The sequence below is a fragment of the Manduca sexta genome, chromosome 20 (assembly GCF_014839805.1).
Source record: "Manduca sexta isolate Smith_Timp_Sample1 chromosome 20, JHU_Msex_v1.0, whole genome shotgun sequence".
In the NCBI taxonomy this organism is placed as follows: Eukaryota; Metazoa; Arthropoda; class Insecta; order Lepidoptera; family Sphingidae; genus Manduca; species Manduca sexta.
The window spans coordinates 12,115,211-12,238,425 of NC_051134.1; the positions used below are offsets into that span (position 1 = coordinate 12,115,211).

Sequence of the window (123,215 nt, forward strand, 5' to 3'; positions counted from 1 at the left end):
GTCTTAGCATGCGCAAACCGAAGGACTTGAAACGGCTGTTCGGCGAAATCTGGGTCCAGACTAAGGCTTTGTGCAGACCGCCCTACCTCAAATACACCGTCCTAACTTGCCTCATCCAATTTGGATTGACAACCAGGTAAGACCATTAATTAAGGATAAATGGGTAACAAACATTATCGCCACAGTCACGTACACGTAGGCACAAATATAATATGTGTTCTGTAAAATAAACATTAGTATCTACTCAACAAAACCACTTCACATCGGACGAACCATTGGTTTACATATCATAATTACAAGATACATCGGTCCACACTTGCAACATTTATTAAATAATAATATATTTAGTTTCAATGTATATATATTACATACTAATTAATTTAGCATAATAATATACTTACTTCTGTACATACTGTCTGGCCAAACTTATCTAAATTCATGGAGATTCCGAATAACTATCCTCATTCAGTACATTTGGCAATATCTAATGTATTCGACATGTAGGCCAAATTCATATGTCCAACACAACCGATGGTCGAAAACAACGACACAATTACATTATTATATTTGAGTTGCATTATAATCACCAGGTTTATCATAAGTATTTATAATTATTTATCACGTGTGATTCCAGTTACTACACCCTCATGATCTGGTTCCCCGAGCTGTTCAACCGTTACGAAGAGTTCGAGCATAGATTCCCCAACACCTCTGCTTCTGTGTGCGACGTGTCCAGCATCGTTGTCGTCGACGAGGCCTCGACTGACCCCTTCGACTGCGAGAAGACCATCGACCAGAGCGTGTATATGCACACGCTTATCGTCGGTCTTGCTTGCATCCCTACCTCGCTGTGGTTGCCTCTCTGCGTCCACAAGCTCGGAGCCAAATTCTTCCTTAGTAAGTTATTTTTTGTACTTGATTTTATTACCTTGCTTTTATAACGAGTTATATTAAATAAGTGGCCAAAGTTTTACTTCCTTGAATTAAATGCATTAGTAATTGTTGCTTGTTGCAGTTACTTAAAGATAAACCACGAATTGATTTTTTTATCTAAGACGATACTTATTACTTGTTTACCCTCAGTTTTCAGTTTGGGCTTCGCCGGCGTGGTCACCGTAGGCCTGTACTACGTGCAGAACTCCATCCAGAACTTAGTCCTGTCGTGCATCTTTGAAGCTCTTACCTCGCTCGCCATCAGTCTTGTGTTCTGCGTGCTCGTCGACTTGTTCCCTACAAACCTTAGGTAATTTTACTGGACTATTTTTTTTATAAATAAAAATTTCCAATCGAACGGTATACGCATTGCTTTCAGGGACCAAGCCATAATTTGTATTTTTTTCAGTGACAGTTATTGTTACATTTACTTAAATTATGACGTGCGTGTCGTGGCACCAGTTGTGGATTTTATTACAGTTGTTATTTTTACTATTAAAGTAGATGAAAATACTAGCAATACTGCTCCATAAAGAAACTAAATTCACAACGACCATAATATTGTTAGTTCCTAAACAGTCTACAATATAATTCCTTGTCCAGGGTAATGGCTGCGGCACTCTCCCTGACGGCGGGTCGAGGCGGCGGTCTCATCGGTAACCTGTCCTTCGGTCAGCTCATCGACCTCGCGTGCGTCGTGCCCATCGTTGTGTTCTCAGCATTCCTTTTCAGTAAGTTTCTTTTTATATATCACTTTAAAACAATTGTCCTAAACAGAACGTAGGTGGGATTTTTTATTATAATTTTCTACCACCATACCTGGATAACAACGCATAATAGATTCTCTGTTAATATTTCTAGGTCATACAAATTTCTTATGAGCTGTTCATCTAGGCACTTGTAACTTGTATAAGGGGTCGTTCAAGTATTATATTTCTATACGCACAAAGTTATGTAACTCTGAAGTTAATTTTTTTCTAATATTCACAATTATTCTACGCAAAATACCGGAAAATCGCTAAAATACCTTTGTTATTGTTTTAAAATAAAAAAAAAACAATGTTACATAACGCGTTGTACAAGACCCCCTCCCCGCCAAACTGCGTGACGTCATACTTGGAACGGCCCCTAACAATGATTTTGCCAAAACCGTACTAACAATGCTTTTCTCATTCCAGTTGCTGCTATACTCTGCTTCTTCTTGCCAAAGACAGGACAAGAAGCCCTAGATTAAAATGGTTACTGATACCTAGTTAGTGCAATTAAATAATACGTGGTGCGTAGTAACGTTTGCAGTGGTTGTACATATCATTTAGGATGTAAATAAAGTGGACAAGTATTATATTATTTATTGTTAGGTGCCTCCATCACCCGTTACCGTATTACTGTGATTCAGTATTCACATGTCATTGTATGAGTAAATGAAAATACCAGTATTTTAGTGATGACTGTGTAATATAATGATGCTATTAAATTATTATTATTATTAAAGGTTGAATTTGCCTTCCAAATATTAAAAAATGTGTTTTATTTAACATGCTTAGTAACTTAAATAATATATCCTACTAATCATATTTTTATAAAATACTTTTCTTTATTTCCTATTCTACCCGCGAATGTCTAATTCTCATACAATAAAATTCTGCTGTACACGAGCATAAATGTAACTTTTAATATTCATCTAAGTATATCATGTGCATCCATCTCTGAAGAAACTATCCGCAAATTGTGTTTACATTTTTTTTTAAATAAGCAAGTAATCTTGGTGAGTATGGGTACATAATACATTTAACAAAAAGACATTGGATTCACTATTTTTTAAGTGCAAGTGTTTGATTCAGTATTGTCGTCAAATACAGCATGTTTAAGTAGTTGTGTAATTTAAAAACTAAAAGAATGAATACATTAAAACTTCTGTAATACAAACTGCAGTCGTTTAATGAGTCGTGACGTGTTTTTTACTACATTTTGTAACTACTTGACATAATAAGACTGCACATCTCATGTCCTAGAATGGCGAACGCAGTGGAATACCAAACAATAACTTGTGATACAATGTGTTGAATGGTTTTTCTACTGTTTATGGGTAGTCGTACAGCTTACTATCAGGCGAACTGCAAGCTAGTCTCGTCATTCAAATGAATAAAAAAAAAGAAAGCATTCGAAACACAGTCAAAATGTATGGGATTGTAATATCTTGTTCAGAATGTATGGAAAACAAAGATACAAAACAAAAATACTATACTCTGTTTCTTTCTTAAAACAGTTTATTTTTCAATACCGTCGTAATGTCGTAATATTGTGATGCAGGATTCAAACACTTTTACGTAGATAAAATATAATAAAAAATCATATGAGTACAAATTATATTTTATATTAATGCTTAACATATCAACTTAATTACTTTACATATATAAGTTTACAATAACGGCAACATACATATATTATTGAAGTTGTGTGTTGTGTTATTTGAAAATATAAGCAACTTTGTATGTGTATTAGGTTACTTTGTATGTATGTAATCTGCTTACACATTGATATTTTTCAAGACAATTAAGTATGGTAAGGTAAGTTAACATACCTATTACAACCAATTTCGAATTTATTAACACTTTATACAATGCGATTTTTATAAAATTTAACTATTTATGACTTAACATATCGAAATATTAATATATATAATTTTCAATGCAAATAAGTAATGATAGTGCCTTATGTTTTGCTTCATCATGATGGTTTCGCGAACATTTAAAAAGCCCGAATTTCAAAAGTACAACCTATTTGGAAAACAAAAACCAATATATTTACACATATAGACAACTAATAATAATCATGTGGTTAAAATATAGAAAAGGTGGACAACTTCATAACAATATTATAATAAAACTGAACTCCTTATTTTTATGAACGCAAAATATATTGTGATTTATTTTTTCAAATCAAATTTGATAAAATATATATTCAATAATATTTGACTCAATTTAGATTTTTTTCAAATATTCGCTTCATTTAACACAGAAAGATTTATTAAAATCCGGTATAAATCAACAAATTATAAGCCTTCACATTTCCGTAGAAGAGGAAGTATCAAAAAACGAGAACAAACGACATGGAATAATATATTCACACGAGCATTTACTTCCAGTATCTGAATATATGTATAAAAAAAATCACATTTATATAGCTTAAAGCCCTTAAATTAATTTGATCTTTCACATGCTTACAGGTAATGGTCACATTAAACTCAGAATCTACTTCACAGTAGGTCTAGTAATATATATCATGATTATTTCTGTGAATGGATGTAAATTTAAAGTTTACCAATTTAAAGTAGTAAGCCTTTTTTAATTACATCTACATTGAGAAGACTGCTGATTTTTTTATACAAGCATGGTTAAGTGACTCTATCTGATGGTATGCGCAATGGCATCCAAAGTATCAATATAACTATGATGGGCTGTTCCAGAGATATAATCTTTTTCAACATGATTACCACAAATAAACAACTCAATATGAACTCTAAAACCATTACCTGTATTCTTAAGTTCATTATCAACGCGAAGTCTGCGCTGCGTTAGGCACCTGCGGCAAGCCAAATTCATCGACAGGCACTCCGTCCTTGTTCCTCACGCTGTCTGCGCCCGGCTCCCTGTCAGGCGCGGCCGGTGCCTTGACCACGTCGTCCAGGTACGAAGCGTCGTCGTCTAGCGCTATTTCATCACCTGAAAATGATATATGGTAAATTAGGTTTTTTTTATTCTGATAGACAATGCTAGAACAAATCAGATTATTATTCTTGTTTTAATATAATGCCATATTCCACTGACAGACTCCATGAAGACTGAAACAATCTTTATCTTTTCAAACCTTGCTGATACTATGCTGCATATTTCTCAATATTTGCACCTTTAGAATTATAATGACACAAGTGCAAAACAACATTAAATTAAATTAATAATCCACAACATTTACAAAGTGACAAACTATTGAATGTAACAACTACTTTCGGTATTATTCTATTCTTAATGACAAGCAATATTAAAAGGAACTTATAGACACCCTACTATCTTTTAGTAATGAAATTTTTTTTCACAACAAAATAATGTTCAAACATACCCAGTGCATCAAGTTCTGCAGCCAGTTCATCATCATCAATCTCTGGCATGCCATACTGGCGGCCAAGAGCCTCCTGGACTTCATCAGCCTGCTCCATCATGTCTGCTAAGTCATCATTCACATCCTAAAATAATATTACAACATATAGTAATTAATCACAAGTCACAACAAACAGAATTATCATTTAGAATTCTTAGAATCTTATTTGTATATTTTTTATATAACATTATGTTGTTTATAATTTTTTGGTTACATCACAATTGATGAATTTTATTCAGTATTTTTTTAATATTAATTTGAATGTAAAAACCAAATACAATTATAAAAATTGTGTACTATTTATTTATTTTAAAAAGTATTGTTTTCCCTTTTTATCCCATTATCAGTCTATAATAAAAAGAGAAGGAAAAAATAGTACAATAACAAAGTTCGACTCTATTTCAAGTAATCCCTCTGTTAGGGGCAGCCTAACATAGCAGACTCAATAGAAATCCAACAGGCTGGCACAATTGTGTTGACTGCCGAGGGGTAATTATATATCATCAGTCAACATTTTATTAGACTCCACTTACCATCAGTTATATCTCATCAGTCAACATTTTATTAGACTCCACTTACCATCAGTTATATCTCATCAGTCAACATTTTATTAGACTCCACTTACCATCAGTTATATCTCATCAGTCAACATTTTATTAGACTCCACTTACCATCAGTTATATCTCATCAGTCAACATTTTATTAGACTCCACTTACCATCAGTTATATCTCATCAGTCAACATTCTATTAGACTCCACTTACCATCAGTTATATCTCATCAGTCAACATTTTATTAGACTCCACTTACCATCAGTTATATCTCATCAGTCAACATTCTATTAGACTCCACTTACCATCAGGTGCGGTGGGCTAACTTTGCCATGCCCATACAAAAAAATAATTAAATATATATGAAAATTATGTTTTTTTTTCCACATCATTCTCCTGAAATGTTGATTAAATTATGAATATCAAATTAAAAATGTAAAACATACTTCAATAGAATCAATGTTGATTTTCTTAAACTCTTTCTTCATTTGTGTGACTCCATCCTTCATGGCGGCGATGGTGGCGTGAGTGTCCTTTAACGTTTGAGTGGCGTAGTTGGCCTGCTCCATATTGAATGACTGCGCTCTGAGATTCTCAAGTTGCTGCTCATACCTGGATACCATAAAAAGGCCATATTTAACCACATATTGTGATCCTCAATAAATTTACATTAGTTGTGTGAGGCTTTACAAGTTATGACTATGCAGTTTTCACAAATTGATTTTTTAAATTAACAAGATATGAAAATCCTGTATTAGAGGACATAAAAATAGCATCTGATGATCATTGATTGATTTTTCATAATATCATCTTATATGTTTGTGGATAATCCTTTAGTTGTGAAGTAAGCCTAATCCTTACTGCAACTTGAATAAATATTGTGAAGACACCACACTAAAATTTAATAATGGTGAGTGGATTCTTCCAAACCACAACAGTTTTGGTATTTGAGCAAATATATTGGCATTTGGCAACTTTAAGTAGATTGTTATAAAAATATTAGTAACAAGACGCTCTTAAGGATTGTAACTATATATAAATAAACTTTATCTATTTGTGAAGGTCAAAGATGTATTTTTTAGGTGTCAATACAACATAACACCTACAACATATTATTAATTGATAAAATTAGAATAAAACCTACATTTTCTTCTGTTTTAAGACCCTCATAGCCTTCTGCTTTACGGAGTTTTTAGCAGGTCCTTCCCTCATTTTCGTCATTTGATCTTTATATTTCCTAAGCTCCGCTTCAAGTTTTTGCACTTTTTGGTCGATATTGTCCGCTCTAGTATCGACCTGAAAGAATTTGGTAAACGTTAACAATAGGCATCAAATGAATCATCATCTCAAATATTCAGTAAACAGGCAGTAAGAAAAAAAACGTTTATCGTTTACTTACATTGCTGATACAATCGGTGATGCTGGGACCCGGTTCTTTGGGTTTACCTCGACCGAAAATCCTGTTCATTGTTGATAAGGTAAAAAATAATAAAACAGTTTAATGCAAAATGCAATCAATGAGAATGAAATATCACAACAATTTTGATTGACAAATGACAATTGTCTTTATTTTTTTCAGTTCAGAGGACAGGCTATTAGGGTTATCAACTCCGAAAATTATTAAACAACATACTCTTCTAAAAAATTCTAGTTGATGATAATAATATAGTGTTTCGTCATTTTTCAAGAAATTATTAAGAAAATTCTTGAAAAATTACGAAAATTATTTCCAGTTTTTTAAGTTTAAGTATATGTCCAAAAGTAATACTTGCTTTATTTCATTAAAATAGTACAGTTTGGGAATGACAATAAAGGTACGATTGTGGTAAATAACAAAATATACACAATATTATTATTATATTCCAATAAGCACATTTTTTATGTATTTACAACTTGTAGACAATTGCTATCAACATTTTTTTAAATTATTCATAGCCATAACATGGATACATGTCCTTCAGGCGTTTAGCCATCAACAGAGACCAATAAACTAGGCCATCAATACATATATTATAATTCTCTTTGCCATCAATATAGCCCGGAGGGTTCCCAACTTAGAGATTTTCGCCAAGAATTTAGAGAAATTGGTTATTTTTATGGCTGTTTTATAATTTTATATTTTTTTGTTGGCCTAGAGATCAAGTGACATCTAATACTATTCATTGTTACAAAGAATGCGAAGTTTAAAATACTTACATTTATGGAGAATCTGAACATATAGAGAAAATGTAGAAAACTTAAGTATTTCATATAATTTTGGGAAATTTAGCATGCGTCTGAGATAACGCGATTTTGTATGGGATCCGGATCTACATAATATAAATTCTAAATAATTTAGAAACGGAAAAAACTATATGCAAATCCGGCCAAACAGGCCATATAGATAGAATAGTATATCTAAGAAACAGGCAGATTTCTGCGTTGCGGCTCACGTACATACTCCGGACCTCGCGTAGTGATGGTGATAAATTATAATCTAGGTGACGAGCATGTAATTATTGGGCATATACGTAAGAAAGATTTATACGTTTTGAAGGGAAACCAGAGTAAAATTATTGGGCATGATATTGACACTGTTTGACATTTGATAGTTTTGAGTTTTGACAGTACTTGACATTGGGGTAATTGACATTGACTTTAGTTTTGATTTGAAGTTGAGGTTATTGGTTGTATTTTGCATCGTTTAAAATACGATAGCCTTTTATAACTCTTATTTATTTATTAAACTTTAATAAATTCAGAAGATGACGACTAACGGAGTTATTAACAATGCGGTAAATATAAATTAACAATATTAAATACTTGTAATTATAGAATGAAACCATTTCCGTAAAATGATAATTTCCTGAATTGAAGCATAGCTCGAAGTTGATTAGAATTGATTAGCGAAAGTAGAATGACCATTAACATTTAACCATTATACTTATTATTTCACAGGTTTTAGGTATATTTAAAGTAATTTAGATCGTTTAATTGATCAATAATAATTCTAAAACTCATTTTTATTGCGCTTTGACCTCATTCTACTTATCATATATAATTTTTAGTATTTGCTCTCTTCGTAAACGTTGTCTTTTTAAGGTTCTATTGACACAATTACAACAAAATTGAGCACTACTGTCTTCTGGTTTAAATTATTAAATTAATATTACTCATTTTAATAATTTCTTGACTTTTTATGTAACATACAAAAATATATATTTTTTTAAATAACATTAAAAACAATACTATTAATACTAAATGAGACCTGTCTGTGGCATTATGTACTTATAAGCTATAATGGGTGTACAAACCAATAAGACCCTATACTTTAAAAAATTAATTCCCAAAAAAATAAATAACATCCTTTGAGATTAAAAAATATATTAGGCAAAATTAGGATGGCACACACATAATATCACCCATTATAGATCCATTTCATCACAACCTTGAAAATATGTTGGGGTAATTAATCTTCATGTAAGACTGATTTTTAATAAATTGTACATGATATCTTGACCAACTGCCTTGGTGGTGTAGTTTTACTGCATGCGCGGTACAACAGCGCTCTGAGGTCCTGGGTTCGTATCCCGGGTAAGGCAGTGATATTTGGGTTTCTCTGTTCAGTATCAGCCTGGAGTCAGAAATTTGTGCTTGATATGGCGATAGGCTCGCTCCCAATCACATTGTGGGACGGAATATACTCAGCGAAAAATGGGTGCCTTGGTTGCGCCTCTGCATATCCCTTCGGGATAAATGCCTGATGTGTGTGTGTGTGTGTGTGTACATGATATCAATATCAATCAATTGACATTTTCCACTAGCTGTCATAGATGCCATCTCATCTCATAATCAACATTGGTTCTAGGTAAAAACATTAAACAATATCTTCTGTATACAGCAGCATGGTTGTGGAACCTCATGTAAAATAGTTAAATGTTGGAAGTGGGATATAGCACAAATAACTTCACCGCAAACAAGAAGATATATAAAATATGCTGTACTTATATTAAACAGACCTATTCTGCAGAGTAATGAGTTTATAAAAGATTTTTGGAATAATGGTAAGATTGTAATAAACCTCTTTATTGTATTCATTATTAAAATGTTATGTTTAGAGTTTAAGCTTAGTCTAAGTTTAGATATCCAGCCTGGATATTTATGTCAAACATAACAATAGTCTTAGAAAAAAATTAAATATCATGCATGTTATTGTAAAAATGATTCCATTTGGAATTCTTTTGTTATTTCTTGTTTGTATATTAAATTGTAGCCACAGTTAGAATAACTATTGATGGTGGCACAAAACAGTGGGACAGATATCTGAGTAACATGCCTGAAGGGTCACAGAAAGCAATGAAGATACCAGATCTTGTAACTGGAGATTTTGATTCCATAACGGAAGATGTCATGCAGAAATACAAAAAGAAAGGTTGTAAGGTGAAACTTAAAACAAAATTTTTATTTGAAAGTAGTTTGACCGCACTAGTAATATTTATTTTGCTGGGTAATGCTTTTGGATCAACATTATATTTTGCTTTCCTTTTTTTAATATACAGGGTCATCTTGATTGCATTATTAAATGAAGTTACATACTTATCTTCTTGAAAATAATAATGAGTTACTTGAGCTGTAGATCTGTTAACCAAAAAAGTGTAAATATTGAACAAAATAAATATCAATTAATATTAATTTTAATTTAACAGTCATTCTACTACTACTCTAAGAGAAATCGTTGCAGCGTCAATATCACACTTTTACTCAGAAATACACTCACGCACGCGAAATACATTCACACACACGCCATATTCGCAATCAACTACAAAATGAACAGAAACATAAAACTGGGATGTAGGTGAAAATATTCCTTATTTATGAATGATTTTTGACATAATGTTAGCAGAGGTAGTAGTTTCATTTATTAGCGCAATGTCAAAATGACCCTGTATTTAATAAAATATTTTTGGTAACAAACATCATTTTGTTCACTTTTTCAAAAGTATTATATACTGGTATTTAATTTACTTCGTTTTTTTTGTAGATAGTACACACTCCAGATCAAAATCATACAGACTTTACAAAAGCTTTGATGGAATTACACAAATATTGTCAAGAAAATAAAATACAGGTATTCTTACATATTTTTTGTACATAACCATTACCTTGATCGCCTTATTTCCAATACTATAGTTACTTATGGCTTCATGGAGTAAAGGCGGTAGGTTTACACTTTCATTTTATCACCCACTACTATTGAATGCTCATCCCATCATGTAATAGGACTAACTTATTTAGTCTTATTGCTGTATCATGTATAAATTACAATAACAGATAATTCAAATATTGTACAAATGCAGTCATATAAAGTTTAATAGTGTAACTGGATAACAACCCAGAAATTGACATTCCACATCAAAGGTTTTTTCCTACAATGAAATAGTAATAGAGAATAGAGCTAATTAGTAGTAATTTTTATGTAGACTTAAATATTCTATCCCCTTCACCATTTTGTTTGACATTTTTTTAGTGGTAAGTAGGTGTTCATAGACAGCATTGATTCATTTTATAAAGTGTAGCATTTACTTTACACATGTACCTTATACAGTCACACTGTTTTAATAGAAAAATCATTGAAATTACAGATGGACAATGTTATAGCAATAGGACAAAGTTCAGGCCGACTCGATCAAATATTAGGAAATATTCAAACATTATTCTTAGCTAAAGAGAAGCAACTATTAAACCCAAACACTAAGTTGTTCCTAATGTCAGATGATGCTATATCATGGCTCCTGCAACCAGGTGACCATGTTGTTTCTATCCCTGATGACACAAGGAAGCACAAGAGAGCATGGTGTTCATTGGTTCCTATTGGGGAGACTTGTCAAAGTGTGACCTCTAGTGGACTTAAATGGAATTTAAGTAAGTAATGTTTATATGAAATGTATATAACTTTCGCATTTATCAATGTCAAATACAAATTTACTGCATATCTTCCAAATATATTCATGAAGATTTATATCTTTTTGTTTATGAATACCCAATTTACTTGCATCTCCCTGTGAGACTGAGAGTCCCTGTGATAGCATCTTTTCCTGGATAAAAATAGCCCGTGTTTAAATCTTAGAATTGGTCTATCTGTGTTCCTAATTTTGCCCAAATCTATTCAGAAACTTAAGCATTTATTTTTATAAAAAATCAAACAAAAATAACTTTAACATTTATGCTGCTATAGTAGGAAGTCGGATTGTAGTTTACATATAAGTGTCTTCAGGTCAACCCCCAATTACTTATTGCTGTGCACTTCGTCTTTTCCTTATATGTTAAATATTGTAAAAACCATTGGACGCATTCTGATCTTAATCATTATAGCAGGAATTCTTAGTAGAATACTACTTTTCTGCTTTTTCTTATAGAACATGTAAAAGTGCCATATCTGTACAATAATATTTAAAGAAATATGTTTTTTATTTTAAAATACTATGTCTAGGCTATATTTTATACATAACAAGGAGTGGCCTAGTGCTTACATCCGTAAGTACTCAAATCTTAAAAAATAAGACTGGTTATTCTTACTTATTTCCTGCAAAATTATAATGAGGTTGACTCTACGACGCATTTTATGATCACTGCAATTATTGTGACGCCACCGGTATTATAGCCACAGAGTTGTAAAAGAGGCAGAAAGGTGTCTCCTTTATTCACTTAGATGTTATTTAAATTTTCAAAGAATTTTAATGCTGCTTTTACATAATGTTTTTTTTTTTTCATTTTCTGTTTATTAATGAAAATTTATTCTTCATATTCAAGTATCGTGAGAAATTTTATAGTAGTCTACTTGACATGTAAATGTTTTGTTGTTATTTTCAGATGATCAACCTCTGAAATATGGTGAAATAGTAAGCACATCGAACACATTCGACGGATCGGAGAAGGTGATGATCAAATGCAGCAACACATTGCTCTGGTCAATGCGAGTTCCGTGCTTATTAGGTATATTATTCGTTTCAAATATTTTTTCCATAAACTAATTATTACTCTATCATATATTTTTTTTATGCGGAACGTTAAAATCTCCCCTCTCCTTGAGCCTGACACTTTAACACTGCACAAGACCGCAGTTCTGCTCTCCTGACTATTCTAATAGTTAGATTAGTGTTCAAAAATATCATTCCTTAGTCGCCGGTGTTTCCATTTTTTCCTAGTGACCATTCCGAGCCGAGGTTTGTAACCTGTTAGTGGGTTGACCTCGGAGTGGTTACTTAATTCAAAGGGTTGTGAGCGTCTATAATGCTCATCCGAAAGAACGGTGTGTTTGAATAAGCTTTTTCGAGTGAGGATATAAAGCGTTTAGGCATGTTATAAAAAATATAGAGGGAACAGTCTCTCACTGACGCGAATTGTCAAGAGCTTAGTGTTAAGCAAAAGTTGTTGGTGCAAAACGTCTATTTTGTTGACTCAATATATCCTAAAAGTTTCAAAGAATTTATATAAGACTTGACTTGGCATCGGCTCCGCCCCCGTTAAAAAGATTTTTCGGAATAAAAAATAGCTTGTATCACTCAGGAATAATGTAGCTTCCTATTAGTGAAAAAATAATAAACATCGGTTAAGTATTCTCTGAGACTGGCGTGTTCAAACAAACAAACTCTTCAGCTTTATATATTTAAGTCAAGATAAGATGTATAGTAATCAATTTAAAATTGTTCCAGGTCAATAAAAAAATCGGAAATATGCCGCACAGTGCAGCGAATTTAGAGATATGCATTCTACTAAGTAGAGTGTCACATGTAATACTGTACAACATTCGAAGTGGTTTTTTACTTCTTATTTGAATTGGTGGGTAAGCTATTGTGCCTACAAAAAAATATGTTTCCGTGTAGGTACTTAGTAAAATAGGAATTTTGTTTAGTTTCTCTTTATGTAGCGAACAATATGCAGGTGCTATGTGTTTTAGAGCTGATTTTTCAATTATCAGATTTTTTATTAGACGAAAGTATTTAATAATTTGACAGGTTCTCTGCGAAAATTGATTATAAAAATTGCACTGAATTGACTACTAGAATTTATCTGTTGTTTTAAAATGAGCTCTAAAATATTATAAAGAATGATACGTAAAACTGCCTTAAAGGCAAAATGTATTGGTGAATTGTAATATTTATATTTTTTTAAGACCCGAATAGTCACATTGGAAATTCGTTGATTAAAAGTAGAACAGATACACTCATGTTAATATTTTTTTAAAAATTAATTAATATTTTGGAAATTGATGTAAACTATTTTTAGTATCTACGTTGTAGGCAGATCACAATAGGGATCACAGATCATAATATTTGTCTATGATTGATTTTGTTCATTATGCTATTCGCATCAGCATAAAGCCCATTTGTGGACATAGCAAAGAAAATTGTCTAAGTAATAAGACAGCAATTCACAGTTAAAATATTGTGATGCGCAGGATTGGTCCTGTAGGGGGATGTCGCGGGACCCCTTACTTCTTACTTCTACTTTCTTACTTGCGGATCAAAATTCCCGATGACGTGACGTCACGTGAATAAATTGTGGTTCTGTTCTGTTTCTCGACACCCTTTCTTCTACATTTCAAACGCTGATTACTAGATTTTTTTTTACTGGATTTAATATTATTTTCCGTATTAAGATTTTTCATATCAATATTTAACGTAAATTTTAGATAATAGTGAAAATCAAAAACGATTCAAATACCTTGTTGACCTCAAAAACCCTATGTATGCAGTGTATAATATATCCACACGCAACTATAAACTATGAAATTTGTTCCTAACAACGGAAGTAGTTTGACACGATCTAATTAATTTTGAAAAATATAAGGAACTTGTTTTCATTCCAGATTCTTACAAATATATTACCTCTTCAAAACAAGTTCTTGATCACCGTTTTTTTAGTATAATCAAGATTATTCGATGTAATAAAAAATTACATTCAAGTTGTTACACGGTACTTTCTAAGTTATACAGGATGGTGTCAGAATGAAAAGGGAAAAAATATTAGTTTAGACTGTTTGTGGTGCTTATAATAAATTAAGAGTTGAGATTAAAAAATAGCAATACACATAGAATGTTTAGCAGCCTCATAATACATAATTTTCCCGGTACTATAGTAAATTTTAAGTGTTATAAAAGTAAATTAAAACTAGCTCAATCTACGACATACAATTTAATAATGTTTAAAAATCACTGAAATTAAAAAAATCACATTCAAATCTTTTTTTATACTTCTTATCTATGAGTGAAGTTTGAATACTTAGTCCAATATTTTTGTATCGTCATGTCGATAATTAATAAATTTCAATCAGTTATAATTAGCAATAACACCATCCCAAATGGGACTTAAATGGGAGAAACATTTATTGTGTATTCTAGTAATATATTGTGGTCTCAATATAATTCCTTGTTGATCCATATTAGACACTTGCAAATATCATTGGTTTATTTTTTTATTTTTGTTTAATTTTTGTAATATTTTTGAATGTTTAATTACGTTTTATTTTTGTAATACTAATGCAAATGTTACATTATTATTATCTAGTTAATTTTAATATCATTTATGTTTTTATTGTTTACATGGCATTGAATACTTATATTGACATCGGATTGTCACTTCGAGTAAACAATTTTTGATATGTTATGAAGTATGTTTGTAATTTTAGTTGAATTAAATTCTTGTTATAAATGTTATTGTAGACTGATAGATCGGGATATGCTATAGAATGTACTTATTAGATTATAGAAATGTATTTAGAATAAATAGATATGTTCCTGTTTTTTGTCCTTTAGATCGTAGTAGCACCAAGAAAATATAATAAATTAGTTATTAACACTATTGCTATTACATAGTCTGAGTTGTTCAATTCATTGACTTTTTAGCCGGAAGCTATTTGTAAGAACAAGCAAACTTTTTACTTGGTGCGGTTTCCTCCTTAGTAACAGAGCTGTCTAAGTTATTGTCTGTTAAATAAGGAAGGAACTATATGGCGCTTTAATTTTATATTTACAATCATTTTCAAAAACTTTGGTAAACTTCCAATTAAATAAATCCAGAGTTATGACTTTAATTGTAATTCTACCGCCTGGCAATTTAATCCAGTTGTTAGAGACAATGCATTGTAGCATCTCTGCTCTGGCAACATTTCTTTGCCCAGTCATTTTTAGTAGGTTTTTAAACCAAAAAGAACGTAATTCATTTCTTTCTGGTTTTTTCAAGCCCAATAATCATGGCCGAATTTTCCTGTCATATTTTGTGACCTTCGTAAATTTACGTAATAGCTTTTACAAAGTATCCTTTAGTTTCGTCCACCTCACGTGTTCCTTTTTTGTTTTTTTTTTATGCGTAGGTTAAGTTTATAAAAATGTATGCCTATAAATTTTATTTTGTTATATGGTGGTAATATATATAACATTTTTAATACATTTGGAGTTTATTATTTACATGTACACATTGATGCTATGATTTAAATTTTTCACCGTATTCTGTTATAAGTAGGCATATAAATTTACATTATTTACACAAAACGTATTGCACACATTCTCGCATTAATTAATTAAACGGTGTGTAGTGTGGAGTAATAAATTGGGAAAAATATCAAGTTGTTAAGCTACTATGTTATGTAGGTATACGTAAAACGTGTATGCAAGACCCAAGGGACAAAATAAATTACATTTATAAATTAACTAGCTTAGGTACATCACTCTATGCGTAACCGCAAATAATTTTTTTTTTTCACTTGCGTCGTAATTGTAGATGAAAAAAGGCAAAAGCGTGTATTGCGTTAATAGAGAATAACTCAAAACTTATATGTTGTTTATTTTTCACCTGATTTTAATCTTTCTATGTTGGAATTTACATGACTTGAAAATTGTATAAAAGTCAATAACAAAAATGTGTCAAATACCTTATTCCAAATGCATAATATTACAAATTAACAATAAATTTTACTTTCGTATAGAATATTATTGCATCTTTTTTTAACTTGACTACACGTTTGTTAGCCTGGCAAGGGCCGGCTTATATACACACTGGACTTTTGGGTGAGCGCTTTAGGCAATCGCAACCCTTGGAAATGAAGCAACCATGTTGAGGGTCTCATTGCAGCACTAAGTATTCTTATAGGAATCTAAGTAGAATTGTAAAGATTTAGCTTTCCTCATATTTTTTAATACGTTTATCAGTGCCGGAATTATATTTCTTATGAGTGTAGGCCACTTTATTTCCGCCGCCCCATGTAAGTAGATGTATGTATGATGTATGTATGTATGTAGGTTTCTAAATTACTTAATAATGTTCCATTTGTTTGTATTATGGAAGACACTAAAGTTAAATAAACTGACTGACTGACGTTTATACTTCCATAATTCAATAGGTATTTGATCACTCGCACAATTTTATAACGCGGGAATCCTGGTCAAGGTTATTACGTGAACACCTAGACAACGTTATACTAGCACAGTTTTAATATACGCAAACTCTGGATATTAAATATTATTAATTCGTGAACACCTGATCAGTTTTAGTAAGCGAACATCTTGGATAATTTTAATGGGCGAACACACTGTACAATTCTAATACGCGAACACCCTGAATAATTTTAATGCGTGAACACCTGGTTATTATTAATACGCGAACGCCTGGTCAATATTAACACCCTAACCAATTCTAATGCGCGAACACTAGGCAATTTTAAAACGCGAAAACTGGGTAATTTGAATGTGTGAACGCTCTAAATAATTCTAATACGCGAACACCTAATTTTGCTTAATTTTACTTAATTTTCATGTGCGAGCACCCTAGGCAATCTTAATGTGCAAATAATCTAAACAATTCTAATACGCAAACACCCTGAATAATTTTAATATGCGAACACCCTTTTTTTTCCCCTTCGGCGCATTAGGGACGGCTGCGGACCTTCCTCTGACGGAAGTGTCTAAGTCTTCGTCCGCAGCCGCCCCTGCGTGGTGCCGCCTTGCGGCCCGTCTCCTAATTGGCTCAGAAGCCCCCGCACACCGAAGGACGCCCTCGGCGTCTACGGCAGCATGAGGCCAACTACACACTGCTGTCCATCACGGGGGTCAACCGAAAAATGTGCAAAAATGCACAAAAATGCACTAGGGCGGACAGCTCCCTGCTGCCCGCCGACGACCACCTTCGTGGCCCCTATTAGTCGCCTCTTACGACAGGCCGGGGATACCGTGGTGGAATTCTCCAAACGCCACCATTCCACAGGGCGGAATACGCGAACACCCTAAACAATTCTAATGCGCGAATACCTGAGGCGATTTTTATTTTATTATACCGAGATAAGACTTCCAAGACTATGAATTACTTGTGCGCAATACACAATCACACCGCCTACTTACTGACTCCAGGTTGCGACTGAGTAATTTTTAAGATGGAAATACCCAGTCACATTGGTTATTTGCCCGGCCTGGGAATCGAACCCAGGACGTCAGCTTGGTAGTAGCACTCGTACAGTGTACAATTACAAATACGCCACAGAGGCAGTACCTACCTATTTTATGTGAGTTATGTATAACTCAGTAAACTGACATAATTACAAGATTAAGAAAATGCTGTTTTAATGTAATAATAATTATCAGTAACATTTAAATTTCACTAAATATAGCTAGCATGATTACACACAGAGTTAACCTAAAAATTGGAAAGTCAAAAATGTTTAAAACATTAACTACTTAATTATAAATTTATAATGTTTACTTCAACAATCGCTATTAATTTGTGTTTTACTATGACGTATGTTGTTTGTTTTTTTCTCATATTATAAAGCAAAACACTAATTAAGTTAATCACCCAATATTTTTCGTTAGCACTGATCTTATTTATTATGTTCATATAGATAAATTACCTCTTATATGAATAAATGTTTTAATCTTTAGGATGGTTTATTTTTTACTTAATGAGGCATTCTTTTTCGCCGACTTTTATTTATCTGTATACAATTTAAATTATTAAGAGTAAAAGGTAAGTAATAACACTAAATAAAGGTATTTTTTAAGTACAAAAATCGGTGAAAATATCTCCTTATGTTGAAAGCTTTTTAATAGTTCAATAATCTCCGTGGAACGATACCTAGCTTATTTGATACTATTTTACCAATATACTAGCCCATTGACAGAAAAACATTATCAAACAAAAATAGGTACGCATCAATATGTCAAGTTATAACTTATGTATCCGTAAATTTATCAAAAATACCGACATTGCGTACTACACACAACATACGCATTGATGAGCCGGCCGAGGTCACGGAGGCTGCAGGAGTCAGTGCTGCCAACCACACGGCGCGATCACGAGATACATCTCCCTTATCATCAGCTGATGCCAGGTGAAAATATCGAACGCACGACCGCGGCCAGTCGGAACATTTTATTTGGGGGACCTTGCGCACCTAATCTAATGTGAGTATTTTAAATACACATACTTATTAAAAATAGTATTTATCTTTTGACTTCAATATTCTTTCCGTTATCTATAGATACTTTTAAAAGATGTTCGCAATGCAACTTTTAGATGTTTGAACAAATGGCTTCGTGAAATTTAGGATATACCTATTCATTTGATTATAATTTATGCCAATACAAGGTATTGTGTAATTTTCTACGGATTAGTGCCAGAGTTGTCTTGGCAAACTGTAATGTCTAAGTTAAATTTAAAATTCAAGGCGTGTTGTGCTATTATCTAGAAAAAACAATAGCACCTTGTTTGCACTTCGAAACAAATACAGTTGATTAGTAGTGAATTTAATTATTAGGTATGCTCTTTTCTAATTAGGATGATTCTGCAGTTAAGTGGTGTAACTTAACTTAGGTCAATTTAAAATACTTAAGAAAAAAATGATTTTCTGATTAAATTATTTGAACGTATTTTATATTAGCAACTAATGTACCTAATTAACTTATGAAACAATTTAATGATCACATCACGAAGTTGGGCGCGATCACATGTTGGCTGCACCAACATAGCAAATCGAGCCAACGTCAGTCAATAGTTGCGCGTGCGCCGCGCCGGACGTGTTACGATCACTACTACAACTGGAACGCGATCATTGGTGCGTCCACAGCCTTTTTTTCAATCAAGCTTAATGAAACCTAATTGCTTTGTAAATAAGGTATATTTCCGCGACCGCAAACATCGATATTTTCAACGCCTAACACGACTAAAATGCCTTACGCGAGTTAAATACTTGATGAGTCGAATGGTACGCATGCTTAGTGCATTCTGTTATTTAATGTGAATTGAATTGTGTTCCTTTAATTTTGCCAACAAGAATTTGTTCATAAAAGTAGCCTATCATAAATCTTAGCATTCTGCCTCATTAGGCTGTCAGCGTTTACGCAGTTTCGATATTTAAATATAACTGCGAAAGAAGTGCTTAACTTAATAGTAAACTTGTTTTTCAAATTCTACGTTTGGTTATGTAAAACATTTATGGACAAAGTGTGAGAATTTTATAAAATATATTCTATCTAAAAGTTATTGTGTCCACTAGGTAGGTGCCTATTACATGGCAATACACATAGGTAGATTGAATATTTATTGCAAAATAACTTGGCATTAAGATACGGTAACCTTGAAATACTAAACCATTTCTTAATACATTAAACAGGTACCGTTTGCACTGTGCAAGGAAAGCTACCATTATATTTAATCATTGGAAATGGCAATGCATATCTGTGGTACCGGAAGGTCCCACCTTGAATATCCTAATTTATGATGTAATAGTTGTCATTGCACCGTTTTTGTGAAAATTCGATATACCTACCGAAGATTTTATTTATGAATTACGAACTAGAAAATCTGAAGCGTTAGCAGAGGTTACCAGTGCAAATATAAATCATCGAGAATCTTTCGACCCAAGGGTGTAACAGGAAGCAAACCATTCCCTATATTGAGAACAATTTCCACACAACATTTGTTTTTTTTTAATTTTGGTTCGCCTAGTTGCCCTGATGATAGTGTACTTAGCCTTTAGAGCCGACCTTCATTTTAGACTTCACATTGATTTATCTTTGACAATGTACTTCAATAAGATCACACTTTCAAAGATAATATTTCATATCTTATATTTCAGTATGTTAGAACAATCGCTCTTTGTTCATGTTCACAAGATTTTATTACCAGTTCGTCTTAGTCGATGGTTCATTATTTAATTTAGTTCGAAGAATTTTCTATCTACTTAACATCTTGGTCGAGAACAAATAAATTTAAAGCGCAAATATTTTAGTATCGGTGTTTAAAATTTTAGTACATGTAGGAAGCTTGACTCTGCTTTTAATTTATCAAGGACGTATCTCTCGTTCTCCTTTACCAATATTTGGTTAAGACGTTCTCTCATTAATATTCTAGAAATAATATTTGCGTTGTTACTGAACGAAGTATTAAAATTTTGAAATATCAATTGCCACCACAATCAATTATGACTGTGACAATTACCGATTTAATAAGGATAAAGTAAAGTAATTACCATCTACGACAGATTGAAATAGGTAATATATTACTGTCTAATGATGTCGGTTTCATACAGATATCTTAGTAAGTAATTAGCTTTAAAGCGTAGTAAAATTGCATTTCTTAACTCTCTTATGATTATGGCTTAATACTCTTTAATTTACTTTTGCCTTTTCATTTTAACTTTCAAGTTCTCTCGAAAAATTTATTTATCATTTATCTTGGGCATTCAAACTTCACATTAAAGGACATATGAATCATAATATGTATCTTATGCTTTATACAGCACAAGAGTCCCTCCGAGGGTCTATAAATATTTGAACTATCGTATATTAAAACTTGACAAGCGGGACTCTTATAGAAATCAATTTACATATTTTAATTTATAGATAAATAGCTAATTGTAAGTAGAAATCTTCGTGTTTTGATGAACTGAGGAGATGGTCGTCACGTGCTCTAGATAACGAATCTCTCGCAACACCAAGATAACGCTCAAGTTATTCAAAGATCTCGTTTACCTCTCCTATCTGTTAATAACTAGTGTTCATGTACGTAATGTGTACAAAGAGATATCTTAAATTGATCACCTAATGCTTGAATTCGCGGAAGAACTTATGCTGGGTACTAGGTATTTTAGCAACGTTAAAAATATTCCATAGATTATGTCAGCGTCATCTTCGCACATAACAATATAGGATTTAAACCAGCCCTCAATTGAACATCAATCAAATTTATGAATTAACGATTTGTCCCAGCTCTTCAACCTCTACAGAATTTCACTTTTAAAACATCATTCAGTGCTAGTTTTATCAATAACATGCTCCGTCCCTCGATGAATGGGAGTTTAACGACTAATGTTATTAAATTAAGTACACATTATTGTAACTATTGTAATCTTAAAATGACGTTCTTGAATGACTCATAAGTATACGCCCTGTTACTGTCATAAGGTCGATTGTAGCTGCCTTTCAGCTTCGGTAAGGCTGTTTTAATAAATAATGTTTCAAAATATATTTAATGATCAACATTTAGACAATTTTTTATGTTGTTTAATGTTAATTACACTTCAATTATATCGATATCCAAAATCTAACTATAGGAATAGGGGATAAACACCATAACGAATAAATCAAAGCGTTACGACGCTTCAAATCATTTGAATGTGTTTATAATTGAACATATTGATGTGGTTGTGGTTTCAATCTCAGCAAATAATATAAAACCTGATTTGTCATATCGCTTCCAAAAAAGTGACTAGGTATCTATATTCATGGCTTTGTGCGAACGTTGGAACTTGGGAGGATCGTGGATTAGATAGGTCCCTAATTTTTTGGGAATACAAGCATGTCGATTTGTTAGTTGTGAATCGTTATGGACTTCAAACGAAATATTTTGAGATTTATATTTATGCACTACACATGGGCAAAGTTAACTGTTATTTTTCATGGTTTATTTGCATCTTAACAAAGGTTACCTAGAGCTTCTTTAATAACGGTTACCAACATAGTGTATTAAAATATAATGTTGCCAATTTTAAACACTAATAAGTATAGCAATGGTTTTACGTTATGCGTCTCATGATTTATGGTTACATAATAAAATAAAATGAGAATATATTCCATCTTCTGACTACCAGATCTGTATATTATTAATAACGAAGTCATTGTAAACAATACATCGTGGAAATATTTGAATGAGTGATGTAAATTTTACCTTCTATGACTAACATTTCAAAACAGCAAATAAATATCTGTTTGCTTACTCTACCCATTTTTACTTAAATTTACTCATTGATTCCTTAATCAATAAGTAAATTTAACGTTACTATCTATGTATATACAATAATAATTGTACATATATATTTAGCGCATTTTTAACATAACAAAACACATCTGTCTACATTTCGTTTCTAAACGCTCAACATATTATTTAACAGTTTTTTCATGGCATTACTAATTATTTCGTTACCTTGGCCCTTTATAATATTATGGCTTCTCGGTAAATTATATTTAATACCTTTAAACTTATTTACGACATTTCAATACGCGCATCGTAGACGGATATCCTGCCAACGGTGGTCTGCTTCACTTTACACGTTAAATTTAGGTGGCTTATCTAATTTATTGCAATTTGTTTATGATGTTCTAGCTTTATACATCGTTTGTCTTAACTTTGATCTAGAAGCCGTGCACCTGCACGTTCAGCTAAATTACCTACGCCAATGTATCTTAAATATACTTATTGAGTTACGTTTACAATATTGCCTAATGACGAACCGGTAATATAAATTATGAAAAGAATTAAATGATTCAGAATTACGAACTCAGCAAGATTTAAAGCGTTGAAAAATCGATTACTATTGGTTTTACGGATACTTACATTAATAATTCTTGATATATTTGGTATGTTTATTTAACTGGTAAGTAGTAAATAAATCATATAATTTTTAATTGTAGATCTACATGTCATTGAAGTTGTTTTTGTCCTTATTGTATAGTAGTATTGTATGATTTGTTGCCGCGTGATCACATCTCGTCATTTACATTATTTTAATTGTTCCATTGCAGTTATTGTAGTACATTTTATATGAATATTATAGTTATAGGTGCTTCGATTTCTGTTAGCGACATTTCCGCAGAATGCTGGAGGTCAGGTAATCGGAAACCAGATCTGGTCCGGAAACTCATACGGCGGATAGTTGACCTCAGTGTGAACATGTACGGCCAACACCTACGGGTATGTTGACTAGCCTTCAGCGACACCTTTATCCTGTTGATGTCACACTTCGTGTTATACATGCTATTGTAAGCATGGGACATTCTGATGACTAAATCTTCCTAACCGTTTCCTCGTACCTGGTTGTTATTCAAAAGTTAAGCTTTACCCAACTCAAACTAAACAACGTACAAACATGATTTTGGGTGCGATAATCAATGTTAATATTTTTCTACGTTTGTATAATATTTTATACCGTGTATATATGTAGAGTAATATTTTTCCTCTTAAATAGTTTGCAGTCTGCTCACGATAAAGTCCTTGAGTAATTCTAATTCAATATGTAGGTAGGTACTTGCTCTCGCGCAGTGTATGTACATTGTACATTCTCAAATCGGGCAAACATTGTACCAGTCAGTTTCTATTGTAAACAATATTAGGCTAACGTAAAAACATGTCTTGAATATTTATGTGGGGAGTGCCTGAAATATCGTTTTTTGCGGTTACTATCTATAGCTATTATTCCCATTATTCAAATGAGACTTACGGCCTAAAATAGTAAGTAACAAGCATTGAAACATGCGGGCGTTTGAAAGAACTGAAACTGTGGTATTGTTTACGTGTGGCAAACGTTACTAATCGTTCTAACTGCCTTGTCGATTATTGTTATGATAAATACAAGTATGTAAGTCGCACTTGAGAACATTCCAGATTAGTCAAGATTGTCTCAGCATCGTTTATAAAATACTAAAGTTAACTGTATATCGTTATTACGCTCTTGTGTCTGAATGAGGAAATAAGCAATCCAGTTATTGAGGTGCCAATGATTGCAAGCAGAAGGGGACGTGCAAGGAATCACTCGAGAAGCGAAGTAAATTCGGCATTAGTAGTTAGGTACTTTTAAATTTTTTATGTTATTATTATGACACCGTCACCGCTAAGGTGTATACATATGCTACTACATATACTTCGCGAAAATTGCATTTAGATACAGATAAACAATTGGGCATCTATTTAAATTATTTCAATATCAAACGAGGTTAACCACAGGCTTAACTATATCCAATACTTGGAAGTATTAAAAGTAACTTCTATTTTAACTATTTCCTAATTTAACAGTGAGCATAAATCGCAGGTAAGATGTTTTGGTCGTGAGCTAAAGCAAAACAATACAAGCTTGGACTACTTCGGAAAATACATTGAACAGCTGTACCAAATAGCGATAGTCACTATAAAATTGATACAGGTAGAATGCGTTTTTATTGAGAGCAAGCAGATGTTTCAAAGACGTGGTTGCAGGTACCGATAAGAACAATACAGCTATAGATTTAGATATATGCCTTAAGCGCTTTTCGAGTGACCTCTATTTTGAAAGTGGCACTACTATGATATCTTAACTGCTAATTGCTGTTGAGTATCAAAAAATTAAGTGTGATATTTTTTGTTTTTGATGTAGAACAATGTTTAGTAGTGGAAACTTATAATAGCCTTTAGTTACCCACAATTGTGTTATGCACGTATTAACTGCTAATTTATTCGAAAATTGTAAAATAAAATAAAATTAATAACATAACTCAGAAAATTCAACAAGTTAATTTAATTATAATTCACTGATCACTAGTAACTTTCCTAATGAATGAAGGGCTGTGAAGTTATTTAGGAACTAATTATTTACAGACAATGGTATAAATAAAAGAAAAGACAAGTTGTAAAAACTTTGACGCCTGACTAACTTTTCTACGGAACAAAAAAGCATAAGAACTATTGGCCTTGGAAATGACCGCGAAATTTTAATTCCTGCTTCACTGAGTGGAAACGTAATTGAAGTGATGGCGTTTTTGCAATAGAAGCGGCTTTAGCTGTTTATAGATCTTTTTTATTCTTTATAGAGGTTTAGGACCATAAAGATGGGCACATTATTTATATTCATCCAAATAATTTTACCGGATGTAGAGCGTACGCGGTTTTGTATTGCGATACGATGTGGTTTGAACCTTTCGGTGGCTAGTGGGAGAATATAAGATCTAACGAGTAACGATAGCATTATGATTAATATTTTTTGACGTTAGTTAATATACAACAAAGCGGCGATAGCCTAGTTGGGAGTGGAACGGACTGCCGAGACGAAGGTCCGCAAGTTCAGAAAAGAAGGGTACGCGCATCAGACTGTTCCGAAGGTATATGTGTAGTCTGTGTGAATTATCGTTTGCTTAAATGGTGAAAAAAATTATGAGGATACCTGTACACCTGAGAAATTCTCGATAAAAATTTCGAAGCTATGTGAAATCTGCTAACACGCACTAGGCCAGCATACCGGACTAAGGCCTAAATCCTCTCAATAGTAGAGAAGGCTCGTGCCCATAGCATGTAATATAGGGGTGGTATTATACGGAAAATGGAATTTCTCCCTCTATTGTCTCTGATACGTTTTGTTTGGCCATCAAACTGCGCCTACATTTAAATTGCTGTTCCGACATGTCTCATTCCGCGGTCACTTACGTAATATGTGGTCTCTCAATATTTGCGTTACAAAAAGCGCTTTGCACGCATGAGTACGCGTGTCGAATATTTGATACGGTTAGCGCTCACAACCCGTTCAGGTATAAATTGGTTAAAAAGTAGTGCACTTGGTCGATATTATTAGATTATGACTCACCGTGCTACTGCATGTTTTACGAATTAAAAGAAAAAAATATGTATTTGTCTTTTCGCGAGGCGAGGCGATAACTTAAGTGCTACAAAATAACTATCTTATTAGGTAGTCATATTTCACAATGAAATGTGTTACCCCTCTTAATAAACCCATCAACTCATAAACACTTAAGTTTTGCAACAGTTAATCAGCGTCAACCTTGTTGGTGCAGTATTGATAAAAGTCTTGTCCCCATTTCAGTGAGATGTGGTCGCGAGCACATTTTATTACGTTATAGTTACATACGTATCGAAATGTTCACATCTGTCTATTTACTGTGAATTAAACATTGTGTTAACGAAATTATGGAAATTCATAATTCACTTCAACTGACTACCTTTGCACAAAGAGCGTTTTGTTAGACTAAGGGCTAAAGACGAATATATTATATAATATTTATTAATAATAATTAATTATTTATAAAATGTATTTCGGGAGGTGTAAAGGTTCCTATATCAGAAGAGGCTAAGGCTTTATAAAAAAAAATATTTTGATTTCATCAAAATTTAGTAGGCACGGGTAAAAGTGGACGTACGGAGAGACATAGTCGTGAAATAACGACCAAGCTCCTTAAATAAAGATAAAAAAGGCGTGAAATATTGGCAACAAAAAATGGCTCAGGTTTTATATAATAATAATAATAATAATAATAATCCCGTTGTCTCAATCAATAGCCCAGCAACCAGTCCAGCTAGATCCCATCCATAGACCCAATATAATTCCCATCTTTTCTGCAATAGTCCCTGCACCTTGCAAGCGCTGTCTTTGGCTGTATTTCCTCCATAAGTACAGACAGAGAGAGTACTCGCAAGGTGTATAAAGCCCAACTAGAGTAATGTATCTTAAAGGGGCCTCTACGTGTTGGATCCGTGTCCCCACGCAAGCCTTCCAAAAGGACCGGCCTTTATGCCGTGATTTCCCGCAGGAAAGATACAACATAATAATAATAATAAAGCCCTTTATTCAGATCAACTTAACCTAAAACAATATGCTTATACAATACAAACTTACTTAATCTAATATTTCTAATCTAATATTTGCTTCTTGTTTATCTTCTGTAGATCTGTTTGCCAATCGGCAAAGGCCTCCTCCAACCTTTTCCACTCAACTCTTTCCTGTGCCACTCTGTTCCACGTCACTCCTGCCACTTCCCTGATGTCATCATCCCATCTTTTCTGTGGTCTGCCTCTCTTCCTCTTACCTTCTCTAGTTCTCTCTCTCTTTAATTATATAATGTATATAAAACCCTCCAGGTTTTATATACATTATATAATTAAAGTTAACTTACACGATATCCATAGGCTATGCGTCATATGACCACCAAGAGAGCAAACGTGAAGGCATTTCATTTCATGTTTAATAAATCATAAACTATAACAATAATGTATTATAAACAAGTATAACAATGGCATATTTGATTTAATAGGACGCAATAAGTAGGCATATGAATCGAGTTTATAAGGTCGGGACCGAATTTGGGATATCGGGAACACATACATAAAATATTACTCCTTTTTGCTTATGTTAAGTTATATATATTCTCAAAGTTTTCCAAAAGAAACGCCATCATTTGCAATATTTTCTCGTGTACGAAATATAGTACACGAGAAAATATTACAAATAATGGCGTTGTTCCTCACTCATTTAAATTTAGACGTTAAAACAATGTAAAGTATGATATAAATAAGCGCGATAAGCGGTTATATTTCAATGAGTGTGGCTCAGATATTTTCAGAAACATAATCATTGTTTACGTAGAAGATAATCATGGAACCGTTATAAGAATATTCCATTGTACCGTATGAGATCAACTACAAAAGATTTACTAAGATTTACATTAAAATGCAAACTTTAAACAAATAATTCTCGCAAGCAATACAGTCTAGACGCTGGCTTCTAGACCATCTAGCAAACTATAAACATTTTGTCATTTAAAAATAAGACGGAGCCTGTTCTAATATTTAATATTTTGTTTCAGAAAAGGGGGGACATAACCAAGCAACAAGATGGGGGCCATGTTCCGAAGCGAGGAGATGGCTTTGTGCCAGCTCTTCATTCAGCCTGAGGCGGCTTACACCTCCGTCTCAGAGCTTGGTGAAGCTGGTAGCGTCCAGTTCAGAGATGTGAGTATCTTACATTAACCATTTACAGCTGATGGAACTAACTACAACTCTAACCCCTATAACGCGTAACCAGTCAAAATAGATTACATATTCGTAAGCATGTTCAAGAAACATTAGTCTGATTGCCATTATTGCTGTGGATTTGAATGTGGCAGTTAGTATCATTTATTGAAATCGAATGCTATGAAACTGTAAAACCTGTCTAACATTAAACATTCAATGGCAAATGGATGAGTAAGATAAATAAATAAGTAGTTGGTACTCGGGTTTATAGAGGTTATCACAAGTGTAACACAAAATGTTTAAAACTGCCGACATACCGTAATAAGATTATGGAAAGTGACCTTCGCATTGTTTGTTCGAAAAATGCAATAATTTATCATCCAAAGTAGGCGAAAATGTTTATTCTGAAATGTGGATTGTACGACGTCGAAAACATTTTATTAAAATACAAATTAAAATTACAAATTAACTATGCCGTCGCTCTTTTTCTTATTAACCGTTTCCATATCCCTTGCAACATAGTTAAAATTGTTTTTACAATTATACCTCTAAAACAAAATCATTAATCAATCAATAACGTAAAGTAATATCAGGTTTTAAGTAAAAATACTTCATTAGCAACAAGAGCAATTTTGTGCATAAATAATTGGCACTTGAGCGTGCTGTCACGCGAAAAGGTTTTATCAAGGTAGCAATTCTGACTGTGCGAAGGTGGTTTACTCAGGTTGGTCTCTCATGCCCCGAGGCGAGCCAACTTAAGAAAACAAGACTCATATGTATAAATTGCCGTGTGTAGTTACTATACAATGAAAATTGACCTTTAATATAAGTATTATATGTCTATGTGTATTGTAAATATAATTCAGTTCCATATACTAAAGGGTGAGCCGAGGTGCAGGTGCTAGGACATTCACGATTTGTCGAGCTTACGTTTCTCAGTTGATGTATGCAAGCGTCATCGGAATATGACAAATTCCAGTTTCGTGCAATGGCTGAAATGTTTTTGACGAATCGAACTAGTCATTTGTGTTTTAATTCCCTTATAAGTTCAAATCGCAAAACTATTTTAACTTAAACCTTAATCATAAAGAACTCAAGTTTGTTTACATCTTATGCAAGTTTTATTGAAATAGGTAGGTATTATGTCTCCTACTCACAGTTGTTTGTATCCGCATCCAGACTGATTGACGTGTTTTTTGTTCGACTTTCCTAGTATCGTGATAAAAGCTTTTAATATTAATGCATTCAATTTTAATATTGGCATGATGTTTTATTTTTATGTGTCAAGACGTGATTTATTGTGGAATTAGATGATGTATTGAAATATTACTGATCCAATCCATTTCGTGGTTAAATTCTCTAAGCTAACAGTCTTATTAACATTCAAAACGAAAAGCATGACCTGGTAAGGAAATTTTAGTACAAAGATATTTTTCATTTTAATTTCCCATTATTGATAAAAAGAAACATACTTCAACAGATACTTAAAGACTAAGTAGGGCATCTCTACATTTTCACTTAGCAGTAACATTTCAATACTAAATTACAGGGTATTAAAGTTAATTTTCCTTCAATCGAAAGACGAGGAAAATGTTTTACAATAAATAAACTTTGTAAATGTAGTTTTACAAAATCAAGGTGTGTAATGTGTATCAATGAGTGTTACGTCAATGTTTACACCTCACGCTCTTACGATAAAAGAAAACCATGAGCCAATATGAGAAACGGAGTGTTTACAATTTCACTTTAACGATTAGTGATAAGTATTACAATCATAAGATTTCTACAATTACATCGGCTGAACTGCTCAAACAATATATTAACTGAGCAAGTAATGGGGTAATATAATATGCACTTAGTGCAAGGAAATCTGGATTTCACAAGGCTTAGGATCGTTGATATGTTTTCGAAAAGATAAATTAGCAGTAACCAATGTCTATACAGCTAATGTCAAAAGCAAAGTAATGCATCATACTTAGTCTGCAAACATGTAACGACGATAATAAGAAATATAATGTAGTCTCATAGAATATATAATCTTCTAACACATCATCCACCAGCTTATTAGAGCCATAAAATAGCAGTCTGAAATGTGTTTTTTATACTTATTTAATGTGTCGCAACTCGTAAGCCCCGAGAGATGGCATTGGTTCGTTACTTAGAAAAACTGAAGTAAGTAGAAAACCAATTAAAATTGTGCTACTTGTTTAGATGAAAATTGTTTCTTAATAAGAAAAATCTGCGTCCCATGCACACAGGAAAGTCACTTCATGCTGCACTAGTTTTACTCCGACAAATAAGTGACTAAGAAATTATGGATACAGTGAGAAAAGTAGAACATTAAATAATAAGTACTTTCACTTTCAAAGACACTTGATACTTTTATTACTTGTTTATTTCAATAAAATATTTCCTGCCTCCCTACAACTTAAATAATCCATATTATACTGGAATTATATGTTTGAGTATTGATATAGCTAAAGACTGCACAAGCTAGCGAAGTGGGGAATGTAATTTACGAAACTCAGCACAGAAATAATGCGTTAAAACAATATCTATACGTAGATATTTGTTTCAAAAGGTAAGTCCAAGAAGATTATTTGCTTTTTCTCGCTATACGGGGCCAGATGGCACTATACAAAGATGGTACAAGGCAGGCTTTTCATACCGGTTTGTTCTCAACTGGCCGAATGATTTATATCCCGCAAGGCGACAAAATTCTATCTTCCAAGTACCGACTCGGTAAATCGAGCTGACAGGATTAGCATAAGTAATAAATTACGACGAATAAGTTGGAAAACAACCTATGTGTTAAAATAACTTTTACACTGGCTACATATTGTGTTCGCCTCAGAATGTTTATTTATTATTGTTAGTTATTGTAATAGATGATATATTTTTAAGAGAATATATTTTTATTAAAAAAATCTTATATTTATCCAATATTGATAGGTTTTATATTTTTTAGGAAATAGCTATGAATAATGTACTGTTATTTCACAATGCGTTTATTTATAAACATTGCAGCAATTACGAGGCTAAGTGTTTCAAAGTTAATTTTGTAATGTTTACCTACTGTGAGCGTAATCTCAATGTTGAAACAATGTTTTAACATAACTACTTGGATTTTAGTTCTGCGAATGTCTAGCGGGAAGCAAAATAATTTTATACAGTGAAGTTCGTAAGTTGAGATATCTTTTTGGTCATTAGAAATAAACACAGAAGCCGTTCAACGGTTTTAGATGAAAAGGGAATGTTTTTTTTTAAACGCAAACGGAGACGCCAGCAACACCTAGCGACTTGATAATAATAGAAAACTAGACCATCTTGTTCACCTCGCTCAAAATAAAAAAAGGAAACTACAAGACGACGACCTTTATTGAGTTATTAAACGATCAACTTACTATGTAATGTGTTTGCAAGCCAATATAGTACAAAAATAATTCTCACTATACGTGTGCCAATATAAAACGGGTGTAACTATATGTAATGGCCGACCGTGGCCTCGGCGGGAACATTGCACCGGATATGGGCATAAAACATCGGCAAAGTGCAAGTTTGGATTCGTTGCCATGCGAAGGAAATATATTATAACCTTCGAATTTGATATTTGTATATTTTAAAATAATTATAAAAGATGACAATTGACAAAACACCTTTGCACAATATGGCGAAGTACAGATGTATAAAATAAATAATACGCACTCCGTTCCTCTGTATTAATTTCTTTTATCTCGTTTATTGTTGAGAGGTTTCTTATGAGGTATTATATTACGTAACTTCATAATATCATTACAAAATATACCATACACTCAGATTTCAAGTACGCATTCGTCTTGGTGCAGCGCGATTCGCTGCTACGCAATTACAATCCATAAATGTGATGTTATTAGCCATAAAATCCATAAATTCAGACGCATTAGTGCACTTTACGCGTTTAATTCCTATAGAATTGATATATAACGCTAATGAAGCTAAATACTGACTGGGAAGTGGGATCAAGGAAATAGAGTAGGAAGTCATTTTGCCCATTGCCATCAACCATAAGACTGTAGAAATACCAGTAATTGACATTATACCTAATTACTAAACTACATTATTTTGTTGACAGTTAAATCCTGACGTAAATGCGTTCCAAAGGAAATTCGTCAACGAGGTCCGTCGTTGCGATGAGATGGAACGCAAACTGCGCTACATCGAGGCCGAAGTGCACAAGGATGGAGTGCACGTGCCCGCCGTTAAGGAAGCCCCCAGAGCGCCCAACCCTAGGGAAATCATCGATCTTGAGGTAAATACGTGAGTTGAATGTAGAATGCTATAATACTAGGAATATAGCTTGATAGGTATGGTACTGACATAATGACAAATCACCGACATGATAAAATCGCTGTACATGGCGAAGAAATTAGATATGTCAGACGAGAAGGTACCTCTATCTGTGCTTACATGTTTCATTCAAGGCAGGACAACACTGCGAAATAGAACGAGGAATACGCAATGCCTTGCAAAGTTTTTGGTCCACTACAATTGCTTAAAGGAAATCTTGCAATGTACATAAAGCGGAAGCTCTTTGATACTTGTGATCCAACTGCCTATTTCCAGTCTTAGGTTTGCTAACGAGGAATTGAGCTCAACATTTTAGGTATACCTGACGAGTTTTGTACCAGGATTGCCACTTTGTGAACGGAAGAACGGAACCCTTGTCCGAAGGCGTCGAGGTAGATAAAAGAAGAAATGGCGGGACGTACTAGATTCATTTAAAAGTAATCGGTACACTTTAGCGTAGGATAGCAATTGATGGAAGGATCTTGTAGAGGTCTTTGCTCAATATTGGGACATTTTAGGTTAATAGAATATAGTACAGATAGTAAAGATCTTAGGAATGTTATAACAAGACAATAAGTATTTACAAAAATTCCTTAATTAAAATTTTCCCGCTCTCTATGTTTCGATATTTTTGTTTTAATAAAAGTAAATGTATAAATGTACCCATAAACTCCTTAAAATTGAAAGTAGGTAGATATAAACTGTAAGCGTCTAAATTATTTACATCTATCACATAACAATCTTCAGTAATAAAATAACTCATTACTAGTTATGATTGCAAGAAATACAAATTAATGTATATTTCAGGCTCACCTAGAGAAGACAGAAAACGAGATACTAGAGCTGTCTCACAACGCAGTGAACCTCAAGCAAAACTATTTAGAACTTACAGAGTTGCGACATGTTCTCGAAAAAACCGAAGCTTTCTTCACCGCCCAGGAAGAGATCGGCATGGATTCGCTGACCAAGTAATTATTATCCTTAATTACAGTCTTCGTTAAATATTGTGGAAGGAAACCACGTTTATTTTCCCTTCAGTTTCAGTCGATCAATTTCATATTTTTAGCAAGGCTTGAAATAAAAAATATTGAAAGTTCATAATTAATTGGGCAAATTTTGAAATTAGCAATATTCGCTTGTTTGCCCTCCTCCTCTACTACTACAGAAATAAATACTATTTCGAATACATGGAGGCGTCGATGACTTCTGTCGTAAAAGTGACTTGTCTGTTTAAACTGCTCTCAAGTAAATAAAACACACACACACACACCATCACGCATTTATCCCAGAGGTGCAACCAGGGCACCCACCTTTCGCCGAGTGTGTTCCGTCCCAGGATGTGATAGGGGGCGAGCCTATCGCCATATCGGCCACAAATTCCAGACTCCGGGCTGATATTGAGCAGAAAAACCCAAATATCACTTTGCCCGACCCGGGATGCCGAACCCAGGGCCTCAGAGCGCTGCCGATGATGCAATACAACTACGCCACCGAGGCAGTCAATAAAATAAACTTTTATTTCCAGATCTTTAATATCAGACGAGACAGGCCAGCAGGCGGCGGCGCGCGGGCGGCTCGGGTTCGTGGCGGGCGTGGTGCAGCGCGAGCGCGTGCCCGCGTTCGAGCGCATGCTGTGGCGCATCTCGCGCGGAAACGTCTTCCTGCGCCGCGCTGAGCTCGACAAACCGCTCGAGGATCCTGCCACGGTAATACTTGTTTAAGGTTATAGCTTAAGGTCCATTTTCATACATTTTGTTTCACCTTTAATCTGGGTAACTAAACAAGTATTGACAAGTAATGAATTTAAATTCTTTACTTGAAAATACTTGTTTAGTTACCCAGATTAAAGGTGAAACAAAATGTATGAAAAATGGACCTTAAGCTATAACCTTAACTATTACTTCTTTTATTATATTATGCCTCGTACCGTTCATGTGTAGGTGATTTCGCCAATGTCGAGTAATAGCTGATAAAACAATAAAAAAAATCCCAAGACTATGACTTGGTTTATATAGATATTAAGATAAGGTATCTTCTATGATTATATAACGAAACCTCAGCAGAAATAGTTTATCGTACAAAAATATCTACTAATATTTTTCTAAATTATATACTTACTTTACTAGTCAGTGAAATAGATTAATAGTAACACAACAGTATCACCCTTTCCTTTTAAAATATAATTTGAATTAATAAATATCAATATAAGTATGTATTTGTTTTCAGGGTAACGAAATCTACAAAACCGTGTTCGTGGCGTTCTTCCAAGGCGAGCAGTTAAAATCGCGCATAAAGAAGGTGTGCGCTGGATTCCACGCGTCGCTGTACCCGTGCCCACCCTCCAATGGCGAGAGACAAGACATGGTCAAAGGCGTCCGCACCAGGCTTGAAGATCTTAACATGGTACGTAATTTGTTATAGCCGAAATTTATGTATTATATTTTATAATTGTATGCTCTTTTAGTTATGCAAGTAAAAGGACAATTCGTAGGAATACATAGTTTAATGGTTAATAGATGATTAAACTTGGTTGACTCATTCGAGTAAGGAAAATAAACGATGTATATCCAACAACAACAATATAATTGGATTAAAAATTAAAAAAAAAGGATAATTGGACCTTATAAAATAAAAAAAGTAAACCAAAAATATCTCTATTATAGGTGTTGAACCAAACCCGCGACCATAGACAACGCGTGCTGATGAGCGTGGCCAAGGAGCTCGCCAGCTGGACCATCATGGTGCGCAAGATGAAGGCCATCTACCACACGCTGAACCTATTCAATATGGACGTCACTAAGAAGTGTCTAATTGGCGAGTGCTGGGTGCCAACTGCTGATTTGCCTAATGTGCAGAAGGCGCTGGCCGATGGATCGGTAATAGCAACCATTTCCGCTTTCATAAGGACATTTACTCTTTACCGATGTCTAAAATCTTTTAAGGATTAGGAACTTATACCTTAATACTCAGACGATGTGTTTCATTAGTTGATGACATAATGATCAGCCACATCACGTTTATTGCCTAGGCTTGCCCTATAAAATTCCAGACAGAACTGTTAAAAACGATCTGCATCCAAGTACTTGTTGCGAGCTTTATCAGATCGCTTGTCCGCATTACAAGTGGACGTGGAACGCTACACTTGGTAAATTTAATCACTGGTTTTTTATGGATTTTCACTTTTTTATTTCATTCATTTTTTTATGTTTTTTATGGATAGACCTATGTATCCTTTTGATTTCAGAACGCATGCGGCAGTTCAATCCCATCATTCCTGAACTGCATCGAGACCGAGGAGGAGCCGCCGACCTTTAACCGCACCAACCGTTTCACGCGTGGTTTCCAGAACCTTATTGATTCTTACGGTGTCGCCTCCTACCGCGAGTGCAACCCTGGTTAGTAAAATTTTAATTAAATAATTTATACTATGCCGTATATTTTCAAGGTAGTTCTCATCCAACAATTGTAGTTCTTTTGTTACACCGGTATTTATTTCTAACAAGTCTTTATTCATGGTAGAAGCTATTCTCATTCCAAAATAATATTTGTCTTTTTTTATAGCTCTATACACAATCATCACTTTCCCGTTCTTGTTTGCGGTGATGTTCGGTGACTTGGGCCACGGCTGCATCATGGCCCTCTTCGGCGCTTGGATGGTTATCAAAGAGACCTCCCTTGCCGCTAAGAAAACCAGCAACGAAATTTGGAACATCTTCTTCGCCGGTCGCTACATCATACTGCTCATGGGTTGCTTCTCTATGTATACTGGATTGGTTTACAATGACATCTTCTCCAAGTCCATGAATATTTTCGGATCTTCGTGGTCAATCCCCTATGACAACGAGACGATGGCAAACAATCTTGCTTTGACACTGGATCCCAAAGATTCTTACGGCGATTATCCGTATTTCATCGGTATTGATCCTATTTGGCAGGTAAGTTTTGCAGAATTGGAAACATTTAATAAGAACGTGATTCAAATGAATGTTTGTAAATGAATTAGTTTCGCACGTTTAATTATGAACTACTTTATTAGTATTGTATAAATGAGTAATGTTAAAATTATTAATCATTAGAATGATAGTTCAAATAATCAGACTTATTCTATAAGCTATATTACTAACATCTTACAGACTGCTGACAACAAGATCATCTTCTTGAACTCTTACAAAATGAAGCTGTCAATCATTTTCGGTGTCATCCACATGATCTTTGGTGTCTGCATGAGCGTGGTCAACTACAAGTAAGTGTACAATATTGAATAAAATTACCTGTACGTTTTGACAAAAAATGGTATTTTTGGGACAAAATGACTATTTAAAATCTCCAATCCACATGCATTACCAAATATAAGCCAAATTATATCTGCATAAACTCTGCTCTCTATTTTATGCGACAGATTCTATGCTAATGATAGTACAGGCATAATTATAACAGTTCATTCTTACGCTCTTGCGTAAGAATGACCTTAATATTCGTTTGTTTGCGTCACGTTAATATTCGTTTGTTTCACAGCTTCTTCAAGCGTCGTTACTCCATCGTCTTGGAATTCATCCCTCAAATCGTTTTCCTGTGTCTCCTTTTCTTGTACATGGTGTTCATGATGTTCTTCAAGTGGGTCGCTTACAGCACTAAGAGCGAAGGTAATATTATAATGCTTCTCTGGGTTATTTGAATTTAAATATTTAGTTCATACGGTCGACTTTATATTGAATGAATTGATATTTCAATTGCGATCCCATTATCATTATTTAAAAAAAATCATACACATAAACGGATGTCTTTCTATGACCTACTTTTTTATTTTTATTTAAAATGGTACGTAGTTGCATAGTTTGCCCCGCCGCCTATCGCTACAGGGTAATATAATATTGATTTTGTTGTTTCAGACCTAGCCTACTCCCAGGGTTGCGCGCCATCCGTACTGATTCTGTTCATCAACATGATGTTGTTCTCTAAAAACGAACCTGAGGCTGGCTGCAAAGAGTTCATGTTCGACAGCCAGGGTCAGATCCAACGCGTGTTCGTCCTGGTGGCTCTGTGCTGTATCCCGGTCATGTTGCTCGGCAAGCCACTGTACCTGCTCACTGTTAGCAAGAAGAAGGACCACGCAAAGGTATCACTACTATATGCTAGCGTAAAAAACTTACTAGATATAAATAGTCGTTTATTGTTGATTATAAAGGATTAAGGAACTGCATCTTCCGGCAATAGCAGCGTTTATGCTAACTTCGTATAATTAATGTATATAATGAGCTGAATTTGAAGCGCGAACATTCAGCATTTAATTTGTATATATTACAGCTTTTTAAGAAACTAGTAAATATAGCTTCGTATTCTCTGGAAATGCCCACTCATAATTAAAACTCCAAATAATATCTGATTAAAATTTCAGCCCGAACAATCTAACGGCAGCGTGAACCAAGGTATAGAGATGCAAGAGCAGACAGAGGTTGATGGGCAGCCCAAGCCTGAAGCCAAGGCAAGCCACGACCACGAAGATGAACCTTTCAGCGAGGTGATGATCCACCAAGCTATCCACACCATCGAATATGTGCTCAGTACCATCTCCCACACCGCCTCCTACCTCCGACTGTGGGCTTTGTCACTAGCTCACGCGGGTAAGTTTCGATTTGAATTTTTATTATACATGTCACAATAAAGTAATCCCACTGCACCAAGTGTAAGTAACCCTAGTGGAGTGGAATCTAGATAGAGTGTATACTATCGAGAGATGGTTATCCCTCGCTAGTAGACACTATCATACTGGTCACAGACACACACGCTGATCCCAGAACGCAACACATTTATGTGGATCGCTATAGAATGATTTGCGTATTGGTCAACCAGGTTAATAATAGCCTATCGATACTTGTAAAAGTACGAAAGGAATAAAGTCAAACCCAGTTTACTTTGTCTAAACAAGAAATAAATATTACCCTCCAATAAATACATAGCCCTGTTATTTGCATTGTGTAATAGTACAACACACACACACCATCACGCATTTTATCCCCAAAGGGGTATGCAGAGGTGCAACCAAGGCACCCACTTTTCGCCAAGTGTGTTCCGTCCCATGATGTGACAGGGGGCGAGCCTATCGCCATATCGGGCCCAAATCCAGACTCCGGGCTGATACTGAGCAGAAAAACTCAATTATCACTTTGCCCGACCCGGGATTCGAACCCAGGACCTCAGAGCGCTGCCGTACCGCGCATGCAGTACAACTACGCCACCGAGGCAGTCTATATATGTAATAGTACAGACTTCTTATTTTATATTTTTGCGTAATCAGCGTACTTTAGTAATGCCATCCTTGAGAGCCTTTCACAACTAACAACCAACTAACAACTTATTTGACTAAGTAGTCCCGACCCCTTTCAGACCAATGCCAAGAATATACCAATCAAAATAATTTACGGCAAGTTAAACACACTATTCCCATTGGTCAATTTTCTTATCGATCCGAAGTTAGCGATTGAGAACTCCTGAAATCGGCCGGTAGAGGGGGTAAATAGCGAATTATTCATTCATAATGTTTCTCTTGCAGAGTTGTCCGAGGTGTTGTGGAACATGGTGCTGACGTTCGGTTTGAAGGACCACGACTACATCGGCGCCATCAAGCTGTACGTGGCGTTCTGTTTCTGGGCGCTGTTCACGCTCGCCATCCTCGTTATGATGGAGGGTCTCTCCGCCTTCCTGCACACCCTGCGTCTGCACTGGTAAGTCTCAGTAACCTGTAAAGCCTAGATAGCCTAAAGAACTGATAGTCACCCCGAGTCTAGCAAATGCGGATTTCTACCATTGTTATAATGGCCCATCTTCAACGTAGTCTACATATCCAACCTGGATTCGGCCTTTCGATCCAAATGTAAATTCCCAAAGGCACGACATCTGATTCCCGTGCGTTACGTGTCTGGTGAGTCGCGTAAAACTGCTTGCACGGCACTTATTTTATTAACCACAAATCCTTGTCTTCAGGGTGGAGTTCATGAGCAAATTCTACGTGGGTCTGGGCTACATCTTCCAGCCGTTCTGTTTCAAGACGATCCTCGAACAAGAGGAGAACAAGGACGACTAAACGTCCGTCACTACGTAGTGTAGATGGAATAGTACCACTGTTCTACTTTTGAGTAGTTGTCGATGTCACAACAGATGCAAAAGAAATATATTTATGCATGTTTCAATTTGTTGTTTTATTTCGTTATTAACAAATAAAGTACTAAGAGTTTTTATAACATCCAGTGCACGAATAAGTCAAATAAATACAATGAGAAATATATATTTTAACTTAACGTTATAAGTTTACGAATGACCAATAACTGCATGCATTTATACAACGGTATAGCCAATCGAATATATTCCAAGAATTATTTTAATAAAGAATTACCATATACGAAATCTGTGACGAATCCGCCATATGCCTAGCGATTAAGCAATATGGTTAAATTTGACCACTATTTAGAAAAACATAAAACTAATGTGAGACCATACATCTTTTATGCATGTCTATAGTAACAACGGCGTATGTGTTTTGCATTAATTTTGTCGCCCGTCCAATCAGAATTCTAGACAACTACTGACCGCATAGTTGCTCTATCTCTCTCATTTCTTGCCGATAATTACTTCACAGCTATGGCACTCACAGTCTATCCTCCGTGTTTATGGTCAAACAAAAAGCTTAAAGGAACCTAAATTATTTTGTGCGTTAGAATATTTAAATGTGAACTTTGTTCTACGATTTACGTCCTCAAGTTAGTCTTAGCCTTCTCAAGTATCTCTTTCTTTAGCTTCGGGTAATCTGGATGGGCTTTTAGTATATGTCTGCAGACGACGATGCATTCTGGATATTTCTTCAGTTTAAGATAAGCGTGAGCTAGTTTATATCCCACAGCAAGATCACTCTTTCCGCCATGAGTCCATGCGTTATCGTAATTATGCGCGGCGCTTTTGTAGTTTTGCTCCTTTTCTGCTAGGGAACCTGTAAACATATGAATTTGTCTATGGAATAATATTCTGTTGTTTTCTGCAACATTTTTTTCATGTTCTTTTCTTACATTCACGTGATTTTAATTGACGTTATGTCTACAAAATATTGATTATTTTGGCAAACAATTTAATCCAAATAAAACATCAACAATTACCCAAGTATTGATACGCCATTGCGCAAGAGTTGTTATGGTTCAAAATCTTAGTTAACAATTCTTTTGCTGCATCTATTCTGCCCGAACTAATTTGATTATCAGCTACTTCCAACCAGCACCTTGAAAAAAAAGTAGTATGATTGATTATTGGCTGTTTTCCATATACAATCCAAATCTTGATCTTATCCCAAAAATAAACCAATTCATATAAGTCATTTGTAAGCATATAAAAAAAACTGCTCTGATTGGTCCGTTTTCGCGATGGATTAACAAGTGATTGAGATCTTTTATTAAAAATGGCAGTTCATGATTCCATAAATGTCAATATTATTCATGGTTGCGTTGGTGCACTTAGCGATTCCCCTTTGATAGTATATATTATTATTTAATATTAATGATTTACAGTAAATGTATTTACCTCTCCAACCCTTCTGCCTTTTCTGGAGTCCATGGTATACCGGATATTGTCCTCTTTAATATATTTTTAGCCCGTGTTGGTTGTTTGATAATATTATAGCTGAAATCAGGAGTCAATATATTACATTTTCACCTTATTAGCTGTGTGAGTAAAAAAATATGTAGATCGTTTATTATACATAATGATGTGAAATTTTGTAATGAATTCTCTAATCATTGGTATAAGCTACATATTGTTATTTGCATGTAAATACAAGCATTTAAGTAAAAAATTTAAAAACTCACGCCATAGCAATTGCTAGAATGATGTACGGGTCATCTTGATACCCATCCTCAGTAGCCAAGGGAAGTAGGTCTTGCAGTACTCGTTCTGCTTGCGGCTTCTGTTTGTTCGCTAGTAGCAAAAGTGCTTGAAGAGCTTTTTTGTCTGCCGGAGCCACTTCCACGAGGAGTTTCTCTGCTGTCCTCAGTGCTAGTTGTTTCGTGTCTCTGTTTATATTTTTACAAGTTAAAATAATAGGACAATGAACAAATTTCAAAATAACTATTATGTTCACATCCAAATTAATATTCGTATTGGTATCAATTAATTTTAATCATTGTTTTGATGATGCAAACTATTTCAAGACATTTTTTCAGATATTCAATATGGTCGTTGTGAGATGAAGCGCGTTTTCAGCATGTAGATAGCAGATTGTTTGTGATTATATTGATTTAAGTTTTAATATTCTTATAAAAAATCATGTTTATAGCGCGGTGCAGATTCGATTCAAATTGGCGCACATGTCGCACACGCTTGCACGCTTGTCGCTCGCGCATAATTGCTGCAACTGTTCGCGTGCACTTATATATAGTCTATTCCTTAAACATCTCGAGCTACGGCGACCCTTTCACGAAAGGTCGGTTCTGGTTGTTGCTATGAGTGATTGCGTTAGATATTGAATACTGACACGTCATCGGCGGCGGTGGCGGCGCTGGCGGCGGTGGCGGCGGTGGCGGCGGGCGTGTCCGCGGACGGCGGGTGCGCGAGGCACAGCAGCGCCATGCGGCGGGCGGCGAGCCGCGCCCACTGCGCACGCGCACGCGACAGGTTCAACTGCCGCAGTGCCGCGTTCCACGCGCCGCTGTACGTCGACCACACGCCCAGGCAGTACGAGTACCCTGACCACACACCGACCGTTATGTCCTTCAAATATATATATTTTTGTTTAAGTTATAACAAGGCGTTGCACACTGCTTTTATCGCATGAAATAATTTTCCAGTAAATAAATTTCCACTTTATAGTTTTGCGAGACATAAAAATAGTTTATGTTCTTTTTTTTGGCTGTCGCTAACTTCGTACCGAATTTCCACAAAATCGTAGTTTAAGCGTTAAAGTGTACCAAACAGATAAAGTTACACTCGCATCTATTATATTAATATAAAAGTATGAATTTATTGGGCAGGTTTTTTTTTTTTTTTTTTTATTTTTGGTTCACAATACTGGGTACAATATTAATTTTAAAACATATAAAGTAGTACATGCGATAATAGGGTACGTAGCAATAACATTGTGCCCTTCTAGATGTGAACACTACATGCGAAATGGGCTTGCGTTAACTTAAACAAGTCAGTCAAAATACTGATTAGATTTGTAATTAGTGATAGTATCACTGTATAGTATCAGTTTAAATACTACATAGAAAATGAACAACATTTAGAAAACAAATGCAACATACGGCCAAGAAACGATCCCAATCGTTAACTTCAAATCGATTGCGAAAATGGACCAATCAAAATAATTGAGATGCTAACAAACGACTTATTTTAAATGATTTGCTCTCGGAATCGATAGATTGTAATTAAAATTGTTTATTGTAATAAAATGGTAATTACTTTCGTGCATGGCATATAAAATATACAGTCAATTAGTTGCTATAATTGTAGAACATACCCGGATCATCCCGATCTCCTAAGCTCTGCTTGGCCGCGTCCAAGGCCTGCTCGGCGTCGGCGAGCTTGCCGCGGCGCCACTGCACCTCGATGAGCTGCGCGAGCGCCTCCCAGCTCGTCGGCTTCACGGAGAGGATTTGCGTCAAATGCCGCTGTGCAGTTTCTAAATCAACCTAAAAAACATTATAATATATGTTCAGCATAACACAATTCCCAATTCATTTTTTGTATATTGCATACGAACATACTTAATTCTCCTTTTTATTTAAGGACTTAAACTAATATCACCAAAACAGGAAATATACAACACGCTGTATACAAAAAAGAAAACATACCTTTCGAAAAGCGAGGTCAGCCATCATGACCGCCGCCGACTCGTTGTTTGGATCGGCATTCAATAAAATCGAACAAGTTTGCTCACATTTTTCAGGGTTGTTCATCTTCAAAGAGAAAAGAAATGTATACTGGTTAATGGATAGCTGATTTTTTTATAGATACAGATCCCGCAGTCAACACCGGAGGAAAAAAAGCGAATGGGATCCCCTAGATTCCCCCGGCTTAGGAACTGCCAGGGCCCTGGAAGAAAATTGGGAAGGAAGTCTGTGGAAAGGATAAGGAAACCTCTTAGGATGTGAGGAGGGTAGAAGCCTAGGAACAGTTCGCGAGCACTTATAGGCTCACAATTAAGTGTATACACACTTAATTGTGAGCCTAGGGCTGCGACAATCGTCCCCCCGTGCATGGGCGTGCATTCGATGTGGAGACCGAGCGCACAAGAATTGCCTTGTGGAGGTGGATAGCCGGGTTAGTGAACTATAAAAGAGAATCACTACATAGCAATAATATTATATTTATACAAGACATACCTGAGCATACAATTTAGCCAAAGCTAACAAGGTACTAGGCTCTCGCGGCGTGTGTATTAACGCTTCTGAGTACAGACTGACAGCCACCGCTGGCTCTCTCGTGGACTTGAACCTCGCAAGAGCACATAGAATGTTCGACAACTGCCGTTTCTCTTCTTGTACATCTCCTCTCGAATCAATCTCCACTCTCTTCACTATCGCATTCTGCAACTCTTTAGCTTCCGCTAATATGAGGTTCACATTTCCACCTGTTGGGTTCTTGAGTTCTCTGCTCTTCGTTTGTAATAGAAGGAGACGCACTCTTCTTTTTAACGTGGTTATGTCCTTCTCTTTGTTATACATCTGATTTAAGTCTGATGATATTGTCGAGTCTACTTTGTCGTAATATTTTAGCTGAAGAATAAAGGATAATGAATGTTTATTTAATTAACTGCATAGCTAACAAAAACCTATCGTGTTAGATACATTATATATTCTTGGGCAATTTTCAAGAATGACCAATAAACTATTAAAAATAGTTTAAACTATTCATGTATGAAAAATTGTGTCACACAGAACACTGTGATAATAACAATTATTAACTAAGAACAATTCATCATATAGACTAAACTCATACCTTAATAAGAAGCTCCAAATACTCAAACTTCAGTTCATCGTCATTTAGCGTTCTAATAGAGTTTTCATAATGTTGTATGGCTTTATCATATTCATGCATTTTAACTAGAGCCGTGCCAAGTTTCTTAATCAGTTGTATGTCATTGGGATTTCCTCTAAGAGCTGCTTCGTATGATTCAGCGGCTTGCACTGGTTCTAAAATATTATTCGATTATATCGATTATTAATACATGAACGACGTACTGCATAACAGGGTTATTTAAACATTACGTCACTGAATGAAACCACATACTCAACTTCTTGAAAATTACACTACAATTAGCTACTAAAAAAGAGTAAGTTTCAAACAAAATTAAAATCAATAAATATTCATTTCAATTTAACACACCCTCATGCTCAATTACTAACTATTACTACTCTAAGAGGATTATTTGCAGCGGCAACATACACATAATCAGAAATACACTCAACTAACTTACCGTGAATAGACAAATAAGCGTCACCCATCATAGTATGAGCATCAGCCATTGGATGGTTGCTCACTATATCTTTAAAACACGAAGTAAACATGGCACGATCTTTCTTCTCTTTTAAGTAGATGTGTGCCATCTTGCTATGGGCCTGGAAATAGTATGGCTGACCAGGTTTTATTTCGTTCAAAATGTCTATGGCATTGTCAATGTCGCCTTTCTTTAAAGCGAGATCTGCTCGCGCTATGAGGAGACGAGCCTCCTCAGTTGTGTAGGAAAATTCTTGAATGGCTTCCTAGAATGTAAAAAAATATGTATACAATGTGCACACTATAAATCCATATTAATACATTATGTTGATAATATTATTCAGTACTTCATTGTTTGCAGATTACAAATATTTGACAGCAAAGGTAATACATAAGAAAGCAATGTAGTATTCAGCCACTAAGATTATTCAATTCCAAATGTTACCTGCATAGTTTTCCCTGCTTCACCAAACTGTCCCAAATCTGTTTGTATTTCAATAATTTGCAAGTACAATGTAGCTTTGTCAATTATATTCAAATCGGATTCAAAAGCCCTATTTGTATTACCAAGATTACTCTTGCTGGTGGCTATTTGAAGACCAGTTAAAAAACTAGACAAGGCCTCTTCAGGTTGATTAGCACTTTTCAAAATAATACCATTTAGAAAATGGTACATAGCACTGTCTCTAACTTTGAAATTGTAGCTCAAACACATTTCTAAGCTTTGTGCAGCTTTTGTAAAAGATTCTTGCTGGATGAAAATTTGTGCTAACAAAACTTGACTCCCAGCATGTGTGCTATCAAGTTCATTGATTTTCTGGGCTATCTTCTGTGCTTCAATTGCATATCCAAATAGGAATTTCAACTTTGCCAGTTCATAAAGAGCTGGTATCAACCCTGGACATGCATTACATATTGCGTCCAAAATCTTGAAACAGTAAGATACATGAGTTGTGTTTCCTTCCTGAGAATATAAAAGGTAGCCGACAATGACAAATGGTTTTTTAGGTAAATGCTTTTTGTACTCTTTATAGACTTCTAGTAGAAAATCTGGATCAAGTTCCTTGATATAACTTAGGCTGAAAGGGTATTGTTTAGCATATGCTATTTTTGTTTCAAATGCTGTGTTCAAATATGATATTGCATTAGAGGAACTCTTCACATTCAATTGTGCTGATAAAAAATACAAAAGTGGTAATTTTTTAGAGCCTTGCATCTCAAATAATAATTCTACTTGCTGAGCTATTTGTTCTGTAGGCCCATTTTCAAGCATTTGGCATAAAGTTAGTCCACACAAAGCAGTTATTGAATTACTATCCAACTTACTACCAGCTTTGAAGAAACTCATGGCATCTTTATATTTCCCTTGCAGTATACATTGATACCCAACTTCACTCAAATAGTCAACATTATTAGGGTACATTTCTGAAGCATATTGTGCAAATCGATACACTTGTGAAAGTACTGCACTAGATCTCCCACATATTCTAGAAAACATCTGTGTAGTGTTGTGGAACTGGTAGCCATTATGCATTTCTTCATTTTCCAATACAGTGTAAAATCTATTAAGTTGATCAGCTGCTTCAATGTAGTCAGAACTCTTACAAAGATCAAGATATATTCTTATCTTTAAACCTGTAATATTATTAGGATCAATCGCAAATATTCTTTCAATTGTATCATAGACTGCATCCCATTTTTGCATTGCAAATTCGTTTTTCATTTTCTCCACTAATGGCACAACTTGTCCAGGGCTGCTTACAATCAGTCTATCTAATGTTAAATTGGAGGCATCATAATCTTTTGCAAAGTATTTAAACTTTGCAAAACCAAGTAATGCATCTATATTCTTGTCATTTTTCTTAAGAGCTACTTCCAAGCAATCCAAGATAGATATATGCATTTCTCCAATGTTCATATACATATCATTCCAACCTTTCAAAAATAATAGCATCTAAATAATTTGGGTCTTTGCGCAATGCTTTGTTTATGTACTCAGATGCTTTCTCAAACATGTCTGCTAGAGAAAGGAATAATCCTGCATAATAAAATGATATGGCACTGGCCTGTTTCTTTTCTTCTTTCAACTTTGATTCTAAATTATGTATCGCTTCTCTTTCAGCCAAATTAACATGTCTATGTGCATAAATAAGCGCTACTGTAACTGCTAGTTGCAAATCTTTTTCTGACTGCAGCGGCACCAATTCATTGATTCCTTTTTGAGCTTGGCCTTCCAATACACTTGCTATACCATTATAAAATGAGTACTCTGATGTATCATTAAGCTGTGATATGGCTTGTCGTATAACTTTTTTTGCATTTCCATAATACTTTTCCCATAAATAATAATGTATTTTACACCTAATCCATGTCATTTCCATTGTTGCATTAGTCTAATTCTAGTTTAACTTTTAGAGTTTTGTATTTATTTATATTATCATTATAATATTTTGCTAAAAAGTGACATTTGCAAGTCACATTCAATTTATTATCCAATGCATGATCAAATGCATGCTGAAAATTACAAAATATAATAAGAAAATAATAATTTAGATTGTATAACATAATTTTTTTTCATGTCCAATAAGGTAATAAATAATTAAGAAGAAACCCAAACCTTAGCTAGTATTTTCCCAACACCTTTCCCTTGAAATTCATTGGGCACCCTAGTGTGAAGAAGTGTTATATCCTTGCCTATATTTTTATACTCCACAACCGCTACTACTGTAAAATAAGTAATTAAACATAAAATGCACATTAAGGTGGTAGCTCAAGGTCCATTTTCATACATTTTGTTTCGGCTTTAATCTGGGTAACTAAACAAGTATTGGCAAGTAAAGAATTTAAATTCACGTCTAGTTAGTGATTAGTTCTCGCAGTTGAAAGAAAAATGTAAAAATAATTAAAAATCATGGATATTTCTGCCTTTAAAATTTCGTCATATTAAATTTTAAAGGCCGAAATATCCATGATTATTAATTATTTTTACGTTTTTCTTTCAACTGCGAGAACTAATCACTAACTAGACGTGAATTTAAATTCTTTACTTGTCAATACTTGTTTAGTTACCCAGATTAAAGCCAAAACAAAATGTATGAAAATGGACCTTGAGCTACCACCTTAAGGTGCATTCAGCTAGGTTTGAATGATTTTTGAATGAGTTAAAAAGATGCTTGAAAATATTTGAATTTTCTCGAAAAAAAGATTTTCATGATATCTATTTTATACATCAAAGTGCTTAATGTTATTACTACTTCAAATGATCTTATCATCTTTCCCTGTTTAACCAAAAAATAGATATCTTTATAAAAATAAAACCTTGGGAATATATCAGACACTTGTAGTATAAGTTCCTAACAACATTCTAAACATTATTTATTTTTTAAAGGTATTTTTTTTTGTTAGGGTTTATTTAAATTTTAATATTTCACAGCACATAACACATATGTTCTTGGCCTTGGCATCAGATGCGGTAAATAGGGCAAAGCAAAAACAAGCAGTGTCTATATCTATGTCACTAAAACTATAAAATAAAAATAGGTTGGCGATATTTTTGGTTACACTGTCTTACTCCTCATCCGAATGCACCTTACATATTTTAGCGCTATCTATTTATTAACATGCAGGTCATGCAGAATTATAGATACCTACATTACGGAAAATAAGTGTGTCTACTATAATGGTAATATTTATTTGCGATTCGATAAAGCCCGAGAAAATCACTTTACTTACGGTTTTTTATTGACACTTCAAACTGTTGCTTAGCAACATTATTGACAACCTTCAGCACTTCGGTTGAGAATGCTCTTGCTCTGGTTAACATTCCTGTTATTTAATTCAATGATATAACGTAAAATAGAAGCTCAAGCAACAAAAACAACTACAGTATAATCCGTTTATTATGACTCTGCCTATATTGACCAACCTCTTATTATGACGTAATTACACTACGAAGTTTGGTTTTCATATAAGATTCTTTATAAAAAAAGTCGTATATAATGACTTCCCTTACAGTGACATGTCGCTTATTGTGACCCCTTTTAATAAATTATGTCCGGTTATAATGACCGACATGATTCTTTACGCCTTCAGTAATGTTCCTTGATTCCCGACGACGTTCGGCACGTGGCTCGTTTTTGTTTTCAATCTCAGTGAGTAATTGACATAGCGATGTCTTCTATACACAATAGTATTAGAGACTGTTTTTACAATAAAAATAAAAAACAAAAAGCAGACAAAAATTACAGATTACTTACATTAAAAAATATAACTTTTATGTACATACATACATACATAGGTATGTACTTATTACGTGCAATTTTTATTTTATAAGTTACTATGTTTCTTTATTAAAATACTTAAATACATGCATACTATTTACATAAAAATGTATTTTTTTCACAAAACGCTTTGTATGACGTCCGCTTATTATGACGTGTTTGTCAATTCCTTTCGATGTCATTATAAACGGATTCGACTGTATAATAAAAAAATAAGTAAAATAAGGCAATTGCGCCGTTTTTGATATCGATGACATTGACATTTCACATCGAAACTGATTGACAATTATGACGCACTTCGTAAAATGGAACGGTAAATTAAAAGATTTAAATGTAATAAATTGAATTGAATTTATACAATTTACTTACATAATATGTATTGTATTAATTATATGTTAAGCATAATTGACTTATTTTACACATATTTATTTTAAGGTTAAAAACTGATTTTCGTTATATATAAAGTGTGATTAAGTTTCAGTTTGGTTAATAGGAATGTATTGATTGGCGCGAAAGTTAAAAACTTGAATTTTATTACCAATAACCGGCAACTGCCATTGTGTAAAAAATATTTAATTGATTTGGATGACTGAATGGTTGTCCTTGATCGTCAACGCCAGGTAATTTGTAACGATCTATAAAAAATATACTGATAGAAGTTTAGAGACTACCTATCTATGTAATTAAATTGTGCAGTTAATTAATTTCAGGGAAAACATACAGAGTCCAACTAAGGGATCGAACTATAATATTATCAAGAACCAAAAATTGTTAGTGTAAAGTGTGTAGTCTTTTTTTAATCACTTAGATTCTAACTTTTAACTCCTAAGCATAAGTAAGTCTCCTATCTCTGAAAATACGTTGACCAAGGTTTTTGGGAGAGGAGAAAGAACTACCTGCTGCGTGTTTGTCATTTGTAACTGAGTACCCAAAGAAATAGTTAGCAAAATATTTTGTGAATGTGACTTCTCAGCTCTGCATATTCGCCTTCAAAATGTAAAAGAAAAAATATGTGTTTTAAATAATACTAAACTATAAATGTGAATTCTGAGGTGTCGTAGTCAAAAACAAGTCTTCATAGATTAGACATCCCCATTTCAACAACTTCAACTTTTACAGCTGCAGACGGTACTTGTCAGGTCCATGTGAAGCAGCATGCGCTCGCGCCTCAAGATTCGCGGCAACGGACTCGGGTCCGCGGACCGCGGCGCAGTCGCATGTCTGGCGCAATGCGCGCAGCGCGCCTTCGTTTACACCGTTGCTTTATCACACCGGTAGAAGAACTAAATTCAAAGTGATCGTGTCAATGATATCATTTGTGACTAAACATTTTTAGTGATAAAAATAATAGATATTATAATTAGTGTGTGTTCAATTTATAGTAGGTATTCATACTACTAACAATAGTCTACATAAAATTGACTCATACCGATGATAAACAATCAAAAATTTAATACCACCTGTTATCTATAATTGTAGCAGATAATTTCATTCGCATTGAAAGAACCATAACATAGCTGATAGATAGATAGATATTACTTTTGAAAGGTATGAGGAAGTATTATGACTTATTCCAAATTTAAATCTAGACAGCCGGTGGTAGAATTAATTCAAATTAGAAAAATCGTTAACTAAGTTTATCTACCTATTCCATTTAAAACGACGAAGTAAACAAAAACACGATGTGACAGGATGTGCTATCTTGTATTTGAAGTGTCATTAGGTATGCAAGACGTGGGTGTTATTTAAATTCGGGCTACCCACCCGACATCGAATCGAAAACGTACATTTTTCACTTGCAGGATTTTTATCGTGAGAAAATTCGTGTGAAGTGTTTTATGTAGTGATACAGTTTGTGTGTTTGTGTTTACGGGCATATGGGGCAATGCGTGTCCCGGGGTCATCCGGGCTCGTTCAGGGAGTACTCGAGACATTACGACGCTGACAGCCTTGCTAGTAGTATCACCGGAAGTACGAGGAAGGGCCGGAAGGTAAGTAATCTTGGACTTAAAGAAGTCAAAATTATTACAAATAATAACTATAGTTAAGTCAATTACGTTGTATAGGTTAAAAACAGCTGGGAAGTTAGAACCAACGAAGTTTAGGATTCCCAGTCTATGCAACTAAAATGCACCTCTGTACCTAGCTTAGGAATGGAACTAATTTCGAATACGGTAATAAGTTCGCCCCTATTACATAGTAGAAGTCTGTGTTGGGAAATATGCTTCGCGTGAGGTGCGTGTGCTATAATTAAAGGCTATCGAAAAGGGAAGAAATAAAAGGGTTAAGGAATGAGCCTTTTTTCTACCTAATTTAACCGCTAGTATCTAATTAGATTATAAAGGATTTCCATTATCAAACTACAATGAGAATAATATTTTTAGAAGTCATAAAAAAGGGTTCGCCCCAATTCGTTAGAAAACAAAAACAGCGTTATTTGTGGGTGGTTAGGTACTCTAAGACTCTGAGTTAATGTTACCGGACGTGTTACATGTTTTTTTAGGGTTTGAGTCTCAACATATTCTAAATCGATTTTACCATTTAAGATTTAGCGGCGTAAAGGTAAACACCGCTGTAGAGGAACAGATGGTTGCGTTCTTCCTTTACTACGAAGTTTTACTTCTAGAAGTTTTTTTTTCTGTAGGCACATGTATCCCCAGTTTCCTCTACTTACGCATGAACATAGACTCATGTGGCTTGTTATTTACCTACTTTTAAAAGTCTATCTATAGATTTAACTCCTACGATGTCCCATGTGAATAACATAACTTTGTTATTTTTATGTAAAGTAGGTACCCACACAAAAACTAGTTTTGCATAAATAGAAAATTCATATTTAAGAACAATTTTAATATAATTCGCCCATTAAATAAAAAAAAATGTATAAACCTAATATCAGTAACTTTATCGTTCGTTACAATTGTAACGAGAAATATATGAAGTATATCAAGGTTATTTGTTAAGGCTAAGGTGACTGACAAAGAGGATTTATAAGGCGATTTTGGATGGAAGAGGCGGCAGGAGTCGAACGAACCGAACCTTCGAATGTCAGAATCTGACATACTTAGTAAAAGCCAAATCAAAATTACCCTGAATCGGCGTGAATACATGAAAACATTAATGAAGGTGGAGGAAGCGAGAGAAGTATGCCAGAATCGTGCATAGTGGCAATCCATAGTTTTTGCCTAGCCCTATGATATAGAGGCGTGATACTATGTATATATGTATATCAAGGTTGTAAGTACACCAGCGACGGTTCGCGCATATATCTTAGTGCAACAAGATGTCCCAGAGCCTGTATGAAGAAGGTTTTCGAATGGTGTGCCGGTGTATGGTGTACGTAGGGTTAGGTACTCATCCAGAGCTCGCTCGGATGATGCTATACTCCCCAGTGTAAACATTGGGTCCTAAGAGCGGTGACACGAGTATAACCGTTTCACCTCACCTCTCTAGCCCTGCCCCCTACGAGACGGTAGTGATAACGCTTTTAATCTGCGAAAAAAAGGGTTAAAAGTACATACTATACTAACAATGGTGTAAAGTTTAGAATGTATCTTTTGTAATTCATCTGATACTTAATTGACTTGTATGTACCTGTCATTTAACATTTTCATATTATTGTGGTAATCGAAGACGTAACCTGCACAATTGCTATATTGCAAGTAAACGACCGCAATTTGCACAACTGCAAGGTTACAGTGATATCGACAAGCCCAGTTTTTGCATCAGTACAAATTCCTTTGGCGGTGTAGTTTTAATTTTTAAGTATCAACGTGATAAAGGAATAATTTTCAACTACTAACTTTGGCTTTACATTGCAGTCTATTAAAAAAAACAATAATTGAGATTCATCATTATCATCATCAGCCTATACACATTGTATTATATAGATAAAATCTAAATGCATTTTTTTAAACAAGTGATAGACAAGTGCTTCTGATTTATTGTTTGTTCCATTGACGTTCTATGAATGTAGAGTTAGTTACACTTTAAAACAATACATTTCATTCAATATTAATGAAATGGTAGCTGCAATATTATTAATTAAATAATTTATGGGACAAAAAATGTAAAATAATAATTGATAAACGGATATAATTATTAATGTTTTCACCATGTTTACGTTCATTCTCACAAATCTCTACAACAGACGCTACGATGGCGGCTTACAAAATTTTACTGTCACTATAAGATTTAAAAAGGGCAACGAACTCACTATTCAAATCCTTCTAGCTTACTTAAAACGTGACATCATTCGATCTTTAATGGACGGCAGAAAATATGTGATGATGGCCGTTTAGAATTTAAAGTGGTCATATTTATTCATGGCCAATTTCGCACAGGCATACGACTTTCTTCGGAGTTTCTAAAGGTTTCAGAAGGTAGGTAAGAATCTTATATTTATTAAGGTTGCACAAATAAATAATATGTTTTATACTTATATTTCGAATTTCATTATGTTATGAAATCAGTCTTAGCTTAAAAGAATTAATGAATAAATTAAACTTAACAACAAGAGGCACTGTAAGTTGATTGCTTTAACTGCTTTTCTCACGACCGCTTCCGCATACGTGGGTGCTCATTCTAAATATTTTACCATCTATTCACACATATTTGTGGGGCAAAATAATAGCTATTATAATATTTTGACTCTGGAAAAGGTAATTTTTTAAAATTGGTTTGCTTGTTTTATAAGATTTTTTTTTTCATAAAATGTTGGTGATATAAAATAGTCCTCATTAATATTATCATAATAGGCAAGATAATAACGAATCATTAAGAATATATTAAAAGTTATTAAGAATTTAAATAATTCATACCGGTTTTATAACATGAAAACATACATTATAAAAATTAAATATTTTATAGGCTTCGCTAGATAATTAAAATAATCGGCATTACAAAACAATGCGGTTATTTGCATGCAAAGGAACGCTGCTTCCTAGTTGCATTAGCAGTTAGGTACTTACTTTTGAATAATGCGAACGTGTTAGATCGTATCGAAATATGTTACAAAAACAGATATTTATCGATTCACAAAGCTCGCCAGGCGTGACTTGGGATGAATGGCGGCTTTACTAAAGGTGCGCAGATCAGTGCCTATGATATTTTCGGTCGACCGATGGCGGACCGTAGTCAGAATGCAGACAATTCAAGACTTTACGGGATATAAAGCTTTTCTTTACAAATCCGTTCTATACGGTTGTGACATAAATTAATTCTCATAAGATATCACATTTTGTGTTAAGTATAGTTCATACTTATCATACTTATTTATTTAAATAGTTAGCTATAATACAAAGTATAATAAACTTATAACTAATTTAAAAAAATAGTGTTATATGCAAACAAAAATAATACCTGAAGCTGTCTAATATCTAAATGCCCTTTCATCGGAATATCTTAATACAATTGCATCGGTTTCATATTCTGTTACCATTAGTGTCGAATATAAGCATTTAATTTTGAAGCATATAAATGCACAGAAGTTTCGGAGTTTAGCTCCCCTTTTTCACTCTGTACCTGGCCCATAATTAACTAGCGTATCACATGGTCGACAATTGTTGCCGTACAATAGAGGAGCAGTGACCTGATCCACTCTGTACTCTTCTCCCTTTTGTTAAACCTGTACTTGGGAGTGTAACAAATTAGTCAGGGCGTAAATTATTATTGCACAGTGCACTCTACTCATCTCATCAGTGGCTGTAAAATCGCTTCCGGACATTTTTGCGGTTAGTGTTTAAAATTTATATCAAAACGAATATACGCTAGGTATTAATTCGTAAGTAATAAACATTTCAATGAATACCGTGGGATTTCTCCATTGTTTTTAAAGAATTCTTATCGGAATATAGGTATTAAGTGTTCTTAAACTCTGATTCAAAATAGTTTTTATTTGGCAACAATGTTGAATGTGATGAATAGGTATCTCATCCCAGCAAGCACAATAATTAAATAAACTTTAATTACATATCATTTTTATGTTATCGTAGGTAATAAAAATAGCGTGTTCCAATTTTGTTTAATTCGAATAATCTGTATATGATCTTGACTGAGCTTATCGTAATAATTGGCTATTTGTGATGATGTTACCTGAGGTAATTGCATTTTCACCATCGCATCGGATTCAGCGAGAGTTTCCAAGCGAGCGCACATCGTGTTTGTAATTAACTAATAGACACGTACTATGGGCCGTTTGATAAGCTTTCCTAAGCCAATGAATATTTACCGCATTCATTAAGTCTACGTCAGCCATGTACGGTAACAATATATTTTCATCATTGTTGTCTCGTCAGAAAGCTGATGAATCACATACTTGATATTTAAAAAATACCAGAATTGTAGTACCTATTTCGTTTTTACATAAAGCACAAGTATAAAAATTACGTAAGCAATGAGTCAAGCCAAAACAATTTTGACATCAGTTATAAATTCCAATAAAAAGCAGGTAGGTACAAAACACAGGTTTACAGACGCGCACGCAATTTAATTTTACTTACATAAAGGACCTCTTCCATGAAAGGGCACGGCTTCGAATATGTAATTCTTCAGTAAATCGAGATTTCAAACCACACATACGTAATAAGCATTAAGGTGACTCTCACCTTAATATGAATATAATTTACACAAAAAAACTTCATTTTGTATCAGTCGTTACTACATCATAAATCTTTTACGCTGGCCTTCGTAACCGTTTTTTTATATTTACTCATATGTGATGAGGTAATGATATAATATTAATTGCATTTTATGTTGCATACCTCTGCTTTAAATACAATAAATAAAGCTATCTATAAATGCGCAAAAATCTTACTAGCTTCACTAATATCTTGAGACAGCAATTTAGATTAGATCAGCTTTCAATCTTACCCTGAAATACTACTATTATTATATCAAAACAAAAATAACAATTAAAAACAAACAACGTAGAACTTTCGCTTTTCTATAAACATGGGCTATCCATTTACATTTGCGGCCGTGTGAGGTTTCAGAACGGAAATAAAAAACACTGGTAGATCGTAGTTAGTACTAAGCTAGGTTAGACGCGTTTTACTTTCACGGTGTAATCTGATACGTTTGAGAACTTACACTTGGCTACGGTCAATGTTGTCATGTAACAGTCGTTAGCAACATACATTTCTATTTTTATTAGCCACAAAATTAATCTATAGTGTCTATAGTGGAATGGATTTAGTTAGAATAAATTATTTTTATTAAATATCTGTGTTAGATGATAAATTCTGATATTTGACGAAGGCGTATAATGTTTGTGTCATAAGACGATTTACTTATCTAGAGCAATAGTATTCAACTTAAAAACTAACTTAGTTTTATGTCCTTATTTCATGAGCACTAAAAGTTACATTCGCTGTTTATATATGGAGCTTGAAGCCTAAAATGTTTGTTAAATGACCGAAACAACCGCAGTTATAACATGATTAGTCTATTTTATAAGAGTTATCGCAACTATGCTGTTTGTTCCATATTCAGATGTTTGTACAACTTTGTAAGTACAACAGCTGTAGGACTATAGTCGAACAGTTGTTATACCATTTTAGTTCCATGTATAAAATGTTTCAATTATAATTCTACGGTTAATTGTGAGAAAATATCGTTCATGGTTATATCATTATCAACTTCCAAGTGAGTGCGTTAATTATTAAGCTTTTAATTAAAATGGTTACTCGATACCGAAGTGCTAATAGCTTGTAGTATGTATTATTTATGACTAATAAATGCTTGTTTGACATTCGAACGTAATGGCAATTTCTAAGTGAACATCGCGTAGGCATAATAACTATGATTAAGTTCCTTATAGAAAGGTGTACATCTACATAGTATCATAATTTGATTCTAGACGCTGGAAACTTTATTGATATTATATATTAAGTAATTTGTATTAATTTATTTGTGTTTATTATACTGTTTGTTTCCTACACCAAAATAATAAAAAAAAAATGTGCCGGCTTAGGCTGGGGTGAGTCGAGCGGTTATCAGGAGAGCCAAAGGATCTAGTAGGGCATCACAGGCACTTCGGACTTAAAAAAGGACGTCAAAATATATCGCCCGGAACTCCCGAATAGCTAAGGCCGACCCTAATCATAACATAGAAAACTAGGTAGATACGTACCTACCTAGATACTTTTAAGTAACATTGTATTTTGACATTTCTATTTTTAAATTATAATCAAAAGGTAAAAAAATAATATTAGATAAAAATTATTTACCCGACTTTAGAATTTGATTCAAACTTTTTACTTTACAATTAAATTTAGCCCTTTATTTTAGTCCTCAGGTCACTATTTTGTCTAAAGAGCTAGTACGAGGATTTTAAATGTATTCAAATACAGTTTTACGATAACTCATTTCCGAATGAAACGTCATTGAACTCGCTACTTCAATTATAATCACATGTGTGTACTCGCGTAACAATACCTTGAATTTAATAATAAGATGTCAGTAGCATCAAATTCTTTCTCCCGTTAGCATTGAGGATCAATCCATTGTTCCTGCCCCATAATAAACTCGAATCTTTAATGTATGTATGTACATACTTTCATTATGCTTTTAGCCTTTTGAAATCAATGCTAGATAACCTAATTTGTACCTTGCAATTTATGTAGACAAAGGCAATAACATCTGAATAGACATTAATTAATTAATTATTTATAACGCCCATTATATTAATCTAATATCCACATGACTGTAAATGTGTGAAGCCAAATAAATATTGGATGTTTGTCGACTATTGAAGCTTTTGCTATAATATAGCATTTGATATCGATTGAACAAAGTGTTTTTATCTACGGATAACAAAAGATCGTAACCGTAATAAAAAATAAACACAATCTATTAAGATTTCATTGTATTCCTAAAATTAAATTAATTTCTTAATGTATTTTTGTTTGCGCTATAGGTACTGCTTTAACCATAATTATTTTTAGAATGTTGTTTATCACTAAAACGAGTTTAAGTTCGTTAGCATCTTTATGATTCCTAATATTGTAGCCTTGCCGTGAATCAAGACCGAATACTTCTTAAGGCGATACCTCAAGGTCCATTTTCATACATTTTGTTTCACCTTTAATCTGGGTAACTAAACAAGTATTGGCAAGTAAAGAATTTAAATTCATGTCTAGTTAGTGATTAGTAGGTTATGCATGGATATTTCTGCCTTTAAAATTTCGTCATATTAAATTTTAAAGGCCGAAATATCCATGATTATTAATTATTTTTACGTTTTTCTTTCAACTGCGAGAACTAATCACTAACTAGACGTGAATTTAAATTCTTTACTTGCCAATACTTGTTTAGTTACCCAGATTAAAGGTGAAACAAAATGTATGAAAATGGACCTTGAGGTATCGCCTTAACGTATTATGATCTACTCAGGTAGGTAAGTGGTCCAGTCAATAGTCAAATTATGTCCATACAAAAAGCTGAGGTTCATATTATCTACCTGCTCAAGGTGCCTTTGAGCTTAGATCTATTTTTCCCTTATGCATACCTTAAGTATATTGTGTTACATACCTATGTCATAATTATTATGACAGCCAATCATGCCGCGTAAAATGGAGATGATATTTATATTTCATTTTTCCATGCTACTTATTGTAAATATTGAGAAACAACTAAAACTGATATATAAATTTTAATAAGACACTGGTATAGAGAATGTTATGATACGATCTTAAATCCAAAATAGCAGCTATTTACAGGCTATTAGACCGTCGGACAATACGTCCGTCCAGCCGTTTACCTACGCATTATTTATTGAGTGTGATTTTCACCGGATGATGGTCGGCACGACTGTCCTAGCTCGTGACATGGCGCCATTCACCACCATTATTTTGCCCCTTACACTATTTCCTACTAACAAGCGGTAGATGTTCCAATCACGTGCTGATTTAGATGTAAAGATAATATAACAAAGAATAAGGTGCGGCATATGAGTCAGAATTACGTCATGATGTCATTAAATCTGGACTTTCACGTCTTTTATCTGCGACCGACGGACCATAAATTTGTCCACCTGTCAGGGAGAGCATTGTATTTTTATGATTAAAAATGTTTAATGATTTTTATCGAAATATTTTATCAATCATAACAACTTGGACAAGAATGTATGAAAATTACAAAGCACTGACAACTTAGATTTTATAAATCAGAAAATTGATGAATCTGAAAAAATTATCGCTATTTTTTGCCTCCTAACTCTACGTCCAATAAAAGAACTGCTTCCAAATTCGACATGCTGTTACTTTTTGTTATCCTGGCCAGATACAGTGACAACGATGATCTCGCTGAAAATAATAATAGTAAATCAAAATTCAAAGAAGTTGTATGGAAGAAATATTTAAGACCGAAAAGTAGACAACGTGGTAATGGCGAAGGGTGAAATTGCCGAAAGAGAAACCGACACAAAATATATGGACTAATATACATAAATGTGGCCTGTAAATCGTTCTAATAATTAGATTTTATATAAATTACTCGTAAAAAAGGGGAGCTGGCAGGAGTCTCGTTAGATGTACTTTTCGCCACTGCAGTGTGGTTTATTTATATCTGATTTAAGTACTTATTAGGGAACTAGTAGAACATAGTATTGATTAATTCATTACCGTACCTGGACTGCGTAATTGAAATATCAAACGGCATTAAATTAGATAAAAATCTAACTTGTATTACTAGTTATATATACATAACTAGTGATAGTGATGTCAACTAATGAGTTCTCGATTAACGAGAGCAGGTCTAGTTAGGGTCTACGGTAAACTCTTAATTGGAACATTACATTTAATACCCTATTACTACGAGGCCTATTTCTAGCAGGCTTGATTTTATATCTTGGGTACAATAGCTTCAGTAGAGCCAGAGTTTGGCCTAAAAAACTAATCTTGTTACATATTGAAATACAAGTCTATAATAACTGTAAATTATAATTATTATAAGTTGCAGTAAAATTGTTGGTTAGAATTATTATTACTCTTCGAGACAAAATAAGTAACAAGGAACTAGGAAGATAACCTATAAAGTTTCATTAACAAAAATATACAAACACGTTGCGCCTTTAGGGGTAGGCAGGGTAAAACTGGGGCACCCACTATTCGGCTTGTGTGTAACTTTCCATGATGTGATAGGGGACAAACCTATCGCCACATCGAGCATAAATTCCAAATCCTATAACACTTTGCCCGACTCGACAGATTTGAACCCGGGACTTCAACGTGATAGTAGTACTGCGCACGCAATACAAATACGCCATCGAGGCATGTGTCACTCAAATATGAACAATGACATCTAAAGTATTTTATAGTTCCTAAGAGCGGATTAGACTTTGATTGCTATCTTTTTTGTTAATTACGAAACCGTAGCATGGGAAATTCGGGAATTCCACCCACTTTCAAGTTTGATACAATTTATCATAGTCGATCACATCGTCTATTTGTTTTTTAAATTAATAGAGAACAATACAATAACAACTTGACAAGCGCAGTTCAGATAACCACAAATAGGTGGAAAACTTTCTCTATAATCATCTATGTACAATGTTGTATTGTTCTCGATAAATCGCATTGTTAAGGGGCAAAAAGTAAAGTGGAGTCGCACAGCCGAGCTGGGACTTCCTCGGTCGGCACTCGACACGCCGATTTGCTATGATTGCCCCTCGGTTTCACTGATGTAACTTCTTACCACTTAGGCACCCGGTCTAAATTGCAGCCGCTGTTTGCTTCTTTGCAATGCATCCAAGTGCAATCGCCATTCGGGTAATTATCAAAAAAGTTAGATACGACGGATATTGCTTAATTTTGTGTTCAACAAGCTAAATGTAATGTTCATTCTTTTTACTTGTTTTCGAGTCAAACTGTCAGATGTTTTGTAAATTATTATGTTTCATTCCAAAATGTTTTAAATTGCGTTTCAAAATCGTTGGAGATATTTTGTTGTAAAAAGTGTTAGTCGTGTTTGACATTTCTTAAAATAATACGAAGCTTGTATTTTATATTTAAATTTCAAATTATGTAAGGAGAATGGAAAGATATTTAGGTCTACGGCCTCTACAAAATAACCAACTATGAATTTAAGTATAACATTTATTTATAACAAGTAAACATACCTATAGTTTATTGATATACCTACCGTACACATGAGGACTAAGTTCAGGTAAACCTCTAGATCAATAAACTTTGAAATGTTGTAAAATGTAGGTAAATATTGTAACTTTGAATTTCGGACGACCAACACTCAGTACCCCCTGTGAAGGCCGCAATCTTCGAAACGTTAGGAGAAAGTTATAATATAAAAAACCGCGATAATATCTGAAAAATCGATGTGAAAAATAGTTTTATTTTTTACATTTTAACACTTGCGTAAACAAAATAAATCTCAGCTCTCAGCAAACATGAGCAATTAACTTATTCCCCTAAAATGTTACACTAAACAAATTGTGTGCTCAGCAACCTGTAGAAATTGCGGAATTAGTTTGTGTTCGCTTTAAGGATGCCCATATGAGAGAAAGTTTGATTAAGCTATGCACTAGGCTGCCTGCTTGACAGGTTATGAGATGTTGCCCATATTATAGTAAAATATTCTTGTAATGAGTTTCCAGCTAACATGAGCAAAGTAACCACATTATTTATAATAAAAACGAATTCAATTTTGAAATCTACGAATTATATATAATACAAAAAAAAAGGAAGTTCCGGCATCTTCGTTTCAAAAATTTGAAATTTTCCCAATAAATTCTCTTAAATTAAATTGGCATCCCAAAGTATTGTGTTATAAAATATCTTCAAACTTAATCGCATAATCTATATCCCGAACGAATGCCAACACGCATTACCAAGGTAATTCTTAAGGTGCGTGTGAGTTTGTACAGATATGCTAAAATTGTTACTCCAATGTATTTACGTCACGCCTAACTATGTGTTTTATAAAATGTGAGTTGTGTGACATGATAACGTGAATAATTTTAATTTAAATAAAAAAAAACTATTATTATAACTATCAAATATATTATAATAGAGCCGCAAGCCAGAAAAATGGGTAACATAAAAATACTTTGCTACTCTTTTTTTTTATTCTATTCCAAATATTATTAGGGCTCTATCTACAAATATTACTGCAAGTATTAAGTGGTTTCAACAACTTCGTAAAAAAAATAGTGATACACCGGCAAGTAATTTATGTATGTATGAATGATAACCTCAGAACAATAATGACTGCCAGACCTTTAGTCCCCCAAATTTGTTGCTCAGAGTTCGTTAATGGAGTTGTGTGCACGTTTTGGTATTTTTATCGTAATAAAAAACATATTTATCTTTATTTAGGCGTTGCAGTCACGAATACGTAGGGCGTAACGTGGTTTTGCATGTAATGCGAGAACTTTCGAGGCCTTTCACCGTGCTATCCCTTGCGGGGTGAGCAATTTAAGACGTCTGTCGATCTGGCTTAATAAACATCTTATTGATATTATTATTTAAGTGATTCAAATTCAAAATTTCCAATTTATAGAGAAAGGACGATTATATTGGTCAAGTTGCCAAGCTGAATTTTATCCAGCTGCGTATTTAGTTTTGTTGTTTAATAGGATGCAATGCTTAAATGTGCACGAGTTTGTTGTTAACTTCTTTTTGATACTCCTGTTTAGATCAAAGCACGCGCATTTAAAACACCTGCACTGTATGCGTTATCTTCTTCTCCAAATACATGTTTGCAGCAAATATTTTTTTTTTTTTTTTAATATAAATTAATGACAACAAAGAGACGCCCACTTTATGGTAAGCGTCACGACTGCTCAGAAATAGTAACAACAGCCAGAACTTATAATAACGAAGCAATGCGCGACAATGCACTTCGTTCGTTATTCTGAGTCATTAGATGGTAAGTCTCGTTATTCCCAGTAAATGCACCGGGTACAGTATCCTTTAAACTGAAAAACAACTGCTTGCTTCGCGAGTTAAATAGATATTGTGGTGGTAATTATCTAGAAGGACACCCGTATATATCTACCATTTCGAATGTTATTAATCCCATGGACTCTCTTTAAGATAAAGTATTCACATATTGCACGTCAATATTTCTTTGTTACATATTACACGCTTTGAAATCATAGTTAAGTGTAAACACAATCGTAACATTTGGCTGTCGAGTGTCGGTGTTCTATTATTATCTAATTGAAACTTAGCAACCGTGATAAATTCTGCAGTCCATAGATGTAATGGTTGGTTTTAATGCCAGACATTTGCAGGCACGATTGGAAACTATGAAGTGTGAACATGTCATAATTGTTCTAAAATCGATATCGCATGTTATGGTACCTAACTACCTACGTAGGTACTCTCATTGATGTTATCGTTGGAACCTTGGGGCCGTCGATTTATTACTTGCATTAATGTGCTACAGTTCGATATGAAATAGTAAAAGGCACGATTTCTATCAAGTAGAGTTTTTATGAGATAGATCTGTCGAGGTTATCGTTTAATTTTTTCTTCAACTGGAACGGGTTTGCTTCATCAGGATGATACTGTATTATCTTAAAAACAAGTGCACTAAAAACTTTGTTGTTGCACGTCATACAGTCAATGGAATTTCTGGCAGAACAAACCCAACGAAACTTTCTTTTTATTAAAGGTATCAAAGCACCTACGACTCCCTTAATCATAGATGATCATTTATCATCAAGTAACCCGTTTGCTAGTCGAAGCTCAGTTCATATTGATTACGAGGGAAATCGGGTAAGTTAATTAAATATTAAATAGCAGTGAACGGCAATATACATCGTGAAACTAACTGGTTGATACAAAAAGGTGTTTGAGCGGTAACCACGAACTAGAAACGCTGTGTAGGATGACTTCCCACTATGTAATTACTTTGAAGGTCATACGAAGGCGATCGATGTGGATGGCATAGAATGTAATAAATAAGGTACAAGTTCGCATAATTATTACACCTTGTATACCAAAGTTAGAAGTTGATTATAATTTACAGTTATGACATGCAGCACAATAGGCCTAAAGTGTATGATTGCACAAAAAAATATTTATACCCAAATCTTTTTATAACCAAATATAATACGTACAAAAATTACTCAGCTAAAAATAACCTTGTTTGCTTTAAATTTCCTCAGCATGATTAACATCATTTCCACATTACGATCTATGTCTTAACATATTACACAGTTGCACTCTAGTTTAATACCTCAAGATTTCATTGCCAAATGAAGGTAGGTACAATAAGCGATACCTACAGATAATATCTTATTAAGCATTATATACATGGCTACTTAAATTCTGGCAAAATAGAGACAGTATTTATTTAAATCCGCGAAAAAAATTGAATAATCGACAGAACAGTAACAAAATAGTTTCTTGTCTTTTATAAGGGTCGAAGAAGTTCCGAAGAATATTACGAAATAAATTTATGGGGAATTTTTCTGCATTTATTCATTGAATTAATATATACTTACATCATAAAAAACAAAAGTGTTTTGCGTACCTATGTGAATTTCATTCTGGCGTCAAATAGTGAATATATATCCGGTTCTCTAGAACATATCATGGAAAGAAAAATACATAAAAACTTAGCAGACAAAAAGTGCAGTGTACGATAGCTTTAGAATTTCTTGCAATTTTTAATTGTGTCAAAATTATTTAACATTATTATAATATTATTTGTTATTTAACATGACACTGAAAATTACTTTTGAGTAAATATGGACTTAATAATAGAGGTTTATAAGAACCTAACCACTATTTCTGGAGTCCCAAACTGCAGGCATAATTCATTACTAACCAAGAAACTACACATTTATGCGCCAAGGAAAACTTACAATATTAAAATTCAAACAGTCGAACAAATGTGAACATTTTTTGCAGCAGACATCGCTAAAAAGTATATACATTTCTGGACATTCAAGATATAAACATAAATTAACGAAGACGTAAAAAAGAACAAATATACTAAAATACTAAAAATATTCCGCCAAGCGTGGAATGATTCACTACTACTACTACCTTTACCATTCGTTATTTTGTTATAACAAAGTTGTGTAACGTGAAATTACGTTTACACATCTCAACAACGCTCGCGGCACGAGCCACTGTAATTAATTAATTACACTTCACTATGAGAGAGCAAATGGTTTACGTAAGTGGTTGCCATACTCGCTTTTGGATTCCATGGAGAAATTATTGTTTTGTAACTTTAAATGTTTAATTAAATATATAACGAGCGAATGTTTGAAGGGCTTGTTTTAAATCGTAAGCGGTTTTTTATTCTGTATTTGAACATTAAACAGGTGTGCAAAGGCCAGACGGTTGAGTGCAGGCCCCTCGTGTTATAGAATAATTTATAGACTATACTGTGTAACCCTTACTTAACGCATTGGGTGTATAATAAGTATTATTATTTATTTATGCTTTGTGTTTTTGTATTGACTGCCTCGGTGGCGTAGTTGTATTGCATGTCCGGTACAACAGCGCTCTGAGGTCCTGGGTTCGAATCCCGGGTCGGGCAAAGTGATATTTGGGTTTTTCTGCTCAGTATCAGCCCGGAGTCTGGAATTTGTGCCCGATATGGCGATAGGCTCGCCCCTATCACATCATGGGACGGAACATACTTGGCGAAAAGTGGGTGCCCTAGTTGCGCCTCTGCATACCCCTTCGGGGATAAAATGCGTGATGTTATGTATGTATGTTATGTTTTTGTATTGGTAGGTACTTAATTCAAATTCTTGAAGTTACTTTGCAAGTATAGCTAGGCATGCCTAGAATCCCTAATCTTTTCTTATCTATCTCAAACCTCTTGTTTGAAATGTCAAAGCAAGAGAAAGCTGTAAAACTTCAATAAACCGCAAAGAAATATCTTATCAGTTGTAATATCAGTATAACCAGTCTCTAAGTACATATCTAATTGGTCAAGCACTCTGAACCAAAATAAAGATGTTGCAACCGGCAACCAGTTTTGTAACGTTTGCCACGCACACGTAAAAGATTGAATTCGGATAAAATATAAAATAAATATTGGAGTAACATTGCCTGCTATTACTTTATACACAATGTTGCTACTTAACACACTTTATAAATAGCATTACTGCTTTGACAAATCAATTTTGCAATTTTTCAGTAGCGTACGTACACCATTAATAATAATGTGATATAATAAATGCGAAAATTCGTGAAGGTGTTGAAATGTTTGTGTAAAGAAAAAACAGTAACGATTAAACGGATTTCAATGTTTGAGATACGGATTCATCATGAAGTAGATGATCATTATTAGTTACTTACTTTTATCGTGGAAAATTATACAGCGTGGCTTTTATTCCGGGAAAAGACTTTTATGAGACATTTTAGCCGCGAGCCGTACCTGGTGGACAATAAAATACAACATTTTTTACATAATAAAAACTCAGCATTGTTAAGCTTTTAATAGTAGATCTAATGCAACGTTTTTATTCGTAATTAATCATAAAATGAGATAATCATGGTTCGAAGTTTCAAAGTTAATTCCATTGTTAGTTTTTGCCGTTTCATTTCTATTTTGATTAAGATTACTTACTTAGATTTTTGACCCCGCTTTGCTAGTATACGAAACGAGTATATTAAACAATAAAAGAGGTTAGGCCTCTGTTTACCACATCTACATTCAAAATACTTACAAGAACACTCCGGTATGCAGATTTACTCACGTCGCTTTCCTTCACCGTTACAAACTGCAATAAAACCTCCGTCTCAGAAGTTCGTTCCACTCTTATTAGTCTATCATTGCATACTTTCGGAGTTTACTTTCGAATAACTTATGCATTTAAATCAAAATTTCATATTACAGTATAATTTAATAACAAAATCATAATCAAAATTTAAAAAAAAAGTGTCATACCACAAAACCACAAGCGACGTCCTAGACGCAACGCTCTTATGCCCTGCGGGTGCCACGGCAGGTCCCGGTGGAATGCAGCCTCACAGGAAACGGGCAATGACCGCCGACAACTCGCACACACGCCACTATGTAAATCGTGGTAGCTATTAACAATCCAGTAAATGCTTAATTTCAATAGCTAGTCGCCAGAAGCTGCGTAATCAAATCTGCAGCTTTTATGAGGGTTTAAATAGTCTTTAGGGCGAGAAACTAAGCATTTATAAGGAGTATAATCTTTGTATGCCTTGAAGGTAGCGAGCATTCGTATGCAAGATTTTTTTTTGTCAAATTGACCGTTTTACGTGATTTTGTCTCCGTGTAGCAATACAAGTACCTACTGCCGTGTTGCGGTGAGAAAGACAACCTATATTTTTACTGGGCATTATGAAACTAACATCTCAATGTAATAATTACTCCGCCGCGAAACTGATGATAAAATTTATTAAAAAGTGATTACAATTTTTATTGATTAAAAAAACGTCATTACAATATGTTACTGTCAAAAGAATCTTGCACGGTATTATGCATAGAACAGTTGCATGCTTGCCATTAACTATAATGAGTTGTTTACAACGGAATAGAAAAGTAAAAGTTATTCTATGATTTGCGTACGCGCACTTGTTTTACGGAACTAGATTTATTGGTCTACTTCTTGTTCGGAATCACTACTTAGTCTGTATGATGATGAAACAACTATAATACTTTATGCTTAAAATGTATTTTGCTCTGCATTTCATATCTCTTTCACTTTGCTATTCCAATTTGTTAAAATAAATCTTACCAACCATTTTTATAGTATCTATATCTTATTAAGTTTTGTCAAAATATTTACTTAGTCGTAAAACAGTAGACATATTAATGCAGTTTTAATTAGACACAAATACGTATTTACCGTGTTCTTTATAGGGAAGTACGATTGCAAAAGGCCACACTTTGTTTAAAAAAATCTATAATTAGCTACTAAGATATAAGTAATCTTTATGTGCAAAAAAACTAACATCGCAGATTCCTATACAAAAAATTGCTTAAATATAGCGCTTAGGCGGATAAACGTCACTGTAAAGCCAAGAGAAGATAGTATGCCTTAATTGCGATTTATTACCATTGATGCAAATACTTATAAAAACCTCATTCCTTCAGATTATCATAGTATATTTTGTAGCGTGAACTCAAAAGCTAAGGACTATGTCACTAGCTACGTATAACTTGTACTCAGTACATAGACTTGGTGTTTACACGGTCCAAGTAATTTAGGTCTGCTTTTATGTAACGAAGGTAGCTTGTATTGTTTGTGGACAATGACACGCAGGAAATTGTATGCCGGCGATTACGCGATAATTAACACGAGAATGTCGCTAATTGTGCGCTTACGCAAGCATTCGAAATAAACCGGTATCGAAGAATCTTGCCGCCATTTTTGACACTTGCGCTGGATGTGTTGTGTTTGGCGCCCACAATCATCTCTGGAAATCAGTTAGTATACAATGTCGGTAATTGTTTGCATCAATGTTTCGAAATATACAGATGCAAAATATCGGCGCATCTTGCCGCCATTTTTGACGTTTGCACCGGACAGGAGGTCATATTAACGCTTTTAGATAGACTCGACAAAAATATGAAGTGTTCGGGAATACAGCAATTCTGATTCTATTTTATTTACGCTAGAATCACGAAAGAAGTGAAAATGTTCAACCTTTCTCATCAAAATAAAGAAAACAAATTAGAATGGCGGAAGAAACTGGAATATTTAATGTCAAATGTGGGAAGTACAAGAAACTAAACAATACTTGTACAATATAAATAATAAAAAATAGTATGTATAAATCATTACAATGTGGTTAGCAAGTTACATAGTACATATAGGTTACGTATTATTATTCTAAGTTATAAGTTATGACGCATTCATTTATGTTATCGAAGGCGACTTTTTTACATTCGCACGGTTTTTGGTATTATAAAATGTTAGCTTGTGTTAGCCGCGAATTATCCTTGACATTTGTACCGAGACTCGAGTTAACGACTCTATCGAAGAATATATATTGTAATTAGGTATTCAATTCCAGTAATTGATATGAAACATGTTGATGAATTATTGATAGTCGAATTGATGAACAAATATATGCAATTTTTGTTTAGCAATGTTTATAATTGTCAGTGTGTTTAAGTACAATTATGAATAATAGTGGTATTTTCCACCAGCCTCTAAACACTTGTGCGTTTAGTTCGTTGCTAAATATGACAATCTTCACGAATCGCCTTTCGTCGATTTACCAAAAAAAAATAAGTATAAATTTTTTCGAAAATATTTTTTTTTAATAAAAAAAAAGAAACAACCGTTCTCTGTATCAAACGTCTGTATTATGATAAAGCGACCTTCGTTGTTCTTTTAATTTTTTAGGTACATAATATTTTTATTCATTTGTTTGTATTAATTATAATATTCTAAGCTAACAATTATAACATCACGCACGTAAATATGTATACCTACGTTGTTTTACCAAAAATGTTAAGAAGATTACACAAGAACAAAAACCTGTACTAGGTCAATATTTAAGGATAAACTGAACGCTTTAAGCGCGCATGTAGTGAATGCCCGCGTGTCCCGCATGCCTTGACACAGTTCTGGCGGCACCAACGTCGTTCATTCATAATCACCTGCTTTGGTAGGTACTGAACCAGTTAGCGTAATAGCATTAAATACAGGAAGGGGCATATTGATTACTACAAATACCTTTTACAAATATATGGTTGGTACTCATTTTGGTACATGAATATAAAATGCATACAAAAATAGTAGGGTCTTAAAATATTTTTTTATTGTTAACAGTAGTCTATTGCGCAAAATAGAAAGGAGAAAAAATTCAAGGACGGCACGCATACGCGTGATGAGTCGGCACGTCTAGCGCACTTGAAATTTTCCATAGCACGTAGACATTTTAAGTGAAGTGGCCTCTAAGCAAATGTCAAAACCGTCGAGAAATTCTCAAGAGAGCACATGCGCAATGGGGATCCGATCAATGCACCCCGGCGATTGCGCGCGCCACCCTCACCCTAGCTCGGTCGCAGTCATCTACGCAGTTCGCCACACAAAAACACCACCTTTTATATTAGACTCGCCGCTTTGCTAAAAAAATAACAATCAAATTAACAATTTATACGCTAGAAGCGTCCAAAAATCGTACTGCAAACGCGAGGTGCTTCAACCGCTGCGTTACGCCTGATTCAGCTCATTAAGGACACCCACACCTTCCGTCCGTCGTCTGCGGCTCTCGAGGCAGTCTTGCACCAAGTCGGTTCGGCATCGCGTGACTCATCGGATTATCCCGAAGATTTCGATCGTTTAATTCGTTCCGATAGTGGTGTCCGATACAGCCGGTGTTGTGTAGTTGTGTCTGTAATTAGTGCAAGCTCGGATGCCGGTGGTCCGGCCGCGTGGTATTGATGAAGGGGCCCGAGGCCTCTGCTGAGGAGTGAGGAGGGCCGCCAGCCGCAGGGATGGAAGAGTGCGACGCCATTTTCTATGACGACGACGCGGAAGCTCAGTGCGATATGGTACGTCCTATACGATTAACCTTGATAAAAAACCTTCAATAAGAGCGAAACAATGCAATTAGTGCAGCGGTTTGTTGTTGACATTACTTTCAAACAGCCTTTAACCTTAGTGTGAAGTTGTTCTATGGATTATATAACTCTATCAAATTATAGTGAAATGTGCACGTCTCTACAAAATGGTGGTCTCCGAATTTTTGCAACGTTGCAATAATGGTCGTTTATTATATTCTTCCGATTCTTATACGCCTTGGTGTAAATAAACTGTACTCTTTATCGATTAATACTTCGGTTTTGCTGCATATGCGGCACATAACTCCGCGAGACGTGTTAACTTTGCGTGTCAAGATGCCGACGTAAATAAAATATAAAGATGAAATGGAAAAGAAAATATTTCCTTAAAAACTATAGCCACTTCCTAGTTTTATTAAAAGCAAATAGTGTTTTCTAAACAACCCCAAGGAAGAGAAATAAAATTCTCCAAAGATTAACAACGACTACATCACATGTTGAAGGAAATCACCTGACTCAAAACTGAAAACCGTTAACTCGAGGAAGTACCGTAAACATCAACTATGGTGGTGAGTTCACGGCTAAAAGATAAAGTGAAACGTGTAAAAGTTATTTTGGATGGACATATGCAGTTACTGTACGGTGCTACTAAATTAGTCAATTACACACAATGTGCGTATATTGCTAGTAAGACATTCCAGTTAATTGTATATATCAATTTGTACTTCGTTTCTTCGCAATTAACTTTATGTGCCTTTGTCATTTTTGACATTTAGGCTGTGACTATAAATCACAAATAAATAGTTTTGTCGTCATAAGAACTGAAAGAGATTTAGAAGTTGTTGAAAAATCTTCATAGATGCTAAATTTCTAGGAACTTTAAATAATAATTATCTGATGAACGAAAAAGCATGAAGAAGGATATATGTTAAACCTTTGAAATCTTTAGAAGCCGTCGGTAAAAAAACATTTTATTCTCTTTTCTTGACTACTTTTACAACTTTACATCCTTAACACCGAACCCATTTTGTATAATGTTTGTTACATAATAGAAATATAATTTTAAAAGTAACTTTTGACTAATACCAGTCTACTCCATTTCAACGGGTTTAGTTTCATTTATCAACATTATCTACTTTCCTGATTTTCTCTCTTCGTTACGGTTATCAAGATTATTATAAATAAATGATTCTCTGAATAGATTTATTATCATTGAACAATGTCAACAACGATTGCTATTGTTAACTAGAAAGTCGTACTTTAGAAGTAAGGTTACTCTTGATCTAGTGTAGCGGATCTTGTAAGTACATCGCATCCGACATTCATAGTTATCATTACTTATAATAAAGCGCTTTTTGTTCCAGCGATATTGGGGTTAAACGCTTATGTCGACAGCTGCAATTAATACTACGCTAACTTGAAAATGTCAGCTTTACAGGAGAGAAGTTTAAAGTGAAAAATAAGATAAATTTTATAATACTAGAGGTTTATTATTGAGCGTTTTGTCTAATTCAATATTTTATGGCAAAAAAAAAAAGAGATTTTGTAAGATTATAAAAGCTAAAGAAAGAATAAATTTGCATTCTAACGGAATTTTGCCAAAAATCGATTTAGCATAGTTCGATTAATTGCTGGTATCGATGTGATGCTGGTGAAGAAAAATTACGTTCGTTTGTTAACATTTACGATCGTTTTATTTAAATAATTTATTCTTCAAAGATATTTAAAATGTTTGATATTAAATTCATTGATGCTCCAAATTCATATACTGTATTGTATCTACAAGTTAATGTAAGATTTTGACTTGAAAACCGCAAGCAGTCATTTTATGAGGTTATATATTTTTATTTTGATATGTGCTACCGGATATGTGGTTTCGATTAATAACGGTGGTCAATAAAATAAATGACAATAAGTGTCGAGTGTAACTGTTATACTAACCAAAAAATCATTATTTATGTGTCAGAAATATGTACACGGCTGTTGATAATGTATTATTCACTAGAGTAATGACTTAATGAGAGGCACTGGCATAAAATAAGTAGAACACTTCATGAACAGGAGAATAACACTAGTTTCTTTGGCCTTATACCATTTCCACATTATTTGCTAAATGCTAATTGATTTACTCTCTGTAAAGAATCCAAAACTAAAATATATATTTAACATAAAGTAAAACTTATGTTTATAGTGATGATGGAAAATTAGTGCCTAACCTGTCAGATTGTAAGTTACGATTTTCCCAAGCTTTAGAAATACTAAAGAGTATTTTAAATATTCCTACGAAAGAGGCCGTGGGGCTAAGATGTTTTGCATTGTAATTCAAGATAAGTCATGGTGAGCGGTGTCGGCCTTTGGGGTGCAACCGTGCAATCATGCCTCATGGTGCAATTGTATGTACAGTAATCTGAATGACTACCTACCAACCTAATGACACGTATTTACTGTGTAAGAGTTGTGCAGTCTGAAAATGAGCGCAATAACACATCACGCCCTTCAAAGGCTCGAGGAACGTGGTATAAAATATGTAATTATGAGATATACGAAATCGCATTTCATATATTATAGTTTTGCCGACGACTGCGCTCTCGTCAATATCGATTTTCGGGATAAAAAGTAGCTACAGCACCCAGGCATAACATGAATATTTTGAAAATTGGATCTAGAGTTGCAGATTTTAGCATATAATTACAAATTAGACTATGTCATGTCCATTAAAGTCGCTCTCAAAGGGCTGCCGGCAGACGCTTATCGGTAGACGGTCAAGTGGTGGGTGAAACTCTAATATAAGTGGAGATTGGTTCAAAATTGCACTCTTCCCAGATTAGTTTCCGATATGTCGCTATATAAGTTCAATGAAAACATATATTATGTGTAATTGCAAAAATAACAGTATTTTAAATAAAAAAAAAATGTAATTGTTACTGTTACCAATTTTTGGTCATCAAATGTTCGCAAAATGTAATGACTTTTTGAAACTTTTTTGTTACGTAACTCTATAGCGTAGAGTCTATACCATGTTTTATATAAGACGTACGGCAAAATGCAAAAAAATCTACAAATATAAATACTATCATTATTTTACTATCACTTCCGGTAATTTTAGTGAATACACGGCATTTGACATTTAAAAGAAGCCAAAATAATTGTTATTTACTTAATGAAGAGAAATTGCCAAGACAATAAATAAATATTAACAGGTTTTACTAGATCGTAGGTTTGTATAATACAGCGCGTACGTCATAAGTACGTTCTAAGGCGATGTAGACGTCGTCATTTTTTCTATAGAAGACCTATGCGTTCTCATTTCCTTGCTTCAGCAAGTTTTTATAGATCCTATCTATGATATTTACGTCGCATAATGTGAAAAGGAAAAATTTTAATGAAATAAGAGGACTTGGTATTTTGTTGGTAATATATAACAATAATATTATGAAATATATCCATTTATGTAGGTTATCTAATATTGCAAAATCTGAGTAATTTACTGATCGTGTTTTGGAAAGAATGTCGCATTTCCCATTAAGGCTTAGTTAGAACCACTCTTTATTCTTTTTTTATTAATTAAAAGAAATCAGCACCTTTACATGCGCAAAACAGTGCCTGAAGCCAACCCCACATTAAAGGGAAACAAAACCATATGAAATGTCGTTTTAGAACAAAATTTTACTCAGTATATAGTTAAGTAAATGAGTGAAACACGTATTGATATCCAATTTGTTCGGAAAGAATGAGTAAACCATTTTATTACATCATATAACATAACGGTTATACAAGAATGCGTTCGTTTATGTTCATCAATTTATTACAGCTAAGAATGCAGCTTTACCGTTAAACAGGGTTGATCAATGCTGCTACCAACAGCTTCGATAATAGATACATTGTGTGGACAAGGGAAAACTGTGTTCTTTTCACGCATTTTATTTACCCACACGCAATTTTTGTTAAGGGCTATTAAACTACTATTTCATAGGTTTTTATATGGAGAGTTCATGTATTATATTTTTTTGTGTAAATAAGCAAAGAATTCTATCAAATGTAAAATAAAGGCGTACTTTGAAAAGGATCTTCAAAGTAATTTTGTGTTTAAATATTTGCAATTCTAACAACAATGAGAAAGTAAAAAAAAATTAAGGTTTTAGTGAAAATTTTAATATTGCATATTCAATTTTCATATTCGTGTCATATCATATAGTTTTCCATTCTTTTTAAAAATCTCTTCAGAAATATACACTTGACAGTAGACGGAACTTAAATTTATAAATTAAGTAACCATTTTATTACCACTTCAGAACAATTATGGCGCTGATGTATTAAATTATTTATATAGTATGGTGTATTAATACACTGTAGGAGTTATCAATCAAGCACATTGCAGTGCAAATACATTTTGTCCTTCACCTCGAAAAGTGCACACTAAGCTACCAAGAACTCCGCATTGTTATTTACCAAATACCTAATGGAAGCATAGAAAGCATGCATTGTCGAAAGGCACTGTGCCAAAAAGACCATTTGTTAAGTATACACAGCACTTCTATGACGTAGTTCCTATTGATTTCAAAGATGTAGAGTTTTATGAGATGGAAATAAAACTAGTTTTCGAATTTTATCGTTATTTTTGTTTGGTTATCGCTCCCGAAGTTTCGAAGGTTTTGCAGTCCTCATGGCCACAGTATAGATTGTGATGTGCGTCATTCGAAAATTATTAAATTATAATATTATCTTATTATCATTATTATATATATATAAATTATCTTTTTATTATTATTATATATATAAGTATAGAATTATACGGAGTTAAAAAATACTTATCTTAGTAACCTGTAGATAGATATATAGAAAAGGTCTTGTATTAACACAAAGGTTACATTTTTTTTAAAACTTTCATACCGCAGTACCAATAACAGAAGGTTAAAAACAAAAAGCTCTATTGTGTTTATGGAAATATTTTTCAATGTACGTCAGGGTTATCGATCCCATTTATATAACAGCAGTATTACAAACTGTAGGATAATAACGAAACTATGTTACTAGTCATCTCTAACGGTCAGCGTAGGGTGGCGAGTCTACAAATAATTTCTAGGATATGTTGGTGTGCATGTGGATTGTTGAATGAAAAAAATATAGTTTAATATAAAAAAAATATTATTTACTTTTTATGGATGTAAAATATTTAATAATTGTCTCACAATTCTTGGATATCAAATAAAGCTGTTCAGACATGATATCATAAACGAAGACAAGATTGAATATAGAAATCAAAAACTAGCCTGGGAAACATTTTTGACTAAATGTTAACAATCTTAATTTATAATTTTTGAGTATTCGTAAAATTTTGCTCGTTAATTGCGTATAATATAATTCTTTCATGAACCGGTTATACCATAACTGATAATGCCATACGAAATCCTAAAAAAAAATTAAATATTTGCATGACCATGGCTAGTTAGAAACTGTACTAACATACATCCAACTAGTGGATACCCTAATCGGAAGACGACTAGTTGCGGCTGCATGTCTTTGATCTGTGGTTTAGTTTGCGGTGTCCACTGATTAGGTACACGAGTCGTGACTTGTCTACCCATACCTTATCACTGTGATTACCGTAATAATTGGAATTTTCTGTGTAATAAGTAATTTTAAATTTACAGCAGAACTTTTTGTTATGGTTGTTGTAGTTTTCTGCTTATTTTGAAGTCTGGCGTAGGCATATTATGAGGTATTGTGGTTATAATGATTTCTTTATGTTGGAATTCAGGTAAGATTGTCAGTGCAGATAACGATTTAAGAACAGTGCACCAACTTGCCAGCACCCAGTTATTTGATTAACTTAAAAGCACAGTCTAATGATTGGAACTTATAAGCGGCTTTAACTTAAACATGTCTTCGAATTACAATGAATTGCATTTATTTTGTGACTGAATCTACCATCATATACGTACTAAATCTTATTTGATTTAAATAGAAATAATTGACAGAAATTTGCCTCAAGTTTTTAAAATCAAAATTGAAATTAAATATAACTTTGCCTGTTTTAAATAAAGCTTTTATAAAGCAAGGTCAACAAAATAATGCGCAGCGCCCATTAACTTCAAGGCTACTACAAAGCTTGAAGAGAAAATGAAATGTCGCATAATATAACTGCAATATATAATTTCAAGGGTATCCCTAAATTTTCGCAGCAAACTAATTTCATGATTTAACAATTAAAATACTGTTAAAACTTCATCATATAACACAATCACAAACATAACTGTTACATTAGTATTATGCCCTAGCTTTTGCTCCGGCTCAGCTCGTGTGAAAGAGTTTTCCTGCAATAAGAATGAAAATAGTGTGGATTGTGCATTTACTTAAATGTTATGTAAAAATACTATGCAGCTAATTTATAATGTACAATAGTTTATTTTCCCTTATAAATAAAATAAAATAATAGCCTTGTTATATATTCTCCCGAAATAAAAGTAGCTTATGATGTTAAACTATCTTCATACAAAATTTTAAAGAAATCCACTCGTACATTTTGAGTTTATCGCGTTAACACAGACAGACTCGGTGAGGGACTTTGGTTTATAATATGTAAGGCAGTAGCAGCTGTATTTAGTTTTAAACATTCTTCATAAATGACTCAGAATGTAACATTCTGTTTCATATAAGTTTCGACATACTATAAACATTCCCAAAAATCTCAAGATGGGCAATGTAGATTTTAACAATAGCCAGTAAAAATAAACAAGACTGTTAATTCGAGTAAGCTTTCGCTGATTTTGTCACCACGGTAGATATGTAACTTTCGTTTTGCACAGGACCATTTTTGTAAAGGGAACGATATCAATCTCATGCCACCGCTACGGAAATCGAATTTTGTTCATTACGGAAAAGCAATTTCGCGTGATGCGACCTACAAATATAGAAATTTAATAACACAGTCTCTAGGTGACACTTACATAAATATTGAGAATTCTAGATTAGAAAGCGCATTACACGCATGGCGTCGTAAATATTTCATAATGTAAGCCAAGACAAATTCAACTTAGTTCTAAATATGTCGTGACAAACGCTAACTACTAATAAACATAATAATTTCAATGCCAATCTAGGGCTGAACGCCTTGTCAAGTATTTGAGATACGTAACGTTATTACAACCGATGGAGTATTTAACCTAGCTGGCCTTAAACTTAAGAACATACCTCCGTCGAGTCGTAAATAATTCGTTTTCACGCACTGCTTGTTGAACACGACTACATTACAGGGAATATAATACAAGCCGCTCTATCAATTATACTAGATTATTTACAAATATCTGTAGACTAATAAAATGCAACTATGATTATTTATTATAATATATAAATAAAAAAATAAATACCTATGCTTAGGAAGTTTTGGCGTCGCTTCTTTTTAAAAAAAACAATCTTAATTCTTTATAGAAAACACTCCATAACAATGAAGATTTTATGATAAAGATTTTTATATGAAACATTTTGAATTTATTTCTCAAATACCGTAAATTATATGTTAATAGTACCATAAAATATATTAAACATATTATATTATGACCATGTCTAGAAGAAAACTATTGACACATTACGTTTAAAGCCATTGTTGTGATTCCTAAAGGTATTTTTATTGGACCTGCTAATTGTAAACTTGTAACGTGCGAAAATGCTCAATAGTCAAAAACATTGTTGTGTAGATGAAGTTTTTTTTATGGCGTTTGAATGAATTAAGCTACGGGAAAGTGGCCATTGTGTTCATTTTTTCCCTTATACAATTTATCGAAAGGTAATCGGTGAGAATTTTGAAAAAAAGTTGATAGAGTTAATACAATGATGGAAATAGGTCTGTGCAACACCATGTTAAATCGAAGTACGTGCATCGCTAAAGCTTGAGTATTTAGAGTGTTTTTTAGTGAATGTGTATAACTTTAAATGGTAATGTAGACATTATAGAGAAAAAGAGAATACAGAAAATAACGTAATAAAAACAGTGTAGTGAAGTATATTACATTGCCTTTTTCGATGAATGAGTTACAATCGATGGAGTTGTAAATAATGCCCCAGCATGTTTTAAATATGATGCTAATTAACAAGAATCGTGAGCAATAACATGTGCGTTCCAGAGTTCTAGAGCTGCACCATTGAGCACCATTGAGCTCTTGGTAATGGAGTTGTATCATCCGTATTCGTTCTATCAATACTAACTCCCCATATTAGATTCCTCTGAGATTATGGGCGAATAGGGGTAGCAGTTATCATCTATATTTTTAGCATTGCATTAAAAAATAAAATTGCATTAAAAATTCTCTCGCTTGGTTGCACCAAGAAAACTAAAATGTTAAAATTATATAACACAGATTTTTTTTATTAGTAAATTACACTTTAGACAATTCCACTGCCATAACTTGCATATACCAAAGGTAATTAAAGAAGATAGCTTTTGAATTATAATTTAACTTGAAGTCGGATCGCATGAATTGCTCATTACCATTAAATCCAACCATTTCGTACATACCACACGCGCGTGAGAACTACCCAACAAACGATGATACGCGTGGGAGTTGCTTACGAAACATCATGTAGCCAATATACAAGATTGTTACACTTTCTATGTTTGTGGCCCTCGCCAAAAACTAGTTTACTAGCAACTGATGGGCCTCTCGAATGCGACAGCCTAGCTGGGTACATACCTAGTACCGCTGGCAATAAGAATATTGATAGGGTAAAAAAGGCAGTGGAGTGGCATATAGTGGTTTTAATTTTAAAGCTCTATGTGCCGTTGCTACTGGCCTAGAACTGACGGCTATCATCAGGTGAATGACATTCGTTACATCATGCATTTGGAGATTTCCACCACTTTCAAAGAAGAGAGGAGAATTTAATCATGCATTTGTATAACAAATACGGAAATATTATAATATTTCTGTAATTATAATCCGTTGTTGATAATTACCAACAGCCGCAAAGTGAATAAATAAAGATAAGTTAAATTAAAACAAAATAAATAATACAAAAACAAAATAAATAAGAATTCGGTCGAAAATCAAGTCTTACAAAATATCAAGTCGGGTGAAAGGAGTAACATGCAAATGACAGATAAAGGATGCCCGATAAACAATGACGTCACCGCTAACGGATGTCAACTGTCATCGACGGTACGGGCGAGTGTCAGAGACTTACATCTAAATATACTGTTTATGTCTTCGTTTCCGTCTCAATACACAGTCACTATTATTCTTAAATTAGTAATATTTTAAAGACAGGTTGCTACTTTCATGACCCAAAAATGTTGATGATACTGTAAGCATTCTGAACTAAGAATTTACTATGTATTATATCTGGAATTAAATAATTTCTGTAAAACACAGAGTATTGGTACTGTATGACTAGTATGAACTAGCATAGAAGTTACAATGGTGTAACTTCTATGTTTTTATGACTCTGCGCGACGACTAATTTTCTGGCATTGATTCCATACATATGTATGTAACTTGCGCAACTATTTTAATATACTTAGATAGTTCAGAAACTTAAACTGTTAATCTGCGATTTTAACTTGGTAACTACAATTTATAAGCACAACTTACTTTATTTCTGAGAAGTATCTTTACATGCCATAAACTTAAGTCTTCATTCAGATTTTTAGAATGCCTTCAATGTATTAGTCCTTAGACTTATTATGACTTAACAATGACGTGTGCGTCATAGACACATTATAATTTTTGAGCATAATATATTAAGTATAAAATAATCCATTTCGAAGGCCAGAAAGATATCTATGATTACTCTGGTATTGTCGTTGTTTGTGGGCGGTGGTGATCAGTTACCATCGGATGAGCCACTTCCTCATTTCTTCCTTTACTTATCATCATATTATAATAATATCAGCCCTGTATTATATGCTGTCCCACTGTTGGGCACGGGCCTCCTCTACTACTGAGAGGGATTAGGCCATAGTCCACCACGCTGGCCTAGTGCGGATTGGTAGACTTCACACACCTTGGTAATTCCTATGGAGAACTTCTCAGGTATGCAGGTTTCCTCACGATGTTTTCCTTCACCGTTAAAGCAAACGATAATTCACAAGGAATACACACATATATTTAGAGTAGCCAGTGTACCCTTGAGTTTTGAACCTGCGAACATTCGTCTCAGGCTCAGCAGTCCGTTCCACAACCAACTAGGCTATCGCCACTTCATCATCATCATATTATCTCAATTAAAAATGACTGAGCACATTAATATTGTCTGTAGAAGGAAGAAAACAAACAGATTCCAAATATGTGACGATGGCGTCATACGCTCGGAGGCTATTGTTTAGAGCCGGTATCCGCCTTACAACATGTACCTGGCTGTTACACACTTGCTGCCGTTGATGTATGCTTGCGTTTATGTTTATCTCAGTCTTATTAACTGCTAGATTGGGAATTCTTTATTGATTAATCGTCATTCGTGCAGAGAACTATTTAAAAATGTTGTATATTTTAAAATTCTTGAACCATTCTTCATTCGCAGTGGTAGAGTCACAGTCTATCAAATATGGGTTTAGAAACGAATCACTTCCATCTTTACTTGTAACCTGATCTTACAATGATACAAATAGAGAATTATGTGTGTATTTATTTTGGATATATTTTTGTGGCTTAAACTTTCTACTCGTCTATTCTTCTATAATAGTCAATGTCCTCTCAATGGTAGAGAAGACTCATTACCAGCAGTAGTGTAGGTTTTGGATACGTAGATAATAGATTTTTTTTTCTTCTGCCTGTTCCTAGAGGCTTATCCAGGCCTTGTTCCGATATTGTCCGATAAATAATACATTTAAATAGACAAGGATCAATTTAGATAAGAAAAATCTGAATTTGAATCAATATGTTATTTATTTAAAGCAATACTTTAGTGTAAGTATGTCAATGTTAATTATTATATTATTGAAAACCAACAAACCGTGGACCGTGGCAGTTGACGATTACGTAAATTACTTACATTTGATTTGCATCAAGGTCTCTACCTGAATTTCCTTACAAATCTGTAACTATTTAGTCTCTGACTGATGACGTAGTACACTTATTTTTTATGTCGTTCATAGTTTTAATTTTAAAGTAAAACTTATCATAAGATACTTTGGTTCTTAACGTTTATATATTTTAATAAGTTTAAGTCCATTAAAAACTACACATTTTCTTTTGCAGAACATATTTCGTCTATAGACACAGAAAAATACTTCATATACGTGCAAAAAACTCATAGCTCTAGATATTTTATCTGAAAATTCAGGATGTAATTTACCTATAATAACAATATATACCTATAACTAACATACATTATAATATATAATATATAATATATACCAGTGACTAACATATAGTGAAATATATGTCAGTTATTGGTATAGAAATACGTGGTATTCTTGATTAGATATTAGCTTACCTACAGTAGTTATGATAACGGGACTATAGGTATAGATATTAGTCTGTAATGCAATGATCTACACATTAGCCTTAGTATTTCTAACTCGATAGAACGACTAAATGAAGTCACCATCATTGGCAACTCACATTAACGTGGGATAATTAACCAAAGATCATTCTCCACAGGGTCACTCTGAGTCGAAGGGTGCAAAGAAGCGGGACAAGAGTGCCAGCGGGAACGGCAACAGCAAACCGAGTCGGGGTGTGGCCACGTCGTTTGGGTTCCGTCGGCGGCCGGCCAGCACCTCGCGCGCCGACGACAACGCGCGCCGCAAGCAGAAACCACATGATAAGAACGGAAATGGAGGTAGATTTTGCAAAAGTTATGGATGAAAGAAAGAAATAAAAGATTTACTATTAGGACAAAGACTGTACAACATGTATAATAAATGAATAATAAAAAAAACAAATAAAGAAAAATACACTATTATACCCATTATGCCAATAATGGGAACCCTCATTCAGCCCTTGCAGCAGTACTAGCATGACTGATACTGTAGCGCTGATTTTCATTGAGGGACCCAGTTGACGTACGGACACTAACTTGATGTGATTAATGTACTATTTTACTTACAATAAAAAACACGTAGCATAATTCTGTGTTCTTCTATTTGTTATACATGTAATATATTGAGGCTATTGTAGAGTTTCTAACTAGTAGTTGCTGGTTGACTAAAAACCTTAAGCAACAGGAAAAAAAAAGAAATCTAAATTTCCCAACTATACAAATTCATCTGAATAATTATTATAAAGAAATATACAGCCAGGTGTCAAAAAACATCTGGTGATAACACCAAAGCTGCGATTATCGTATTTTACTTCAATAGGTGGAATTTTAAATAAATATTCTAATTTAATAATTATAATATAAGTAATTTTAAATGATTGAGTTCACAACACACTTTTACTAATAGCTTCGACGGAGGATCTACGGGCGGAGGAGGTGTTGTCGGGCCGGTCGACACCTCTCGCACGACCACGCAAGGAGACGGCGGGGCAGCCACTACGCACTAACAGGTAAATTTCATTCATTGAAACCAATATTGATTCATCTATATTGACAAAAAATAATTTCAGTATTCACTTTATTAATTAAGCAGCGATAGCCTAGTTGGTTGTGGAACGGACTGCCAAGACGAATGTCCGCAGGTTCAAATCCCAAGGGCACACACTCGTGACTTTACTAAAAACATTATGTGTGTATTCTTTGTGAATTATCGCTTGCTTTAACGGGGAAGGAAAAAAATGTGAGGAAACCTGCATTCCTTAGAAATTCTCTATAGGAATTTTCGAGGGTGTATGAAGTCTACCAATTCGCACTAGGCCAACGTGGTGGACTAAGGCCTAATCCCTCTCAGTAGTAGAGGAGGTCCGTGCCAAATAGTGGGAGAATATATAATACAGGGCTGATATTATTATTCACTTTATTCGATATTTAATTGGCAATTCTCACAGTTGATGTTATAAACGTAAATGATTCTTCAACTAATCTTATTTATATAATTGCCTTTACATAATCACATATTTACTAGTAGGAAACATTCAGAGCACATTATTTATTCATAACATTAGAAAGTGTTGTGTTTATGGTAATGCCCTCCGGTTCAATAGGAAACCAAACACACATTGCAACGTCTCGATATGGTCGGAATGGATTGTTGCTATAACATTTTGTGTAGGCGTTTATGGAAAACATTTTATAATCTACTTTATTGATCTCAATCTATTTGGCTTGCAGCTATGATTGTCTAGATATTTGCTATTTTCTATTTTTATTGCTTAATACTGCCCCTAGCAATCTGTAAACACTTAAAAAACTTGCATTTGTTATGTGGAGCATCTACTTTTACTAAACAACACTTACTATATTACCTTACTTGAATATTATCAAAATTAATTTCATTATTTTTAATATAACACCCATACGTTGCTTTTTACCTTTCCTTTACCCATTCAAAAGTAGCTCTACATTTCTACCAATCCATAATCATTTATACTTAATCCATAAACACATAATATTTTCATTAATAGTTTGCTACATTCATAATAATAATAATGTGCATTTTGAGCTAACTTCATATTGTATACCGACGGTTGAAAGGCTAATTGACTTAAGCCACATTTTTTTTGCGACACTAACTTTCATACATATTTAAAATCAGCAATTTTCTCTATGTTTTTTTAAACTAGTTAATATTTTTGGAAAAAGATGGCGCTCAAGTCAATTTGCCATTCGACTGTCGATATCATCTTTCCTGTGGTGTCTGTACAGCTATACAACTAACAAGAATTACAGAACAGTGTCATTGTTCAGGTTCGGTTTCAGACAACAGCATGCGAAGACCGCGAAGGTGGGTGACGTGAGTGTGGTGGCTGAGCAAGCCTTCGGAGCCCCCAATAAGGACAAGGAAACCGCCATAAACAATAATGCACTAGGTACGTGACTAGGTTGTAAACATCATCTATTGTTTAATTGATATTTTTATCAGACTGCGTATTTGTATCTAGGGATCATATTAAATAATCATGAATAATTTAAATCGGTAGAATATACTTCAGTTTTTAAAACGAATCGTAACGTATTTAATAATTTGTCTTTAAAGAAGATAGTACAAAAATAAAGTAACATGTAGAATAATAGGTTAAAAAAGGAGAAAACACAATAGTTTTAACACTGTGAATCTGTTAAAAATGAAAATAAAACTATATTCCGGATTTTATCGCGGTTTTTATATTATAGTTTAGGTACTCCTGTGAATCTGTCCTTTTCATAGCTTTTCTCCTTATTTTGTTGGAAAATATTTATGTTACGCACCTGTAATTATGACATCTATTTAGGTGGTACAATCTATACTGGTTTTTAATTGACATCCGGGATAACTTGATTTAGAGAAATTAAAAGTGGAAGTATTTAGTTATGCAATATTCCAGTTTACATACAACGGAAATATTGGTTGTTGCTCGTCAACCTTGTGTTCGTTTATATACACAAACTGAATATATTAAGTAATTATTAAAGAAAGTAAACACAAACCGGTCATCACAACTAACGAGTTACTAGTTGCTTGATATCTCTGACGCGAGTACCCCTGGGTACTGCTTAGTAAATTTCTACCACCAAGCATCAGTGAGCAAAGAATATTGTGGTACCCGTTAAAGAACGTTGTAGTCATTGTACGAGCACTTGTCAGGTAGATATTTAATCTCTTACTCCCTTATTCATAGACGTTTTTTATCTAAGGACGGAGCAAAGCCACAGCTTTATCATAATAACAAGTTTATTTCTGAGTTTTATTGTTGTATCTCAATATTAGCCAATCACAACGGCCATATATCTACGCACTGCGAAGGCTGCCATGCCGTCAGCACTGACAAACGGACTTGTTATCACAGCTTTGCTCCGTCCTTAGATAAAAAACGTCTATGAATACGGGCGTCATAGATTATAAGTGCTAAGTTATGCAATTCAAAATTTGGCCGGTTTTGATGCCGACAAACTAAACAAAAAGCTGTTCCATACGACGTATAAAGATTTATAAAACTTTCATTCATCAGTTTAGACATAGAAACACTGTTACCGTTTGCATAGAGCCATCATATCTCAAAACGCAACATTTTTCAGTAGTATAAAACAAATAGACCGACACCACAGATCATTACGAAACTAATATTTTATTTTCAGTGAAATAGGTCATTTATTTTCGGGTAAAGTGGTGTTCCCGTTTTATTTTGAAATTCACTGTTTTCATTTCACTTAGCAAATAGAAACTATTGATATTAATGTGCTTAATTTTAGCAGCAAAAATAATTATAATTACTCAGAAGGACAAGTATTATAATGTTTCCTATTTACTGCGACACTCAAAACATTTATAATGTAGCATTTTTAACACAATAAATCTCACGCTTCTGCAAAATAGTGGAAAAGTTGTACAAAAATAAATTCAGTACAAAGTACCAATATTTTAAACTGTAACTCTGTCTGTCTCTTTATAGTAAACCTAGTTGTTGTTTTTATAATATTATAAGCCAATCTATACTTACCATAATTAATTGTAGATATCTACTTAATTCTTTTTATCTTAGAATTGTATAATTCTAGAAGTTGTTTTAATGCGTTTAAGAGTTACACACAATGCTCACGCCCGCGTGAAAAGGTTTTTCAGGGATAAAATTCCCGCTTTATATTTGACTGAGATAATAAAGCTTATAGCACTCAAGAGTAATGTAGCTTCGTATTAGTGAAAGAATAATATAGATATATAATAATAAGAAGAAATAAGTAATAGTAGAAATAAATATGCTGTGTGTATTACCTGGTATTACCTAATAGTGTTTAAAATAAAATAAATAAACCCCAATATTAAATTCACAGATAAGAAAAGTACAAATAGCGCGTACAACCAGCTGCCGCTGCTGACGACGCAGGTGTCGTCCACCGGCGTCACCACCATCGTGGGCGCCGCCGGCATACCCAAGAACGTCACCAAACAAACTGTCATACTCACCTACCAGCCACAGCAGTATGCACAGGTAACGAGAGTGCACTCAACAACAAAAATTTCCGAAAATACATCTTACGTGATGATTATAATCAATCACGTCAATCGACATTACTGAACCGAGGCTGTATCAGATGTATTGCAATCGTTAACGCTAATAGAAAACAGAAAAATGTATGGGAACATATCCTATCGATAAGTCAGACGCTAGGATCATTTTCATATATAACGTTAGCGTTAACTATTGTAGAAAAGACATGTTGTCCACAGTCCCTGATGGTAAATATGTTTCCGGTAGTGGCTTTATAAATGGTAGGAAATACACACAATCATAAATATGAATTGTCCACTTCCCTCCATAGCTCCATATCAGAAACTAAATAAGTGACATTTGTTTTACAGGACGGACGCACAAAACCCACCAGGGTGTCTGAGCAGACTCGAGCGCCTACATCCCGCGCCCAGCCGCTGTCCGACCGGCCTCCGGGGAAGTACACCTTCCAGACCAACCAGCTGCCCAGGCCGCAATACCCAGCTGTTAAGAACATCGACGCGAAGGTTGCTAAGCAGGTAGGATTGCCACTTACCACCTACCTTTAATATATTCGCAAAACAAGTACATAGGTGTTTGGTTTATCTAATTTTTTGAGGATATTTTAAAAATATTCTATTCTGCTAGTAATACTTAAAAGACAATGTTGCATAGATGTTTATGGTCACACTAGTCAATCTGTCATGTCTATGAAATAAAATTTATGAATTACAGTGGTTTTCCCTTGAAAACTTGGTCTGATTTTAATTTAATCATGAAGAAATTAATTACGTTACATCTTAAAATTTCAAACAATTATCAAATAGCGGAACCTCGCGCCCCACACCCTGACCCTATGTGAGACACAACTTTCTTATGTGAAATATTATAAACCATATTTTTGAATAATAAAAAAAAGCAAGTTATCTTATTTCTGTGAGACAGCGGCTGAGTAGGATGTAACCAAACGATGCGCGGAACAAAATTTCGCAACTAAACTCATGTTAATGGGCTGTCGCGTTAAAACTTCCTAGTCGTCCGTTGCTTAGCACCTAGCACAGTTTTATTTACTTTTTTAATAGGTCCAAAGACTTTTTACACTTACATAACAGTTTTATATCGTACAAGCGATAACCAACTCTATGCGTATAGTAAGAGCGTGTCTATCCGTTTAAGAGGGAAGTAGGTCACAAGTGTTCTATTTTAGCGCCGCTGCTTTTGAAGCCGGCCACTGTTTGCTCAAAATATCGCCACTGCAGAATGCATTTGTGTACTGTCACACATGAGGTAGCCATTCAGAAATATCTGCACATCTGCTCTATAAAATTAAAAAGTGATCCTATAAGGGTTCGGTATTTTCATTTCGAGGTACGGAACCCTAAAAACTAAGTGAAAATGAAATTATTGACCGTTGTAAATAATTGTAATGTTTTTTTTTTATTCGTATAGTTGATTTAAGTTTCTATAAAATTGACGGAGAAGATAAGTAGTTGTCTTATATTAATCTATGCATTAATGGCATTATAGAAATCTACAAATATAATTATATCTATGAAGAAAAAAAAAAGAGAAGTAATGAAATACAAATAAAAAAGTAAAATAACAAAAGGGGAAAAAATAACGCAAAAGAAATATTCGGAATAATAAGCTCGAACTTACATTAAAATCACTGAATATATTATAATATTGTGTATTTCACATGTTTCACAAGCATTTGCATTGTATGCGCATGTACTCGGCCATTTTGCAATGTTAATTATAAAGCAAAAATTAATTACACAAGCATTTTTACCTCGTTCTGGACCGTGACATGACGTGTGCTCGAATATTAACGTACATTTACGTTTGATTCAAACTATACAGTTTCATATTCGTAGTGAAAGAAAGTAAGCAGTTATCTCGCGACTTGTTTCAGGCAGTGAGAGTACGTGTTACATGACACGGTTATTTTTGTTCTGTTAACTAACATATTTACTACGAGACACTTTAACCTCAGTTGCTGTAACGTAATGTTAAGTCGTAACGCCCGGAATTATGAATGGATGATTAGTGATTCACAATGGTTGATATGAAGTTTATTTGTGCGTGAGCAGTGTTGTGAAAGTGTTAATAATTAATTTATTTGTTTTGCAGGTGGTAAATAATACAAGAAAGGCTAGCGCCGATGGCTGGAGAGAAGGTAAGATTCACTAATTATTCGGCTTAATAATTATTTCATACACATATTCTAAATTCTTTGGCAAAGATTACGCTCTTAAAATATAAACAGTTGTGCTCGCAAATAGAGTGTTAATATCTTTAGAATTTGTAATGCTAAATATTTTATATGACAATTGGTTGAAGAAAATGTATGTACTTATAATTTCGTTTAATTGTGAAAATAATTCCGTTGATATTATTGTCTACACATTATAAAAAAAAATTATAAAATCGTTTATATCTCTCTCTCTAATACGGCTATCCACTCTGTCTTTTGGCTTTTATAATTTGTACTTTTTTTATTTTATTTATTGTACCATATAACGTTACAGCACGTGATTAAATATCACCACTGAACACTGCTATATTATACTCACGAAGTTATACTTCTATAGATACTATTATTGACGAATCTATACTACTTGTATGTATAGATTCATCAATTCGGCTATATCCCGACAAAATATTAATGCCTCGTTAGTTTAAAAAAATAGTTACATACAAAACTATCTAGGCGTTACATTCAAATGACGAACTCCTCCAATATCTTTATTTAATCAGTACGAAACATTCATGCTAGCTTGACGCGCACACGCAACTTGCGACATTGACAGCAAAGTTTTGTTCCTTATTCCGGCACTAGAGGAGTCCACTTGTTAGTACTTTTTTAAGTTAATGACGAGTCGTGTGCTTCCTTATATTCAAGTCCTATGAAATAAGAAGCCTTCCCTTTTGTGATCTGTGAGATAAATAATTACTAAAAACCGTAATAAGTTAATATGATTCTTGTCATACCTGCCACCCTACGACTTTGTTTAGATTTACTATAGTTGTGTAATTTTGAGAGGCTTGTCAATTGATAAATTTTACCCATTTTACATTTTTAAATCGAGCACGAAACACATTCAATTATAGCAATTAGGCTATGCTCGAATGTGTACACATTACAAATTTCTCAGTCTTAACTAAGAAATAATTTATATCAAAATATTTTGCCTTCGTTAAATTCATAAATGAAGACGATTACTGTTTCATAATTCTGTCCAGTCAAAGCTTTGCTACTTGCGTCTATGCCCATATAGATACATATTACATAATAAGTAGGTAGTAAGTAATATGTGGTGCGAAGCGGCGATAGCCTAGTTGGGTGTTGGAACGGACTGCCAAGACGAACGTCCGCAGGTTCAAATACCAAGGGCACACACCTCTGACTTTTCTAAAATCATGTGTGTATTCTTTGTGAATTTATCGTTCGCTTTAACGGTGAAGGAAAACATCGTCAGGAAACCTGCACATCTGAGAAGTTCTCTATAGGAATTTCGAAGGTGTGTGAAGTCTACCAATCCGCACTAGGCCAGCGTGGTGGACTAAGGCCTAATCCCTCTCAGTAGTAGAGGAGGCCTGTGATCAGCAGTGGGCAAGTATATAATACAGGACTGATATTATTATTATGTGGTGTGAACACGGCACAGGCGCAGGGTCTGCAGTATCGACGGACTCGGGCGTGTGGACGGGCGGCGAGGGCGCGCCGGGGGGAGACGTGTCGCCGCACTCGCGCCGCCGCCCGCGCAACCTCGAGATGGTGATGCGGGGCGCGCACAACTTCCACCTCAGAGAGCTGCAAGTCGCCGACCTTGATATTATGGGTGCGGTTTGTACTTCTTTTTCGTCATCATCATGATCATCGCCACGACCATCATCATCAATATCAACATCATAATTATAATTAACGTTATCAATATGTTGTTGGAGGTAGAGGTAGTCCGGCTTGATCGTATAGTAATACTGTTAGCCAAGCTGAAGTGGTTCAACATTGCATTTTTTACAATAGAAAATATCATCAAAGTTGGCTTCGTTTCTTTTACTTACCTACTTCTTTACCAAAGCTTGTCGAGACGGTTATTAAAACCAATCCTTAAGTGAGTCATCAGTTTCGTTGTCTTTCCCTCTGTTAAGAATCATCATTATTTTTTGTATTATTATTGACGTCAATGCTAAATTTGATTGTCTTTAGTTTAATTTTTAGCAAACAGTGTCTTGTACCTTTTTAAAAAGCTTAAAAACCAACGCACTATATAATTAATTAAAAACATTGCTTTCATTCCAGATGAAGCCGTTGTAACAGGACACGCGGTGATCCCATTACCAAAACTACCAAGTTCCTTTGAGACTGACCCGTCTCCAGAGTACGAAGCACCGGCCCCCACCTACCAACCTCCCTCACCAATATTACCCAAGCCAATACAACTACCAGAAACACCCAGACAGAACTCACCAATGTCTACGTTGGAACGATACAGAAATAGGAACAGGCCCACCACAATCCAGACAAGTCTTGAAGAGGAGAAGTTCGTATTGGATAGAGCACAACCGGAAAAGTTGAATAAGCAGGTGAGTATTTATTTTTTGCAAAAGTTTTGCGAAATATTATTTGGTCTTCTTTATAATATGACCTTGGTCCCACACAGTACATAAAATACGGTCCTGTTTTACTTTGCCATGCAGAGAAAGAAAAATCAAAAGCCCTTAATGATTTGTGTTGAAGTGCCTAATAATCATAACTGCAGATTTTTCCAGATTTTGTAATTAAAATATCTAATATTCTCTGCATTAATCTTTATAGAATTCGTTCGTGAAATCATCAAGCGGTGTGGTTTCGCCGACTACCGTGAACTCGAGTAAGGAATCTAGTCCATCGTGCAAGAGTGAGGAGAGCCATTTCGGAAACAGCAGCGCCTGGCAGAGCCACGCGGCTGGCGAAGCTATGGCCACTAGGTATAATACAATACTAGCAACTAGGCTATCCATATATTTCCATATTTAATATTGGTAATGTTATCAATTTATGTAATAGCACAAATACTGCGGCCTTACTGTTCGATGAATTAATCATCAAGGATGGTAAATTTTAGTTTTTGTCAATATTGAACCAAGTAATTTTTACTATTCATTATAAGTCTAATTTGGACGCAAAAATTACCATATTATTATAACAAATACAATCAGCTTTGTTTGCCATTGCAGATCTCAAGACGACGTATCTGTTGCATTAAGTGTTTCCAGTTGCGAAGATGAAAAATCCAAGTATGAGAACAAAGTGGTGCTGCAGCCGGAACCGGAAGTCCCGAAGAAGACGATAGTAATCTTGGACGAGCCTGCGCCGCCGCACCCGCTCCTCATGAAGTCCATGACCATGAGCCAGCATGACGCGCTGCGCGGGACTATGATGGGTAAGATAATTTAAGGGCCTTAGTATTAAAAGGTTATAGACACAAAAGTCCATATAAGGGTCGTTATAACAACAATACAAAATTCATATTATATTAATGTGGGATGAGACCTATGTCCGTTATGAGTAAATTTCTCATCTAATTGCTCTTATAAATTTTATATCAATTGTTTATAAGAAACTTCAGGTGGGGCATATGACATATGAGGGATTCAAATAGTTTTTAATGGCCATCTTAGTTACCTGTGACTAACTTTTAGATGCCAATTCCAATTCACTTTAATAAAGATCCTGTCGATGTTCAAAATCTTTTTCTTCATACTGATTTAATTACAGGGTCAATGACAAGTTCAAACTACAGCACTACAAGTACTTGCACAAACCAGAGTGGGGAGCATCACAACCTCACGCTCACACTTGAAGAGTCTAAATTCGACATGTCTGCTCTGGAAACTTCTACTCAAAGTCTACTCGACGATGAAACCTCGCCGGCGGACAGTCTAATATCGTCTACCAGCACTAGTGACTCCAACAATGAGCTACAAGTGGAAAGAGATGCTCCCTCGATATCTAGTGCATACCAAACTGCTAATACTAAAACCAGGACTCCTGAGCCTATTGTTGAAGAGGATGGTATCGATGGAGAGGTTTTAGGAGAAAAGGAAATCAGGTAAGGCAATGAAAATTGTTTTTGGTTTATTGGTATTTGCAATAAATAATCACGTGAAATGCTTACAAATTTGCATTAAAAAAAGTGACTCTCACGATCTCTTACTTACAATCGAGATGTCCATCAAGAATGAATACTATTTCAAACTACTTATTTGTTGTGGTTTTGATTTCTTCTATAAGAATACCTATTTTCCAATACATCACAACTTTATACTTTGATCTTCCACATTAGCCTTTGACTTATTATTCTTACTTCTTAAACGTTGAACAGCGAAGTGCTACGCTGCGGCGGTGGCGTGGCACCTGGTTTAGGCAGTGGAATTGGCATTGGCAGCGGCCCTGGGAGTGGGACTGGCAGTGGGGTCGGCAGTGGCGTAGGCAGTGGCACAGGAAGCAAACACGCCACACCGGAGTCACCCGGAACGCCGACACATGCTTCAGGTTCTCTGTCTATCTCAGATGGACGGGACTTTTTCGATGATGAAATAGCTGATCAACCCGCTTTGCTGTTCAGAAGTAAGTGAAAATCTGTTTAGCGATAGTAGTAAATGCAGTGTTTACTACTACGATTTGGCTATTTGGTTGGAAAGGGCCTAAGTTCTCATATTCATATTTTCTTATACTGTTAAGATATTTCGTTGACAATACATAAGTGATAATACTTAAAAATTGGGGATAATAGAATCTACCATTATATCAACAGAAGAAACTTCTATAACAATTTTTTCATGTCAATTGAATATTAGTATATAGAAATTTCAGTTACTAACGAGTCTAGTTCAATTTAACGACCTTGTGATAATACGAACAGAAAAAACTGATGGCATTTTGTACCTTATTGTTGTAGAAAATACGGACGGTAGTCCATCGAGCAAGACCTGCGACTCGGAGACCAGCAAGCACCTGCGCCGGTCCAGGGAACGCATCACCTCCAGCCCTCTCGCACAGCGGAACAGGAAATGTAAGTGCACCTTTACGATAAAAATGATACGTGATAGTGATGATAATGATGGTTGATCAATCAATGTTTTGGCATTTCTTTCCTTATGAATACATTTGTTATAGACATTTTATTATGTTGATCAATAATTAAAGTATGCTATGGCGTTATAAGCATTAGGCATACATAGATATTGCAGCCAAAGATTTTTACTCCAAAACACTTATTGCTTGTTTTACGGCTTACTCATAAGGTTTGCTTAAAATAAAACAAAATACTTTTTTTATCACGTAGGCGCCAGTTCGGGCTGGCAGGTAGGGGGAAATATAGGACTAGCGTCGCGGTCCAAACCGATAAGGACATGAGCTCTAACCTAACTAACCTACTAGCCTTTCACTAGCTACTTAAGTGATGACTATCCGAAGAAGAAAGGCAGAAAGAAACTCTTGAAATTGTTAATACAATACAAGTAAATAGTTCTACCAACTCCAATTCTGAATGGTCTATTCTGTTTCAAACCTTGCACCTTTTAAAATGCTATTATTCAAGTTGTTATGTGAAATCATGTCCAATAATGTCCCGAATGTGTCAGTGTGCGGTCTCCGTAACGGCACAGAGCGGACTCCGTCACTGGACACGCTGTCGAGCCTCGCCTCCGACGACCTCATGATGGACAACGACCTCGCGCAGTCCATCACCAGTCTGCAGAGCGTCGACGATTACATCGAGAGGTACCTATATATAATTTTAATGTAAAATGACCCCACTTCACCTGATGGTAAGAGATAGAGTAGGTATCGACTAGCGAAAGATTATCCCTCGCCAGTTGACAAAATTATGCCGGCCTGTTTGAAACCGGTTACACACAAAAGAACGTACATGGTAGCTTTTCCCCACGAATTCGGTTGCGTGGATTTTAATTTGTACATTGTAGTATTTAAAATTTATTTAAGGCGATTATGTGATGTAAATCGAGCGCCAAAGCCATTTACTTGGTAAAAATTATGCATATATCTGAGGATTACTATAGTGCTTTGTAATTGCAAGTTCTGGATGTTGTAGTTTATCGACGTTCATATCGCTTATCTGATTAATAAAGAAACGAAAGTAAAACAAAAGTAACGTTAATTGTTCCACAACACTATAACCAATTCAAAAACGGCCTTTCTTTTGTGTACACTAGGAATCCATACAACAGTTAATGCGTTATTGACTTTCATATACTCAAATTTTCATTTACAATATACATAGAATTATCTAAAACATAAAACATATTCGATTTATACATAAACACTTTAAACAGATTTTTGTTATCACCATGCTGTTGACCATAGTCATTAGAAAGGCGATAATCGTCGCTATCTCGACAACATAGTTTACAATACAGGATAATGCGTTTGTTTGATTATAAATGTCGTTATCATCTATTTTGTTCGGATAGTACATATTTTGAAAGGGATTATGAGACTTTATTTTACAAATATTTGCACTATAGTAGTCAATGAGGATGCTGAATTTGTTACTTGGTCATTCTCTTTGCAAAATTAGTTTAGACTTGCTTGCAAAACGTGCAACTTTATTGTTAAAACTGAGATTGAAACTTTATCTCCAGACACGGATTTGTTATTTATAAAACTGTGCTCAAGAATTGTAAATGGATATATTTACTCCAAACACATATACTTCGTGAGTAGAATACAATACTAACATTTTTATGTAGGGCACAAAGTACATCATACTTTTTATAATTGTATACTGGACTAGCAAATAAGTGCCCACGATCAGTAAAAATAGCAACAAAACCATAAGATTGCATAAAGAAGCATTCCATGAAAATATATTGCGCTCTTCATATACGACATAATGTTTGATTGCAAAAATAGCCTAAACAGTAGCATTCCCGTACGATTGCTTGTTTACAAGCGTTATACGTTCATATGAAGTCACAGTAACAAAACAATAATATTAGCAGTAGCCGTAATATCATGCATTACCTAACACAACATCCCTTTCAGACTGGACAGTTCGTTGCGCAGTGGACTCAACTCGCTAGATGAGAGGCAACTGCGCCAGGAGCTGTCGTCGTCCAAAACGGCCGTCCGCCAGTGGAGCCAACTACTCGAACAGAACAACATGCTGGATCGGCAACTGGCTGCCATCTCGCAGGGGAAGAGCGCTCCTGACTCGCTTACTGCTAGCAACAACAGTCTTTCCAACATCGGGTGAGTCTTAAAATTTCATTCAGCTACACCAAGTATGAGTTATGTCTGGTATTGATTGTACTTGATTTCAGTCTTCAGCTACACCAAGTATGAGTTATGTCTGGTATTGATTGTACTTGATGTTAGTCTTCAGCTACACCAAGCATTAGTAAATTCTGGCAAGTACAATCTACGTGGGTTGAAAATTGACGAGTGACGAAGTTAGTATGCTTGTGCCTTGTACTATGCTAGTTGTTGGTGGTAGGATATGTTTTATATCTTCCCGGATAATGACCAACGTACACAAGATGTTAAAACCTGCCATAATGGCTCTCGTAACTATGTCGCGTTCCGGAATCAGCCTGTGTATACAGTATATGCGGCTCCAAAAGACCAGCATAATCATATCTGGTCAGTAGACATTCTATTGGACCCCACTCCACTTACCATCAGGTGCAGTGAGGTCACTTTCCCGAGCCCGTATAAAAAAAAAATCTATTAAATAACTCCCGTTACCGTATGTATATTGCTTGTGTACATAATAGACTGACGATGCATGTGACAAGCGTGCATTACCGCTTATTAAAGCATTCTAAATGTCACGACATTTATTGGTGCAGACAATTCGCAGCTTTAGTTCCCAAAATAAAAGGCTGGGGCAAAATAAGAGCATTTATGGACGTTGCCCTTATTTTCATCCTAAGACATTATAGATATAAGCATTTCGTCACATTAATAAATGTCCAATAGTGGCACCTCACGTGTATTTAATGATATACAAAAACGAACAAAACGTTATCATGGCAGCTAATGGAATTTAAACTCGTTACTTGGTGTGGCTACGGCTGAGCTGTTTTGAATTTATCTTCTTCACCGACATTATGACACTTTTCATAATGCGAAATTGGACGAATAACGGCAAATTTGTACAGAGACAGCTTATGTAGTCAAGAATCCATTTGTTCATATAAATTTACAATTATTGATAATATAGGTACTGACTAGGTACCTATAAGTTTCATAGTTGTACCTTTCAAACTTTCATTAATTTCTAAATCTAAGCAAAGTAATCAACTAAATTCCGCAGTTTTATACAAAATGTTACTTAAATTTAAATGACTTTCTCAAGTTATTGATGCCACGGTAAAATCGAATATTACTGAGAATCCATCACGGCTTATTTACTTGTAATTAAATTTTATGGTAAATATTTAGTACCGAGATATCGAGCAAATGTTTACTCCTAAACGTCTGCAATATGACTTCTCCGAAATACAAATAATAAACAGCAGGAAGTTATTGTTATAGGTATATAGAAAGTAAGTGCCAAATCTTCATGAAATTTATAAGTACTTAAGTGATAAGAAAACTGTTAAGTAAATATTTTTATTTCCTGGTCATAAAAGTGGCACCTGTGTACAACATACTTAATTTTTTAAAAAATGTGTTCCCACGGTAGAGGTATTTAAATTTTAACGAGATATTATGATAGAATTTTTCGCAATTTTAACACCTTAGAAATACTTTTATTACCTATTGTAATCATTCAGACTGTTATATCCATTTTACGCCTACGCAATGTAGAGCTTGTTCCGTATTCTTCTTTTTTTTATATGTTGTCTCCGGATCCGTGGTAGCCAAAACTACTACATTCCACATCTCATAAGTAACTACTAAACTAAGAGTATATTATTTCGTTGTTAACCTTAAAGGCTACGATTTATTTAAAAATGTAAGTAATACAATATCGGGATTAAGGTCAGGCTACTTGCTTTTTTCACAAAAGCAATTTCTGTCTCTTGTTACATTGTTTAAATAGACTTTATAAAGTCCTAAACGTAAACCAGTATTCTGTTTGTGCGACACCTTTTTCGATGGAATATTTTAGCTTTATTGGAAAATCTTAAAATATAAATAAGCCATATTCAAATCGAGATAACAAAGTCAAAAAGGGCAATTAAGTCCGCTTAAGTCACAGAAAATACACAATCAAAGTTGGTATTTCACGATGCATTTTTGTAAGATAGCGGTTTAAGCGCCCTTTTCATTCTGTAGGTAGGTATTCGAAATTGTCAATTTGCTCTACCACATTCTGCTACAATCAATATAAAACTCATTTTAATAAAGAAGCCATATTCAGATAAACAAATCAATATGGCATTCAGGTGTTTTACAACGGCATCGAGTTTCTAGACGACGTCAGAAGTTTATTGAAAGCGTTGTTTATTCCACGACGTGAGATACAATGAATAAAGGCATTGATACTGATGGTATAAACAAAGACACAGAGGTATTAAACGTTAAAAACAAAAGCGTAGGCAGTAAACTATGACAATTTGTTCAAGGCAAGCTGCTCCCTTTTGTATAGTTAGTTAACATTCGCTCAATATCGCCATCTTTGCAAAATCGTGAGTACGTGACTACACTGAAGACACTTAAATACTCGCAAAGATCTGACAAAAAAGTTTTAATAAAAAAAATAACCATTGCCTCGTTAGGTGAATTCGATGGAATGCTTGCAAGTTATTCATTTAACAATGTTATTTCACGCGTTGAGGAAAATTCAACGCATTTTTTATGCGTGTGAATGTAAATTGTTATTTAAATACAAATAATATATACTATTGTACAAAATATATTTTATACTTTTGTATTATTAGTGACACTAAAGCGTAATCGGATTAGAAATTCAAATCATAATACCAATTTGCAAAAATATTATCTAACTTATTTTCTTAAATTAATGATGCTGTTCTTTGTAAAATGTCTAGAATTTAATATTATCGGAACACGTAAGGCCACGACACAAATACATAATATATTATGTATATAAATTAACAATAAACTTTATTCTCACGATGAAGTCGTGAGTAAACTTTTACTTTAACGAAGCGTTCTAATACATGTTTGTTACATCCGAGACTAAAATGAAGTAAAACCGCGGATTAAAACGAGAATATATTCGGTTTTTTTATTGCTTTGAATGACGAGACAAGGTATCCGATCGCCTGATGGTAAGCGATAAGACCCCCCATAAACAGTAGAAACACCATCCAACACCTTGAATTACAAAGAATTGTTTGGTATTCCACTGCGCTCGCCATCCTGGGACATGAGGTGTTGAGTCTTACTTTGTCCAGTAGTTGCACTGGCTATAATGTTCTTCAAACCGGAACACAGCAGTGACGACATACTGTTGCTTGGTGGCAGGAATAGATATTGCGACGGTACCAGGCAGACTCACACATATGAAAGACCTACCAGTAAATCGTTCCCTGTTATACTAAGAGTTGTATGTAGAAAGTACCAAGTAGGCGATTATCGTCCAAATCCCAAGTAAATTAACAAAGAAACCCCATAACACCTCACTTATGAAGAAACTAAACATTGTACTTTGAATACGCGATAATGCTTAAGGCATTCTCCAGACGTTGTAGGTACAGGCAATCCAGATACGATTACGAGAATGCACTCCACAATTCCAGATGAAAACCACATTGTAGTTAGACGTCTGTAAAGTTTACGGACATGATATCTCATGAATGCATAGGCACAAATCCAGTTCCATCGATATCTATTTCTGAATTTTTAATCTAAACAAAAACAGTTTAAACGTTTCCTAATGTAAAAAATATAGACTCGTTTGAATCGAACCCGTATATTAGAGATCATGTATGTAATTTTTTTTAACCTCGTAAGGTGAAGGCATGCAATACTGTGATAGTCAAGTCGTTTCTCTATTATTATAAAACAATAAAGCATTTATTACACAATTTAAATTGTTGTAATGATCGATTTCAAGGATCAAATTGCTGCAAATCGATTTGTTAAGGTTGCATGTATTAACGATATTGTTAAAGGTTAATCACAAAGTATGTGAAGGGAACTATGATCTCAACGTAGAAAATGTATAATAGGTATCATATTTATTTCTCATAGCGATACTTCGAACCAAGTAAAAGTTCTAATAAATTATTTTTTAACTACCTACATCAGAAAATGTTAAGACAACGTAAGGACAACAAATGACTTATTTAAGCCCAAACCTATTAACATCAGTGATTTACAAGACTTTTACATATCACAAAATCCGTATTGCGTGCTGTTGATTTGAATAATAAATTATATGTAAATTTATAAAGATCAACACGTACAATATGGATTCATATAGGCATTTGCACATTTAAGAATCAAAACTGGGCTGAATAACCGTTCCAGGCCTCAATTATCAGTTTAATTGTGTGGGTATAAATTTGACCTCCATGCGCTCTGGCACGACACAACAATAGCTATTTGTGCAACAATAGGAACGACATCCTAGTCACTTGCAAGATGCACGAATGGAATCTTGTCTTGTAAATTAAAGGCACACATATTATGTATACATATGTGTATATATTCCTCATCAAATGTTCATTACCTTATCAATAAAATATGAAAGTCGGTGCTTTTATATCGTAATTGTTATGATGTTCAGTAGGTACGTGAACTTGTTACATTACTGGAATTATATATTTTGATGTATTGCCCAACTTATTTAACGCTTCGTTAATCTATGTTTAGATTCTCGATTTACTTTAGAGGTTAAAGACTTTTACTAAATGCTATTAAAGCTGACAAAAAAAACCAAATCATCAACTGACAAAAATATGCAACTGTCAAGTAACGATTTGGTTTCGTAAGAGATTTCGCGGTTCGGGTACAGATTTTCAAGGTAGATTTTACGGCGAGCTTTGTGTGTCGAAAGGTCCTTGCACCATGAGGTAATGAGATAAAGCGGCAGCCGGCGCAGCTGGCTCGGGGCTTCGTTTCATCTCTCATGCCGGCGGCCGCGTGCCAGCCCCGGTCGCCGGTCGGATGTTAGTCTGTCTCTGGTCGCGCATGCGGTCGTACGTAGCACGCAGCACGGCCCTGCACGCGGTCTTCCTTCTCTAACTGATCGAGACCGCCTTCCGAATTCCGATACCTCGATCGAACGGGTCACTGAACGCTATCATCTGCGCTTCATTTGGTACTTTGATTATTTACGTTCGAATGAAGGAGCTCAGTTTAATGGGCTTAGCGGTGATGAACTTTCAGATTTTGTGTGTATTATTGTGCTTAGGTTACTGACGCCGGTAATTCAATTAGGCTTATATTCGCACTTACGCAGTGTTGAGGATTTACCTCGGTTTAACACGTTTTTTTTAATTAATCAGTAAGTATTGTGCGTAATGTGTCATGCTTGGTGATGTACTATCATGATTAAAATAAATAGGTTTGAAGCGAATGTAATGGTTAATGACTTTGTTGTGAATTGTTATTATAAACAACCGGCTATTGCCGGCAAACGGAGTCAGTATTGCATTTCCTTCATACAACATCATTGCTGTATTTAGAGCCACTTCGCTAAACATTACACTGTAATATAAGTTTAAAGGAAAGTTGTGAATAATCATATGGATATATTTTATTCTATATTTCTGAGAATAGTGTTACGGGTACATATATTATATGTATGTACCCTATATATATTAGCAATATTAAACTTCATACTTACATTTACAGAACAAAATGCTTGTGTATTAAAATAAACTTCGTTACTACTTCTCTGTAAACTCTTACCCTATTTGTGTTAATAATATTCACCCCTTTCTTTCTTACCATAAAGAGCCATACTTAGTCAGTTTAAAATTCAAACCAAATGTATCGAAAAATATCAAATGGAAATAACTTAGGATTATTGCAATGACTGTTCATGTTTGTGATTCATATCTTATCTACCCTCTCAATGATGAATGATAAAATACCTTTATGTATACTTTTACTACATTCCACATATAATATATCGGGATATCTGTCAATAGTTTAATGCACAAGTATTTAAAAAAAGACACCCTGAACCTCAAAGATTGATTATCATACATTATGTAGACTAGTTCGTCCAGTTGAATTGAATATAAATTTGTAAAACATATTTACATAAATCTTATTTTTCTGTACTTTACTGCATTTTCTGTAAATTAACTTTAATCATGCTAAAACACACTCCTCTACACACAATGTGCTTAGAAAGGGTACGTTTTCTCTTCACGTATTAATAGACGTTAAGACAAATAATATTATTGTCTTCTCAGTTTAACCACAGACTAATACATATTATATAAAAATATTTAAAATACTGTACCAAATTTCAAACTCCTCCGCCCGCTTAACTTTTGCAAAAAAGAGTACAACGTTTTTGCTTCATTCATTAATAATATACTTAGATACCCACAAGAGTATAAACCATGAGGTCATTTTAATCAACGTCAGTATGTCAACTTGATTATGCATTAGGCAGAAATTGATTGAGCCAATAAAAGCTTGACCATAGAAGGAATAGTGAATATTTAATGTATAGAAATATAGACTTTCAATATTGCTCCATTCATAGTGTCTGGAAGATTACTTAGTTTCGCACCCCCTGCGATAACCGTGCGATGGTGCGGTTCGCTTTTGTTGTTCAAATCCGTCGTCATGGCAACATTGAATAGCTCTCCAAACGTTTTTTCGAGGAACTCAGTAACCCCACCCATAGCAGAAGCTTAACAAATAACTGCGGGTCGTTTGCAAAGTGACTTGTTAACTACCTCGGAATTTACAAAGTAAATGTCTGTGAGCGATGGTGTTATTTGCGATGTACAAGATTTGTGAGTTTAGTGAAATCGTGCTTTAGAAACATCATCTTGTATTAAATTCTGAAAAACTAGTTCACGCTTGCTCATCTGTACTGCAAATTAAAATATCATCTTGGTTAATTTTGTTTTTTGCTCACGGCGCAGCCCCAGTTTCTGTTATAACGTCTATTTCTAATTATGTTACACGTAGACTAGAATCGAGAATGGCGGAGTAGAGCGGTATTACTAGTAAAATATTAAAATATTAATAATTTAGATTGTGAAATAATCTTACATGCCTTTAAAATTTGGTTGTAACATTTCATTATTTGTGCCTAAATTACGTATAAAAAGTCAAAGATGACCATTCACTGAGAAAGTAATACCGTTTTATTTTAAACAATTAATCCACTTTTTTTATGTGTATGTGCGTTGTATATGCGTTTCATCAATTAATTTTAACGATTTTCATGCGGATCTCGTAAGAATATATTTAAAATGATTTAAATCCTTTTGTTAGGATCATAAAGCAGTGCTAACTTTCACACATTTCCACCCAGTGCTGCGAATAATACAATCGCTACTTTGTATAATTTCAGCTTTAATGTCCCACAACAAAACGAACTTGAGTTCGTCTTCAGAGCGCAACATCCATTATGTACTGTACGCCTTCCACTTTCTACTAAATATAAAGATAAGTGTCAAAAATGTAGTGCTATTCAAATACCGATATGTTTAAAATCTGTGTCTGAATAAAATCTAGGTATTAACCCGGCTATTTTATGAAATTCAAGAGGTTTGATATAATGTAAAATAATATAATGAAAGTTCTCTAAAGGTCAATTAAAAGTGACCTAATTTAGTTCTTTTTTTTAGTAATTACAGTCTAGACTGCTATACTTTTACGTAATTATTTGTGATTTATGTATTTTACCACGAAGTTTACAATAAAATATTTCTCTGCCTAGCTAGGTGAACTGGTATGTACCATTTACAAATTATTTCCATTAACTCATACCATGAATAGAATTAGTTAAGCTGGTTCTACCATCAACTTAATTAAAAGTTGCTTTTTAGACCAAAATTATTACGACCGTGAGAAAATAAAACTGCAAGATTTACGAAACCAGGCAATTTCTGTGACGGATGCAATTGATTGTTAAATAAATCAGCGACAAATCGTCAAATACCCATAGGCTTACGAAACAAGTAAATTACTAATTCCCTGCAAAATTTGCAATTCATCGATCTTTAGTAACAATTAGATAACAACTGCAACGGTTAAAACGAAATAAAACACTTTCAAGTCGATTCAAATGACAAGTTGCGTAGAATGTAGTACCAGTGGGTAAGATAATAAGTAAATCCAATTATGTATTGTTGACTGTTTTAGATTTAGTATCGATTTTCAATAACCGCATTACTTTTTTTTTTTTTATTATTTGAAGTACTAATGGGAACGTTGCTATATTTAGATCATATTTTAATTGTTGGAGTGGCTTTGCTTGTTCCATCATATCTTTGATTGGTAATTTTATGATTATTTACGCTTCGTCTAGTTACAAATACAGACACATCAATGCAATGAGCGTAGTAATCTGATAACTGCAGTAACATAATCGTATGGTAATAAACTTTAATATGTATATTGCTTTTGATATTTATACCTGTAGGTGTTTAATGCTACACAGTGACTAGACTAAAACGAATAAAGGAAAAGTCTCATGGGCCGTTGTTTGGGCAAAGTTTTATAACAGCATATTAAAATGTATATTTGTTCTAAAGAATGCGTACTCACCTACGGAAACAAAAACATTTAATCAACGGAAATATCCTTTGACAATTAATTAAATGTGAAAATAGGTGGTGATATTACCTACGTTTCAAAGTAAATAGTCTCAGAATTACAACGATTTTGTATCGTTCTTCTAAGACACTGCATGACCTACAAACGTACAAAAATATTTTTGTTGCGTGTTTATTACAATATTTGTTCAATTGTTTACAATTACGAATAACACTAGCCTGAATTCGCTGAAGGAATCATAAAAAACTATAATACACATAGGTCGTTAAATCTTAATGTATTCGCATCTCAAATCCAAGAGAGCCAATAGGCTTGTATAACTAAGTATGACTATTCGATACTTGCTATAAGTCCGTCAAACGTATTACCTAAAATCATCGTCAAATATTTTCGATGGACAAGTTATTTGTTAGAGACTCGCCTTATACAACAGTAACTGTACTTAATAAGATTTTTTGCAAACTCATTCGGGTTTTGTGTCGTAATAAGTTCTATATGCAATTTAAACTGTATAGTGTAAACTGGTTTTATAATATGATCATCATTGCTTGATTAGAAAGTAATCATAGAACCTACCAGCCAACGGAAGTTCCTAATGTTAATGTCTAACATTTCCCTTCGCCGTGAAACTGTAAGACTGAATCTAAACTATAATATGAGATGTAGGTGAATATATATTGAAACACATTTGCTGGTAGTCGGAGTTTCGGGAAATTATGTCAAGGGCAATACTATTTCAAGGAATTTAATATTGTAACATTCGATCATAGAGATTGAGAGCTATAAATAGTAAGACAATAATACTTATGTGTAATGTGGAGTCGGCGTTATGTTTGTAAACTGTTATTAATTTATCATATTTATTAATTAACATTTCGAATACTGTATTAAGTCAGAAATATATATTAGATGTTTTTACCGATCTAAACATAAATTTACTATTAGTAAGGAACCATTACCAACTAGAAATATAGGTCACTTGTTGAACAATTTCAAATGTAGGTTACTTGTTTCTAGCACATGAACCCACGTTTTTTATAAAAAGCTTTAAAACAATATCGAATATAAGCCGAATTGAATTACCTAAATAGCAGTGACTAATAACTCACTACAGATTCAGTACTCGTAGTTGAAACGAAACTCAATAAAAATTAAATTAAATTTAAAACCCACTGAGAAAAAACATAAAAATAAAAGTGACGTCTTATTATGAGAACATTTCGTATTTGAAAAGTGTGAAGTGATTCTTATTGTGATGACATTAATGACGATGGATAAAGCCACTATGATGTTGGAGAAAGAGGCACCGGTTAAGGGAATAGTGGCCCAAGTGGTCACGATGCTAAATGGACAAGCTCAAAGGTACGTATCTTTTAAATAATAAGGAAAACTTGAGAGACATACAAAAGAAAAAATCTAATCAGTCTTTGCATACCAAAAATAATAGTGAAAGTAGTACGTAAGACGAAATGACGATATGAATACAACTGTACTATTATATAAAGCTGAAGAGTTTGTTTGTTTGAACGCGCTAATCTCAAGAACTTGTGGTACGAATTGTAAAATTCGTTTTGCGTTGGATAGCTCATTTATCGAGAAAGGCTGTAGGCTATATAATATCACGCTGTGACCAATAGGAACAGAGGAATAAAAAATGATGCAAAAGCGGAGAAAATGTATTCCTTTTAAGAATTTTGTCGCGTTCGTTGCGTAAACGGTTAAAATTACGCAACAAACATAAATGACGGAATTGTTCCTCTTAAAAAGTTCTAAAAAACATAAAACAAAGTCCCACGCCGCATCTGTCTACTTGTGTCGCCAAGTACCCAAACTGAGTTGCTGGTTAAAAACTGGGTACGCAGCGAAAATCTGATACTGTGTACTGGGCAGTGAGCGACAACAACTCGAAACTGATTCTGGTTCACTTTACTGACTGGTGTCCTGGAATAACTGATCTGATTCTGTTTTGTAGGAGGGAATTCCTCCGTATGTGGCCTCCAATACCTCCCCTTTAGCCACCCCTTACCTCACAACCGGTCTGATCCGGCCTGATTTCCGAGTCTGGACACAACGGTTCCAGACTCTAAAGAGAGCCGCAGCTCCATCTGGTCTGGTAAACACTGATAGGCACTGCAATACTTTAATACTGGTAATTCTGCTAGCAAGAATATAAATTAACTCACATTATTTATCGGTCCCTGTTTTCTCACACCGCTGCTCACAACCATAATAATAACAATAACAAGCGCTTCGCCCTGAACTTGCTCACAGACCCTTTTTTAACTAACTTCGTGTCTGTTATCGGTGTTGCCAGGTCGATAAAAAAGGGAACTAAAACATATAAAATTTCGGATTCGCGACACTCCCACCAGAGAAAACAAAAATAAGAAAATTATTGTGTACTGATTACCAATTATTTTCTACTCAAACAAATTTATGAGTAGCTGAGACGTCCACTCTCTGACTCGTTCCTTTGCTCTGATCGCCGCTAATCGGCTCGGCCGGCTGCTGATAGTGGGAGTTGCTCGCGCTAACGTTTCTGATCCGTCCCTCATCGCTGCTTCATCGGCTCATAACCCCTCAACGCTTTGGGTATCTTTGGGTGATTCTACTATCGATTCTGAATTCGAGTTGTCATCTATCTCAAGTGGGTAAATATGCCCAATCGATCTTGTCAGCATATCTCCTGAGGGTAACTTCACCCGTACTACTCTAATTTGATCGTCACCGCCCTTAATTAGCTCTGCTATCTTCCCAACCTTCCAGTGTGCTCTGTTTCCATCTGATCTGATTTGGACCGTCTCATTTTGCTTTGGTATTCTATTGATTACAACTCTCGATTGCTTGTGTCTGTCATTGCGTTCTCGTAGGCTGGTCAAATATTGATTTTTAAACATCATTGCGAATTCTTTGAGGATGGTTTGTCCACGTTTCCAATTGTCAATCAAATTGGTTTTGGTTACTGTTGAACATTCTAGAAAATCACGGTCTGATGTCACTGTTCTTACTGGTCCACCTACACGTAGAAAATCTATAGGACTCAATACCTGTTCTAACTCAGCACCTACTGTTGTTAAAGGGCGAGTGTTTATGACAGCCTCAAGTTCCTTTACTTTTTATCAAGTGTTCTCTTCATACTGTGTTTTACTAAGCCTATCAAGCGTTCATAAAATCCACCAAACCAGGGTGCCAGTTCTGGTATAAACTTCCATCGTAAGTTATTCTGTATACAATAATCAGAGGTTAATATATCTGCTGTGAGCTTGAATTGTGTAGCATTGTCTGATATAATCAGCTGTGGAAAACCTCTTACTGCTATGAATCTTCTAATTGCTAGTAAACACTCTTCAGCCGTCAAATCTTTTACTATTTCCATATGTATGGCTCTAATTGTTAAGCATGTAAAGAGACAGACCCATCGTTTCTCTTTTTGGCCTTCATCAACGAATAGCGGTCCGAAATAATCTAGACCTGTAAAGGTGAATGGCAAACTGAGCTTCACTCTTTCTGCTGGTAAATCAGGCATTGGTGGTAATTTAAACGGACCCCCGCCGTATTTTATGCACTGTGGACACTTCCTTATTACACTTTGAACTATTGATCTCCCTTGTGGGACCTAAAATTTTTGCCTCAATAATGCTAAAGTATGCGACACACCAACATGGTAATTTTTCTGATGCAAATTTAATATAATCTCTTTTGTGAATGTTGAGTTCTTGGGTAGTAAAATTGGTTCTTGTTGATCAATTGTTAGATCTGTGTGTTTAAATCTACCCCGACATCTAATTACTCCATCTTGATCTTTAAATAGGCCGAGTGATCTTGACAGATCAGTCACATTGTCATTGACCTCTTTAGGGAAGTATTCTGCCTGAAGGTCTAATATTTTATTGGTATGTTCCTGTTCAGACTTGTTGGAATTATTTACCGTTATTTGCTCTGTTTTATCGGAAACCTGTATGTCTGAATTATTTGTAGGTATATTACTCGTAAGACCCTCCCCGGCCACTAAATTTTGTGTTGGTGCAATATTTGTGTTTGTGTGATAAACAGGCCAATTATTTGAATCGTGTCTTAAAAAATCAGGACCGTTTAGCCAGATATTGTATGAATCCACACGGTCTGCCCTAGTACCTACATCAGAAGGATTTAGTTCAGTTGGCACATACCTGAGTGTTAAAACTTTATTTTGCTTTATTTCGTTGATTCTACGTGAAACAAATGGCGGGAGGAGTTTGTCTGATTGGTGCCAGTTTAAAACTACTTGACTGTCTGTCCACAGAAATTGTTTTCCTATGTTAAGTCGTACAAATTTCATTACATGGTTTATGAGCCTATATCCAATTAGTACTCCTAACAATTCTAATTTTGGGATCTGTAAGTTATCCTGATCCTTTAAAGGGACCAGTCTACTTTTGCCAATAATAAAACTGATAGTATTGTTATTGCCCAAACAACTTCTCAAGTAAATTACTGCAGCATAAGCTTCTTTGGACGAGTCTGTAAAGCAATGCAACTCGTACTCAATTTTATTAGAAAACTTGTCTCTGTTTAAACTACGCGAGTAATAGCGCTCAATGCGAATGTCCTTTAAATGAGCAAATTTAGAAGCTATATGTTGCCATTCAGAAATTAAAGTATTGTTAAATTTTACATCCCATTTTATCTTTTCCTTCCATAATTTCTGAAAGAAAAGTTTAGCTGGAAGCATTACTGGTATTGCTAGGCCGCAAGGGTCATAAATGGAAGCAATAGTTTTCAGAACATCTCTTTTTGATTGAACCCTATCCAAATCGTCAGTAGTAAGTTTAATATTCAAGTATAAATAATCATTGTGTATGTTCCATATCAACCCGAGTACCTTAACTTGATCGTCAACGTGAGCTCGAAACTTATCTGGTATAAATGCGACAAACTCCTTTGAATTGGAGTTCCAGTCTCGTAAATTCATGGACAAATTACCGAATGTTTCTCTGGATACTTTAAATAGGTTTCGTGCTTCCGAAATTGTTTGGGTACCTGTTACTACATTATCAACATATATATCCTCTGCCATTCGTTTCATCAGATTGTTATTTGATTTCATTAAATGGTATCTGATAGTAGCATTAAGCAAAAATGGACTTGATATAACCCCGAATGGAACACGGCAAAAACGTAGGTGTAAAATGTTATCCGTGCAAACTTCACGGTTAACATCTTTGAGCCAAAGAAAACGAGTTACATCTCTATCTTGGTTTTGGAGACCTAATTGTAAAAATGCCTTTTCTACGTCTGCTACTATGCCTATAGGGTGTTCCCTAAATTTAATTAATAATCCTGTAAGATCTTCTAACATTAACGGTCCCCGGTATAAACATTCGTTAAGACTAAGGCCATCTCCCGTCTTAGCTGAAGCGTCATAAACTATTCGAAGTTTTTCCGGTTTGTCTCGATGCCGAACGCAATGGTGTGGTAGATAGTGAATTGGATGTGTTCGGGGGGCATTAGGGTTTGATACTAACTCAATGATTCCGTCACGCAGCTGTTCCTGCAAGACGGCGTCATATGCCTTTAATTCTGTGTTATCTAAGCGCCTTGTTAAACTTTTAAGACGACCCCACACTAACCCTAAATTATTAGAGAGACTAGGAACTAGTTCAGTCCACGGCCATTGGACATGATATCTATTGTCTTTGAGTACAATTGTTTTATTAAACTGCTTAACAGCTTCTTCATCACGAGAAGAAGTTGGTGAGTCTGTTATTCCTATCGATTCTAAATCCCATAGTCTTTTGACTTCGTTTAATTTTAGCGGCGGGTCAGGTTTAGTCAGTTTGTCCTCAAACACACTATTTGATTGGAAATATGTCAATATTGTTAACTTATCAGGACTATCAACAGGTCTATTAAGTTTCCCTGACCACACCCAACCAAAATCAGAATTAACCAAGTAAAGATCTGGGGTAACCGCGATTTTTTGTTGGTTCATGAACGAATGGTAATAGTCATTACCTATTAATATATCTACTTTACTGCCATAGGAGCCATCGTCTGCCATTATAAGATTTTTAAGCTCCGGATTATTGAATATGTCTGATTGGTATTGACAGATTGGTGTTTGTATATCATGGGTGATATAATGTACTACATTTGCATATATAACTCGCGTGACACCGGTTCGAGTAGTTATTTTAAATTTAACTGTGGGGCTTTCAATCTCATGCGGTGATTTCGCTCCAAAGGTAAATATAGAAAGAATAATTCTGTCAATAATATGTAAACCTAATTTTTTACTTGCGGATTCAGTGATGTATGAACGCTGACTACCGCAATCAAGTAACACCCTGCACTGCGTATGTTTTGTAACTTCTACTGGATTAGTCACATCAACTAAACAAGTCTGTAATAATGTGGTGTTTAATTCTGTTGTAGTGTGTAAGCTATTAGCTGGTATACTTTGGGCAGGTTGTAATGACTTAGTGGGACATAAAGCTCGGTTGTGTGCACCAAACTTATTACAGTGTCTACATTTTCGTTTGGAACGGCAGTTTTCTGCCCTATGCCCTGAAGTGAAACAATTGTAACAGCGATTTCCCAGTTGGGCCTTTCGTTCCTGGATGGTTTTAAATTTAGTACACTCGTCATTAAAATGATCTTGCATACAGAAAACACACCTTTTAGATTTCTTTGCAGGTGGCTCGTCATTGCGGTCAGTGTGGTCCAATGGCCGTTTTCGAGGATGTAATTTAGGCTTGACAAATTGCTTTGAAAATAATTTGGGCTTATCTCCTTTGAAATTTGTATGTCTGTGTCTGTTATGTTTATTACTATGCATTTCTTCAGATCCGGCATGCAGAGTACCTATTGTAATATTTTTGGAGATGGGTTTTCCTTCATCAGTTATCTCATCGTCTGTGTTATCTGTATTTATTGATTTCCTTTTTAGTCTGTTAGATGTCTCCTTGGCTGATATAATATATTCCAAATATTTTCTTATGTTGTCAATTGTTTCTTCCTCATCTGCCATTTTCATTTTCAGTTCATAAATTAGATCCTCTGGGAATTTTTCCATAATCATAACTCTAAGATGGTTATGGTTTACATCTTCCCCCAAAGAACTCAAAACTCTAAGATGTCTTTCAATTTCATCAAAAACCTGTCTACAATCTTTGATTTGATTACTATGTGCTGTTTTAATTCTGTATAATGCTACATAATGCGCATCTATAATTGCCCCTGGCTTCCCAAACCTCTCCTTCAAAGTATTAACGGCTATTTGGTAATTTTTATTTGTTGTGTCCAATCCTTCAACAGCCTGCTTTGCATCATCCGTGAGGACAGATTGTAGATACAACAATTTATCAACATCACTAATGTCCCTGCTATCTACATTAGATGAAAACTGATCCCAAAATTGGTACCACTTGAGAACATTGCCATCAAATCTTGCTAGCTCCATCTTCGGCAGCTTGTTACATGTTTTAACATTTTTGTTACTGGCTAAAACTGTTGGGCTATCTTGGATATTTTGCTTAATAGTCACACTTATTTCAGCTATTAAATCCTCAGCATGTATCTGTCCCAGTGTATATTGAGTGATTTTCTCAGTATCAGGTTCCTTAACAGTTTTGGAATAGTTGCATACTTCAAATGCAAGCCTTTCTGTAGCTCCTTTCAATTTGGACTCAACCATCCTCAATTTACTGATATACTCACTATCTGATCTCTCCTGTAGCACACTTTGAGCAGATGTTATGTATGACTGCACAGAATCATGCATTATTTTTAACCGAGTATGGAAAGCATCCTCCATTTTGGTCGGAATACTCAAAGGACCCAAAGCAATATCTCAGAGGGTGTATGCTCAACAATCTGAATCAAATTAAGTGCATATTAACTTTATAATAGGTGTATAGATTATAACATTCACCAATGTAACTGAATTAAATTTAAACTGATTGTAAAACTTTGTAAATTGTAATTATATAAACCATAGTATTTTGTAGTAATGAAAGTATAAGTACAATTCTCTTTTGTTGAAATAATGTGAAGTACTATAATATTAACAACTAGTATTGGCCATAAATAAATTAACATCCTTCTGATAAATCACCTTTTATTAATAGTAATAGTATTGTGAGTACTCATGAGAGGTGTTAGGTAGGTATATTGAATGATAACAATTAATATCTAGGTACTACCTGTTTATCCTTAACTATTTAAGTACTGAGTAAATAGAATATAATTTGGTGAATATTTATCACATTATATTCTCGGCCAATAAACCAAATGAACATTTAGTTACATTAATCACTGAGCCATAGCCCCTGCTCTGGCAATTACAACTTGATCACACATGTTTCATTATTGTGAATTAATTATTAACACTCTCAGTAAATGTTTGATAGTTATCCTTAGAATAATCTATGATAATTAAATAAACTGAAACTAAACTGTACACTTCAGCATGTAAATTAATTATTTTATCATCAACCATTTAATGGACACAATAAAATAGGTATCAATAATTTAACTATTTAAATATATTCCTATAGGAATCTCACTGAGTAAAAGCTGTGCTTTCTTTAGCTCTTTAATTGAAAGAATGCAACCACCACATAATAAAAGTGTTAAGTTTGCAACAATTTGAAAACAATATTTTGGCTGTTATAATTCAAATCATTGTATTATTGCAAAGTACAACCAAGTATACTTACATGATATCTTCTCATCAAGTTCTTATGCGTTGTACAAGTCAAAGCAGTTTGTTTTTAATGATATTTTGAATAATATATACCTTTCAAAGTTCAAGGTTGTAATTTCTACAAATGTGATTGCGGGAATTTGATTAACAGGCACCGTCAACAACTGTCGACAATAATAATTAATTATTAGCTTTGCTTTAATTTGTTTTTTTTTTGTTTTTTGTAATGAATTCTCTAAACACTGTTGTTTGCGAAAACTTTAATATTTATGTTGATGGAAGCCATCATTATTTTTTGAGGACGCCATAAACGCATATATACGCTTACATATACTTTTATCATAAATAAAATTTGTAAACTGAATACTGGGTTACTTTATCAATATCCCAGCATCTCCACCATGTCGCCAAGTACCCAAACTGAGTTGCTGGTTAAAAACTGGGTACGCAGCGAAAATCTGATACTGTGTACTGGGCAGTGAGCGACAACAACTCGAAACTGATTCTGGTTCACTTTACTGACTGGTGTCCTGGAATAACTGATCTGATTCTGTTTTGTAGGAGGGAATTCCTCCGTATGTGGCCTCCAATACCTCCCCTTTAGCCACCCCTTACCTCACAACCGGTCTGATCCGGCCTGATTTCCGAGTCTGGACACAACGGTTCCAGACTCTAAAGAGAGCCGCAGCTCCATCTGGTCTGGTAAACACTGATAGGCACTGCAATACTTTAATACTGGTAATTCTGCTAGCAAGAATATAAATTAACTCACATTATTTATCGGTCCCTGTTTTCTCACACCGCTGCTCACAACCATAATAATAACAATAACAAGCGCTTCGCCCTGAACTTGCTCACAGACCCTTTTTTAACTAACTTCGTGTCTGTTATCGGTGTTGCCAGGTCGATAAAAAAGGGAACTAAAACATATAAAATTTCGGATTCGCGACAACTTGTCTGAACTCGGTAAACTTAAAAACTACCCAACGAATTTCGATGAAATTTTTTATGGAGGTACTTTGAGACTCTGGAAAGGACATAGGCTACTTTCTATCCCGAAAAACATCTCACGCGAGTGGAGCCGCGAGCAAAAGCTAGTATAAGATGAACAACAAAGGGAGTAGTATTTCAATGATGTACTAGATGATTTTAATATAGGTTTAAAATAAATAATAATATCAAACCAACATAAAATTGGGACCATTCCTTTACAAAAGCGTTTACTATTTACCGCAGTGGATTAATACAGATTGGCATACTTTACGTTTGTTTTTTTTAAAGGTTTTCTCACAGTGTATTTTGATCATGTGTACCATAGATAAAATTAACAAAGGATATACGAGAAATTACTATAAGTCAACTACGTGGCTAATGGTAGAAGCGAACTCGAGATTCCTTCTCAGCGGTCCGTTCCATCCGCTACTGGACTTTCGCTGGTTCTTACCAAAGTGACTCTTAAAAATATCACGTAATATTGGTAATTATAAATTTGTATATACTGGAACATTTTGAAAATCTTCTGCTTTAAGAGCCGGAAACATAAACTCACCCAAAGAATGCCGTTAAAAATAATATTACCCAATTATGAACTGTAGCGAAGAGGTAATTTCCAATATCCGTTTCGTTTTCATTCTACTGTTAATTAAATGAAAAGAAACTGTTTGTTTTCGTGTAATAAAGTTTTATTGAATTATTTATGATGTCCACATACATAATACAACCATATTGGTACGTCCGAGATGAGCTTTCACCATTGTATGCATAGTTAACGTTTTTTAATGCTGTTACGTTAAAAAATAGCGTATTAAATAACCGTTATTAACGTGTTGAACAGTTTTTGCTATTATTATGTTTTAAAACCGTGATACTATTATTACCAAAAGTAATTTACAACACTGCCGTGAGCTATTTAATAATTACGAAGTAATAAAAACTATTCGTTACAGATTGGACGATTCTTAGAAGCGGATCATTTTCGCACAGCAGAAAAAGTTACGTGAAATTAGTTTATTCTTTAATAAGCTTGCGATCGAACGTAATTAATCACGAACGAGAAATTAACGTCATGTATGATTACGTAGAAATAGTTTTTCTAATTTTAGCGAAGTGTTCAGTGTGTCAATAACAGAGTCAAGGATATATCGCTTGTTAGACGTGTTGCACGTTTTTTATGCATAATATTGATTCCACAGAGATAAAATTCTCTTTGTTTTCCTGTACAAGATTATTTAAAAATCATTTATAAACGTAGCTTAAAAATAGTGAAAGATAGTTATTCCACCCATCATATATGTATAAACAGTCATGCATAAATAGCTAAAGTTTTTACGAGTACGCTCAAGTTACGCCCACTTTAGTCTCGAAAGATGCGAACATCTGCCGTATTAGGCACTTAAAATTTATTTTGGATGTCATTCACTCGCTACTGGCTACACAAATAATGCGTTTACTTTTCAAAGGCCATCAGCTGCCCTAAAACTTTATGGTAGATGGGTTTAACTCACAGTAAGTAACGTCATCCTTAATAAATAGAAACGAGACTACTAAGAATGTCTAAAGATAGAGTTACGGTGTGTCGAGAAATAAAATTTATAGGCTTACGGCAAATTTTTTAATAATGGTCTGACTGAATATAAAAGTGAGAAAAGTTTACAACTTTATACGTACAACTGTAATTTTTAATACGTTTTTGTTGTAATTCATCATACAAATAAATTTTATCTGCTGATTGTAAAATCAGCCAGCCAGCATACACTTTAATTTTTAGTAAAACCTAAACACTAAGTACAAATTACTCACGTTATTTTTTTTTTAAATAAGCAAACTATTATTCGCATTAATTCCGAAAAGGCCTTTCTTTATTATAGAATATAATGACGTTTATCAAAATTTATTTGATTATTAATGGCGACTTCCGACTGATTTATATCATTGTGATATTGAATCGCAATAGTTCACTAGATTAAAAGAGAGTACCCTCTCAGCAGTCGTCCATCTTTTTTGTGATTTGACTACATTGTGATGTATAAAACAATGTACTCGCGGCACACGTGTACCGTAACATGATGCCTGCACGCTCCGGTGGGAATCCGTGTGTACGATATTATCACTTTGAATGCTATTGCGGTTGTCTGTTGCCTCTTCTTTGGAGGTCACGTCATTGAACAGAGAGAAATACAGCCGGGACGTAATGACTTGTCTTGGTTACTTTAGGGACTATTAGCGCGTTTTCATAATGTCTTGTGTTGGCTATGTATTGGATAAGTTTGAATATCAACATCACAGCAGCGACAAAATCCTACAAAATAATATAAAAGTGTGAGCAAGTTTTTATCATGCATTGATATTGTAACTAACTAGTTGTAAACTTATAACTGAATATAAAAAAATATGATTTCGTTTTTACATATTTACGTCATAGTAGGAATCTTCATTGATTTAACAGATTAAAATCTTACTGTTTTTTAAAACTAAAAACTGAGATTTTAAAAAGATGTATCAGTCGATGTGGTGTACCCAATATTATCTCGCTATAAAAGGCCTGATGACTAATTTTTATCACAGCTTTCCTGTTTCGGAAATGTTGATAATGTCACAAACATTTTATTAATAGAAGTAGGTACGTGGTTCTTTGTTAACTGTCAGATGTCAATGATTATAGCAATGAATATTGTTAAAAGTTTATAGACGAATTATAATTATTATAATAATGAAAAGTGCACGTTTGTTTATTAAATTAATTAGGTATAAATTTATTAAATTATTAAATTAATATAATAGCTGATAGTCACAGCGGTGTCCTATTTTTTAAGTACAAAATGTCAGCTCAAATTATTTTGCTTTTAGACGCACTCAGGTGTTTTACTGACTAAAGTGAGAAAGCACTTCTCCACCTGGGATTCAAGTTGGAATTTACCTTAGGTTTTAAGGTTATCTAAGATTAATTACACCAGATTCTGTCTTTAAAATTACTACTTATGTATTTAATCTTTAGTAGAACAGATATTTCTTTTCATCATACAGAAGCTTTGCTTTTTATGATTAAATGTGGCAATAATACTTAGTACATCAACATGGTCAATACATCTCAAGTTGTAGGTCTATTATTTCCATCTATTTTTATTCAGACGAAATAAAGATTTTTCTTGTTAGTGTCATTAAATAGACGCCGCACGTGCCGGAGAGCGTGCCGAGTCCTGCAAACCGCTCCCAATTACATTTCTAAATTGGTCATGAAGGCACAGTCAGTCAATACTATGAGATGTTTACACGTGCATGTTTTATTTTTATTTATTCATTAGGTCCATGTTCTTTTCTTATCAACTGTAATAATTTTGGTACCCATATTTAGTGTTTGATTGGATAGAGTTGTCTTTCTTATGAGCTAATATTCCACAGGGAATAAAACTGTGGTTAAGTTTTTCCTACTACCCGAAAATGATTGATTGACTCCTTATTGTGGAGGATGATAGATATTGTGTGATAAGCATTTAGTTTTTTAAAACTTATTCATGGTATATGTATACAATATTTTTTTCAATAACGTTTATATTACAATAATTATATAGCTCTATGTTGCCACAAAATATTGCAACAATCCTACAAATAAATAGGTGGCGCCATCTGTTTTTTATACAGAGGACTAATTTGTAATATGAGTAACAAAACTTTGTTATAGTCGCCTCCAAAGTAAAGTTTATAATAACAAATAATTAAAATAAAACATGAAATGCCCTGTTTTAACTGCAGGCAATGTAACTTTTTATTAAATAGTGTACTCTAAGCTGTTAGGAGGGCATTCATTTGTGGTTATGCGGGCGTTACCCCCGACCGCGTACCCTTAGGAATAGCGTAGTAGGGCTGACTAATTAATATTTACGGTACATATTTACATTTGTAGTAACACCTATTCCACTAATTATTACATTAGGCTGACTGCTTAAATTTAGTTACAATTTCGTTTTATTTATTATTTACTTTAAAAAATCTTTATCTAATCTAAATACATAATTTTATTAAGAAAAGGGTTGTGCATATATTAAGGTTTCACCTTTTGACCATGAAGGCATAAACACACGCAAACCACCACAAACAAACTATTTTCGGTCCAATGATGATAGCCCGGGTTTGAACCTAAGTAGTTCACGATTCACAGGTCCCGTTCACTATACTAATTTGTTAATGTAAAAGTCGAATGTACCGGCTATTGTTGACGTTAAAAAAAGTGTGCAAAACACAATTACCTAAAAAAAATCTCGTTAGTGTTTTCCGCTCTTTACATTTTTGTTATTCTTATATAAACCAATTGTTATTACTTATTACGTCACAACATTTTACTGAGACATTGAAATGGTTGTATAAATCTAACGGTAAATTTCTGCAACTAAAGCCCAATTCCAGAGGGGTCGTTGTGATTGCTTTGACTCATAAATGTAGACGCAATTAGATATATCACGTGGGGGACATGGGCCCCAGTGGGAACCTTAGTACATTTTTTACTATCATATGGTTGTTTTTGATACGTCGTAGGTGACTATTATACTATAAATCCAACATCAGTAATTAATGAACTAGGTGATCAAATTCATTGACTTTAAAAAATTTCACTCAGAACATCAAAAACAGGCGACACTAAAACAGATTTAATGCTGCGAAAAAATTACTCTTAAAAGAATAAATCTCAGTAAATTAATGTCCCAAATTCCCTATAACTCGCGACACTTTATTATGAGTTATAAAATATAGGAGAAACCTAACATGACGTTTAAACTAATAGCCATATGATTATCTTCTATCGACATATACGAGGCGTTCCATTTTTTTTTTAAATTATAACAAATGTCCAGGCTTTATTTATTTTTCACAAAATTTTACTTAAATGCAAACCATGATCATATTTTTTGCGTTCCAAGCATAATTAGATTACAAATCACATTTAATTTATAGACTTTCTTGGGTGTCACATTGACGCAGTAGGTGGCTAACAAGATTTTATTGTTTAATAGGGATTGAGTATGACGAATGTGTAGGCGAGTTCGACCCCACAACACCCCCCTTATTACGTCTATGGGTACAGTTTAGACGATCGTCTCAGTCTGTTGCCACCACACCCGCCCGACGCACTCGTCGGAGCAAACGACTCCTAAAAGTCACCACGCCCAAATATATTGCGATATTCTTAAATTATTTAGAGATATTTTTATAGACACCTTTGAGAGAATTTTATTGTGCCATGTGGCTTCTAGTTTGTCTATGTTATGAATTGTTAGGAGACGTTTTTATCAGATAATAGTAGTTTGAGAACTCGTCTTGTTTTACAGTACGATAATTTAATCGATGTATTTGAAAATTTCAAATAACTTGGTAACATTGACACAATAAAAATAAGTTAAATGGGCGAGGGAATGATTATTGAACGGGCTCACGCATGCTGTGCACAAGTAGAGATGGCATCTTCACCGGCGACCTCGTGCAAAACAAACAAATACCTCCAGACATTGACAGTGACCCAGAGAGTATTACTCGTAATTCATCCCTCCAGTTATAATGCCGTCCGTAAAAGATTTATATCTATTACGTGCAAGTAAACGCGTGTAATACGGTTACAGTGATTTGATATAGGTACGTTTTGGAAATCGACTCATGCAAGTGAGCAGCAGTGCAGTGTTACAAAAAGATACAAAACAAAATCACGTGCAAAAGAAAGTGGTCGGCGGTCGTCAGCGAGCGTGACCACCGCTGTGACGAGTGACGGCGCAGGCATTAGAATCGCTCATTGATTCTTCTCCCTTTCCGACACACCTCGGCGCGTGGTTCGGCAGGCGTTCCTTGTCAAACTAGATGTTAGCGGCCTCATGTGTGATCGCGTATTTTATTTATTTACCGCGTATCGAAATGGTAGACGATGATATACACAAACATTATAGCCGCCACGCTCCGTAAATTTATAGGTGTAACAGTACAATTGGAAATAGAGTGTGACAAAAAGAAAACTATTGATAGTTGTGATCCGATCAGCGTGAATGGATAGGGTCGGAGTCGCGAGATCCAATTTTTCCGGGCGAAGTGGTGCGGCGCCAGCGTTAGCGGTGGTGGCGACGATAGCGCGGCCCGGCCGTGTAGTTCAGTCAGCCGCGTGCGTGCGCGCGCTGTGAAAGTCTCCCGCGCGTCATGCGTTCGTTTCGGCCACGTCTTCTGGCCCGAGCGCGGCCCCGCTGCAGCTGGGCGCGCGCCGCCAGAAGACTGACCTGCACGTGGCGGAGCCCACCACGGCGCGCTCCTCCAGCCCCGCGCCCAGCCTGCGCAGCCAGAGGGCCAAGCAGTACAGGTGCCGTTTACATACACATCAACATCTACAGTGCTTGCGTGATGCTTTGTGCGACGTTTCAGTGAAATAAGTTAGACATGGTTTCATTGCAAGCATTTATGAATATCTTTTATTTCAATACCTAACAGTTCGATTTCTTTTATAGACGTATCTGTTATCTAAGTTATCAGTTAGGTTAAGTGTTATCTTGATATATCGAGTGTTTTCTCTATAATATTTTATACCATGACAATATATTTGATACAAAGTTATTGACAGTTTTCATAGCAATCGTATAAGGAAATTATATTATTATATCAACATGTGTTTTGAGTAGTAATATACTTCATAAAAATGTGAGTAAAGTGCGATTTGTTTAGAACCTTGCATAATTTCTGGCCGATAGTCGTTATTGTATTGTGTGCAGAAAGGCCGTGGGGCAACTCGGCCACAGCAACGGTGCAAGGCCAGTGGAGAATCGAGAGGGGATTGTATTAATTTTGCACAAATCCACAATTTTATTCAAAACAACAAGCTGTGCAATAACAAAATAAATCAAGGTTGTGTCGACCTAGTGCGCGATTCGCTAATTGCCAATAAGATCAATCAGGAAGTAGATGCGCTACGTGTTCGTATATAGCTATTGCAAGCGAAATGTCAACCGATTACCAATTTACCATTGGTATTGGTACCAATGTTGATTGAATGGTAGAACTTAATTAATCTTCCTAATCATCACTTTGGATGAAATCAAGTTACTAGTTTTTGACTAGCAACAAATTCATTGCTTAATGAGAATATTACCTATACTACTTATTAGTCGTGATATTTAAGAACCATCGATAAGAAATCTAATGTACTTTTTCTAGTACTATGTCTCGAAGTATGAGCCGAACCAACGGTACTTCCTAATGAGTTTTTCATAACTCAGGAATGGACGAAGACAATCTAACAGTATAAGAAACCATCATGAAATACTTTCCATATATTTGTCGAAAGACAAATATAATTCTTATCGTACTGAGTGATTACGTTTATAAATGAGACCAAGGCTTCAAGCGTGGCGTAAATAGATGAGCGCCCAAATTTATTATAACAGCTTTTTGTACGTCCAACAGATTCCAATTATTTTATGCCAAATGTAGTTAATACTAGCATTTGTTTTCGTCCCTAACCGAAAATAAGTGTTTTTTTGAACAAATTCTTCTGTGGAATGGTTCAAAATAAAAGTAGCTATATAAGCTGCTTACAATTATAGCCTTGGTCTAATGGTGGGTTACATTTCATCATTTTATACTTTGGTTAACCTGAGACGCGCTAACCAAACATTCAAACATCTTCCCAAACTTTCACATTTTCGTCGTATTAGCATAGTTTACGTCATTTTTTCAATAAGAGGTATGGTATAGCAGCCTGATGATCACCCGTGCACATTATATTTATATAATTTACTTACACATTGTGCACTATTTAAATGTTTTCAAAACTGGTTGTAATTTTTAATGATTGAAGAATTTTAATTATATATAAAAAATGAACTTAGGCTAGTAAAAAATTTATAATCAAGATTTCTAACTTGTACTTAACAACTCACAGAGAAACTGCCTACGACATAAAAACTGCCACTTCTTATTTGCACTTAGTGGTTACTTACTTTGAGACCGCTCGTGTCTTTCTGGACTTCATCGTACCCACGTAAACATTCTAAACGCCAGTTTTGACATTTTCTAATTGCATATAAATAGACACACATTATTTCTATTTGATATACTTAACATATACCAATTAAAGTTATACCAACGGTATTTATATATACGTAAAAATGTATTATGTAGGCAAGTGACTCCGTCCACTGCTACGGAAATAACAGGGAGTCCAAGAAACGCACAATTGTATCGTTTTGTACCTTTCGTACACGCTCTATTGGTTGTAGATTTCGCAACCGGATGTTATCGGTTTTCTTTTTCCAATATAATCGAGGGTATTATATGGCGGCTTGCGTAGCTTTGGTACGGTCGTACTTAACATAAGCGGCTTGCGTAAAATGGATTTCGCGTAAAAACGCCGAACACGCCATATCCCGGCCTAATCACGTGACCAAATCAATTTGAACGATTGATTGATTATCTAGGTCGTGTTATACGTAATAATAATACTTATAATAAGAAAACCTTGTTATTGAACGTAAATAAAATGAAGTAAAAGAAAATATCTAAGAATAATAATGTGGATCCTCGTTAATATAACACAAACACATTGAGACGAAATAAAAAACAGTGTGTTATTGAATAAAGCACTCACATAAAATGAAATTATTCGATGTAA

At 34.5% G+C, this 123,215-nt stretch overlaps 7 protein-coding genes and 1 long non-coding RNA gene across 20 annotated transcripts in view; 5 read left to right on the forward strand and 3 right to left on the reverse strand.

Annotated features, from left to right (window-relative positions):
- LOC115446879 (synaptic vesicle glycoprotein 2C) overlaps positions 1–2,454 on the forward strand; it is a 12,364-nt gene extending 9,910 nt beyond the window's left edge. For both annotated transcript variants that reach the window (XM_030173700.2, XM_030173699.2), the window contains exons 7-11: positions 1–136; positions 635–897; positions 1,084–1,243; positions 1,537–1,664; positions 2,112–2,454. The exon at positions 1–136 is cut by the window's left edge and continues 70 nt beyond it. In XM_030173700.2, coding sequence (XP_030029560.1) covers positions 1–136; positions 635–897; positions 1,084–1,243; positions 1,537–1,664; positions 2,112–2,167 — 743 coding nt within the window. In that variant the 3' untranslated portion in view covers positions 2,168–2,454. The remainder of the gene's footprint in view (positions 137–634; positions 898–1,083; positions 1,244–1,536; positions 1,665–2,111) is intronic.
- The window catches only part of LOC115446880 (charged multivesicular body protein 5), a 15,947-nt gene extending 8,735 nt beyond the window's left edge, over positions 1–7,212 (reverse strand). The window contains exons 1-6 of one of the 3 annotated variants that reach the window (XM_030173702.2): positions 7,038–7,212; positions 6,783–6,934; positions 6,085–6,250; positions 5,050–5,173; positions 4,466–4,655; positions 3,179–3,710 (exon numbers count right to left, since the gene is read on the reverse strand). In XM_030173702.2, the coding sequence (XP_030029562.1) occupies positions 4,486–4,655; positions 5,050–5,173; positions 6,085–6,250; positions 6,783–6,934; positions 7,038–7,106 (681 nt within the window). In that variant the 5' untranslated portion in view covers positions 7,107–7,212 and the 3' untranslated portion in view covers positions 3,179–3,710; positions 4,466–4,485. Of the gene's footprint in view, positions 1–3,178; positions 3,711–4,036; positions 4,656–5,049; positions 5,174–6,084; positions 6,251–6,782; positions 6,935–7,037 lie in introns of those variants that run through there. The other 2 variants (XM_037440613.1, XM_030173701.2) reach the window with 2 other exon arrangements.
- Positions 7,213–8,271: 1,059 nt separating this feature from the next.
- On the forward strand, positions 8,272–15,419 carry LOC115446895 (thiamin pyrophosphokinase 1). 5 transcript variants are annotated; one of them, XR_003938963.2, is made up of 8 exons: positions 8,272–8,412; positions 9,486–9,681; positions 9,891–10,057; positions 10,659–10,745; positions 11,260–11,539; positions 12,488–12,610; positions 13,330–13,456; positions 14,487–15,419. XR_003938963.2 is itself a non-coding variant. In XM_030173721.2 (7 exons), exons 1-7 carry the CDS (start codon positions 8,383–8,385, stop codon positions 13,335–13,337), a joined length of 891 nt encoding a protein of 296 aa, XP_030029581.2. In that variant the 5' UTR covers positions 8,272–8,382; the 3' UTR covers positions 13,338–15,419. The 5 variants fall into 5 exon arrangements, 4 of the variants coding, with proteins under 4 accessions (XP_030029581.2, XP_030029582.2, XP_030029583.2 ...); XM_030173721.2 differs by having other exon boundaries at positions 13,330–15,419; XM_030173722.2 differs by having other exon boundaries at positions 9,891–10,049; positions 10,663–10,745; positions 13,330–15,419.
- Positions 15,420–18,928: 3,509 nt separating this feature from the next.
- On the forward strand, positions 18,929–40,164 carry LOC115446878 (V-type proton ATPase 116 kDa subunit a1). 2 transcript variants are annotated; one of them, XM_030173697.2, is made up of 15 exons: positions 18,929–19,068; positions 28,504–28,648; positions 32,763–32,939; positions 33,785–33,945; positions 34,503–34,683; positions 35,204–35,380; positions 35,641–35,853; positions 36,222–36,372; positions 36,539–36,912; positions 37,111–37,220; positions 37,493–37,620; positions 37,867–38,093; positions 38,373–38,598; positions 39,528–39,699; positions 39,959–40,164. In XM_030173697.2, the coding sequence occupies exons 2-15, from the start codon at positions 28,532–28,534 to the stop codon at positions 40,056–40,058; spliced, it is 2,514 nt and encodes an 837-aa protein (XP_030029557.1). In that variant the 5' UTR covers positions 18,929–19,068; positions 28,504–28,531; the 3' UTR covers positions 40,059–40,164. The 2 variants fall into 2 exon arrangements, with proteins under 2 accessions (XP_030029557.1, XP_030029558.1); XM_030173698.2 differs by lacking the exon at positions 18,929–19,068 and adding an exon at positions 19,598–19,718.
- Positions 40,165–40,214: 50 nt separating this feature from the next.
- Positions 40,215–49,334, reverse strand: LOC115446876 (tetratricopeptide repeat protein 21B). Its single transcript, XM_030173692.2, is given in 14 exon segments — positions 40,215–40,958; positions 41,122–41,240; positions 41,540–41,638; positions 41,824–42,027; positions 42,489–42,699; positions 43,473–43,644; positions 43,807–43,911; positions 44,338–44,730; positions 44,954–45,147; positions 45,432–45,717; positions 45,897–47,393; positions 47,395–47,965; positions 48,069–48,172; positions 49,184–49,334. Coding segments are annotated over 12 exon segments (3,957 nt in total). The 5' UTR covers positions 47,833–47,965; positions 48,069–48,172; positions 49,184–49,334; the 3' UTR covers positions 40,215–40,719.
- Positions 49,335–50,860: 1,526 nt separating this feature from the next.
- LOC115446875 lies at positions 50,861–96,493 on the forward strand. Of its 4 annotated transcripts, XM_030173683.2 has the most exons (17): positions 50,861–51,112; positions 51,534–51,722; positions 82,806–82,986; positions 83,594–83,696; positions 84,994–85,115; positions 87,055–87,212; positions 87,584–87,751; positions 89,346–89,391; positions 90,884–91,057; positions 91,519–91,802; positions 92,035–92,186; positions 92,436–92,641; positions 92,977–93,310; positions 93,584–93,828; positions 94,160–94,273; positions 94,845–94,983; positions 96,268–96,493. In XM_030173683.2, the coding sequence occupies exons 2-17, from the start codon at positions 51,609–51,611 to the stop codon at positions 96,476–96,478; spliced, it is 2,751 nt and encodes a 916-aa protein (XP_030029543.2). In that variant the 5' UTR covers positions 50,861–51,112; positions 51,534–51,608; the 3' UTR covers positions 96,479–96,493. The 4 variants fall into 4 exon arrangements, with proteins under 4 accessions (XP_030029543.2, XP_030029545.2, XP_030029544.2 ...); XM_030173685.2 differs by having other exon boundaries at positions 50,861–51,722; XM_030173684.2 differs by having other exon boundaries at positions 50,861–51,722; positions 85,006–85,115.
- Positions 96,494–101,277: 4,784 nt separating this feature from the next.
- On the forward strand, positions 101,278–106,081 carry LOC119189886. Its single transcript, XR_005112652.1, has 2 exons — positions 101,278–101,650; positions 106,013–106,081. It is a non-coding gene; the product is annotated as an uncharacterized LOC119189886 (long non-coding RNA).
- A 1,970-nt stretch (positions 106,082–108,051) lies between these two features.
- Positions 108,052–114,554, reverse strand: LOC115448841. Of its 2 annotated transcripts, XM_037440656.1 has the most exons (3): positions 114,357–114,554; positions 113,598–113,748; positions 108,052–112,752 (listed from the first exon to the last, which is right to left on the reverse strand). In XM_037440656.1, the coding sequence occupies exon 3, from the start codon at positions 112,691–112,693 to the stop codon at positions 108,515–108,517; it is 4,179 nt and encodes a 1,392-aa protein (XP_037296553.1). In that variant the 5' UTR covers positions 112,694–112,752; positions 113,598–113,748; positions 114,357–114,554; the 3' UTR covers positions 108,052–108,514. The 2 variants fall into 2 exon arrangements, with proteins under 2 accessions (XP_037296553.1, XP_037296552.1); XM_037440655.1 differs by having other exon boundaries at positions 108,052–113,748.
- Positions 114,555–123,215: the final 8,661 nt, after the last annotated feature.

What these genes read in the sequence shown, in the direction of transcription:
- LOC115446895 (XM_030173721.2), top strand. Translation starts at nt 8,383, where the DNA reads ATGACGACTAACGGAGTTATTAACAATGCG. An exon ending in AAAAGATTTTTGGAATAATG is followed by an intron (nt 9,682 to 9,890) that starts GTAAGATTGTAA and finishes ATTAAATTGTAG; the next exon opens with CCACAGTTAGAATAACTATT. An exon ending in TGGACTTAAATGGAATTTAA is followed by an intron (nt 11,540 to 12,487) that starts GTAAGTAATGTT and finishes TGTTATTTTCAG; the next exon opens with ATGATCAACCTCTGAAATAT.
- LOC115446878 (XM_030173697.2), top strand. Translation starts at nt 28,532, where the DNA reads ATGGGGGCCATGTTCCGAAGCGAGGAGATGGCTTTGTGCCAGCTCTTC. An exon ending in CTACCGCGAGTGCAACCCTG is followed by an intron (nt 36,373 to 36,538) that starts GTTAGTAAAATT and finishes CTTTTTTTATAG; the next exon opens with CTCTATACACAATCATCACT. An exon ending in GTATTGATCCTATTTGGCAG is followed by an intron (nt 36,913 to 37,110) that starts GTAAGTTTTGCA and finishes AACATCTTACAG; the next exon opens with ACTGCTGACAACAAGATCAT.
- LOC115446875 (XM_030173685.2), top strand. Translation starts at nt 51,609, where the DNA reads ATGGGGCAATGCGTGTCCCGGGGTCATCCGGGCTCGTTCAGGGAGTAC. An exon ending in AGCCACAGCAGTATGCACAG is followed by an intron (nt 87,213 to 87,583) that starts GTAACGAGAGTG and finishes TTTGTTTTACAG; the next exon opens with GACGGACGCACAAAACCCAC. An exon ending in GCTGCGCGGGACTATGATGG is followed by an intron (nt 92,642 to 92,976) that starts GTAAGATAATTT and finishes ATTTAATTACAG; the next exon opens with GGTCAATGACAAGTTCAAAC.
- LOC115448841 (XM_037440656.1), bottom strand. Translation starts at nt 112,693, where the DNA reads ATGGAGGATGCTTTCCATACTCGGTTAAAAATAATGCATGATTCTGTG.